This window comes from Lissotriton vulgaris, chromosome 4_1, assembly GCF_964263255.1.
Source record: "Lissotriton vulgaris chromosome 4_1, aLisVul1.2, whole genome shotgun sequence".
NCBI classification, from domain to species: Eukaryota; Metazoa; Chordata; class Amphibia; order Caudata; family Salamandridae; genus Lissotriton; species Lissotriton vulgaris.
In genome coordinates, this window is record NC_141691.1 from 1,045,799,647 (window position 1) to 1,045,943,825 (window position 144,179).

The window sequence follows — 144,179 nt, forward strand, 5'->3', positions numbered from 1 at the left end:
ACAAGTTTCTTGGGGTAACCCCTCTCACATAACTTAGATGTGAGGTTTTCAGAGTGTTGTTTGAAATCCTCTTTGAAAGTGCAGTTTCTGCGTACTCGCAGAAACTGCCCATATGGGAGATTTTCTTTTAAGTTTCTGGGGTGGTTGCTGTTAAACATGAGAGACTTGTTGCGATCCGTAGGTTTGGTGTATAAAGTGGTTGCTAATTTACCTTCGGATGGAAAGACCTCCACGTCCAGGAACGCAATCTTACTGGTTGATTCAGAAATACTGAATTTTATGTCAGCCGTTCTGGCATTAAGCCATTGGTAGAAGTGGTTAAGAGTGTCACCGTCACCTTTCCATGTCATAAAAACGTCATCAATAAAACGGAACCATGTTCCGATGTATTGAGAGAAAGGGTTGTTATTATAGATGTACGCGTCCTCGTACATGGCCATAAACAGTACTGCCAATTCTGGAGCAAAGGGGCAGCCCATGGCCACCCCTTTGACCTGGTAGTAAAATTCACCATTGAAGCAGAAGTAATTCCTCTTTAAGGCGAATGTTGCCAAGTCCACTATGAATTTAGTGGGCACCCGCATAGGTCTTGGCCTAGAGTCAAGGAAGTGCGTAAGTACTGCTATTGCCTCATCTTGAGGGATCTGTCTATATAATGCAGTAACGTCTAACGTAACAAGTCTGTCCCTGCCTTCACTGAAATCGATGTTTTCTAGTTTTTTAATAAAGTCAGTGGTATCCTGTAAGTAGGATCTGACTTCGATCATGAAGTCTTTGAGAAAGCAATCAACGTATTTCGCTACAGGCTCTAGTACAGAACCACACCCTGCCACGATGGGTCTGCCTGGTGGATGATTTGGATCTTTGTGTATTTTTGGCAATACATAAAACATAGGGACTTTGGGATGTTTGTTTTTTAGATATTCAACTTCTTTTGGACCGACGAAACCTAGATCAAAACCCTCTTGCACAATAGCAAAGAGTTCATTCTGTAGGTCCATGGTGGGGTCTTTGTTTATCTTACGGTAGCAAGTGGTATCTTGTAGCTGTTTCATTACTTCAGTGGTGTAGTCATGAATATCCCACACCACTATCGCCCCGCCTTTATTGGCCTGTTTGGTTATAACCGTGTTGTCATTTTTTAGGTTATTTAAAGCTGTCATTTCGTTTTTAGTGGTATTAAACCTGATGTATTTCTTCTCTTTTTCCATAGCTGATATTGCAGACAATACACTTTTCTCAAATGTCAAAAGATTTTTTGGAACCTTATTTGCTGGCGGACAAAAAGTGGACTTATTTCTGAGGCCAGTGACCTCAGCAGGCTGAGTGATGGGATTCTCACTAAAAAACAAAGTCAAACGTAATTTTCTACAAAATTCAATGAACTCTGACTTCATTTTCACAAAGTCGGTTCTTTTGGAGGGTACGAATGACAACCCTTTTGCCAGCACACTTTCCTCATCTGGTGTTAAAACTTTTTTGGAAAGGTTGAAAATTGGCGACGCGTCTAGTTTTTGTAATGCTGTCATCTTGTTTTCATCTCCCACGGGATGTTGTTTCTCACTTGACCCCTGGGGAGTGTTTGACCTCTCCCTAAAAAATTAGACGACTGATTCTGTTGTTGTTGCTGGTTAGTATTCCAATTTCGGTTTCTATTGGGGCGATTATAATTGCTGGTGGACTCGCTATCAGTTCCTGATGAAGAAGTATCAGAAAACGAAATAAATTGTCTTCGCGATCTGCCCTGGTTTCCTTGAAGGAAACGTCTGGATTCCGCTTTGGAATAAAAGTCAGCCTGCAAGTAAGGATATATATTGTCCAAAGAAAAACCTTTTTTATCTTTTTCAAATTGGTTAGATTTTTGAGTAATAGTATAGTCTTTAAACTCTTGTACTTCTTTTGCAACCTTTTCCAAGAGGGCCTTAGCGTCTGCTATGGTAGGATTACCACTAATCTCGGACTCTAGTTTGGCGATTTCAGCTAATTCCTCCTTTGATATTCTCACTGCTGTTTCAACCGTTAATACCATCAGGTCTCTACTACATTTAGTTTCTATCATAGAGAAACCTTTTTTGAATATCGGGTCTTCTGTAAAAATTACAGGTATGTTCTTAATTTGTAACCCAGCCGGGATTGTGCCTTCTCGGAGGTGTTGCAACAAAAAGTGACCATGAAGGTCTGTCCTGATCTGCTTCTTTTTAAGGCGAATTAATTTATCAGATTCATTTGATGTAGTCGCTGTCTCGCTTAAGGTAACTGAGGAGAAGACAGGCGGGTCACTGAGGACATTTCTGATGTGATCTTCTGAGTATGCAAAAGTATCCTTCTCTGCCATTCCTCTGAGAGATGAAATAAAAAAGAAAAGAGAAAAGGATTTAAAACATACAATGAAAAACTGTTAACGTGAAACAATTAACACAAAACAATCACAGTGGAAAATGCGGAGGGCGGTGTCTAAACAGCCTTCATTCCAAAGTTAATGGACAAAGACAAAAAACCTCGCGAGCCAGCGCCCGCTATAATAACCAATAAGCAACTAAGGGTTGGCTCTAATCAGTATGGCTGAGCCGTCATAGTAAATAACAAAAGAGGGCTGCCAGTACTGATAACACACAAGTAATATGAATTCAAACACAGTACTTGAAGAAACATTCAAGACCGGATGCTAGTCAATAGCTTTTTATTCTTATTTATGATTTTATCATCAAGGAAAACTTTTTTTCATCTTCAAAAAACAAACATATAAGGCATATTAGATAAGAAGTAAAAAAGGGGAATCATTCATAGTATCAAACATGTCACAACCATACAACAAACAACCATTCATGGGGAGAAGGGAATACAATAGATAAGAGAGCTACACGAATTACCAAAGAAAGTGTTATTTACAATATGATACAAGACACAAAACGAGAAAAGCCAACGTCTGCATAACACTTAAACAATATTTTCAATTGGTTTTTTGTCAGATATAACGTACATTCCTATGTTCCAGTGTCAAAAGTATTTTGAAGAAATTATTGAAGAAAAGGTAATGTACACAGGTTAGTGATAAGCAGCAATAATCATGACATTCACGCTTATCACTATAGCAGACAATAATATGGCTGGGGCCTACGCGTTTCGAATCCCATAAACTTGTAGGGATTCTCTTCAGGGCCTCTGGTGTTCTCTGTATGAGTAAACAAAAAAGGGGGAAGTGGGGGAGACAAGAGTTAGAAAAACTCAGACAGGCATAGTTTGCTCAGTCACAGGACCAACATCAGTCACATCACTCAGTTACCACCGTCATCTCCACAGACTTACCACCAAGCAAAGAGATTGCGGGGGGTGGACCTCAGCTTTCTAGAATGGGTTGTAACAGAATCTGAAAAAGTGGGTGAAGTGAAGTCAGCAGATTGGGATGGTGGACACGTGATTAATAAGAAGAAGGGTGCATCATTTTACTTACCTCATCTATTAAGATGGTATATTCTCAGTGTAAGGGTCAAATGACGCAATTTTAACGGAGGAGAACCTGTGCAGAGGTAAATGGTGCAGATATTAGAGAGGAATTTCATAAAAAGGTTGGTGCACTACCCGTCTATTCTGCAATATCTCACCTAATTAAACGTAGGTAGAGGGAGCTGTGCGAGCTGTCACCGGGCGTATTCACTTGTTGTAAACGTCTTGGAAAACAGAAAAAGGACTTTTAGAATATACCTTAAGAGACATTGGTGGCTAAACTCAAAATGAAAGTGAATCTTTTTACCGAAATTCGTCCAAAGAAAGAGATGTATCAGTTTTTCTACAACGTGGAATTTGTTCGCTATTAATCAGAAGAGCCTTTTCGATGGAAGGCGTTCGGGGCGGCACTTGTCTAAAGAGAAAATACACTCAATGAGTTGCTGACAAGCGATTTTAGTTCAAAAGGACAAGTATAAAAGGGGAAAGCGGCAGCTTACCGCGCTAGCAAATCACAGGTATTTTGACCGCGAAGGGGCGATTGCGTGAACCTTTTGCTTCAGGGCGCCTTTAAACAGGAAATAGGAAAACGCGTGAGTATTTTATACTTGCAACAAGATAAAAATAGGCTAAAAGGGAGTGGGAGCTTACCACTATATCCATTTCATGCAGCTAGCAATGATTTGTAATAAACTGGAGAAAGGGGAGAAAAGGGAGAGGCCTAGATTAGACCATTTAAAAAGAAACACACAACATTATTGGGCGAGTTTAGTGGGGAAAAGTACTTACATCTGAATATCCAGGTTGGAACTTGAATTTGGCTATATATAGGCAAAACTAATCAAGAAGTCCGCCAACGGATCTCACAACATAAATCAAGGATCAAGAGGAATGTTGAAAATGCCCCTTTGGTGCAACATTGGACGCAATTGCAGCATACTGTGAGTGACCTTAAGTGGACAGTGATCTCTAAAATAGAAAGAAACCCCAGAGGAGGTGACTTGAATTTGACACTATCAAAACGTGAGGCTTTCCTTATAGTTAAGTTTGATACAGCTGTATCTGGACTTAACGAATTAAGTGAAATTTTTTAATTGTAATTTCCTGTTGTGTGCCGGTTGACCACTGTGTCATACTTGTTTCATCCCACCCGTGTTAATCCCACTCCGGTCCGCAGTTTATGGTTATCAGTTCAAAATCCGGTCCGGATGTTCTATACAACCCTGGTTCCTGAGAGGGCGGGACTGCTGCCCAGGAGTCAGGTATATAAGTAGATTAGTTGAGCCCTGGCATGCTACTGCGCATGTACCAGCGTGTAGTGCTGTCCCAGACGCCGCCAAATTCAAGTTCCAACCTGGATATTCAGATGTAAGTACTTTTCCCCGCTAAACTCGCCCAATAATGTCGTGTGTTTCTTTTTAAATGGTCTAATCTAGGCCTCTCCCTTTTCTCCCCTTTCTCCAGTTTATTACAAATCATTGCTAGCTGCATGAAATGGATATAGTGGTAAGCTCCCACTCCCTTTTAGCCTATTTTTATCTTGTTGCAAGTATAAAATACTCACGCGTTTTCCTATTTCCTGTTTAAAGGCGCCCTGAAGCAAAAGGTTCACGCAATCGCCCCTTCGCGGTCAAAATACCTGTGATTTGCTAGCGCGGTAAGCTGCCGCTTTCCCCTTTTATACTTGTCCTTTTGAACTAAAATCGCTTGTCAGCAACTCATTGAGTGTATTTTCTCTTTAGACAAGTGCCGCCCCGAACGCCTTCCATCGAAAAGGCTCTTCTGATTAATAGCGAACAAATTCCACGTTGTAGAAAAACTGATACATCTCTTTCTTTGGACGAATTTCGGTAAAAAGATTCACTTTCATTTTGAGTTTAGCCACCAATGTCTCTTAGGGTATATTCTAAAAGTCCTTTTTCTGTTTTCCAAGACGTTTACAACAAGTGAATACGCCCGGTGACAGCACGCACAGCTCCCTCTACCTACGTTTAATTAGGTGAGATATTGCAGAATAGACGGGTAGTGCACCAACCTTTTTATGAAATTCCTCTCTAATATCTGCACCATTTACCTCTGCACAGGTTCTCCTCCGTTAAAATTGCGTCATTTGACCCTTACACTGAGAATATACCATCTTAATAGATGAGGTAAGTAAAATGATGCACCCTTCTTCTTATTAATCACGTGTCCACCATCCCAATCTGCTGACTTCACTTCACCCACTTTTTCAGATTCTGTTACAACCCATTCTAGAAAGCTGAGGTCCACCCCCCGCAATCTCTTTGCTTGGTGGTAAGTCTGTGGAGATGACGGTGGTAACTGAGTGATGTGACTGATGTTGGTCCTGTGACTGAGCAAACTATGCCTGTCTGAGTTTTTCTAACTCTTGTCTCCCCCCCTTCCCCCTTTTTTGTTTACTCATACAGAGAACACCAGAGGCCCTGAAGAGAATCCCTACAAGTTTATGGGATTCGAAACGCGTAGGCCCCAGCCATATTATTGTCTGCTATAGTGATAAGCGTGAATGTCATGATTATTGCTGCTTATCACTAACCTGTGTACATTACCTTTTCTTCAATAATTTCTTCAAAATACTTTTGACACTGGAACATAGGAATGTACGTTATATCTGACAAAAAACCAATTGAAAATATTGTTTAAGTGTTATGCAGACGTTGGCTTTTCTTGTTTTGTGTCTTGTATCATATTGTAAATAACACTTTCTTTGGTAATTCGTGTAGCTCTCTTATCTATTGTATTCCCTTCTCCCCATGAATGGTTGTTTGTTGTATGGTTGTGACATGTTTGATACTATGAATGATTCCCCTTTTTACTTCTTATCTAATATGCCTTATATGTTTGTTTTTTGAAGATGAAAAAAAGTTTCCCTTGATGATAAAATCATAAATAAGAATAAAAAGCTATTGACTAGCATCCGGTCTTGAATGTTTCTTCAAGTACTGTGTTTGAATTCATATTACTTGTGTGTTATCAGTACTGGCAACCCTCTTTTGTTATTTACTATGACGGCTCAGCCATACTGATTAGAGCCAACCCTTAGTTGCTTATTGGTTATTATAGCGGGCGCTGGCTCGCGAGGTTTTTTGTCTTTGTCCATTAACTTTGGAATGAAGGCTGTTTAGACACCGCCCTCCGCATTTTCCACTGTGATTGTTTTGTGTTAATTGTTTCACGTTAACAGTTTTTCATTGTATGTTTTAAATCCTTTTCTCTTTTCTTTTTTATTTCATCTCTCAGAGGAATGGCAGAGAAGGATACATTTGCATACTCAGAAGATCACATCAGAAATTTCCTCAGTGACCCGCCTGTCTTCTCCTCAGTTACCTTAAGCGAGACAGCGACTACATCAAATGAATCTGATAAATTAATTCGCCTTAAAAAGAAGCAGATCAGGACAGACCTTCATGGTCACTTTTTGTTGCAAGACCTCCGAGAAGGCACAATCCCGGCTGGGTTACAAATTAAGAACATACCTGTAATTTTTACAGAAGACCCGATATTCAAAAAAGGTTTCTCTATGATAGAAACTAAATGTAGTAGAGACCTGATGGTATTAACGGTTGAAACAGCAGTGAGAATATCAAAGGAGGAATTAGCTGAAATCGCCAAACTAGAGTCCGAGATTAGTGGTAATCCTACCATAGCAGACGCTAAGGCCCTCTTGGAAAAGGTTGCAAAAGAAGTACACGAGTTTAAAGACTACACTATTACTCAAAAACGTAACCAATTTGAAAAAGATAAAAAAGGTTTTTCTTTGGACAATATATATCCTTACTTGCAGGCTGACTTTTATTCCAAAGCGGAATCCAGACGTTTCCTTCAAGGAAACCTGGGCAGATCGCGAAGACAATTTATTTCGTTTTCTGATACTTCTTCATCAGGAACTGATAGCAAGTCCACCAGCAATTATAATCGCCCCAATAGAAACCGAAATTGGAATACTAACCAGCAACAACAACAGAATCAGTCGTCTAATTTTTTAGGGAGAGGTCAAACACTCCCCAGGGGTCGAGTGAGAAACAACATCCCGTGGGAGATGAAAACAAGACGACAGCATTACAAAAACTAGACGCGTCGCCAATTTTCAACCTTTCCAAAAAAGTTTTAACACCAGATGAGGAAAGTGTGCTGGCAAAAGGGTTGTCATTCGTACCCTCCAAAAGAACCGACTTTGTGAAAATGAAGTCAGAGTTCATTGAATTTTGTAGAAAATTACGTTTGACTTTGTTTTTTAGTGAGAATCCCATCACTCAGCCTGCTGAGGTCACTGGCCTCAGAAATAAGTCCACTTTTTGTCCGCCAGCAAATAAGGTTCCAAAAAATCTTTTGACATTTGAGAAAAGTGTATTGTCTGCAATATCAGCTATGGAAAAAGAGAAGAAATACATCAGGTTTAATACCACTAAAAACGAAATGACAGCTTTAAATAACCTAAAAAATGACAACACGGTTATAATCAAACAGGCCGATAAAGGCGGGGCGATAGTGGTGTGGGATATTCATGACTACACCACTGAAGTAATGAAACAGCTACAAGATACCACTTGCTACCGTAAGATAAACAAAGACCCCACCATGGACCTACAGAATGAACTCTTTGCTATTGTGCAAGAGGGTTTTGATCTAGGTTTTGTCGGTCCAAAAGAAGTTGAATATCTAAAAAACAAACATCCCAAAGTCCCTATGTTTTATGTATTGCCAAAAATACACAAAGATCCAAATCATCCACCAGGCAGACCCATCGTGGCAGGGTGTGGTTCTGTACTAGAGCCTGTAGCGAAATACGTTGATTGCTTTCTCAAAGACTTCATGATCGAAGTCAGATCCTACTTACAGGATACCACTGACTTTATTAAAAAACTAGAAAACATCGATTTCAGTGAAGGCAGGGACAGACTTGTTACGTTAGACGTTACTGCATTATATACACAGATCCCTCAAGATGAGGCAATAGCAGTACTTACGCACTTCCTTGACTCTAGGCCAAGACCTATGCGGGTGCCCACTAAATTCATAGTGGACTTGGCAACATTCGCCTTAAAGAGGAATTACTTCTGCTTCAATGGTGAATTTTACTACCAGGTCAAAGGGGTGGCCATGGGCTGCCCCTTTGCTCCAGAATTGGCAGTACTGTTTATGGCCATGTACGAGGACGCGTACATCTATAATAACAACCCTTTCTCTCAATACATCGGAACATGGTTCCGTTTTATTGCTGACGTTTTTATGACATGGAAAGGTGACGGTGACACTCTTAACCACTTCTACCAATGGCTTAATGCCAGAACGGCTGACATAAAATTCAGTATTTCTGAATCAACCAGTAAGATTGCGTTCCTGGACGTGGAGGTCTTTCCATCCGAAGGTAAATTAGCAACCACTTTATACACCAAACCTACGGATCGCAACAAGTCTCTCATGTTTAACAGCAACCACCCCAGAAACTTAAAAGAAAATCTCCCATATGGGCAGTTTCTGCGAGTACGCAGAAACTGCACTTTCAAAGAGGATTTCAAACAACACTCTGAAAACCTCACATCTAAGTTATGTGAGAGGGGTTACCCCAAGAAACTTGTAAAAACCTGTATGAAAAGAGCCCAATGGACCCCACGTGAGACACTTCTGGAACGCAAACCCAAACATGCGTCAGAGAGGCAAGTATGTGTCACAACCTATTGCCCTAATGCCAACCAGCTCAAAAGGGTTATAAAACAAAACTGGCATTTGGTAAAGAACCTTGATGTAAGTCTCGGAAATGACCCTTTGTTTGCTTTCAAAAAAGAAAACAATATTGCGAATCACATTGTTCGAGCAGCCATGCCCGCTTCTAAAACACAAACTTTGCGCCAAATGATGGGGATGCCACCCATCCTTGGACACCACAAATGTGGAAATTGTTTATGTTGTGAATCTACGATGGAGGGGTCTCTGTTCCAGCATAATGGAGTGTCATGGAAGCATGACACCGTAAGTAACTGCAAGAGCAAGTACGTTGTATATGGCATTATATGCCCATGCCACTTGCTATATATAGGCAAAACTAATCAAGAAGTCCGCCAACGGATCTCACAACATAAATCAAGGATCAAGAGGAATGTTGAAAATGCCCCTTTGGTGCAACATTGGACGCGATTGCAGCATACTGTGAGTGACCTTAAGTGGACAGTGATCTCTAAAATAGAAAGAAACCCCAGAGGAGGTGACTTGAATTTGACACTATCAAAACGTGAGGCTTTCCTTATAGTTAAGTTTGATACAGCTGTATCTGGACTTAACGAATTAAGTGAAATTTTTAAATTGTAATTTCCTGTTGTGTGCCGGTTGACCACTGTGTCATACTTGTTTCATCCCACCCGTGTTAATCCCACTCCGGTCCGCAGTTTATGGTTATCAGTTCAAAATCCGGTCCGGATGTTCTATACAACCCTGGTTCCTGAGAGGGCGGGACTGCTGACCAGGAGTCAGGTATATAAGTAGATTAGTTGAGCCCTGGCATGCTACTGCGCATGTACCAGCGTGTAGTGCTGTCCCAGACGCCGCCAAATTCAAGTTCCAACCTGGATATTCAGATGTAAGTACTTTTCCCCGCTAAACTCGCCCAATAATGTCGTGTGTTTCTTTTTAAATGGTCTAATCTAGGCCTCTCCCTTTTCTCCCCTTTCTCCAGTTTATTACAAATCATTGCTAGCTGCATGAAATGGATATAGTGGTAAGCTCCCACTCCCTTTTAGCCTATTTTTATCTTGTTGCAAGTATAAAATACTCACGCGTTTTCCTATTTCCTGTTTAAAGGCGCCCTGAAGCAAAAGGTTCACGCAATCGCCCCTTCGCGGTCAAAATACCTGTGATTTGCTAGCGCGGTAAGCTGCCGCTTTCCCCTTTTATACTTGTCCTTTTGAACTAAAATCGCTTGTCAGCAACTCATTGAGTGTATTTTCTCTTTAGACAAGTGCCGCCCGAACGCCTTCCATCGAAAAGGCTCTTCTGATTAATAGCGAACAAATTCCGCGTTGTAGAAAAACTGATACATCTCTTTCTTTGGACGAATTTCGGTAAAAAGATTCACTTTCATTTTGAGTTTAGCCACCAATGTCTCTTAGGGTATATTCTAAAAGTCCTTTTTCTGTTTTCCAAGACGTTTACAACAAGTGAATACGCCCGGTGACAGCACGCACAGCTCCCTCTACCTACGTTTAATTAGGTGAGATATTGCAGAATAGACGGGTAGTGCACCAACCTTTTTATGAAATTCCTCTCTAATATCTGCACCATTTACCTCTGCACAGGTTCTCCTCCGTTAAAATTGCGTCATTTGACCCTTACACTGAGAATATACCATCTTAATAGATGAGGTAAGTAAAATGATGCACCCTTCTTCTTATTAATCACGTGTCCACCATCCCAATCTGCTGACTTCACTTCACCCACTTTTTCAGATTCTGTTACAACCCATTCTAGAAAGCTGAGGTCCACCCCCCGCAATCTCTTTGCTTGGTGGTAAGTCTGTGGAGATGACGGTGGTAACTGAGTGATGTGACTGATGTTGGTCCTGTGACTGAGCAAACTATGCCTGTCTGAGTTTTTCTAACTCTTGTCTCCCCCCCTTCCCCCTTTTTTGTTTACTCATACAGAGAACACCAGAGGCCCTGAAGAGAATCCCTACAAGTTTATGGGATTCGAAACGCGTAGGCCCCAGCCATATTATTGTCTGCTATAGTGATAAGCGTGAATGTCATGATTATTGCTGCTTATCACTAACCTGTGTACATTACCTTTTCTTCAATAATTTCTTCAAAATACTTTTGACACTGGAACATAGGAATGTACGTTATATCTGACAAAAAACCAATTGAAAATATTGTTTAAGTGTTATGCAGACGTTGGCTTTTCTCGTTTTGTGTCTTGTATCATATTGTAAATAACACTTTCTTTGGTAATTCGTGTAGCTCTCTTATCTATTGTATTCCCTTCTCCCCATGAATGGTTGTTTGTTGTATGGTTGTGACATGTTTGATACTATGAATGATTCCCCTTTTTTACTTCTTATCTAATATGCCTTATATGTTTGTTTTTTGAAGATGAAAAAAAGTTTTCCTTGATGATAAAATCATAAATAAGAATAAAAAGCTATTGACTAGCATCCGGTCTTGAATGTTTCTTCAAGTACTGTGTTTGAATTCATATTACTTGTGTGTTATCAGTACTGGCAACCCTCTTTTGTTATTTACATTGGAATCAATGGGCATTACCGATTCGGTATTTTACAGATTCTGTAAATTTACCGATTCGGTAAATATACCGAATAGGTAAATACTGGCCCCCTACATCTCAAAGTGCCAAATACCGGTCGGAAACGGCCGATTTTGGCCGTTTCCGACCGGTATTTGCCACCTACATCGGGCCCTAAATGAGTGAGGTAAGCGCATTTTAACACAGTTAATTAGAATGTATTAAAAAAAACTAAAAATTAAATAGTTTCACTTCTCAAAACCGTGATTGTTTTTTTATTTTTACATTTTCTTTAACTATTCTCCCACTTGTTCAAGGTCATTTAGAGTTTCGAACCTCCTGCTAGTAAGTCTTTGATGAAATTGTCTACCTTTTCACTGGAGTGGAAGATGAACATTTTATTATAGTACATCACCTTCAGATAAGCTCAGTACCTCAACTAAACCATGGCGCCCAATCTTTTTAGTGAATCCATCCTTTTCCCCAACTCCCATTGCCTATTGGAGGTAACATTAGAGATGTCAGATCTAAACTCACATTTGGTACCATCAACCTCTATCTTTTTCATACACAAAGCTTTCGACAAAATCTTCTCCTTTAACGAAAAGGTTAGAAAATTGAGCAAAATCTTTCTGGGCTTAGTGCTATTAGTGTTTAATCTAAAAGGATCTCTATGTACCCGCTGCAGATCTTTTGCTATTTCTTCTTCTGTTTCTTCATCTGTAGCTCCCTCTTAATCAATTTCCCTACATAGGTTTTTATGTTTTCGCCTTCCCTGCCCTCCGGCGGCTTCAACATTTTTATATTGTCCCTTCTTTGAAAGATTTCCAGTCTTTCCACTCTCTCTTGCTGCTCCCTCTCCACTGATTTAAATGTTTCTATTTCAGAGCAGTTTGCCTGTACCTTTTCTCGAAGCTCTTTAACCTCACCTTTTAACATTGTTGTCCTATTACTTAGATCATCTATCTTCCTCTCAAGAACTTCGCAAGCATTTCTTATCTCCTTCCGGTTTTCCTCCGATGTCTCAAATCTATTTTTTATTTCAGCAGTCAAGGCTAATAAGAGAGCTCCAATAGCCGGGCCCTACTTCTTCGCCTGCTATAGATTTTTCTCGGGTCTTTGGTATTGGACTCTGAATTTTTTAACTCTACTGAAACTTGCCCCCCCTCTTCTGAAGGTTGTTGGTCACCCCAACATGAGTTCTTAGGGAGCGAGGCTAGAACTTGATACCTATTTGATGACATGTCTTTACTCCAATACGTCCCGTCAATTGTCCTTCATGAGCCCAGTCGTTCATGAGCTTTACCCTGTTTTTTACTACCCTTATCCTGGAGATTTTTGGCCCCTCCATTTTATTATCAGTCAAAATTATAATTTTAGGCAGAATTCTGAAATAGGTGTGAAGAGAAGGAGTAGCATTTACCCTTTGGTCCGGTGTGCGTTTCCTTACCGCTATTTTATTTGGTTTTACGTTAACTTGAAAAAATGAAAAATCTTTCACAGTGCCGTGTAAATTATCAATAGTTTCAGCAGGGCCTTTCACCTACTTATCTTCCTCCTTATCTCTCCTCAAACTCCTTAATGCATAATGTGAAAACATCTCCCTTTGAACAGTCCCACTCATCACCTTCCCCCTACCTTTAACTGTTTTCTTTCTAATTCAGTCCGCTGCCTCAAATCCTCCAGTTAACTCTTGTTCCAGGAAAAGGGGCCGACTCTGTCTACTTTCTGGCTCACTGCTGGTCTACTCCGACTGTTCTTCTGTCCTGAACTCTCTCGCAGTCGTGTAGCCTATGCTGCTGCTTCTGCAACCTCCTTTCCACTGGAAGGTGATCTTTGCAGCCGCACCTCTCCCCCTACGGACCTCCAGAGCCACTCTTCTCCCCGGCTCCTCCGTCGACGCCACCGTTGGCATTTTCGCCCGCTGCACTCCAGCTACCTAAAATGGCAAGTACACTCCCCAAACCTTATTGTGAGGAACAATTCACTTTTCTCCTGAAAAGTCTGATTTCATTTGCATTATCATACATTGTAGGCTGTAGAAAGAGGTTTCGTGCTCAGAAATTGCACTTCACTCCTCCGCTCTGATGGTGCTCCCACGACCCGCTACTCGCCGGCGACCATGTTTTCCCCGCCAGCTCTGTGCAATTCATGCACAAAACATGATCTAATTGGAAGAGGTCTTTAGGTCTTGTATCCAGGAGCAGCTTTTGGGAAAACATATTGTCCAACACCCCCACCCTGTGTATTCTATTCTGCGGAACATAATCCTCTTACAAGGACATACTTGCTATCCTATTTGCAATAATGTTGCAATATGCCTCTCGCATGTTCTTGTAAGGAATGGAAAAGCAAACCAACTGAACCTAGGCTCACTGAACAATGGCATTATAGAGTAAAACGTATGCAGACTTTCTGGTATTCATCTGTTATATGACATTCAGAATCAAGGGAGGAATCAGATACCAGAAAAAGCCCCATGTCTCCACCATGAGCACAGAGAACCGATGACGTTATATAGGTACGTCAACCTAGAGAGTAAACAATGTTGTACATGAATCAATGAGATCATGGATGTCATTTGAAGGTAATGAAGAGGCAAATGTTATTTTTTCTCTGAGGCCAGGGGTCCCAAAGGAAGTGCCAGGAGCAACAGGGAGCAAGCTACAGGTCACAGCTGCGACCCCTGAATACCTTGAAATTACATCCATTTCTGAGATGCCTGTAATGCAACAGCTGTTTCCAACACAAGGCTATGACAAAAGAGTACATTGAGATAGAGGGCTAAAGGGACTGGTTACCTTGAAATGATCACACACAATTGTTCCTGCTGGGTTGTGTGACCACTTTTGGAGACTGCGGGGGAAGCCTCAATGCCCCCACAGTCCCAGCCAGCTCCCTGCCTTCTGGGGGTACCAGCATTGTTCCAGTACATGAAGAGCAACCAAAAATGCTGCTCTCTGCATATGAAAGCAATACTTTCATCTGTTTACCTGCCCACATAAAAGCGGCCAGGGAAACAGATGAAAACTCCACTCCCAGCAAGCAGGAGAAATGTTACAGCTCCCGCTTCCTGGTAGCAGAGTTAGTTTTGCCCTCGCTTGCCAGAAGCTGTCAAAGTGCCCACCAACTTCTATGTCCCATGGTGGGCACCCCTGGGACATAATTGAAGCCGGGCCTGGTGTGTAGCAGTCACCAGGCCCATACATGGCTCCAGCAGGGTGTTGTGCAGCCCCCCTCTTTTATTTGACATCGGTCAAACTGCCCCTTTCTAGTCTTACATATGCATTTGGCCCCAGTGAGTTGATGATCCCCAAGGCCCGGGGGTCCATACGACCCTCCACATCAATTTATTTGCAATTTTTGCTATACTTGAAAACAAAATGCTTTGTAGCCCTAGCAGGATCCGTGCATGACCTCAGTACCAGAGCCAGGGAGTCAGGTTATTATTATCCTGCCCCTTTATTTTTTAAGTTTTTCGGGGGACTCGGCGGAGTCACAGTCTCAATATAGCTACTAACACTTCTTGGTTTGGAGTGTTGCCAGCCAATCAGATTCCTGCACAAGACTAAGAGGATTCACAGAGGGTCGTATCCCTAGATATACAAATTTGGTTCTCTTATAAAAAATTATTGAACGGATTTACATAAAAAGCAAAAGGGCTGCTTTTTGGGCCCAGAGCTACCTTTCTCTCAAATTTGGTGTAATACTGTTGAGCTGTTCGGGCTGTATTCGTGTCTAAAATCCCTATAGTAATTAACATAGGAAGCATACATATGTATATATGTATGTATATATATATATATATGTATATATGTACACATGTAAATAAATTGCTGTATTACACCACGAGAGTGCGGCCACTTCCTTCTTTGTGCGAGGGGATTTTTGAAGCAAATGAACCATACTGAAAAAACCAACTGAAAAAAACCATAGGTTTCACACCAGTTATAGTTAGATAGAAATTTTACTGACATAAAACCATTGAAATTCCCACGTTATAGTTAGTTGGACTCACTATAACTTGCGCGCCTGCAATGCACTGGTGATGATGTCACATATTACATCACTCATGACATGGACAGTGACATCACTCATGACATCACTGATGACACCATCCAGTGAATGTGTGTCTTTCTGAAAAATAAATATGTTTTATATATGTATATGAAAAAGGACGATGGAAGAATAAATGTTTAAGTAAGTGTCTAAATGGATGTTTTTTTTTTATGATTGGTTAACTGGCTTATTAAGTGTATCTTAGTGAATACATATATTAGCGAGTAAAGTTTAAATATTTAAATATATGTATCAGTTTTTCACTTTGTGTATGAGTGGCTGCATGGGTTGGTGAGTAGCTACGTGTGTGTATATGGGTTATTAGATGTTTTTTAGTATCAGTATGAATGTCTGTATGGCTTGGTGGGGGTATTACTTAGCACATAGATGCATCAATGACTGACTCACTGTTTGTATGTGTTTTGAATACAGCATATGTGCAGGACTGTATGGGTGGATGCGTGTTTATATGTGTGTGTTAGTGAGTGAATGACTGTCTCACTAGTTTCTTTATCAGTAACGACATATGTTTTAATCTAGTATATGTGAGTATTGATGTATATAAGTGGGTATATGTGAGATTGTAAGAGTTCCTGTTTAAATAAGTATGTGTTTCTATAAGTGATTGTTTAAAAGAGTAAGTATGTGTAAGGTTCCTTAGAAGTAAGGTGGCAGTGTGTGTATAGTTGTATATCCAAATAAATGGATGTTCAATAGTTTATTTGCATGTGTGAGTAACTTTTGGATGACTGTCGGTGTGTAACAAGATGTATAGGTGTTTCACTACATATGATGAGTGAGTATATGTATGAGTGACAATATAGAACTGTTGGTGATGTAATATGTGATGTCATCAGAAGTGCATTGCAGGCGCGCAAGTTTTAGTGAGTCCAACTAACTATAACGTGGGAATTTCAATGGTTTTATGTCAGTAAAATTTCTAGCTAACTATAACTGGTGTGAAACCTATGGTTTTTTCAGTGAATTTGATAGGTTTTTTAAATGCTAATTCCTAACATTATATAGGGCCTCATACCTATGTGTTTTTTATTGAATTTCTAAGGTTATTTATTAGCAAATGTCTATAGCTAAGAAAGGTATTTTTCCTAAAAATGAATCCTATATTGTATATTAATATAATACTTTTTTAAAAAGTATATTCATTTTTTTTAATGTTTCACCCTGGAGCGCTCCCGGTGCGCGTACCGGTGAGCGCACCGGTGAGCGCAGTAAATCGGCGCACCCCGGTGCGCGTACCGGGGCGCATCCCGGGAGCGCACCAAAAAAAAAAAAGAACAAAAAAATAATGAAGGAGTGAGCATGAGCAAAGGGGACAGAGACAGTGGTGTAAAGAGAAAGAGAGCTAGAGGGAAGAACACGGAGGGACTGTGTAATAGATAGTAAAACAGAGAAAAGGTATAAAAGGAAGTAACTGAGAAAAGGAAAATGAATAAGGGAGCAAAAGAAGAGAAGAAAGAGGAAGAAGACTAAAGCAGAGGTTCTGGGAGAATGTGAATGGGTGATGAAAGTAAAAGGAAGGAAAGTAAAGGATGGGGAATGACGGGTAGTGACGGAACCAGAGAAAAGGAACAGCGGTGACGGAGGGAAAGAAAAGAGCAGTGAGTGTAAGTAAAGAGGGGTGAAAGAGGGTGGATAAAAGTGAATAAGGGTAAGACATGGGGAGTGACAGAGAGAAAGAACAGAGAGAGTAAAGGAAGGAGTGACAGAAAGGCACTAAGTGAACCAGAAAAAAAAGGTATGTGAGGGAGTGTGGGTGAGCAGGGGCACTGAAAGAAGTTGAATGTGGTAGGAAAGTAAGGAAAAGAGAAGTAAGCATGGAGGATAAGAATAAGTGAGGAAAGCAGAGTAAGGAAAAAGGAGTGAGGTAGGGTGAGAGAAAAGTAGTGAGGTTAAAACAAAGGGTGATGACAAACTACATTTTTTAGTCACACTTACCATACAATTAATGTAAACTTAATTGCATGTTTAAACTATACTTTGTATCTGTGAAAGACAAAAGAAAAAAAAAGTTATAATTAGTAAAATATATATTTTAAAATGGAAGAAATAGGTCAAGAAGTAAAAAATCTAAAAAAATGTACTAAGAAATAAAGCAAGAGTGAAGGATACAGAAACGGAAATAAAGTAATGTACAAGGACAAAAAGAGGGAAAAAGAAATAGAAGGAGAGCAAATTACTGAAGGTACGTAAGATACTAAAAGAATGTGAGATACCAAAACGAAATCAGGAAAGAGAAGTAAGTAAAAGGAGAATGAGTGAAAGGGAAAGGAGTCTAAATGAGGATCCATTTACAAGAAAGAGGAATGGAAAATGACTGAGAGTGACTGAAGGGGAGTCACAGAGTGAAGGGATGAAGGGAATGAGGTTAATATAGAACGATAGAGGAAAAAGGAGTGAGGAAGTAAGTACACAGAAAGACTAAGGGAAGGACTGAGTAAAGTGCAGTACAATGAGTGAAGAAAGGAAAAAGAGTTAAGGAGCAAAACAAAGAAAGAGAGGGGAAGAGAACTAAAGCAGTGGTACTGAGAGAATGTGAGAAAGCTGAAAAGTGGTGCAAGGGAGAGAGGAAATGCAGACAGTTGAAATTGGATTGAGGGGTTGTGAAAGAAGTGGAGTAAAGGAACAATGATGAAACAAAGTGAAAAAAAGGCAGTGTAAGTGAGTAAAGAGAGCTGAAAGGGGTGGAAAAAGGTAAATGAGTGTGAGACAATGGGAATACAATATAAATTACACAATGCAAACTATAGAATAACTTTTCCAACATGTTAGATAGTTTATTTTTGCTGTTCTCAGAATATATTGAATTTCACTAAAAACAGTGAGTTCAAACTCTTCATCATATAAGAGAACACAATCTAAAAGATTGTGTTTTAAAAAACCAATATAAACTTACAAATCATATATGTACACTAATCTTTGATTCACTTACTTTTCCTTGAAGCCAAATTGTAGATAGTGAAGGTCCTTTTCATTGGAAAATACTCTGCTGTTCTCTAAAGCTTCCATTTCATCAACTTTCTATAAAAAAAGCTCTAAGAACATCTGAAATAATTCTCAACATTTTCATTTTCCTCCTTGTGTTAAGTTATAACTTATTGCTCATACCTTCAACTTTCCTTACTGCCAAATAGTGTCAGATATATGAGTATATTTTGAAATTTCTCTAATTAAACTCTGAAATGACCGTTAACCCTAAGTTTTCAAAGAAAAGCTCATATAACATTTTCACAATGTTTAAAAATTCACTTACTATGAGATCCACTTACAGTACCTATATGAGATAAATTATTTTAAACATTAGACTAACTAAGTAACTAACTTTCATTAACTGCTCCCGTCGTCATAGGCCAATTACCTTTACTAAAATTCTGGTTCTAAAAACACTAGGTAAGAATTTTTTAAGTCAAAAGGCAAACGTTGTTTATAAGTCGAATGAGAATCATTGCAGTAACTCCAACCTTTTTGACATTTTAAGAAGTATGTAATGTCCTGATGTTGTCGAAGGACCGTCATGATAAATAATCGCTACAGTTGTAAAGGTTCTTTCTGAAATTGATAACTGAGAAGCTACAACATTTTTGATACAAGATGTCAATTTAGTTCCATCAGGTCTACATCGTTGGAAAACTAAAATGACATACTGACCATAAGTTTGTATAAATAATGTGGACAGCATTGGACACTTACATTGGGTACACACCATATTATGTTCAGCTGCTTTAACAAGATTATTAAATGACACTGATTTGCAGTCTGGTAAAGTCAAATATATAAATCTTTCAGTGTCTGTTCTAGTAGTACTTGATAAACTACAATTTTCGCAGTCATGCTGCCATTGATAAGAAAGGCTAAAAAGATTTTCTACATCTACACCTTCATCTTCCAAAACACCAAACATATAAATTAAAAATTCCTGACAATCCTGCTGAATATTCTGTGAACATTTATCCTGACCAGAACACATGTCTAAAATATTTCGAATTTCTGTTACACTTTCTATTTTTGCTCTATCACTGCTACATTTCTCAAACACATAATTCAATAAACCGCACAATCTTTGATCCCAATTTTCAACAATCTGTTCTTGTAAAGTTTGAAGAAAAAAAACAACATTAACCACTACATTAGCATAGCAGTTGACACCAGAACTGTTTTCAAACTGAAATCCAACAACATTTTCATCAGAATCCTTTTTCTTTCTGTTTTCAATTACATTTTCATCTACTTTTTGTCTTTTTGCTACTACCTCACTACAATTACTCTCATTTCTTCTTTTTCGGCCTACCACACGTTTTTCAAACAGAGGATATTGTGGCAAATGTGGAGCATACTCTCTTCTTAATCTATTGTATTCTTTAACACAATCCAGATCTGCACAAATCTTTGTGTCATCACGCTTAATCAAATACAATCCTGATAAAAAAAGTGAAGCACCAGTGGCGGAAGGCCTCCATAAATAAGGCCCTGAGTTTCTTTGCTGTTGGTTTGTGTCTTGCTTTTTGATAATGCTTGCTATCAACATTTGCAAGATAGAGGATTTGTATTTTGTGAAATAGTGAGGTTTCAGTAGTGAAATTCAATGCTTGTGCATAGGACCTGCGCTGTGTTTCTAAAATGTTATTAAAAAAACGATTTTAGGGGCAAATCAATAGTATCTACATTTGGGCCTTATTTATGATTGCCTTGTGCCGCCGGTGCGTCACTTTTAACATGGGAAAAAAGTGACGCACCGGTGGCTTAAGGCCTTCATAAATAAGACCCTGAGTTTCTTTGCTGTTGGTTTGTGTCTTGCTTTTTGATAATGCTTGCTATCAAGATTTGCAAGATAGAGGATTTGTATTTTGTGAAATAGTGTGGTTTCAGTAGTGAAATTGAATGCTTGTACATAGGACCTGCGCTGTGTTTCTAAAATGTTATTCAAAAAACGATTTTAGGGGCAAATCAATGTTATTTACATTTGGGCCTTATTTATGATTGCCTTGTGCCACCGGTGCATCACTTTTAACATGGGAAAAAAGTGACGCACCGATGGCGCAAGGCCTTCATAAATAAGACCCTGAGTTTCTTTGCTGTTGGTTTGTGTCTTGCGTTTTGATAATGCTTGCTATCAACATTTGCAAGGTAGAGGATTTGTATTTTGTGAAATAGTGAGGTTTCAGTAGTGAAATTGAATGCTTGTACATAGGACCTGCGCTGTGTTTCTAAAATCAATGGTACTATCTAATCCTTGTCAATAGTGTAAAACCAATTCATGTGCTCAAAATATTTTTTTAGAATAATATTTAAAAAACAGAGATAAGATAAGGTCATATGTATAAGCATTACCACAGATTTAAATCAACATTTCAATAGTAAGGAAATATGCCCTCAAGGCAGAGGAGAAGGAAAGATGCTATGCGGAAAAAAACAAAAACAGCAACGGAATTAAAGCAGTGTCCTACAACAAATACTACAAAAAACGCCAAAAAAGCTCCTGGTAAGACAACGAAATCTTTTTTTCGGAACATATGTAGATCAAAAAAAATTATAATGTGCATGTGAATTTACAGAAGGAGAGAGCACATTTGAAGAGAAAGGAGAGGCCCCCAAAATCTTACTACTGCAGCAGGAGACAATAATATGTATAGTAATAGAAGGCAAAATGAATTTAGGGACATTCGTAAACGAATGTTTCGCAATAGGGTAGTTTTAAATTTATTAAAAAACATTAAGAAAGGTACACAGAGAGCTGCTTTTTATAAGAAAAAGAAAAATGTAGAGAAGATTGTTGATCAAGATTTTTGTAGTTAAGAACAAATTATTTATTTTTGTAATCAATAGAATTAGGACACTTAACAAGACAATTGATGTTTTCAACTCAAACAGTAGATCCGAAAGAGTAATTAATCGAACTAATTTTTGTAGTAAAGTTTTTTCTGGAGAATGGATGCATAGTTCAAGTTGTGAGCCATTTTTTAATAAGGAGAGTTACTTTCAGGAGAATGATTTGATGCATGCAGTTGACACCAGTGGTCGAGCATATGAGGTGAAAGACGTTTGTCCGATTGAAAAAGAGAAACTTGTGTCTAGAGAAGTAGAAGAGGTATCAAGTGATGAAGTTTTAGGAAGACGTACTAAGGGTCCAGTGTACAATTGGAAGAGTAATAGTATTTGTAGTGTGCGACAGGATTCCATCGATGTGCTTCGTAATTTCTTACGTACATATAGTAAGAAAAGTCTAAAACAGAAAATGAAGATGTTGTAAGACTTAGATCCTTGCAGAGTGAGAGAAAACACAGGTTTGCATGGACATTCATTGGCTTGTCTTTCTAGAAAAGTATGTCAGAGTGTTTTTCATAATTTTAGGATGTTAGCAGTGCATCATAACAAAATGAGGAAATTACTGAGAAGGTTGTATTTTGCGAAAAATCCAGCACTTAAGCTTAAACAGTTAAACAGTGCTCTTTTGCATGGAACTGAATTAGATGTGAAGAAGATTTGTGGAGAAATTGAGATTTGTTATTTTTGTGAAAAAGAGGACAGTGTAGAAATTGACACAGTAATACAAGGTAATGTGGAAGACAATGTACAGATTTCAAGTACAGAAAAGTTTGACCAGGAAATTAGCAAGTTTCAGTTGAAATCAAGTGAAAGGCCTAATTTTACTTGTGTGTGTTGTCGATGGTTTCATTATAAGATTCAGACTAGGTTAGTTGATTTATATGCAAAAAGTGAAATGGAAAATAATAGTGAATGGAGGAATTTTGCAACTTATTTGTTGGTGGAGAATTCTTTTGATTTGAGTTTTGATCAGCGTATTTGTAAATATTGTTATAATAAATTCAATGAAAACAGAATACCTGCTAGAGCTGTTTATAGTAATCTGGAGTTGGTAGACATTCCTTCTGAATTGATGGATTTAAATACATATGAATCTATTTTGATTCAATGTGTCCATCCTTTTCAGGCAATTGTTCGCATGGAGCCTAAGACAAGGAAATTGCCTCCTTCAGATTTACAGAGAGGATTAAAGGGAAGAGTTGTTTATTTGCCTCTAGATTTCAAGAAAAATATTGATATAATTGGTGTAGAAAAAGTGGAAGAGGAACCTTTAGTTATTCTAGTTAATGGGGTTCCGACAAAGAGTAAGAAAATCTGGCAAGATTTAGTGGATGTTAGGAAAGTCAAAAAGGCAACGTTGTATTTGGTCAAAAACAATGAGTACTACAAACATGTATGTGTTGAAGCAGAGGAATTAGTTGCAGAAGAAGACAGTGATTGTTCAGTCAGCCAAATTGAAAAAGTTGATGTGTCTAGAGGTGAAGAAATATATGAACATTATACTGTTCATCCTTTGCATTCCAAAGAAGTAATGGGGAATGCAATTGACTTGTTTCAAATGAAAGCAGCAAAAGGAAGTCCCATTAGTGTATGGGAAGAAAGTTTGGAAGCTCGTTGCTTTCCACAGCTATTTCCAACAGGTCGAGGTGGATGATATGATGATCGACCAGTTCAAATTCCTGCTTCTGAATACCGGACTTTAAGATTATATGCTGAAGATTCAAGGTTTCGTCAATGCATTCCATATTTGTTTCATCTACTGTATGAAAGTGACTTGTCTGGACTTTCATATGCAGTAAATCATATACTGAAAAGTGGAGCACATCTGCAAAATGTTTTGGAGAGGGACTTTATGGAGAAAGTCAATCTGCAAGATAATATTTTGGAATCTCATCTAATCAATCTCATGGCATGTCAGCGTGGTACAAACGAGTATTGGTACCATCGTCATGGGGAATTGAAATGTATGCTAAGAAACTTAGGAACTCCTACATGGTTCCTCACTCTTAGCTGTGCTGAGTATGTGCTGAGTATGCATGGGACGACTTACTTGAATTTCTACGCGAGGCAAATGCTAATATACAAAATATAAAGTTGAAAACACCAGGAGAACTGTGTTCTTTGGATCCAGTGAATGTATGCAGATATTTCAATCATAGATTTGAAGCTATGATGTCTGTTATTACCAATAAAAAAAATCCTCCTCTTGGAGAGGTTTTGGATTTCTTTTGGAGAAAGGAGTATCAAGCGAGAGGTGCTCCTCATATACATATGTTGTTGTGGATTAAAGATGCACCCAAATTTGGATCAGATTCGGATGAAACAGTGATGAGTTTCATTGAAGAGTATTCAACATGTGCTGTTCCGAAAACTACTGAAGAAAACAATTTAAGGCAAAAAGTTTTACGCTTTCAATCCCATCGTTGTGGGAAGTACTGTCATCCAAAATTCAAAAACAAGGAAAAGTTCTACACAAAATGTCGTTTTGCGTTTCCACGACCAGTGATTTCTAAGGGAAGAGTAAATAATTTGATGTCATCTCTACGACATACTGTGACGAGGAAATCACCAAAAAATACATACAATTTAAAAAGAAACGAAGAGTCCAAGTACATCAACGACCCAGTGATTTTGTCCATGTGGAATGCTAACATGGATATTCAGTTCTTTGCTGACATCTCTATTGCTGTGGCTCGATATGTGACATCTTACATCACAAAAAAAGAAAAGACAGAACTAAAGGAAATGTGGGAGGACATTTCATATGAAAAGAGTCTAAGCAAGAAATTATACAGTTACAGTCTGAAGATGTTGTCGCATCGAGAAATTGGAGCATATGAATGTTCTGATCGGTTATCATCATCTATGCCAAAACTAGAACAATAATTTGGGTGAGTCTAGGTCTTGCTGCAACACGAAACCGAGTTTTGAAATCTGTACTAGAAATTGAGTATTTGGCGGAAAAAGACCCAAATAGTACAGATATTTTGAAGACAAACATGTTGGAACACTTGTTTGTATGAAGTTCTGCAAAACTATAGTTATAAAAGGAACATCACAGAAGATAGCAATAATGAAAAATATGCTGTCATTGGAAATGAAGGATGTCTAGTGAAGCAGAAAAAAGGCCATTTGATTAATCATCGAAAATTGAGTTGTGAATCTCCAGACAAAAGAGAATTTTACTATTTAGCTCTTTTGCAACTCTTTAAGCCATGGCGTACAGAAGAGGAACTACTTGGAGATTTTCTCTGTTACGAAGATTCTTTTAATGCAACCAAGGATACCATAGAATGTCCTGTTTTTCCAAATTATCTGCAAATGTTGAACGAAGAAATAGAGCAAGAAGCCACAATTGCTGAAGAGATTGCCAGAGACAGTTCTCAAGACAGTCAGAGTTCTACTTCATTGAGTCAGGATCCACTAGGAGGACCATTTTTCCAAAATGAAGCTGCCACTGCCATGGATGAGGTGGAAAGAGCTATGGAACAAGCTCAAGAGGATGTAGTTAACTTAGAAGATTTGGTAAAGCAACTAAACGTTGAGCAGAAAAAGATATAAGATGAAGTCACAGAACAGATTGAACATGGATTCAGACATGAGAAAAAAGAGTGCTCATGTACATAATTTAAACCTGTCCGACTGTACGTAAGTGGAGAAGCGGGGACAGGAAAAAGTTTTCTGATTAAAGCAATTGCAACTTATCTGCAGACAAGGACTGAATCACCTCTGTCTTGTGTTGTAACCGCTCCAACTGGACTGGCAGCACATAACATTAAAGGGATTACTCTACATCGTTTACTGATGCTGCCAGTTGAGCATGATAATAAATTATATTACAACAAGTTATCTGGAGATGCGTGTTCTGAAGTTTCCAGAGTCCTGAAGAAAATGAAACTTCTTATCATTGATGAAGTAAGCATGGTCTCAAATCTAATGCTTGCTTTTGTGCATTTGAGAATGCAAGAAATTCTTAGAACAGAGTAGGATGTGTTATTTGGAAGAAAACACATTATTGTTTTTGGAGATCTATTGCAGTTGACTCCAGTAAAAGGACAACCAGTGTTTAAAATGCTTACACATAAAGATACCAGGAAGTCCCTTGGAAGCATTGGAAACGTTAATATATGGTTAAATTTCAAATATGCAGAACTGTTTCAAAATATGCGACAGGCAAAGGATGAAGATTATAAAAAAATTCTACAAGATATTAGAATCGGAAAAGTAAGCGAGCATGGGAAAGAAGCTTTACATGCACGGTTAATTTCAAATTTGTATCCAAATGAAAACATTCTTCCAGAGAATGTTTTTAAGAAAATTACTGAGAACAAATCTGGAATATGTTTGATGCCAACTCTGCAAGAATGTTCCATCTTCAACAACAAAATGTTAAAGTTATAAAATTAAGAGATTGTGAAACTAGAAGCAATAGATAAAATTGAGCATATGGGAGCAACAATTATTTTGTCAGAAAATTTGAAATCAAAATTGGATTCATTAGAGAAGACTATATCTAAAACAGCTGGTTTTGAAAAGACAGTGAATGTGTGTTTTAATTGTCGTATTATTTTGAGAAGGAATTTAAATGTTGAAAGAGGTCTGGTAAATGGAGCAATGGGTCATGTTGTTGATTTTATGAATTATAGAAATAGAGAAGGAATTGAATTTTTAAAAATTAAATTTGATGGCATTGAGCAAGTACAACAAATCAGTCGTTGTTCTGCTGGATTTTTGCTTGTAAAAGACTTATATGTTCACCGAAAACAGTTTCCTGTTTGTTTGGCATTGGAAGTTCTGTGTTTAAAGAGGGTATGGCATATGTGGCATTATCATGAGACAGAACTTTATCAGGATTGTATTTGATTAAGTGTGATGACACAAAGATTTGTGCAGATCTGGATTGTGTTAAAGAATACAATAGATTAAGAAGAGAGTATGCTCCACATTTGCCACAATATCCTCTGTTTGAAAAACGTGTGGTAGGCCGAAAAAGAAGAAATGAGAGTAATTGTAGTGAGGTAGTAGCAAAAAGACAAAAAGTAGATGAAAATGTAATTGAAAACAGAAAGTAAAGGATTCTGATGAAAATGTTGTTGGATTTCAGTTTGAAAACAGTTCTGTTGTCAACTGCTATGCTAATGTAGTGGTTAATGTTTTTTTCTTCGAACTTTACAAGAACAGATTGTTGAAAATCGGGATCAAAGATTGTGCGGTTTATTGAATTCTGTGTTTGAGATATGTAGCAGTGACAGAGCAAAAATAGAAAGTGTAACAGAAATTCGAAATATTTTAGACATGTGTTCTGGTCAAGATACATTTTCACAGAACATTCAGCAGGATTGTCAGGAATTTTTAATGTATATGTTTGGTGTTTTGGAAGATGAAGGTGTAGATGTAGAAAATCTTTTTAGCCTTTCTTATCAATGGCAGCATGACTGCGACAATTGTAGTTTATCGAGTACTACTAGAATAGACACTGAAAGATTTATATATTTGACTTTACCAGACTGCAAATCAGTGTCATTTAATAATCTAGTTAAAGCAGCTGATCATAATATGGTGTGTACCCAATGTAAGGGTCCAATGCTGTCCACATTATTTATACAAACTGATGGTCAGTATGTCATTTTAGTTTTCCAACGATGTAGACCTGATGGAACTAAATTGACAACTGGTATCAAAAATTTTGTGGCTTCTCAGTTATCAATTTCAGGAAGAACCTTTACAACTGTAGCTATTATTTTCATGACGGTCCTTCGACAACATCAGGACATTATACATGCTACTTAAAATGTCAAAAAGGTTGGAGTTACTGCAATGATTCTCAATTGACTTATAAACAACGTTTGCCTTTTGACTTAAAAAATTCTTACCTAGTGTTTTTAAAACCAAAATTTTAGTAAAGGTAATTGGCCTATGAAGACGGGAGCACTTAATAAAAGTTAGTTACTTAGTTAGTCTAATGTTTAAAATGATTTATCTCATATAGGTACTGTAAGTGGATCTCATAGTAAGTGTATCAGTATTATAGGAAATGTTGAACATGAGTGATCAAAAAAAGGGAATATGAATTTTTAAACATTGTGAAAATGTTATATGAGCTTTTCTTTGAAAACTTCGGGTAAACAGTAATTTCAGAGTTTAATTAGAGAAATTTCAAAATATACTCATATACCTGATACTATTTGGCCATAAGGAAAGTTGAAGGTATGAACAATAAGTTATAACTTAACACAAGGAGGAAAATGAAAACGTTGAGAATTATTTCAAATGTTCTTAGAGCTTTTTTTATAGAAAGTCGATGAAATGGAAGTTTTAGAGAACAGCAGAGTATTTTCCAACGAAAAGGACCTTCACTATCTACTATTTGGCCTCAATGAAAAGTAAGTGAATCAAAGATTAGTGACATTTGTGATTTGTAAGTTTATATGGGTTTTTTAAAACACAATCTTTTAGATTGTGGTTTTTTTCCCGCTGTTATATGATGAAGAGTTTGAACTCACTGTTTTTAGTGAAATTAAATATATTCTAAGGACAGCAAAAATAAACTATCTAACATGTTGTATAAGTTATTCTATAGTTTGCATTGTGTAATTTATATTGTATTCCCATTGTCTCACACTCATTTTCCTTTTTCCACCCTTTTTCAGCTCTCTTTACTCACTTACACTGCCTTTTTTCACTTTGTTTCATCGCTGTTCCTTTACTCCACTTCTTTCACAACCACTCAATCCAATTTCAGCTGTCTGCATTTCCTCTCTCTCTTGCACCACTTTTCAGCTTTCTCACATTCTCTCAGTACCACTGCTTTAGTTCTCTTCCCCTCTCTTTCCTTGTTTTGCTCCTTTACTCTTTTTCCTTTCTTCACTCATTGTACTGCACTTCACTCAGTCCTTCCCTTAGTCTTTCTGTGTACTTACTTCCTCACTCCTTTTTCCTCTATCGTTCTATATTAACCTCATTCCCTTCATCCCTTCACTCTGTGACTCCCCTTCAGTCACTCTCAGTCATCTTCCATTCCTCTTTCTTGTAAATGGATCCTCATTTAGACTCCTTTCCCTTTCACTCATTCTCCTTTTACTTACTTCTCTTTCCTGATTTCGTTTTGGTATCTCACATCTTACTTACCTTCAGTAATTTGCTCTCCTTCTATTTCTTTTTCCCTCTTTTTGTCCTTGTACATAACTTTATTTCCGTTTCTGTATCCTTCACTCTTGCTTTATTTCTTAGTACATTTTTTTTATTTTTTACCTCTTGACCTGTTTCTTCTATTTTAAAATATATATTTTACTAATTATAACTTTTTTTTCTTTTGTCTTTCACAGATACAAAGTGTAGTTTAAACATGCAATTAAGTTTACACTAATTATATGGTAAGTGTGACAAAAAATGTAGTTTGTCATCACCCTTTGTTTTAACCTCACTACTTTTCTCTCACCCTACCTCACTCCTATTTCCTTACTCTGCTTCCCTCACTTATTCTTATCCTCCATGTACACTTCTCTTTTCCTTACTTTCCTACCACATTCAACTTCTTTCAGTGCCCCTGCTCACCCACACTCCCTCACTTACCTTTTTTTTCTTGTTCACTTAGTGCCTTTCTGTCACTCCTTCCTTTACTCTCTCTGTTCTTTCTCTCTGTCACTCCCCATGTCTTACCCTTATTCACTTTTATCCACCCTCTCTCACCCCTCTTTACTTACACTCACTGCTCTTTTCTTTCCCTCCGTCACCGCTGTTCCTTTTCTCTGGTTCCGTCACTACCCGTCATTCCACATCCTATACTTTCCTCCCTTTTACTTTCATCACCCATTCACATTCTCCCAGAACCTCTGCTTTAGTCTTCTTCCTCTTTCTTCTCTTCTTTTGCTCCCTTATTCATTTTCCTTTTCTCAGTTACTTCCACTTATACCTTTTCTCTGTTTTACTATCTATTACACAGTCCCTCTGTGTTCTTCCCTCTAGCTCTCTTTCTCTTTACACCACTGTCTCTGTCCCCTTTGCTCATGCTCACACCTTCATTATTTATTTTTATTTTTTGGGTGCGCCCCCGGGACGCGCCCCGGTACGCGCACCAGGGCGCGCCGATTTACTGCGCTCACCGGTACGCGCACAGGGAGCGCTCCAGGGTGAAACATAAAAAAAAATGAATATACTTTAAAAAAAAAGTATTATATTAATATACAATATAGGATTCATTTTTAGAAAAAAAATACCTTTCTTAGCTATAGACATTTGCTAATAAATAACCTTAGAAATTCAATAAAAAACACATAGGTATGAGGCCCTATATAAAGTTAGGAATTAGCATTTATAAAACCTTGCAAATTCACTGAAAAAAACATAGGTTTCACACCAGTTATAGTTAGGAATTAGCATTTAAAAAACCTATTAAATTCACTGAAAAAACCATAGGTTTCACACCAGTTATAGTTAGCTAGAAATTTTTCTGACATAAAACCATTGAAATTCCCACGTTATAGTTAGTTGGAATGACTATAACTTGCGCGCCTGCAATGCACCACTGATGATGTCACATATTACATCACCAACAGTTCTATATAGTCACTCATACATATACTCACTCATCATATGTAGTGAAACACCTATACATCCTGTTACACACCGACAGTCATCCAAAAGTTACTCACACACATACTCACACATGCAAACAAACTATTGAACATCCATTTATTTGCATATACAACTATACACACACTACCACCTTACTTCTAAGGAACCTTACACATACTTACTCTCTTAAACAATCACTTATAGAAACACATACTTATTTAAACAGGAACTCTTACAATCTCACATATACTCACTTATATACATCAATACTCACATATACTAGATTAAAACATATGTTGTTACTGATAAAGACACTAGTGAGACAGTCATTCACTCACTAACACACACATATACACACTCATCCATCCATACAGCCCTGCACATATGCTGTCTTCAAAACACATACAAACAGTGAGTCAGTCATTGATGCATTTATGTGCTAAGAAATACCCCGACCAAACCATACAGACATTCATACTGATACTAAAAAACATCTAATAACCCATATACACACACATGTAGCTACTCACCAACCCATGCAGCCACATATACACAAAGTGAAACCCTGATACATATATTTAAATATTTAAACTTTACTCGCTAATATATGTATTCACTAAGATACACTTAATAAGCCAGTTAACCAATCATTTTTTTAAAAAAAACATCCATTTAGACACTTACTTAAACATTTATTCTTCCATCGTCCTTTTTCATATACATATATAAAACATATTTATTTTTCAGAAAGACACACACCCACTGGATGGTGTCATCAGTGATGTCATGAGTGATGTCACTGACCATGTCATGAGTGATGTAATATGTGACGTCATCAGCAGTGCATTGCAGGCTCGCAAGTTATAATGAGTCCAACTAACTATAACGTGGGAATTTCAATGGTTTTATGTCAGTAAAATTTCTAGCTAACTATAACTGGTTTGAAACCTATAGTTTTTTCAGTGAATGTATATATATATATATATATATATATATATATATATATATATATATATTCACTGAAAAAAACATATGTTTCAGGGACATTATAGTTAGTTGGACATTTGACTCATATAAAACCCGAGAAATTTGCCAGTTACAGTTAGTTGACCTAACTATAACATGCGCACCCCCAATGCACTGCTGATGACGTCACATATTACATCACTCATAACATGGTCAGTGACATCACTCATGACATCTCATATTACATCACTGATTACATAATCCAGTGAATGTGTGTTTCTGTAAAGTTTAAATATTTTTCATATATATCTACGCCAAAGTGTATTGAAGAATGAGTGGATTTACAAGTGCCTGAAGGGATTATTTAGTAGGTGCGTGACTGACTGTATAATTGAGTGATTGAACGTGTCTTACTGAATGCATGGGTTAGAGACTAAACTGTGTGAAAGTCTGTATTAGTCTCTCACTTGTTGTGTAAGCAGTTGCATGGGTTGGCGAGTAGCTACATGAGTGTCTATATGGGTTATTGATTTGTTGTCTGAGTATCTGTATGGGTGCCTGAGTGTCTGTGTGGGTGGGTGGGGGTGTGACTTTGTGCATAGATGTGTGAGTGATTCACTGGGTGTATGGGTTCAAGAGTGCATCTGTGAAGGGCTGTATGGGTGTGTCAGTGTGTGTATGGATGTGTTGGTGAGTGAATGGATGTCTCAGTGGTATAGATGTGAGTACCTACATATGTTTTAAGGCAGTATATGTGAGTGTTGGAGTATATAAATGACTATACGTGAGAGTAAGTTATTTGAAGAGTGGGTGTATCAGTAAGTGTATAAGACAGTAAGTATGTGTTAGTATCTGCATAAATAAGCGATGTGGTGTGTGTAAAAATAACTCAGTTGGTGTGTATAACTGTATACATGAGTAAATGAGTATGTAATTCATTCTTTGCATTATTGGCTATAATACACGATAAGATTTTAACCAACTCAAATGTTACCCAGGAGTTCATGTTCCAACAACATTACAAAGTCGAACTGCATCAGAAATATACTTATAAACCATAAGACAAGTAAATTCATTATTTAATTGAAGTAAATGACATAATGCTGGTTGTCACTTTCTAATATTTAAAAATCTTAATAATGGTTTTAAAAAGATACGTCTAGGATTAAAATACAATTTCTAAAAAACAAAGTGCAAAGTGCTTTGTGCAGAAGTAGAGTTACATGGGCACATATCTAATTTGGCATCACAATATACATCACGTTGTTATGAGACCAATAAATGAGCGATACCCATCCTGAACCTGATCAAATAAAACATCTTTGCTTCGTTAAAATAGGAAGAATGATAGGATTCAGTTTGTGGGGAGATAATTAACAATGAATGCTGTACAACCCTTTTTTTACCAACTCTAAGCTACCTCTTTCATGCTTCAAGAATAAAAAAAGTCACTTTTAAGCTTAGCCTTAGGATTTGCCGATATGTTTCCCGGGCATTTAAAACAGTCCTGCAATCCAAGCTTCTCCAGTTGATCTTGCAGATTAAAGAGCCATGGGATTTTTTTAACATGCTCCAATTTCAACCAGTCTAAAATTATGTCACGATTCAGAACTGGTTCTTCTTTTACCCAAATACTGCGCCAAAGCATCAATGGTGCCAATTGTATACGAAAAGATAGTGGAGTGATACCTAGATCATAATGACACATAGTTGCCGGGGTGCTTTTGGGTAATGTCAACACACGTTTTAATGTTAAGTTCTCTGCTCTTTGGAGGCCCGATGTGTTTGAGCAGCCCCAAACTCCAGCGCCATATAGTGTAACAGCGCAGGTTCATGCTTTATAAACATCAACAATTACTTTTATGTGGCGAGAGCCTAATTTTTGTGTAAAAATTGTGTAAATGAATTCTCAAGAGCGATGAAGGACGTCAACTGGAAACTTCTGGACTCCGACATGTCACAGGCTCCATTTCAAATAATCCTGTGGGTGTTAGGCCATTTAGTGCTTTAAATGGATAAAAATAAGTGCAGGTACTCATTAAAATAGAGGTGTGGCAAGTGAGTGGGGCTAGGGGCGGGGCTAAGGGCAAAATATGATCATGCATAATTACTTCTGTACCAGTTGCAGCACATATTAAAACACATGAGGAGTGTGTTTCTGTAAAAAAAAGGAAAAAAAAACAGATTAACTCCTTACACAAGATGAAAGTCATGATGGCACTTTCACCCAAATAGTCGCTCGCACCTGATTCACAGTGCAGCGTGATGCAAGCCCTCTCAACCCCCTGCAGTTTGGCCCATTCAAATGGGCACTGCTGGAATCGTCGCCAGCAAATCTGCAAAAGTCTGCTTCAGCTGTGTTAATTACAATCTCCTCAGAAGCAGAATGGCCTCTGCCCTGGAGGAGAAACCTAACCTGAGCCTGTTGTGCTGTCGATCAGAGTACCAGTACTCTCCCTGGCTCCAGAGAAGTGCCGGTCCAGACGGCAAAAAAATTCGGAAGTGCCGGTACTCAGTACCGGCGAGTACCAGCCCATCTAAAGCACTGAGGCCATCCGTTAAAAACCACATAGTCTCCACTTCTAGCAGCAGCATAAAGAGTGAGCTAACACACATAAGAAGGGCTGGGGAGACCATCTGTACAAAAATGGATAAACCACGTAGTCCTCATCGCTTAAGCCTGTCAGCTTCGACGGTGCCCAGTCACCAGGAGTCCGTCGGAAATAATTAGAGAGGCATTGCGAGACAGCGGGAAAAACCGGGGTCCTGCGCTGAAAGTCTCCAGACATCCTCGCATACAGGACATTGCCTCCCATTCTGCTGTCATCCTCTCTTTCTCATCCAGCGAATAACCTGGGGGCTGCCATTGTAGCACTTACATGCTGATTCTCTGCCAAAGTCCGGCCAAAATAGATAGCCCAAATCGACTGGTGGTCCGTGTACAGCGCCAACCGCCTGTGCTGTAAAATATCCAACTAAACCTCTACTCCATTTGGGAAAGAGCATATATATTATAACAGCTCCAGCACATGTAGGGCACTCACGGGGTAGCTTATTATACACTGTAATAAATGCAGGCGCGTTTCTGCCAGTAGCTTTCCTCAGTGCTTAAAGTGTAATTCCTTTTGCGCACAGTGTTTGGTTTTTAAATGGTAAATGCTTTCCCCTCATTGGTAAATTAGGGGTAGTGGCAAACAAGAAAAGACTGCAGAAATGTTCTTTGTATTGCGGCTGCTATAAGGTAATGTGTCAATAATAATTGTTGTAATGCCATATCGACTTTAATGCCACAACAGTTTTTCTGTTGAAAAAAAAAGCACAAATCATTGTCCTTACTTTCAAAGCATGTCAGTCCCTTCTTGTGTCTCAGCCTCACAAGGGCAGCCCACTGCCACTGCGCGTTGTATACCCCTTAAAACCCTACCCCTGTACAACCCCCCCACCCCCAGTCCGGCCCCTACTTTCTAACTTTACCCTGCATGACCCCAACACAACACTAAACCCTAGAACACTACAGAAACACCGCAACACTACCCTAAACCCTAACACACTACCCCCAGCAGAACCCTCCCCCTTCCCCCAGTCCTGTCCCTACACTCTAACACTAACCTGCACAACCCCCTACACTACCCTAAACCCTAAAACACTACCCTACACTACACAAACAACACAACACTACCCTAAACCCTAACACACTACCCTACACTACACAAACACCACAACACTAAGGGGCAGATTTATGTTAACTGGCGCAACCCCAGGGATGCGCCAGTTAACATGCGCCACAGTGCACCACAGCTCCGCCAGCCATGGTGCGCCACATTTATAATGCGATTCAGAAAAGGGGGTGGTGATGAACAGAGTGTCTGAATTAAGCAGACCACTCTTACCCAGTCCAAAGATCAGGGCTTGATCCATCACCGTTATTTATCTCACTGCACCATCCCAGCTCAGAACCTGGCTATATGCAAATCAGCCTGTCCCTGGCCCAGTGCATCATGGGAACAGGGCAGACTAAACTACCAAGCCAAGTCTTCACCAGAAAGGAGACAAGCTACCGGGGACCGGTTTCTGGCATTTCAGCCTTCTTCGGCCCGGCTTGCTTGAATCCTGATGGGCAGTGAGAAAGGGACTCATGTCTGAGTATACCCTGCCACACCTATAGTGGCCAAAAACGATTCAGAAAAGGGGGTGGTGATGAACAGAGAGCATTTATAATGCGGCGCACCATGGTGCAAAAACGGCACAGATGCGTGACGCATCTGTGCCGGAATTGTGTCGCATTGCTGGAGTTGCGTCGCAAGCGCGACGCAGCTCCAGCAAGGCTCGGGGGTGCCCCATTTTAACAATGCTGCGTCAAGACCTACGCCTGCTTCAAGCAGGCGCAGGCTTTTGACGCAGCATTGGCTTAAAAGTGACTGAGTGAAATCTCATAGATTTCACTCAGCCACTTTTGCGAGGCGCACCTGCCCCGGAACGCCCACAAGCGGCGCAGGGCTTTACAACGTGACGCATCTGCCTAGATGCGTCACGTTGTAAATCGTTCGTAGGGATGCGCCACGTTTTCGCCGCCTTGCGTGACGCAACTGCGGCGTAAACGTGGCGCAAGGGCCTCATAAATCTGCCCCTATATCCTAAAACACAACCCTACACTACACAAACATTGCTACACTACTTCAACACTACCCTAAACCCTTAAAAAGTAACCAAACCCCAAGCACAATCTCCCTTACCCCTCTCTCCTCGTGGTTCCTCTCTCCTGGTTCCCCCGTCAACAGAGGGGTGGTGCACATCGTTGTGAGGAAACAAAACAGCCCAGTTTTCTCACAATAATGTGGATAACCATTACATGAGTGCCGATTGTTCTGGAGGGCTGACGGGTTAGTGGGCGCTATATTGGAGGGGCAGTGGTAACTTGAAGGCTAGCGCACTAGTCATCGCACTCTCAGACCTTCAAAAGCAACGCCCCATGCGAGCGCGCAGCGGACGCCAGAAACCCAGTGGCAGGGGGTTCGAGGCTGCTGCGGTCGCGTGTGTGCTTGGCTTGTGCAATTTTTAACCTTCACTCTATTTTGTCTTAAAATAGAATATTCCTGATTTTATCTCGCTGCTGTCTGCCCTCCTTGTTCTTTCCCACTCCCCTAGCCCCGGTCCGGCATGGCTGAGTGCCGATTGCTCCGGAGGGCTGACGGGGTAGTGGGCGTCATATTGGAGGGGCAGTGGTAACTTGAAGAATAGCGCACTAGTCATCGCGCTCTCAGACCTTCAAAAGCAACGCCCCATGCGGTCGCGCAGCGGACGCGCCCGCGTCACGCTGAAGGCGCGCCAAAGGCAAGCCCGTCTGCACCCGTCCGCGGCCGACCGGGGCTAGGGGCCCCCACCCTGCCCATTTTTATTCCTACTCTGCTGCACAATTATGTGCACTTCAAGATCACTGGCCCCTTCAAGCGGCCACCTGTGCACGGATTAATGACCTCGGCTTGGCCCGACCATTCCCTTCCCCCACCTTCCCTGCCTCTGTGCCCTCCCCTTCCCCTCTCTCCCCAGACCTCCCCCTGCCCCTTCCTATCCCTCACTCGTCCCCCACGCCACCACACTTATCAGCCTTTTTGCTTAACACTAGGTCGGCCGTCAAACATCAGTTAGAACTGTTTGACTTTCTGGATTGTGTCATTCTGGACCTTCTATTCCTGACACAGACTTGGTTCCGCACTGACTCTCTCCCCAGTGTGTTAGCAGCCCTTCCCCCTCCTTACTTCGTTCTTAGAGCTGACCGGCCGGAGGGTCGAACAGGAGGTGGGGTCGCCCTGATTACCCGCGCGGGCCTTCACTTCCAAGTGCTTCCCTCTCCCCCTCTACCTGCGACAGACTGCCTGGTCATACGTTCTACTTCCTTTCAGGTTCCCTTAACCTGCGTTCTTGTTTATCGTCCTCCCCAGTCCTGTCCATGTTTTCTTTGTGCCTTTTCGGACCTTTTGGGAACCCTTGCAATTAATAACTCCTCGGTCTTGCTCCTTGGGGATTTCAACTTCTGGCCCAACGATCCAGCCGAAGATGCCATATCCCGCGATTTTTCCGAGCTCCTCCATAGCTTGAATTTTGTTTCCCAGGTTTACTTCCCCACCCATATCTGCGGTCACACCTTAGATCAAATTTGGACCCTCAATACCTCAGTTTCCGCCCCTTTTGTTCAGCCTTGCACTTGGTCGGACCATTCCCTGATTTCTTTTTTCCTGGATCTTGGCATCAAAACTAATTCCCATTTCTCCAAACACACTTGGGCGAGAAATTGGAGCAGAGTGGATATTTCTGCCCTCTGCTCCTCTTTATCAGCTTCCGACCCGGACCTGGCTAGCCGTGCGCCAGCTAGGCAACTGGACGCCCTGAATAGCTGGCTTCGGAGGGCCCGCGATCAAGGAGCCCCTCTGAAGCGCGTCATGGTCAAACACGCCCATGATGCAAATAAATGGTTCTCTCCTGCCCTCAAGGCAGAAATACTGGCAGTGCGTCAAGCCGAGCGAGCTTGGAGGCGTACCTATTGCTCTCTCTCCAAACTACGCTACACTTCCACCCTCAACGAATATAAAAGGGAAATCCTCCTCGCCGAGACATCTTACTTTTCTGGGAGAATCCTCATTGCAAAGAACCAGTCTAAAGAAATATTTGCCATAGTTCGAGAGTTGGCCTCTTCTGATAGGGCCTCCCCCAAAATTCCCCCTTCCCAACTCCTGTGCAACTCTCTCAATGACTTTTTCATTGAGAAAGTTGCACTTATCAAGGCCAAGATTCCGCTGCCCTCCCCTACCTTTTGCGATCCCCAGCCCCCCCCAACCACGTCCTGTCTGACCCTTTTACCTCCCCTGACAAGAGAAACCTTTCTCTCCTTACTGACCCATGTCAAATCTGGATCCCCTGCGGACATCGCCCCGGTGCATGTCCTCCGCAAGATTTTTACTAATTGTCACCTTCCTCCCCTCACTTTTCTGAATGACTCTCTTGAACAGGGCGTCGTACCGGTCGCCCACAAAGCGGCTATTATTATCCCCATCCTAAAAAAACCCGGGGCCGACCCCGCCCCTCCTTCCAACTATTGCCCCATTTCCCTTCTCCCTTTTCCGGCCAAAGTCCTTGAGACCCATGTTACCCAGGTTCTTGGCGCCTTTGTGGAGGAAAGCGGGGGTCTCGCTTCCCGTCAGGCTGGCTTTCGACCCAGGCACTCCACGAGAAGGTTGTCATCTCTGTGATGGATGAGCTCAGAGAGGGGTTAGATACCAACATCCCCCAGGCCCTCGTTCGTTTAGATCTCTCCACCGCCTTTGACACGGTTGATCATTCCATCCTTCTCACCTGTGTCAAAGCGGCCGGCATCGGGGGCCCAGCCCTGACCTGGATCAGCTCCTTTTTAGGAGACCGTACCCAGGCCGTCCATCTCGCCGAATTCTCGGCCCTCCCTCGCCCGGTTCAGTGTGGTGTTCCTCAGGGCTCATCTCTTTCTCCTTTATTATTTAATTTTTATATCTTTCCACTCATCCTTGCACTAAAGCAAATGGAGGTCACCGTGTACAACTATGCCGATGACCTCCAACTCATCTTTCATCTTTCACACTCCCCTGTCAGTACTCACAATTTTCAATCTGTCATGCTGTTCATCAGTGATTGGATGAATTGCAATTATCTCAAATTAAATCCTGACAAGACTGAACTTGTCGTCACTGGCAGCACTCCTAGTCCCTGGTCCTCCAACTCCTGGCCTCCGTCCCTGGGCACTTCCCCCACGCCCTCTTCCTCAGTTAAAACACTTGGGATCTCACTCAATAAACACCTCACTCCCCACTCTCAGATCAGTTCAGTTGTCTCTTCATGTTTTCTTGCACTCCACACCATAAGGAAAATCTCCCGGTTCTTTTCTCTCCCCGCTCTAAAACTGTCTTAATGGCAATGGTCCTTTCCCGGCTGGACTACGGGAACATTGTGTACAACGGTGCCCCCTCATATGCCTTCCGCTGCCTTCAGAAAGTCCAAAATCAGGCTGCCCGCCTGATTTATGGGCTGCCCAGATTTCACCATACCACTCCCCTACTTAAATCTCTACATTGGTTGCCAATCAAAGAACGGGCCCTCTTCAAACTGGGTTGCACTACCTTTCAGGCCATGGCAGAGACTGCCCCAGCGTTCATCTCATCTGCCATCAAAGTTTATTGCCCCAACAGAGAACTTTGCTCCTCCGCTAAATTCCTCCTTTCTGTTCCCCGGTTCAAAAAAAGCAGATCAGGGGGTCTGAAATTTGCTGTTCTAGCCCCTACTTTTTGGAATTCCCTCCCTCTGCACATTAGATCCATTTCCTCCTATCTGGAATTCAGAAGGGCTCTTAAGACTTTTCATTTTTCACTCGCCTTCCCACCTCAGTAATCCCTCTGCCCCTGCCCTGGGTGAGGCATCCTCTAGCGCCATGAAACCGCTGGGTATACGTGCGATATATAAATTCCTGTAAATTCAAATACATCGCATGTGTTTCTAAAAGTACATGCAATATAATGGTTTGCGTTGTAATGGTAGTCGTAGTTACATCGCATTACGTTGTTACGCATGCGATGTAACAACTTGTGTGGTAACAGCCTCGTTGCAATGGCAGTCTCCCCCAGGTGACAGAAACTATCAAGAAGCCAATGAGAATTGGATATGAAGTATGAACTTCACTAAAGATATTGGAGAACCCATATGAAGCAAGTGAAATACATACTACTGGATAATATATTTGGTCCTGATAAAAATATGCAGATATTGTGAGTGCTGAAACATGTTTTTATCGGGGAGCTCGTTTCTGCTGCACTTTTGCTGTCTCCACTGCCACGGGGTCAGGTTTTCATGTTCCACCTTGCAAAGCGGCTCGTACACCTCCACTGTCAGCTCCATGCCCCAGGAGGTGCTTAAAATGCAATAAGGTCTCCCGCAGCGTGGGATGCGCATGGGTGCCCTGATTGCTGGCCCGTCCTTGTCTGTCATTGGCAGGAAGAGGCAGGGCCACCCCCCTTGCACCTTGGAAACCAGAGGTCTGTCAAGGCTGGCTGTTACAACTACAAGGTACTGTATTGTTATACTCTATTCCCAGTCAGGGGGACGGTCTGTTCCCATTCCCTCCGCCTTCCGACACCAAAGTTTGATCAACTGTAATCTTCACTTTCTCACCACCATCCACTCTATCGTGGAAGTTATTTTCTTTTTCCCTTGCGGGGACTACTGATTTGCAAGTTCGTAAAACCACCCTTAAACTGTTGCTGGACATTTCATGCAGGCTTTTGGCTGATTCTTATATTGGGTCTATACTACTGTTGTTTTTATCTCTTTTAGAGGAATTAAACCCTCTTGCGAGGCCATCAAGCGGGTCTAATCTCCTCTTAGTTGAGCGAGGCTGCACTTATAATAGGGAAAAGGAAAGTGGCAGATGTTGTGCGGTTGGCATAGTGGAGAAGGGGTAAAAAGCAAAACAAAAAAAAGAACAAACATGCTGGTAGTAACTGCGTCTTTAATTGAACTGATTGCTTACTAGATGAATGTGAAGGCATATTAGATAGCAAAGCATTATCCCCGCAAAGCCCATTAGGCAGCTATGCCCCACCCAAAAAATAACACCAAACTGAGCACTACACAGTCTACTGCAAAAAATGTTAACAGAATAGGAAGCAAGAATCCCACACCCAGTGAACATAGAGATACATGCCACCTTGCGAGTGTACATGCTCCACCAAATGATACTTGCATAGCGAGCCAGCCTGCTCTAGGGATCCAGTGTAGTACCAGATACTGCCTCCTCTCCGATTCAAACATTGACCCAAAAGACGATAACATGCACCCCAATTTAGAGGCATCAAGTGAATTAGCTCCAAGTTCTCCAGATCACAATCGGAACACCATCCGGCTCATTAGCGACCTGAGGACAAAAGTGGGGGTTGTAGGATCTATGAAAGCTGACTTAACTGGGCTATTCTCGCAACTGTTGGAGACAGCACAAGACTTGCTCCCCCGTTGCGAAGGCACTGAGAGCAACCAGTCGAATTCCACATTAATCTTCTATGAATTCCCCCGCAAATATCCCCCATCAAGCATGGAAGACCTCCTTCTGCCCAAAGCAGCCTACATTCTTTTACTGACTGCCATGTCCAATGGTTACCAAACATAAACCTCCCCACAACTGCTCCCTCTTCTAACAAATGGTAGGGAGCAAACCCTCCAATTATCACGGAGTGATGAGAAATAGCATATACCAGGAGGGAGCCTAAGCACTCAAAGCCACAGTCGCTACTCAGAAGATTTACTGACAAATAAAGCAATCCACTGGATTCACCATGTTACAGGATGTCGCTCTATAATTTGTGACGATATCCTAAGGCAAAAAGATGTGAAGTCCCTAATCAGTCTACTGATTCCATAGAACTAACTCTCAAAGGGGAAGAGCTAGCTGAGAACCTCCTTGCCCTAGAATATAGAAGCGGCCCACCAGACTTATCTCATATCCAACTGAGATGATACATTCCTATAGCGCAGTCACAAACACAACCTAAGCAAGCTGCCTTATCGGACCAGATACGCCCTAAATCATCATTAGAAGCCATTGATTGATTTCAAGGGGAAAATCGCCGTCAGGATAGAAATGTTTGTACTATTGCAATGATACATACCCCTAGTTTCCATCGTGAAGGTACCCTGTCACTAATTGAGGAAGGGAGTAGGACCTAAGAAACCAAAGGTGGTAGAATAACGAAGCAAAGTAGAGGGGACTCTTCTGGTATGAAATCTGGACCTAATTGTATTACTATGATTCCAGCAGCTACCAACACCTGCCAGCATCCTTGACCAGGCTCTGACTCCCCGACTTACTATAGTATCCTGGAATGTGGCAGGTCTAGGTAGCAAAATGCCCCTCCCCATTGGAATGATTTCATAGAGGGCTTTGACGTGTGTATCTTTCAGGAAACCTGGTCCCTGGTTCCCGTACACAAATCAGGGTATGTTTGTAATTGCGACCCTGCAGTCTTGAAAGGGAAAGGACACCCGTCAGGGGATTTGATTATCTAGATTAAGATTTCCCTAGGCTGCAAGATTACATTACTAATATCAGATAGCCCAGATATCCTTGGGGTATGTATTATGGGTTCTTAAGGTAAACATATTGAGCTATGCAATATTTATGTGAGAGGAACAAAGGGGGGCAGACCATTAGCTACTCTTGCCCAATTTGGAGGAGCTATTGGATAAGTGCCTAGCACATTCAAGACATATGATTACAGGTGACCTCAACATCTCATTCAAACCTCTAGAATTAACAGGTACGAGTGAAGAAGACCAGAAGTGGGGAGCCCCCCCCAAAAAAATCTGCTGCCAGTTAAGAGATGGTCACAACTAGCTATTCTGGTAACTGCCCTAAAATTAGAGTATGGATTGAAGGAAGTGAATGGGAGAACAAAATTGGATCTCTCAGTAGCAAACACCTTCAACAGTCCTTCTCAATTTGACTATATCTTAATAGACTTGAGGCTATGGAGCAGTGTCATTGACATGACTGTGGGTCACACAACCGATAGTGACCATAACCCGCTTTGCCTGAGTATGGGGTGGCAACTTTAATGAGCTCCCACCGCAGAGTATTGCAAAGGAGGACATCCCAACAAATGATGGCCAAAGATTGAAATGGAAAAAGGACAACGTCTGTGAAGACAAACTTCCGGGGCCTACGGCAGGATCTGTCAGCAGCTATAATCATTACCCAAGAGTCAGGAAGTGCTGGCAAATGTAGGCTCTATGCACTCTCATTTCTTTGATCAAATTGGCTCTTATTTCATCAAACCAGGGCACAAACCGAGTGCCAGCAATTCAAAAAAGGACCTAGCAACCTGGTACTAAAAGGTTTGTAAGATCCAAGGGCAAAATCTTGCTTTGGCTCTTAAATCCAAAGACATCAATCAAACCAGAGCCTTTAGAAGAAGTTAGAAGGCAGCAATCAGTCACACGAAGAAGGAGTGGGACGAGCTCCGCTGGCAGGTACTAAAGGAAGCTTGTGCCAATAAAGATTCAAGACTATTCTTGTCCTTATACATTAGGGGAAATGACACAAGCGGCTCATCCACCCCAAACTTTATTGATGCCCATGCCTGGCATGATCATTTCAAAAAGCTTTACACTGATGCTGCAGCTCCATCTTCTGTGGGAGTCAATTTTTGCCCTACAAATTAAGCGGATGTAAACTTCTTCTCCGCGAAGGAGATTGAGGGTGTGTAGTATTCTCATGTTATGCTGTTATGTTCCCTTTTACCTTATCTCTAGCTGCTCATCCAGTGTGAGTGTTCTGTGTAGAATGTTGGCATGAGTGACATGAGTGGAATGCTTGGGTGCCTGGTGTGAGTGTCGTCAGTTGGAAGATGGTTTGAGCAGCTAGGAGGCTGCTCCTGGTGGGGCTTGCTGTAACTTCTACCTATGAACTTAATAAACTACAAGAAACTCAACTCGGCTACGTCTTCCATATCATCTGAACACGTGGGACCCGCCCACTACATGTTTGATGACGAGGATGGGATGACGTAACCCTCTATTTTTACGTTGTTATGTTGTGTGTGTAAGTCACCCTGTGCTTCACGTTGACGTAATGTGTGCGTTTGTCACACTGTGCTACACCTGTGTTATGTCGTGTTTCACATGTTCTTGTGTGCCAGTCCCATGCAACAGTAGTCTTTACTCTGCTTAGTTTATGGGTTAGTCCCATCTTAGCATGGTCCCTTACATGAGGGATGGCATTTTGGCCACAGTCTCCTTAGTTGAGGAGTACTTCTTCGGGTGTCGCACATCTATTGTGTGGAGTCTTGGGGTACGTTTTCCCTTTACTCTTTTCACAAGTGTCTTGCTCACCTGTTGTATGTGCTATCTTATTACGCTATTTACCTTTTCTTTGATCACTAGGAGGAGGATGGTGTTAGTATGTGTTTCTATTCTTTTATCCTTCTTTCCTCCTTGGTTTGTTTGTTTTCCCTCTCGTGATGTGGTTTTACCATTCATCCCAGTGTTTATCAACTGCTTTCATCATTTATATCTTGATGTGTATAGTTGCTTCAATTTAATTGTGGTTCCGTTTATTTTTCAATATAAAAGGGATTGGATATGTAGTATTGTCATGTTATGCTGTTATGTTCCCTTTCACCTTATCTATAGCTGCTCAGCCATTGTGAGTGTTCTTTGTAGAATGTTGGCATGAGGGACATGAGTGGAATGCTTGGGTGCCTGGTGTGAGTGTTGTCAGTTGGAAGATGGGCTGAGCAGCTAGGAGGCTGCTCCTGGTGGGGCTTACTGTAACTTCTACCTATGAACTTAATAAACTACAAGAAACTCAACTCAGCTATGTCTTTTATATCATCTGAACACGTGGGACCAGCCCACTACAGGGTTCCATTGGGCGAATAGTCCAGGCCAAAGCCTCAGGGCCAGATGGAGTCCCGGGGGACCTCTACTTATCTGACATAGCGAACTGGGCCCGTTACATACTTCTTCCTTCCAATGCCATTTAATATGGCGCCTCTGTCCCAGGTTCTTGGTTCAGGACGGAGGTGGCCCCTATCTACAAAAATGGGTACAGAGCCCAGCCCTGTAATTATAGGCCTATTAGCCTTATAGATGTATTGAAAAAAGTTTTATTAGCAGAGCCCTCCTTCAGAAGATTTTGTTTGGGATAGCTGACAATGCTATTTTAACACAAAATCAAGCTGGCTTTATAGTAAAGGCAGGGACGAATGACCAGGGTTTCCGCCTGTTATTTCTCTATTGGAAAGTTGTAACAATTGGTCAGGGTAGCCTGTATCTGGCCTTTGTTGATCTTAAGCCAGCTTATATTTTAATTCCCAGATACAAGCTTTGGCAAGTGTTGAAAGACATGGGAATCCGTTCTCCTATCCTGAATTTAGTCATCCAACTCCACAAAAATAATTTTGCCTGGATAAGATGAGGAACTCACTGACCGTATCCCAGTTAGGGGTGTCCGCCAAGACTGTGTCCTGGCCCCTACCCTGTTTTCCTTCTATATGAACAAAGTCATAAGCTTTTTATACAACAACTCTAGGTGGGGAGAAGGTAGTGACTCTATTATTTGCAGACGGCACCCTGCTGGTGTCTAAAACTCTGGCAGGGCTGTAGTGACTACTAAATAGTTTCACCCATTTTTGTACTGCCTGGGGCCTTGAAATCAATACTTCCAAGACACAATTTATGGTTTTTATCCCCCATAGGTCATACAAGGGTAAGCCAACTCTAGGAGGGATACCCCTGGAGAGAGTAAGCACTTTCGATTATATAGGGGTTAAACGTTCGAAGAGAATGTCCTGGCACCCCCACATACCACAAATGACATTAAATCACAAACGGGTAACGGGGCACTAGTGAAAGAATATCATCCCTCCCACACCAAACCAGTTGCCACTGCATTACAGGTCTATGACCTCAAAACTGTCAGCTCCGCCTTGAACGGATGTGAACTGTGGGACTTCCAAAAGATATCGGAGCTCACTGGATCGGGGCATAAAGTTATAAGGACCCTAGTGATGCTGCCCCAAAGCACCCCAATCTATCCACTCATGCTAGACATGGGTTGAGGTTCCATTAGTGTCATTGCTAAGCTTCATCCATTTCTGTTTCTGGGCTAGAGTCAGGAGGAACCCGGAGTTGTCATCTTAAGCCAAATCATGGCAGAGGTTACCAGCTTAGATGTTTTTAACGAGGTGGAGTGTCTGAGCAACATAAAGAAGCTTGTATTTGACATAAGGCAAAAAGAAGCCTGAGAAAATGACAACTCTCCCATGCTCCGGAAAGCTGTTTTAAAGAAGCATTATTGGGAATGGGTTGCACAGTACACACAAGCAGGGTCGAGAGGGGCAAGCAAACTAAAGAATTTTTACTTCATAAACAGACTAGACTTCTTGAACCCTATCTTGATTTCATACAAGCAACTCAAGACAGAAAGTTCTATGTAAAATTCAGGCTTGGCACACTCCCAGTGAATGAGGTAAAAGCCAAATGGCAGACCAAAGACCCAAGCCCCAGCAATTGACCAGCATGTGAGGCCCTTGTAGAGCCCATAGGCCATCGGCTGTTAGCTTGCCCCGCTTACGTTTGCCATAGACAGAAATGGATTAAGCCCATCTGCCAGCAACTGGACATGGGGAATTTTTGGGAAGCACTCCGGGTCTTAAAATCAGATACAAGAGCTGCATTTGTCTACACAATTGCTCAGTTCCTCGGCCACATGTGGGGCATTAGGGCAACGAGACTGAGAGGATAACCAATATAGCATCTAAATGGCCTATCCCATCATGCATTATACAGGGGTTACAACATCATAAATAATTGGCTAACAAATAAAGAGGCCTTTTTATCTTACACTTACTTTAAAGCGATCCTGGGCCATTTCAATATTGTGTACATATACTTTTTTTTATATTCATTTTCTTAATCCTAGTGACGTTCTGATTGTTACTATCTTAAATTCTTATGAATTTTTACCAGTACAAATGCTTTTTTAATATGAATGATTTTATCTTGATTGTTGTATGTGACACTTTTAAAGGTATTCTTGCCAAAATAAAGTAATTTGATTTATTGATACTGAGGATTAATCTTTTTATGCAATTTTTACTCATGGGAAGGGTCCCATTTTGAATAAAGGTACCTTAGATAATTTTTATTGTGATATTCCATTAGGTAATGATAGGCAAAAAAATCCATGTTGAAACACACATTACCCTGAGGGATACTTCAGTTTAAAGAATGAGAATAAACAACAACATCAGCACTAATGAAACTTTAGGGGCAAGAGTTGTGGAAGCTAGAATGAGGGGTATTTTAAACAGAGCAGTAGTTCCATTTGGTATGTGCTAGTGTAGTGAATCATGCCAATAATGACACTACTTAAAAAGAACAATTGATGGACAGAATGCAGAATAATGTCATACATTCACCTGAGTACAGAGATCTGGGCCTAAATCATTCACTTTGTGCTCCCCATGCCATTCCAGTTTGAACCCAGCCACATGCAAATCAGTCTTGACCCCGCGCCTAATTGGAACAGTCCAGCCCAAACTGCCAGGTCAGGTCCTTCCTGGACTGGAAACAAGTATCCTAGGACCGGTTTCGGAGTTTCACCCCTCATCAGCCAGGATAGCTTGACTCCAGTGGCATGGAGAGCCCATGTCTGGGCATACCCGTCCTACTCGGGGTGACAAATGCAAAAAGAACAACTGAAGCACAGAATGCAGAACAATGATGTTTTTCCTTTTTATTGTTTTGTGCAGGTACTATAATGGACATTGATTCATGGAAATTGATACTTGGGTGGGGACATCTGATTATCTCCTGGTGATCTTGGACAGAGATAAGCCTTTGGATCCCAAACTTGCAAGATGTAATATCAAATGTGGATGACAAAGAGTTTATATTTTGTGTTGTGTTAGTTATCATAAAGTAACTGTGTGTCTGATTAATACTATCTTCTCATTTTGTATATTGACAACTTTGCATAGTAACCACTTTTTGGGTGGAATTGCCTGCTGCTGTTGGTGCCATAGAAGTCGGGACATAAGCAGAGAGTCACTTAGAACATTGTAGGCCTGATTCAGAAAGGTAATCTTACACTTTTGTCTAAGTTTACTCTTTTTCTGCATTCACAAACTTCGGCTTTTTAGTAACTTTAGGACTGCAGAAACTCAGCAGTGGGGTCGAAGAACTCTGCACATAAAAAACAGGACAGGCCTATTTTTAATGCAGAGATCTCTGCCCCTACTGTGGAGCCTCCACAGTCATATGGATACTATTAAATAGCATTTTGTGAATACTGAAAAAGAGTAAAATTACACAAAGGTGCATTTACCTTTGTGAATCCGGCCCTGTGATGTGGTTTAAGTAGATTGTGTGTATTACGTTGATGGAGGTATTCCTTCTTAATTAATAATGCAAATTCTGGATATCTGCCGTCAGGAAATAGGAAGGATTAATAGTTCAGAGGAAACATGTAACAGCCGCAATATTGGCCCAGTCAATGCATCGAAAGTAGTCAGAAACCTTAGTGATCTGTTTCTCGTAAATAGCTGGTGGTGGTCCTTGGATAAAAGGTAAAAACAGTTGTGTTCTTCACTGATTGGGCAAAAGGTGACACAGGCTTTGAAAGTTTTCATGGAGGTCAGCTGACCGTGCAGGCTCGGCAAAAGGTGCAACCCTCTGAAGATCGCACCTCTATGAATATTGTAAACTGTTCTTGTCTGCTGGACCCTGTGGCTTGAAGGTAGACACTTCCATTTGGCTGTTCATGTTGTGAGAAGAAAACAGTAATTATTCTTTCCGGTTGCTTGGGCTCTCTTTTTTCCCAACAGGGCTCTTCCAGATCCTACGATTCTCCGTGGCCCTGAAAGGAAAGAATTTGAAGGTCTGGTCAGATAGTTTCATAGCAAAACCAAAGGAGATGATGGATGGAGTGTTGAACATTGCAAGCACTCACCCCCAGTCAACTGGTCTGGGTTTAATCCATCATCATTCTTTAGCTCACTCCGCCACCCCAGTTCAGACATGGCTATACGCAAATGAGTCTGACCCTGTGCCTTATGGGAACAGTCCAGCCCGAACTGCCAAGCCCTGTCTTCCTTGGACCGGAAACAAGCATCCTGGGACGGGTTTCTGGCTAATCAGCCGTCATCAGCCAGCCTAGCTTGAATCCAGTGGCAAAGTGAGCAAGGGACCCACGTCTAGGCATCGAGTGCCAACTTAGGGCGAACAAAGCAAAACCAAAGGGGATGATGAACAGAGTGTTGAACATTGCAAGCACTCACCCCAAGTCAACTGATCAGGGTTTGATCCATCATCATTCTTTAGCTCACTCCGCCACCACAGTTCAGACATGGCTATATGCAAATCAGTCTGACCCTGTGCCTCATGGGAACAGTCCTGTCTGAACTGCCTAGCCATGTCTTCCCTGGACAAAAACAAGCATCCTGGGACCGGTTTCTGGCTAATCAGCCGTCATCAGCCAGGCTAGCTTCAATCCAGTGGCAAAGTGAGCAAGGGACCCACGTCTGTCAATGGGGGTGAATGTTTTGCCAATGTGCAACATTTCGTCCATCATCTTGTGTGTTTTGCTGTTCACCCTATTTGGGAAGGGTATGCCCAGATGTGGGTCCCGTGCTCACTACGTCACTGGAGTCAAGCTATCCTTTATGATGACAGCTGAAAGCCAGAAATCGGTCCTAAGATGCTTCATTCTGGTTCAGGGAAGACATGGCTTGGCAGTTCGGGCTGGACTTTTCCCATGAGGCACAGGGTCAAGGTTGATTTGCCTATGGCCATGTCTGAACTGGGGTGGCATGGTGAGCAAAATAACAATGAATTAAACCCTGATCTGTGAATGGGGGGGAATGTTTTGCCAATGTGCAACATTCCGTCCATCACCTTGTGTGTTTTGCAGATAGTTTCACAGCACTTTTGAATTTCGTAGAAAAGACAAACGTCTGCCTTTAGTCACAGCACAGAGGTAACTCATCGGCACCCAGGTCAAGAAAGGGCAATGCAAAACAACAAGATGCAAGCACCTGCCTCATTCAGATGCAAATCAGCAGAGGTCTATGTGTATATTAGCTAGAAAACTATATAGATAATTAGGACCTGATTTATATTTCGGCGGGCAGGATACTCCGTCACAAACGTGAGGGCTATCTCGTCCGCCATATTACAAGTGTATGATATCCTAGGGCCGTTGTAATATGGCGGATGGATATCTGCCATATTTGTGACGAGCACCCCATCTGACAAACTCTAATTAAGGCCCTTAGTTACGATTGCTTACCAACTGAAAGTGGCTTTTACTTTGCATATTTTTCTACTTTTTCTCAATGAATGCTAGTTAGTTGATATGTTTTAACTGATCTTCATCCAAATGATTTCCCCATGTGCGCACCCCAACGCTGTGTGTTACTGGGATCCGTCTTACAGAAGAGGGATGGATACTTGTAGGCATGGAGTGCCTGCTAAAAAGCATTTCTTACATGTCCTGGGAGTGAAAAGGTACCCAAATACTCCTTGGAATGATGGATTATAAAGCACACCTCACCTTTGGTAAATGCTCTAAGACTATATTGAGGTCGAACCTAGACAGCCCTTGCACTGTCTGGACGACTGTGGTCTGTACTTTGTGGGATCTGGAGATCAGCCTTAGGACTTGTCTGCTTCCACCTTTGCTGAGGGACTTTTATTCTGTTCAACTGCCTCTATTTCACTGTCTTAATAGAAAACGACCAGTAGAGGTCAGTAAAATACCAGAATTGCTTTCTACTTGTTCAACTGCCCGAAGTAACTGTCTTGCTGAAAAACGGCCAGTAGAAGTCAGTAAAATACCAGAATTGCTTTCCACCTAGGAACGTTTTTTATTTTTCTGGCAACTACCTCTATTTATCTTTCTTGATAGAAAACGACCAGCAGAGGTCAGTAAAATACCAGACTCACTTTAGCATTCTCTAGATTCCAGGCCATAGAAACTTGCATTCAACGAGCACCCATAGTCAATAATATTTTTTTCAAAACTTCTATTTTCAGTGATATGACCACCAGAAGAAGCCAATTTTATATTAAAAACAGAGCTTTGGACAATACATTTTCCTGCTGATAGGCAGTATTTCTCTCAACGTGTTCCCATATCTGTTGTGTTCCGCAGTTGGGTACTTACTTTCCCTTCATGTTAAAGAACAGTAGATGTTTCATTACCCGGGCTAATGTGCTGCATAGCTAAATACATATAACGTCCAAAGGCCAGGCCGATTGCATTGCAAAAGCTTGTTTTAATTTCTAGGCAAACAATAAACAGTTAAGCTCTGGTAGATTTAAAACTGAATGTTTATGCCACAGCAACAGCATTCTTCTGCAAAGATCATGTATCACAGTCACAGGCATTTATCATCTTGGCAACTGATTTATTTTGAGCAGCAGGAAAGAGTATTTCCGCATTTGGATAACAGGACACCTCCCACGAGTCCGCTGCAAGTGTTTGAATTAATGTGAATCAATGTCCTTTTGATAAATGGACCAACATGGCATTCCAAAGCCGGAATCTGCTGCTCATTATCTGAGAAAGCGTATGCAAAGCAGGTGAGCATGCAGAAAGTTCAGCCTCTCGTTGGAATTTTGTAATACGATTTAAATGGGGCAGATGAGTTTATGGCGCTCAAAAAATATTCATAAAGTCAAGTTTAACCTCTGGAATAGGTAACACTGAAATGTTCCTTTGATCGAGGGATGAAAATGGGAGTTCCATAATATACCGATTTTGTAGAATTTACAAACAACACGCATCAATTGGAAGCGAGCTCAGGGTACAGGAAACAAGCATTCTATAGATTTGTTTATGCGTACTATTTGTTTTCCTGAATTCAAATGTTTGTTTCTATTCAGCAGTCTGTCTTTTTTTCTCACTTTCCTTTTCTGATGCTGGTGGTTTGGTTCGAGCTGTTCTACATGTTTCTCTGGCATTTTCTTCTGTGTGCAGAGGCCACCTTCTCCCCTTAAGTGGCTGAGAGGCATGCAGCGCAAGCGTTCCTTCATGGGTGAAGCATGTGGGAAAAACACCTACCAGGACCCACCACCACACCATTTTCACCCTGATGACGATGGAAGATAATCAATTGTTGAGATAGGCATTTGCGGGCACATGCATCATTGTCAATTGCATTCACAAACGGTGCAAATCGCAATTTTCGTCCGTTTGCGAATGCAATTAACAAAATTGAGATGCATCATGTTTTTCGCAATTTTAGAAATTGCAATCACTTTGCGATTTCTAAAATTGCGATTGCATTTAAGAAATCACAATTTGAGATTTCCTAAATGCATTGCATGAACATTTTAAATTTGCGAATTCGCAAATAAGGAGAGGTAAATTACCATGAAGTTGACCTTCATGGTAATTTGCGAAAACTTAAAAAAATGCACGAAAGTGCATTTTTAAAAGTTTCATTTTACATACACACATGCCCTTGGGGCATGTGTGTGTGAAAAATGCACTTAAAGTTATATTTCAGGGGTGCAGGGGGGGTCCTTTGGACCCCCCCTGCACCCTTGAAATTAAATTTGCAATTTGCAATTCGCAAATTGCTACTTGCAAATTTAAAATGACTTCCCATTCATTCCTATGGGCCTCTAGGCCCATAGGAATCAATGGGAAGGGATTCCTTAATTGCCATTAGCAAATTGTGAATCGCAATTAAGGAAATTTAAGAAATCGGAAAAAAATTGCGATTTCTTGGTGCATAGCCGTTTGCGATTTCTTAATTGCGATTTCTTAATTTTCACAATTAAGAAATAGCAAACGGCAACAATGATGCATGTGGCCGTTGGTTTCTTAAGGGAAAACCATTGTATTCATTGCCCAGATGCCCATCCTCTTGGTACTTAATAAAGAGTTTGTTTACTGTGTACTTTGCCTTTAGATAGAGCATGGATAAAAAATAGTGTGATTGAAGACACGAGTGGAGTGTGAATGTGAAATCATGTGAGAATATCTTGTTTTTTATAGCTTTCTACTGATGTTTGAATAAATAACATTGTTTTGTCCATATTCCTTGTGTTGCACCTCTCTGTTTGTCATATCTGTATTTCTAAATTAAGTAAAATACTAAGTAATGAGTGCTGCCCTAGGTCATTGTTCGCCTAGTGGTCCAGGGCAAAGACCTAGGACGGGCAGCATGGGGTCGAGGGTAGCAGTCAGTGCAGGGACACAGCAGAGATAGCGGGGACAGCACACGGACAGCACGCCATGCACTAAGAGGGATACCAGTCAGCGGGATCACTGACAGAACATCGACGACAACAACATTGTGTTACACAAATATCGGGACAAAAGTATTGTTGTCAATAATATTGACTTCCTATCTTCATAATGATAAGTACAAATATATCAGTAAAAAATATCGTTGTCAAAAATATCGATGTACAAAATATAGTTTTTTAAATGTAAACAAAATAGTGTAAGATAAATTAAATAATAAATGTAACTTTCAAGAAATGATTTAAATTTACTTTTAAATATTAACAATTGTAATGCATAAATTCAATTAAAAAAAGTAAACATACATATATAAAATGTAATACATATATATTTACTTAAAACAATGAATACTTAAATTACATTAATTTTAAATGTTATAAATATATTAAAAATTATAAATAAATATGTATATATACATACATCTCTAACATCAAAATTAATAAATAAATAAATATATTATAAATTTAAATATTACAATTTTTAATCTTTTTTAAACCTACATTTTGCACTACATTGAGTGCAACAGTAGAGAAAGTGTTGGAGAGAGGAGGGGTAAAAATTACTATTCCCACTCCAGCAAGTGCAAGAGTAGGGATAGTGTTGGATAGCCTAGGAGATAAAATTACTATTCCCATTCCATCAAGTGCAACAGGAGGGGAAGTGTTGGATAGCGGAGGTGAAAAGTGACTATTCAAATTCCAGCGAGTGCAACAGTAGGGAAAGTGTTGGATAGCGGACGGGATAAAATTACTATTCCCACTCAAGCCAGTGCAGCAGTAGAGAAAGTGTTGGATAGCGTAGGTGATACAATAACTATTCCCACTCCAGCGAGTGCAACAGTAGGGAAAGTGTTGGATAGAGGAGGGACAAAAATTAGTATTCCCATTCCAGTGAATGTAATAGTAGGGAAAGTATTGGATAGCAGAGGGAAATAATTTACTATTCCTACTCCAATGAGTGCAAAAGTAGGGCAAGTGTTGGATAGCAGAGGAAATAAAATGACTATTCCCACTCCAGCGAGTGCAACAGTAGGGAAAGTGTTGGATAGCAGAGAAATAAAAATTACTATTCCCACTCCAGCTAGTGCAATAGTAGGGAAAGTGTTGGATTGCGGAGGGGATACAGTTACTATTCCCACTTGAGCAAGTGCAACAGCAGAGAAAGAGTTGGATAGTGTAGGAGATAAAATTACAATTCCCACTCCAGCGAGTGCAACAGTAGGGAAAGTGTTGGATAGCGGAGGGGAAAACCTTACTATTCCCACTCCAGGGAGTGCAACAGTAGGGAAAGTGTTGGATAGCTGACTGATAAAATTTACTATTCCCACTCCAACGAGTGCAACAGTAGGGAATGTGTTGGATAGTAGAGGAGTAAAAATTACTATTCCCACTCCAGCTAATGCAATAGTAGGGAAAGTGTTGGATTGCGGAGGGGATACAATTACTATTCCCACTCCAGCAAGTGCAACAGCAGGGAAAGTTTTGGATAACATTGGAGATAAAAGTACTATTCTCACTCCAGCGAGTGCAACAGTAGGGAAAGTGTTGGATAGTGAAGGGGATAACATTGTTATTCCCACTCCAGCGAGTGCAACAGTAGGGAATGTGTTGGATAGCAGAGGAGTAAAAATTACTATTCCCACTCCAGCTAGTGCAATAGTAGGGAAAGTGTTGGATTGCGGAGGGGATACAATTACTATTCCCACTCCGGCAAGTGCAACAGCAGGGAAAGTTTTGGATAACATAGGAGATAAAAGTACTATTCCCACTCCAGTGAGTGCAACAGTAGGGATAGTGTTGGATAGCGGAGGGGAAAAAAATGACTGTTCCAACTCCAGTGAGTGCAACAGTAGGGAAAGTGTTGGATAGTGGAGGGGATAAAATTGCTATTCCCACTCCAGCGAGTGCAGTATGGAAAGAGTTGGACAGTGGAGGGGTAAAAATGACTATTTCAAAAACAACAATTGATGGACAGAATGCAGAACAATGTCATACATTCACCCAGTACCTAGATCTGGCCCTAAATCCATTGTTCTTTGCTCACCATGCCATTCCAGTTTGGACCCAGCCATATGCAAATCAGTCTTGACCATGCCCACAATCGGAACAGTCCAGCCCGAACTGCCAGGCCAGGTCATCCCTGAACTGGAGAGCATGGGACCCACATCTGGGCATACCTGTCGCTCTCGTGGTGACAAATGCAAAAACAACAATTGATGTACAGAATACATTCACCCAGTACAGAGATCTGGGCCTAAATCCATTGTTTTTTTGCTCACCATGCCATTCCAGTGAGTGTCTGAAAAGTGTCAGCGCTTCATCCATCATCTCCTTGTATTTGCTTTGTTTGCCCTAAGTTGGCAGGGTGTGCCCAGACGTGGGCCCCTTGCTTACTTTGCCACTGAATTCAAGCTAGCTTGGCTGATGTAGGGTGTTACCCAGAAACTGGTTCAAGGATGCTTGTTTCCGGTCCAGTGAAACAAGCATCCTGGGGAAGACATGGCTTGACAGTTCAGGCTGGACTGTTCCCATGAGGCACAGGGTCAAGACTGATTTGCATATAGCTATGACTGATCTGGGGTGGCAAAGTGAGCTAAAGAATGATGACGGATTCAACCCAGATCTGTTACTGGGGGTGAGTGTCTGAAAAGTTTCAGCGCTCCGTCCATCATCTCCTTGTGTTTGCTAAAAATGACTATTCCCACCAAAGAAAAATGAACTAAACTACAATACAACAAATAATAAAAAACTAAAAAACTATATATATAAAAATTTATAAAATGACACAACATAGAAACATATTATAATGTTAAAAAAACCACATACATTAATTAATTTATAAAAAAAATTTTTTTACAAACAAATACATTTTTGTAATGGAAATTATTTATAATAAAAACATTAATTATTACATAAATGTAATATATTTTTTCCGAACCTATAACACAACACAATTTACAACACACATCTAACTTTAAAAAAATATGTACCTCCTTAATAAACACCATTAAATTAATTATCAATTAAACAAATATTATTAATTTAGAAAAAAACATTAAAAAACATAAACATTAAGATACTATCCAAGAGTTACCCATATTACCAACAATATTTATCAAATAATGAATTAATATTAATGATCCAGTAATGATTATTTAATTTAAACTAAATTACTTTCCACCCTCTACCCCAATAAACACAACACACACCTAAAATATTTACACAATTTCCATAACTAATTTTACATTAATGAATCAGTATCAATTAACCACAAATCATTAACTAATTGAAAAAATACTTCCTACCATTTGCCACTATAACTCCACAACTCACACATCAAATTAATTACACAATTGGGATATTTATATTTTTATTTCATTAACATTAATTAACAAATAATTAAATATTTATAAATAAATTACCTCCCACCCTAATTCCCTATAAACCCCACCACCCATTTCTAAAAACATGACACAATTAATATAATTACCAATTAATTAGTAAGAATTAACAACCAATTAATAAATAATTAATTATAAATTAATTCCCACAATTAATAGTATTAAATATTAAATTAAAACAATAATATTATATTAATAATTTAATTGTAATTATATTACTACCCACACTATTCCCCTTTAAACCTACAACCTGCTACAGAACTAAAACTCAAAATGTAATTAAAATAAAATTAATAACTACTAAAAATGTAACCCATATATTAAAAAACAAAAGCAGGGGCGTGGCTTCGCACAAATGGAGCGAGACGCATCTCTTTGGGTCTCTGCTCTGCTGTGGCCTGTAAACACTGAAATTCCCTGCCACCGGGTCAGCAAACCAGGGCAGAGTGAGCGGACTGCTGCCTCTGATTTGGTGACCGTGGAGCGGCCCTGCTGCCTCTGGGCAAGATTGACCTTCCCGAGGATCTGTGGCGTGGACTTCCATGTCCGCCATCTTCTTTGAGACCTGTGGCTGTGTTGTGACCACTGGGCATTGGATCTGGCCCGATCTGTGGAGCACAGACTCCAGGCACGAGGGCTCCCCTGTGCTGGCGTGGGACCCTAGGATGCCTTACATTGACACAGCTGCAGGTCTAGTAGGCCCGAGTGCTGGCGGAGAGGGCCGGCTGTTGATCTTGGTGGCCAGCCTAGATTGAGGTCTAGAGAGCCACTGCACTGAGGCCTGTGATGACCTACGCTACGCCGCTGAGACTGAGAGGGCCTGCGGTAGTATACAGCTTCGCTGCCTGCGATCGTCGGGGGTCTTATCATCTGGGAGCCCTCGGTTCAGTTGTGCCAGACCTCCCAGGGCCTATTTGTTGTCCGGTGTGCTCCCGACTTTGGAGATGACGTCACTGGGCATGGCTGTCGTGGACTGGGGTGACCTCCTGGTGGGGGTTTCCCAGGTGAGTGCCTGCTCCACGCTACCGAATTCAGCCTTGGAGGGACCTCTAGCCAGCCCTGACTGCGGGGTCTCTGATCGATGGCCCGATACTCATGATCTCTGGTGATGGTCGAGGTCTAAGAAGGTCGCAGTGAGTTGGAGTCTGGTGCTTTGTCTGTGAGGGCCCCGGAGATTAGGTGGAAATTGTGTGCTGTCCCTGGGCCGGCTGTGCTGCGTCCCTCCCATGAATGAATATCTGCCTTCCGAGTGTGCCCTCTGCCCGTGGTGAGTGCCCCACACTTGCGGCAGCGTCGCCTGTGAGGTGGGCTGTCCACTGGACGCTGTTGGTCTTCTTCCCTTGCCTCCCTGGACTGGGCCTGGTTGACTCTACGGATCTGAGACTTTACTCACTGTACTTGACCCCTCTGCCTCTTACTTGGTAAGCCACCTGGAGCCCCCTTGCCTACTCTCCACGGCGGTCTGAATGACCACACTGGACGGAGTTAGAGTCCTTCGGGTGCTGTGCAGCTCCACACATTAGGTTTGACTTCCCTCCGAACAATAGCTGACATGCCACCCAAAAACAAGCCCATTAAGGTTCCTGAAGTGGCAACCACCCATGACAATCCAGTTATGTCTCTTTCGTCCAAGACATCTGCTCACACTCAGGAAGACCCTATCCCTTCGGCAGTGCCAGTTGGGAAGGCTGCCTCAGATGTACTCATTACTCAAGCGTTCATGAAATCTTTTCTGCAAGAAATCAAAGAAGAGATTGGCTCCCTTCGCTAAGACTTTAAGGCTGGCCTCCAGGATATACGAGGGAAGTCACGGAGATGGGCTGTAGAGGTGATGGCCCCGAGCCCACAGTGGATACCAGGACGGATGACCTGGAAAACCTCTGGAAAAGAGTCACAGAACTTGAGGACCAGAAAATGACTCTCCAATTAACAAAAGAAGACCTGGAAAACCGCAGTAGGCGGAACAACCTACGTATCAGAGGGGTCCCGCTGGGAACAGAAGGGAACGATATCCTAACATATACAGCAGACCTTCTACACGCCATCCGGGAAACCAAGGATGCTTCCCCACCTATGCTTGACAGGGCACACCGGATCCCTAGCCCTCGCAATTGTCCTGACTTTATCCCAGACATCCTCACAAGTGTCTACTTCTTTGCAGACAAGTAGGCCATCTTGAAAAAGGTTCAGGGGATCAAGTTGGTCTCTTATAATGGCAGGCAGTATGAGAGGCATTCCCCATTTGATGATAGGATCAATCCCGTTAAATTTCTCTCTCTTTTATTGTGAAAGAGCTGAACTCCCCTAACAAACGCCACCAGGTATGGAGATAATAGCTCCATCACGACCCTGATGTGGTTTTTCTTTCGCAGACCCACTTGATTTCCACTGACACCCGCCTTACGTCCTACCCCAGATATCCCACTCAATATTGGGTTTGTTCCTCTTCCAAAATTGGTGGGGTGGCTATTTTCTTTAAGCCAGGCTGGTGAGCGGTGACCCCCAAGATCACAGCAGACTTTGAAGGGAGGTTCCTTAAAGCACACGTGGTTAGGGGAAGGGGTCTCTGACCTTTGTTAATGTATATGCTCCTAATCAGAACTAACACTGTGCGTAGTTTGCGAAGTGTAGCTACACGAAGTGCACTTCGCACTACGCGACATACATGTAGCTAAGCGAACTGTGTAGTGCACTGTGCAAAATTCTGTTTGCACTGATTACACAGTGCCGGATGCTTGTCCGCACTGAGTGAACGGTCGTTTTCTGCCGCTCGGGTAGATTTGTACTCGACCGGCAGCTTTTTCAATGCAGACTGGTAGTTTCTCAAACACGACCACTCGCAATGAGAAACCTGACCTCCCTGCATTGAGAAGCTTGCCGGGAAGTTTATTTTCCACGCTCGCGATCAGCAACTTGATGTTGCTAATCGCGAACGAGGAAAAAGTCTCGCCAGGATGTTATTTTGCTTGCTTGCGGTCGCCATCTTGACGTTGAGGACCGCGAGCAAACAAAAAATGACTGCTGCTCTAAGCTACGCTATGCGTGTTTGCACTGTGCTAGTGCAATTTGCGGAGTGTGTAGTAGGGACCGCCTGCAGTCAATAATAACTTCTATTGTCCTGGATCTGACTTCAATTTGGTCTGGAACCCAGAGTGGGATCGGATTGCACAGGGGTATCATACAGCTGGGGCGATGTCAGCAGCACTGCGGAACGCCATCACTGACTTCGGCTTAGTTGATGCCTGGAGGTGTCTACACCCGGACTCCTCAATTACTCCTTTCTCTTGCCTGTGCACCGTTTGTATTCTCGGATAGACAATTTTTTTCTTTCTCTTCCCATGATCTGTATACTGTGTACCGCTGAGATCTCCGATATCTCCATTTCGGATCATGCACATGTCCTGCTGGCACTCCAACCCCCTAACACACGTCGGGAACCCCTATCTCGATGGAGACTACCCCAAGATCCTCCGGGACCCCGTGGACGTGGCAGATATCCATAGGGAGATTGAGGCATTCTTCCTTGCCAATTCCCTCTCGGATACCCCTACTGACGATGGGACGCCTGTCAGGCTACTATTATTGGGATCATCATGTCTATCCCAATTGCCCAAACTTGGGAGGCTAGGTTGGTTGAATCCAACCTCTCGCGGAATATTAAAGCCTTAGAACATCAAGATCACGCGCAGTCGTCCCTCAGCACCAAGAGGCTCCTTGCTGAACTTCGTGGCCAACTGCGACTTCATCGCACTAATAAAGCAGAGCGGCTTTTGCTCACTCTTAAGCAGAAGTTCTATATGGGGGATAAGGTTAGGCATGTCTGGCTCGCCGGCTCCGGGCTCAGACTACACAGGCCTATATTGCTAAGCTTCGACGACAGGCTGACACTTGGGCCATTTTGGAAACGAACAAGAGTCTTGAAGTGGAGAATTTTTATGAGGATTTATAAGCATGTGCTCCTTGTCCACCCAATGCTTTCACTGCTTTTTATGACTCCTGTCAATGGGACCCCATTGATCCTTACTTCAGGAAATTACCCACGAGGAAATAGCCAAAGCACTGAAGCAGCTCCCGGTCGGCAAAACCCCGGGACCAGACGGTCTGCCAGTCACTTTCTAGTGGATTTTTTACCCCCAAATCCGGGAACATATTATCCATCTTTTGATTGGCTTCACTGATAGCTCTGGTCCTTCCCCCACAATGAACGAGGCAGAAGTAGTGCTTATCCCCAAACCTGGAAAGGACCCAACCCTACTTGCATCTTTTCGCCCTATTGGTTTGTTAAATATTGATGCTGTTATATACGAAGATCCTGCCGAATCCTCTTAGAGCCAAATATTCCAGGTCTCACAGTCCCCGATCAAGTGGGGATTATTTGTCATCGTCAGGGCAGATAATATCGCCAGTATAGCCCATCCGGTGGAAAAAGCATGGCTCAGAATTATTTCTGCCTGTCTGGTGTCCCTCGATGCAGAGAAGGCTTTCGACTGCAAGGACTGGGGCTTCCTCCGGGCGGTTCTTCAGAAAGTGGTCCTGAGACCTGGGTTAAACTCTAAGCTGATGGCTCCTTATGGGAATCCCACCACTCGCATTCGATTTAATGGACACCTTACGGCCCCTATTCCTATCCACTGTGCCACTAGACAGGGGTGTCTGCTTTCTTCCCTCCTATTTCCTCTTGTGTGGAGCCCCTAGCCATTGATATATGTCGAGATCAGGATATATGTGGTGTTTCCATGGGTGGCTATGAGCACAAAGCTTCCTTTTTCACCGATTACCTTCTCTTATCCTTGTCCTCCCCAGCGACTTCCCTTCCTGTGGTGGTGATGCTCCTACAGTCCTTTGAGGACACCTCCGGGTATCGGATTAACCTTACTAAATCTCACACCCTTAATCTCAGGCTTCAGGCCTCGGAAGTCCAGGAACTGTGGGACTTGATCCCAGTTCAATGGACCGACGTGTCGATTCGATACTTGGGCCTTGATCTGACTCCTACAATTTCTACCTGGACAGCATCTAATTAGCCCAGATAAAGGAAAAATATATGAGCGGAGATGCGTAGATGGAAGGGCATCCCTCTTGCATGGTTGGGGTGCATCAATACCATTAAAATGTCTCTTCTCCCTAAAGTTTTTTATCTCTTCCAGACCCTCCCCACCCCGATACCACATGTGAACATCTAGGCCCTGCAACGGAACTTTACCAAATTTATATGAGGAATTTTTCATCCTCGCTTTTCTAATAAAATCCTTATGTTTAAGGGTGGTCTTGCCTGCCCCAGCCTGATGGAGTATTACCGGGCCTGCCACCTCCGGTTTATATCATAATGGATAGTTGGAGAAAGTGAGAAGCATTCGTTCCATCTGGACCAGGCGGTGGCTTATAGACCTCTGTGGGATCTAGCATGGCTCCTTTGTGGGGCACGCCCCCGCAGTGCGTACATAGCTACTCTGCGAGGATGGACTTAGAGATTTGGGACAGATTGGCGGAGACTTGGGGCTTAACTACGCTCCCCTCCCCTACTATGCCACTAATGCATAACCCTCTATTACCCCCTGCCTTGCAACCTCAAGCATTTGCTGCATGGATGGTGGAGGGCAGGCGCGTTATCCAGGACTTTTCGCAGGATAACACCTTCTGTATATTCGAACAATGCAAACAAAACTTTCACCTCTAGGAAGGGGCGCTTATACAATACTATCAGGTATGGCACTGGCTTAGCTCCCCAATGTATGTACCAGAGGCCACTAGACAGCTTACATCCTTTGAAATGCTGGTTCACAGATTTGAGGGGTCAAAAGGATTGATCACTAAAACCTACTCTGTTTTACAACACTCACAAAGACCCACACCCCATGGCTACCAGACACGCTGGATGTTAGACCTGGGGGAGGATATATCCCCGGAGGGATGGGCAAATTGTGGAGGGACATCCCTGGGATATACTGGAGTACACCTCAGCATGAATCAGTATACAAATTGATTGCACAGTGGTACCACAACCCAACCCGCCTTCACCAGATGTTCCAAAATTCTCCGTCAACCTGCTATTGATGCATGAGTGATAGAGGGGATTTCTTGCATGTTTGGTGGTCCTGCCCTGGTCGCACCCTATTTTGGAAGGGAGTTCTCAGTCATAATAAAGAGGTGGTGGGTTTCCCAGTTCCTTTCTCGTCGGTAATGGCAATTTTGGGCATCAAACCTAGTACGTTGAAAGCCATGTCAAACACAGACTGGCACCTGATTCTCCATTTATTAGGTGTGGCCCGGCAGTCCATCGCCCTATATTAGATAAAGCCGAACCCACCTCCTATCGCCATCTGGTTTCTTCGGTTGTGGATGTCCTGGCTCTCAAACTGCTTTCAGCCCGCATTAACCATACAGACACACGTTTTCAGTGCATTTGGCACAGGCGGAAGCCGGGAGTTAGGCATTCCCCTCCTGTTTTATACTTTTAAACTTTCACTATTGCACTTTGATTTTAAAAATTGTGTTGTGGAACGAATTTTGTGATTAATTGCATTCTTGCACTCACGCTGTCTGGGACAGCCGGGCGCTTACTCCTACCCGCATTATCACACACCGGGGGCCGATTTTAGGGCCACATTCGGTGGAACAAAGGCTTACAAAGGGCGACGACTTTGGCCGCCATTGCTGGCGAAAAAGCACGGTCAGCGCTCTAGCGGTCGGGCGAATCACAGCCCGGGCGTTACTTAATGAAGTCCGTTTTCCGTCCGCGCAGCGGGCGGGCGCAGCGGGCGGGCGCAGCGGGCGCGCCGATGGCGTGCCGGAGGCGCGCCAGAGGCAAGCCCGTCTGGGCCCGTCCGGGCCAGAACGGGCCTAGGGCCAGTCACTATGCCCGTGGTCCCTCTTAGACCCACAAGGTTCTCTAGGGAAGAACTCCTATCACTACGACGCGCTGTCGATCCAGGATCTGGTCAAATCTCCCTTTCTGTCGATGCCCAGCCTGCCCTATCCCCATCATTGGGGAGACAGATGGTAAGAAGGCTGGTCGAATACTTCAGATGGCCTCAGATGGCACTTCTTAACTGCAGATCGCTGCCTAAGCATGCGGTCGAGATCAACCTGCTGATAGAAGACAGCAATATCGACCTGCTCTTCCTGACAGAGACATGGTTAACCCCCCATACAGACTTTGATATTATCTCTGCGCTCCCCAGTGGTTTTAATATTCAATGTATGAATAGGGAGAAAGGCAAGGGGGGGGACTCGCCATAATCCACCGGGAGTCTCTGACCTGCAGACTGCAGGAGGGTGGAATCTCAGACGCTGAAAGCGTAAGCTTTAATATTCAGCTTTCACCCACTCACTCCCTGTCAGGTCTCCTCATCTATAGACCCCCGGGGAGCCTAAAACACTTCTCTGACTCCCTACTAGAAACTACCTTATCAGCTGCCGCTCAGGCCCCGAATTTCCTGATCCTGGGCGATTTGAATCTACATTTCAACGACCCCAAGGATAACTTAGCCGTGGAGTTGATTACCAACCTCAACTCCTTTGACCTTGAGCTGGCAAGCAAGGAAGCCACCCACAACAAAGGCCATTTGTTGGACCCGATCTTTTCCAACATCCCCCAGCTCGTAGCCAAACCCTCACTGCCCCTACTATGGTCAGACCATTTTGTAGTACCTTTTTCGTGGGAATTCTACAATGAAAAAACCAAGGCATCCTGTCCCCGCATACTTCAAAGGCCATGGCCAAGGCTATCAGTAGAGAACTTGACAATTGCTCTTGAACAATCGACACCTCCCGCAGATTTTGACGTCCTACAAGCAGATATAAATTTTCACGACTGGCTTACTAAGTCCCTGGATTCGGTTCTGCCCCTTAAACCTAGCACTAAAAAGAGCAATACTTTCAAATCCCCCTGGTTCTCGCCCGAACTAAGAGAACTTAGAAAAGATTGTAAAAGAGCGGAGCGCGTGTGGCGGAAAGACTGGGCACCTATTAATAAATCTGCATATAAAGCCGCCCTAAAACTCTACAGATCGGCACGGCAAAAATCCAAAGCTGTCTTTTTTGAAGAAAAAATTCGACTTTCAGCCAATTCTGCCAGAGAAACATTTAAAATTGTTAACCAGCTCCTCAAAGTCCCGACTCCCACGCTGGTTCATAACGACCCTGTATTGAAATGCAACCAGTTAGCAGAATTTTTCGATACTAAAATACGGAAAATCCTTGACAGCCTTCCTCAATCCTCCGCCATTGGACCCATCGAGATTCCTTCTTCTGACCCCTCCCACCCTCAATTTGAGGCATTCAGCCTTATATCCAAGGAAGACTTCTGTAATATCCTATCCAATATAAAAAGTGGTTCCCCCTCAGACCCAATCCCGATGCACATCCTAAAACAAACCATGAATACCATTGCCCCTGTAGCCACTGAGCTACTTAATACGTCACTATCTACGGGCATAGTGCCCCCGAGCTGGAAGCAGGCCAGAGTCAAAACGCTCCTAAAGAAACCGGGATTAGACACCTCCGATCTGGCCAACTTTCGCCCAATCTCCCTTCTACCTGGATTGAGCAAAGTGGCCGAAAAAGTGGTGAATAGGCAGATTTCAGAGTTCCTGGAGTCTAATCACCTCCTAAGTGACTCCCAAACGGGCTTTCGCCCTGGTCAGGGCACAGACACCGCCCTTTTGGCGGTGACTGAAGAGGTAAGATGCATCTTGGATTCAGGGGGATCGGTAGCTCTGATCCTCCTGGATCTAAGCGCTGCATTCGATACCGTAGATCATGTAGTTCTGGCCCAACGCCTGGCCATGCTGGGCATTACAGGATCAGCCCTTAAATGGTTGCAGTCCTACCTGGATGAGAGATCCTTCAGGATTTGGGAAAATGGGTCCATGTCTAATGCCACCCCCCTCCAGTGTGGGGTGCCGCAGGGCTCCTCCCTCGGCCCCACACTGTTTAATGTCTACATGGCCCCATTAGAGAAGGTAGTAGCCCCATTTGGGATTAAATCCATCAGCTACGCAGACGACACCCAGCTCGTCGTCTCGCTGTCACAACAAGGGGGCCGCCCGGTCGACCTCCCGGATTGTCTCACAGCCATTTCCTCCTGGATGTCTAGCTCAAAACCCAAGCTGAATGGAACTAAGACCGAGATCATGTTCTTAGGCAATCAACTCACCTCCCTGCCCCCTGAGCTGTGGCCCCCCTGTATGGGGGACCTTCCTCCCCCCAAGGAACAAATTAAAAGCCTGGGGATCTGGTTCGAACCCCAACTAACCTTCAAGACCCATGCGCAGAAGCTTGCAGGAGGTTGCTTCGGTCTGTTACGAGCAGCCCGGAAGGTTCTCCCCCTCCTTCCGTTTCAATCCAGAAAGCTGCTAATCCAGGGCCTGATCCTGTCCAAACTGGATTATGGCAACGCCCTCTTCCTCGCTGCCCCCCGTGCTACCATCAATACTCTCCAGCGAGCCCAGAACGCTGCAGCCAGGCTGCTTATGGGGGCGCCGAGACGGGCATCGGCCAAACCACTGCTAAAGGCCCTGCACTGGCTCCCCATCCAAGAGCGGATTACTTTTAAGTCACTCTGTATCGCCCATAAAACTCTGCAGGGCAAAGGCCCTCCGGCCTTGAGAGGACTGATTCGCCCCTACAAATCGACCAGGGCCCTCCGCTCAGATAGGGAAAATCTGGCCATTATCCCAAGAGTGAGGAAGGCACGTACAGGAGGCCGCCGGTTCTCGCTGAATGCGTCAAACAAATGGAATGCCCTTCCTAGAGAGCTCCGGATGGAACCTGTTCACCTTAAATTTAGAAAAGCACTTAAAACCTTTCTCTTCCCTACCATCTCTTAATTCCGTCCCCTCTTGAGTTCACTAGGTTCAGGTCAGGATCAGTGCTGGGACGCTCCAGGGCAGCCATGCGCTCTATAAGTCCTAATCTAAATCTATAAGTCCAAATCTCATTTGGCAGCCACTTATCCAGCACTTCTGCAAGATCGAACACTCCCGATTGGCACCCCCAAACTGAGAGCTCTGCAGCTATTTGAGGTCTCTCTGGAGCCCTTCTCTAGAGGACGTAGGCCAGAGACCCTAGAGGGATCCTCAAAGAAACAACAGACAGGCCCCCCCACTCCTTGCATTCCGCTGAGCCCCTTTCAGCCCCCATACCAGGCTCTAGCTTCCTGCAGTGCTTCTGAGCCCTGTCCCTTCCCCCTTTGAGGGAAGTTCCCTTTGATTGTTTCACTCATCTGTTCTTTCCACCTGTGTTTCTTCCTTTATCTTTTCTTTGTTATCTGTCATTGTTTCTATAAATGTGGAGATAGTTGTCTACCTTCTATAGTCGCTAAGGTAGGAGGTAAAGATTTTACCTTTGTTAAGGCCGAGCTTAAAAAGTTGCTAATGTATGTATGATTGTGTTAACATTGCCCTTTTCCACAGGAGGTTTGGGCCTTGGACTGTCTCTAGCTGCTGGTTCTCTCCATGTTTACCCCATTGAACCCAGGACCAATGCTATGTCAATTAAGGCTTGGGAGAACAAAGTGATTTGTATTTCTCTACTTTTGTCATACTTTGTGTGGGAGGGATTGATACTCTGCTGCATAGTCCGACCTATGCCTCTAGTGGGTTGACTTTCTTCTGTTGTTTTGACATGCAGCGCGGGTGATGATATTATTTTGTTGTTTCTCTTACTGCGACATGTGTTCTCCACTTATTTGGCCTTTGATTTTTGCTTTACTTTCAATAAACAAACTTTACAACAACAAAAAAAAAGCAATACACAAAAAAATACATTTAAAATACATACTAAAATACATAACACTAACAAAAAAAAGATATTCTTAACAACTATATTTTCGCAAATGATATTAATGACTTCGATATTTTTCAAAACAATATTTCTTACTTTAAACTTGATATTCTTGACCATGATATTCTTGCTGTACACCCAGTCACCGCAGGGACAGCGGGGACAGCAGGCAGTGCACTGAGAGGGACAGCAGTCAGTGCAGAAACAGCACAGGGACGGGGTGGGCATAGTTCCTTAAGCAGGGGTCAGGTCACAGAGCAAGTGGTCCAGGCTTCTCCGGACTCTGAGAGGCACGGAAAGGCCGCTCCTAGCCCAGGCTTTGATCGGGCTCCGCCTGCATGAGCCCTACAATGAGAGACCACAGGGCCCTTTTATTGGCACCAGGAGGAGTGAAAATAGGATCAACCAGCTGGCCCCACCTCCAGGGATGCTGAGAAGTGTAGTTCCTTTTTTTAATTTTTTTTTATTTTATTAAAGAACCAGTAGCAGCATAAGACAATTGGAGATACTTTTAAACAGTATATACATGGAATAAAAAAGAAAAAAATACAGGTAATAGAGAAAAAAAAACAGAACATAAAGCTTCAAGTATAGATACATTATACATAAATGTAGGAACATTTAAAACTGTGGAGCTAAATGTATAGGCTAAGAGTTACTAAGTGGCATAAATACAATCAAATAGAGTCTTGTAAACCTCAGCCAATTCCACTTGGAATTATCCCGGCTTTCCAATTTGAGACAGCCCGCCAAATCACCTCCCCTCGAAGCCTTGCTTTAAAGCCTCTAGTAGCAAATGTAGCTGATTCGTAGCTGTGACCGCTAAAAAGCGGGCTAGCCACATCTGAAAGCTAGGTGGGGAAGCTTCTTTCCAACGGGCGGACAAAATTAATCTCAATACTGTTGTACCAATGAATAACAATCTTTCTTCAGTTTTTGAAAGTTTTAAAGAGTTGTCATAACCTAAGACAAATAAGGTATCAGACTCAGGGAGTTTGTGACCAAATATTTTCTCCCAAAAGGAAACAATCATATTTTTTATACCAATAAGTTCCGAACAGTTGCTAAACATATGGATTAGATTAGCGGGTCCTTGTAGACATCACGGGCACAGATCATTCGCTCTTTTGCCCCAGGCAAAAAGTTTGGCCGGGGTAAATTAGAGATCGAATACTGTTTTGAACAGTTGAGCTTTTAGGTTACTAGGCATAAATAATTTATGGCTCAACTCCAGGACTCTGTCTATATCAATATCTGGATTATTAAGTTTCGCCGCCCATTTAGTTTCTGTCTGTTCCATATCATCCTGTGTTTCAGTCAGAAGGGTGCCATAAAACGTTCCTATCCTAGTATTTGGTCTAACAATTGCCTCAATTATATCAATTTTTGAAAGACACAATGGAGACCCTTTAGCTCTTAGCTTAGTGAATAACTGTGCAAACTTAAGAAAGTCCCCATTAGAAAGACCATATTTGGATTTTAAATCAGTAAAAAAAGTGTCTGATCCTTTTAGCAAAAACTCGTTAACAGTTCTAATGCCCAGCCTTTCCCATTTCCTTGCAGTAGATTCAAAATCAAGACCGAATGTGATAGTAGAATGCCAGAGAGGTGTATAGCGATTGATTTTCCCAATGTGCATGTGTTTGGCTACTTTATCCCAATTTTTTCAGGCGCTATTTAGGATTTCTCCCTTGTTCTTCTTATAATAACTTGCCTCGGTCCTTCTTAGTAATAAACCTTTAGCATCTTGGCCGAGTACGAGCTCATAAATTGAGGGAATTAACGCTGTATCAGTCCAATTTTATTCGATTGAATCTAACACCATAGGGGTTAGCTGTTTAAGAAAGGCTGCCCAGTGGTAGAAAGTTATATTTGGTAGCGTAAACCCACCCCTATCCAGTGGAAGAGACAAAAAAGAGTGTGATCGCCTAATCTTACCGTGCTGCCAAACAAATTTAGATCAATGTGAGAATTTTAGGTTTGACAGATAAAGGAATAGCTCGAAATAAATATAGGCATCTAGGCAGTACATTCATTTTCAAATAATTAACCCTACCTATAATGGAGAGGTAGAGACCATTTACCCTATCCAAATCAGTCTTTATCTTTTCCAGGAGCAGATCAAAGTTAAGTTGCACTACAAGCTTAGTATTGGAGCAGATGGCTACTCCAAGATAAGTAGCTGTCTTGGCTCTTCTTTGATCTAGGCAGACAGTAGTGTCAGTACATAAGATAACAGTCTTTCCTCTATTAAGGGAATACCCTGAGCAATTACCATATTCTAAGGCCACTCGCTCAATTTCCTGAATCGCCTCGATCGGGTCAGGTGTTAAAACCGCGATGTCATCGGCATAAGCTAACACTTTTGTTTCAAATTGATTACAAAGTGCTGGTTTAATAACATTGCTTTCCAAAAATTTAGGAATTAGGGGGTTGATGTAAAGAGTGAAAAGTAGGGACGAACAGGGACACCCCTGCCTTGTGCCTCTTGCAATATTAATATAACCAGATTCTGAGCCTAACATTAGAAGTTTTGCTTTGGGACGTAGATACATTGATTTAATAGATTTCAAAAATTTAGGGCCGAAATTAGTGCGTGCCATGGCTACCCACAAAAATTTCCATGAAACACGATCAAAGGCTTTTTCAGCGTCAAGTAGGATCATTGACATCCGGCCCCCAGTGACAGACATGGCATCAAATATGGCAATAGACTGTCGCGTATGGTCTGTAGTCCCCTTGCCCGGGATGAAGCCATGTTGCCACGGTGAGACCAGATGCCCAATGACCCCACTGAGTCTAACAGCCATCACCTTTGCATATAATTTGGAGTCCGAATTAATCAAAGATATTTGGCGATAGGATGTTAATTGCTCGGGTGGTTTTCCCTTCTTTGGAAATACAATAATACTGGCCTCATCCCAGGAGTGTGGAGGAACACCATTGTGCTGAACCCCCAGAAATAAGTCATATGGAAGGGGACATAATTGTTGGTCAAGAATTTTATAAATATTGATTGGCAGTCTATCCGGGCCCGCTGCTTTGCCAGATGTTAAAAGCGATAATGCAGACTCTACCTCAGCCAACGTGATCTCACCTTCTAACTCTTCCCTGGATATATCATCTAGTAGGCTAACAGCCTCCGAGTTATTGAGGAAATTCGCCAGAAAGTAATCAATATCTTTTTCGGGGGTAATAGCTTCTTCTGAATACAACCTTTGATAGTATTTTTGGAATTGAAGGATGATATCTGCTGCTTGCGAGAAGGTCTGTCCACCGTCTATAATTGTAGAGATGTTATTTATTACATTTTTTTGACGAGTTCGAAGTGGAAGCTGCTTGCCCACCTTTTCACCTCTTTCATAAACCTTCCTCCTATGGGCTCTGTAGGTTAGGGCAACTTTCTGGCTAAGATTAGTATTAAGCTCAGCTTTTATGACCGCTACCTGGAGCATCTGGCTACTAGCATCTTTACCCTGTGCAATTAAGGAAGTGCGGTATTGCTCAGCTTTAGCCAGTGCTTACACCTTTGAATCATGTTCTATTCTTGATTTAGTTCTGGCGAAGTACTGAAAACTAGTAATCTCCCCTCTTAAAGCGGATTTGTAGGAGTCCCACACTGTGTTTCTGGAAGCGCTGAACCGATTTATGTTAAAGAACTTTTCTGTCCAGTATTTAATATGAGTAGTAAACTTGTGATTAGACAAGAGTTTCCTATCGAACGACCAGGAGCGCCATTGAGTATATTGTGAATTGGCTGTGATCCCAAGTATGAGTGCATTATGATCGGAAATTATTCTTGGGGGTTTATTAATTGTCGCTTGTGGTGCTAAGTCTCCGGAGACAAATATGTAATCAATCCGAACTTGTTTTTAGTGAGGCTGTGAAAAATAAGTAAATCCTGGGTCGTGAGGATTATTTTGTAGCCAGACGTCAATTAGTCCATAGCTCCCCAAGAGTCTTTTAACAGCCTGATACACCTGGGTTTACGACCTTGATATTTCTGTTTGGCGGGAGTATTTGACAACAGTGGTATAAGTGATATGTTGAAATCACCACACAAAACTAGTGGGCCCTGCCAGGTGGCCAGTTCAGCTTCAAGTAACTCAAAGATAGTTGGATCGTCGTGGTTTGACCCATATATGGTGCAAATAGTAATTCCTAAAGCAAGTTTAACAATAGCCCATCTACCCTAGGGGTCTGAGAGGTGACGGTCTGAGAGGTGACGTAGTTCTAACCCAAGGCTTGTTTTTGCTAAAACTGCAACACCCCTTATGTTTGAAGATTGTGTAGAGGCTATCAACAAATTATACCCCTTCAAGTTCAACCATGATTTCTTAACCCATGGAACATGAGTTTCCTGAAGACAGAGTATATCAACAGGATTTAGTTTCCATAACTCAGCCAGTCGTCTTCATTTATCCCCAGATAAGAGCCCTCCAACATTCCAAGTTTGGACACTTAATCTACCCATTGCTTATAGGAAAAGTTAGTAAGATCACTTTAAGCAAATACAAATTTGTTTTGGGACGTTGCTCTAGCTCGAGTTCTATTCCATTTAACTTCCCCTTACTTAAGCCTCTTGCTGACAAAACTGGTTCTTTTTTTGTATTTTCACCCCCCACCCACCCCCACACCCCCTTCCCTGCCTCCCTCCCCACCCTGCCCTCACACACCCCCTTGAAACCCCCCCCCAAACAGTAGGCAAACAGACTCAACCAGAGTCTGGGTGATGCAGTTACAGCACAACATCTAAGCTACCGCCATTTAAAGTACCAAAATAATGAATGAATACCCAGAAGAGGTGAAAAAAGGACACCGAAAGATCACCTATACTAACAACATACAATTAAATGTTAAATGACAGCCTTAAATTGTTTCAATGCCTCGCTTCTTAACCATATCAAAATCATACCCTGATTAAATGTGTGCACTTATGAAAGGTAAGATATAAAAAAAATTCAAAAAACATAGGTAATCAAGCGTCAATAATATAAGTCATTTCTAAGACAATTCATCAAGGTATGCTTTTGCTTTGATTTCGGAATGAAAGAATTTTGTGAGGCCACCAAATACGATTTTGAGTTTTGCAGGATTGTTCAAGTATGCTTGGGCACCTTTATCTTGAAACAGTTTAATCAGAGAGCGGAGCCGCCACCGTCTCTCCACAGTTACGTGGCAAAAGTCCGGTCTTGTAAAATAAGAGAACTTGTTGTATACCACCTTATGATCTGGTCTCGCTTTATCAGCCACCGTCTGCCTTAACAAGAAATTTCCAAAATATACTAAAATGGCTCGGGGATAGACCCCGGGTTTAGAAGGCAAGTTAAAGGGCATGCGGTGGGCTCGTTGGATTTCGGCGTCCCAGTTCCAATTTTTAAGATCAGGCATAGACTCTCTGAATAGGTTTACTACAAAAGCTCGGGTATCCGCCCCCTCCATTTTCTCCAGGATTCCCAGAGTGCGCAAATTATTGTGACGCTGTCGATTTTCGAACTCCTCCAGTTTCCATTTAATGTCTGTAAGTTCGGCTTCCTGAAGTTTAATTCGCTCAGAGTTCAGAGTGGCCTCTTTCTTGTTCGTCATATACCTAGTTTCCATCTCTGTGACTCTTTCCCCTATCAGGTTGCAAGACTTGGAGAGTTTCCTGACAACTCCTTGCATTTTACGAAGTGCAGCCGGGGATCTCTTACTGTCCAGAGCTGTCTCTTCCCTATGAGCTGCAATAGCCTGCAAAATAGTCTCCACTGCTGAGTGTGATATCTCTGAGGTAGTTGAGTTGGTAGGCCCCCCCACCACATGTAGCACTGAATTAGAAACTGAATGGTTATCAGCCGAACCACACTGTTTAAGTCTGGATGTAGGTTTGGGTTTGGCTTTGACAGTGTTAACATTCAAACTCTCCTCATCGTAGCTACCCTCGGAAGAGCTGAGCAGTGGTTCCGATTTGGACTCTCCCTCTCCCAAGCCTTCTATAGAGTCACCTTCATCCGACCACTCGTCAGCAGCATTAATCCCATTCTCGTCAGAAAAGGAGTAGAACTCACTGGGTTCTTTATCTTTCTCCTCCAGCAGATGAGCCTTTAAAGAGCTTTCCCGCGACGTAGTTTGATCTAACACTTGATTCCCAACCAACAAGCCGGAATTGTCAATGGGTTGGGGGGGTGGGGGTGAGTTTGGAGGCCCAACAGATATGGCTAGTAATGATACAGTCAGGAGCCCAGTAGATAACACCTGTGTTGGGTGATTTAACCCAAGCGGTATTAATTCACCGTGTACCCCCAAGATATTTTCTCCTGCCCCAGAAAACGACATGCATCGCCCTTCCAGCTCTTGAATACGACCAAAATCACTCACTGAGACCCCATTGGGTGTAATAGATTGGGGAGAACGAACAGATTGAGCAGGCTCAACTGCATCAGTATTACTTACAGTTATGGTGATTGTTGGGGGGGCTGTCCTGGAGTCGTGGTAGCAGAAGTAGAGGTGACTCCAGCCGAAGAGTTCATGGTGGTGTTCAGCAGAGGCTCAGGCTCCGATGTTGCTATGGGACTCCCGGAATTACCAATGTTTGCTCCCGGACTGTGGATTATTTCCTCATTGACAGAGTTGTTCCGTTAATCTTGGATAGTCTCTTTTACTGGACCTTTCTGCAATCCCTTTTTAAGCAACAAGTCCAGTACTGTACCCCCAGTTGAGCTCAGCTTTCTTCTAGCAGCATGGGCATCTTGTCTTGAAGATTGTTCAGAGGAGGCTTGTTGTTTTCTAGCCTTAGATCTTCCTGAATTGGTAAGGGTGTTGCCTCCGTCCTCATTGTCGAGCAAATCCTCATGTTGCTGCCGCTCAACCTCTTTTCGAAGAATTCTGGCGGCCTTCGCTATGCGCGCTCTGGTCGCCGCAGCCGAGGAAGCCGTCTTCAAGGGCATAGCTGTAGCCGGGTCTAGTGGTTCTGCAAGGAACACGCAAGCAGAAAGAATTAAGTTGTAGCAGTGCACCCCGTTGAACCATCGTGGGGTACAGTGTAGCCGCAATAGTGAGGCAGCGGCCCCGGTGACTGACGTTGCTGTGGCTGCAGCTGCGAATGTGGGCGGACTCCTTTCTGCAGAGCTGGATCCGGATCTCTGGCTGGAGCAGGAGGCGAAACAAAGGGAAGCCGATAGGTTGTGGCGCTGCAGAGCCAGGTGAGTGGCTCTCCCATAGTGCTGTGGGAGCAATGGAGTTGCAGCTGATCGTTAAATTCGAAGAGCAACATGCGGGGGTTTTTGATCGCCGCGTTTATGTGCAGACTGGGTGATCATTAAATTAGGTTCGGCACTTCAGGAACGGGGTGTAGCAGGACCTTATCTCTCCCTCTTTCACATTTCCCTGGAACACGGAGCGGAGCTCAGACGTGGTGCTGCTTCGCGGTCTACGGACAGACCACCATCTTGCCCCGTTCAGACTTGAGAAGTATAGTTCCATGGAGGGAGGGGGTCATATGCACTGTGGTGGGAGGGGAGACACCCTCTGTAGGGGAAGGCCAGCAAGGTGGCTTCCAGCGATGCAGAAGCTGCAGGACCCTTTTTGTGGCACTGGGAGGCACAAAAATCAGCTCAACCAGCTGGCCCCACCTCCAGGGCTGATGGAAAGGGTAGTCCGGTAATGGGAGGGGGTCAAAGGGGCTGTCGAGCAAGGTTGTGGCTGGAGGAGACACACGGTATTGAGGGGCAGGGCGGCCAGGCAGCTACCTGTGATGCGGGAACGCAGGAGCCTTTTACTGGCATCTGGAGGTGCAAAAATCAGATAAACCAGCTGGTCCAGCCTCTGGGACTGCAGTTAAGTGAGGTCTGGTGGTAGAAGGAGGTCAGAGGAGCTGTGGAGAATGGTTTCCCCTGCCGGGGAGACACCCTTTTGAGGCGAAGGTTGGACAGCTGAATTCCCACGATGCAGGAACTGCAGGGGCCCTTTATTGGGATTCTATCAGGCACTGGCCAAGTCCCACACTATCTCATGTGCCAATTGCAATGATTCCTATCAGTAATCTTTTTGATCAGGCCTCTTTGAAGTAGACTAACTGTTAATGGCTCCTACTTGTCCCCATACTATTACCTCACCCGCACCTGTTTTTGAGGATGCAAGTAATTGTGTGGATCCATCTATCCCTAATCTGGCACATAAGCCAGTCGTGAATTCCCCAGCATTCAGTTACTTTTGTGGGATATTGTGGGGAAAATACCAAAAACTGCAAAATTATGACTGGTTACTTTTCATCAACAAATTTGATATCATATGCTGTCAAAAGATTTGGGATATGGTGTACGATACATTTTACCGGTCGCAAATGGCCCATCGGGCAGCTTGCGACCGGTAAAAAACATTTTCCTATGTACCAGCCCTATTTTGTGAGTCGATAATCTATTACTGACTCACAAAATACGGTTTCCAAGTAGCTATTAGGAAGGGGTGTGTAAGGGTGTACCTTCCTAATAGCAAGCAATGCAGTCGCAAAACATCCGCAGATTACCTCCAATTTCAAATTGGTGGTAAGCCATTCACAAAGGGAAGGGGGGCCTCCCTTCCCCTTTGTGAATGGGGCGACATTTTTTCAGAACAAGCAAGGCAGCAATCCAGTGGACCATTGCCCACTGTACAAAAATGAAAAGAGAACTTTTCCTTTTTATTTTTGAAATGCATATTTTTTTTTTTTTTTAAACGGCCTGCATTAAAAAAAAACAAATGCTTAAAAAGCCGTCACAGACATGGTGGTCTGCTGACCCCAGCAGGCCACCATCCTTGTGAGTGCCGACCATTCCCAATGGGTTAAAAAATGTGGCCCGCCTCATGAATATTAATGAGGCAGGTCCCTTAAGGCCCATTTGGGAATCAAACCCAGTGTTTGAGACACTGTTGTACATCAGGTTTCGCAACTCACAAATTATGAGTCGCTAAAAATTACAATTTGGAAGTAAGAAAACCTGACGGTTGTACATGTGGCCCTTGGGCTCTAGAACACTGTTACATTGATGGTTACCAAATCTTTTGTGTCCCAACTATCTCTTCAGTATTAGGAAAGGTGAAAGGAGGTTTAGCCATCTTAGTCACAGTCATAGGCAATGCTAGCAACTTGAGTGTCGAGGCAATCATTTTTACCCCATTTTATCAGATCTTAAAGTTATCTCTACCAGATTCTGTAAATGTTTTGTTAATTAATTCAGGTTTTAAATATTTCTCAAAACAACTAATTTGTTTTATAGATGAGTTGGATAGATTTATCTCAGAATTCGTACACAGCAAAAGCAAACTTCTGTCTCTTATCTGGTCAGGGGATTTTAATATTGATAGGTGTACCCTCAGCAGGCATCATGTTTGTGTGATGGAGGATTGGGAAGGTCATAATATCACTCATGTCTCACATACACCATATGGGGAAGTCTTAAACTGGATAGTGCTGACATACAATTTACACTTTCCAATAGACATGCAAAGATTGAGCTTTTCAAAACCACCAACATTTGAGGGGAGGGGCAGAGGTAGGGCAATAGAGTTTATTTTACTCTTGGCAGAACTTGTTCCTAAATTAGTTAGCAATAAAACTCACTGCTCCATTTTTAGTGATCACAATCCTATAATTTTCAATTTTTCTTTTTCTTTAACAGACAAAATTAAGCTAAGGAATAGGCCTACATTACAATTCGACTTAAACATGGGTGTCCATATGAAGTGGGACAGTATAGAGTAGAACACTTTTTAAGAACTATATAATTAATAAATACTAGGCCACAATGTTTTTTCTATCTGCCAAAACAGAGCCAGATATAAGCCTGGACAGTTTTGGAGTGGTTTGTAGTAAGCTTTCACGTATGATAACTAGAGAAAAGATATCTAAGCAACCCCCAGCTAATACATTGTCTAATCCTGATTGTACTGCTACATTTTAAAGCATTAAAAGGGCCAATAATGCTTTTCTTACTGATATAATTGCTATTAGGAGTGCTAGAAGCGAAAATGAAAACACCTTAAAAAAAAGAAGGGACAGCATTAGAATCAATGCTTGGGAAGACCTAGAAATTACTGCATTTCAGGAAACTAAATAATTCAGTTTTTCTGAATGCTTGAATGTAGGCACAGGATGTCACATTTAAGAAAACAAGGTCCTCCATTTTTCAAAAATCTTTAACCCAGATAATTTAGTGTTTGAACAACCTCCAATACTAGAGCATTTTTCCTCGATGGGGTCTCTATTGATTTATTTAGGCATAATCTCACCTTCTGGACACCCTTAATACCAACCGTACTTCTAGACAGAATACGGGGCGGCCCAATAAAATCTTGGAGGGAGTCAATCATTGTGCCTGTTGAACACTGGAGATATTGAGTATTTATTATATATGGACTAGTGGGACCAGAATGCATTGTATTGCTCTCATTAGAGAGGGTCACTGGAGTGCTATTATGGTATAAAGATGGACTTCCTGCTTGTCATTACAGGTTTCAGGCCTTATATAGTTAGGAATTAGCATTAAAAAAACCTTGCAAATTTACTGAAAAAACCATTGGTTTCAAGCCTTATATAGTTAGGAATTAGCATTTAAAAAACCTTGCAAATTCACTGAAAAAACCATAGGTTTCAGGCCTTATATAGTTAGGAATTAGCATTTAAAAAACCATTGAAATTCACTAAAACAACCATAGGTTTTAGGCCTTATATAGTTAGAAATTAGCATTTAAAAAACCTTTGAAATTCAATCAAAAAACTATAAGTTTTAGGGGTGTTATAGTTAGCTGGACATTTCACTCATACAAAACCATTGAAATTGCTCCTATATAGTTAGTTGTACTAACTATATTTCGCGCACCCGCAATCCACTGCTGAGGATTTCCCATATTACATCATTCATGACATGGTCAGTGACATCACTGATGACATCTCAAATGACATCACTGATAACATCACTAAATAAAAGATGGGAAGCAAGTAAATCCTCTCAATTTGAATTTGGAGAAGCTGCAGGGAAGGTACTAGCGTGGAAAATAAGAGCTGAAAAAAATCTCAATTACATCAGAGAAATTAAGATACCTGGAGAAGCAGAAACAAGATCCACTAGATCAGAGATAGGAAGAGCCTTCTTCGATTTCTTTGAGGAGATTTATAAAGAAAATCTCCCTAACGATCAGCAAGCAAGGGATAGTTGGCTAGAAGCCATAAACCTCCCGGCTCTATCAATAAGCCAGAGCAACCTTTTGGAGGCTGAGATCACTGAAGACGAGGTCAAGAAAGCAATTTGCCACTCTAAAAAAGGAAAGGCGGCCGGTCCAGATGGACTGCCGGGAGAAATTTATAGAACTCTTGAAGATATAGTAGCCCCAGTGCTCACGTCACTTTTCAATGGCATATTGATACAAGGGAAGCAGCCCCCAAAAACCTGGGGAGAAGCAACAATCGTGCTTATCCCGAAACCAGGGAAATCAACACTGGAATGTGGGTCATACAGACCAATATCATTACTCAACAATGACTACAAACTCTTCACAACTATAATATCTACAAGCCTGGCTAGTGTCATTGGAAAAATCGTTCATCCTGACCAAAAAGGTTTTATCAAGGGCAGACAACTAGCGGAGCTTACACATGAAGCTGTGGGAGCTATAGATATTGCTACGGCTTTCTCGCTACCATTAGCCACATTAACCCTAGATGCTACTAAAGCATTTGACAGGGTTAACTGGCTATACCTTAACGCTGTCTTGAAAAAATTCAACTTTGGGGAGAATTTTTGTAGGATAATTAAACAGCTATACAGTACTGCTTCTGCCAGGTTACTGGTTAACGGATCCCTAACCAAACCATTTGAAATAACTAGAGGCACAAGACAGGGCTGCCCGCTTTCCCCTCTCCTATTTAATCTTTATATTGAACCATTTGCTCAGCTTTTAAGGGACGAGACTAATATTCCATCTTTTAGCTTTGGAGAGTGGGAAAGGCGGGTAGCAATGTACGCTGATGATATCATGATTTTTACATCAGATCCAGCTAGAGCATATCCAGTAGTTATCCACCGGGCAGAAGAATTTGGAAGAATATCGGGATACGACATCAATTCCAGCAAAAGTGAGATAATGGTTTGGAACATACCCAATATCCAGCTGGGGGCAAAAATATCCACATCGATGCGCTATTTGGGAATTAGAATAACTCAAGACGTGAAGAGAATTGGGCATATTAATTTGGAAAAGATACACACTGAGACCAAAAAACTTTTAAAATCTTGGTCACATCTTCCACTCTCTACCATTGGTAGGGTGAACCTGGTTAAAATGTGTATCCTCCCAAAATTCACCTTTATGTTTAATTCTATTCCTACTGCCTTTGACTCAAAAATGATTGAAAATTCACAAAAAGAAATAAATTCCTTCATATGGATCTACAAAACTACAAGAATTGCGTGGAAAAAGCTAAGGAGAAGGAGAGAGAAAGGAGGCCTAGCACTGCCAGATCTACTGTATTATTCATGGGCATTCCAACTATCACACACAAGAATGCTTTTAAAGATGCCATCTAATCTTGCAACTGACTCCATGTATAAGACTATGCTAATCGGGGCTAATCTAACATCGTATAGTTTTATGTTTAAATTTGGATGTCAGAAATACTTCAAAAACATCAAATTAAAAATCGTACAATCATGGGCAGAAATATGGTATAACATCAGAAAGAAACTGGGTCTCTCATATTACTCCAACTACGCGCTCATTTGGGATTCACCAGGATTGCCACTTTGTCTGAGGGATAGTCTTTCCACCATAATTGAACAATCAGGTATTATAAGATGGGGTCAACTACTCAAAGAAGGCAACCTTATAACCTGGGACGAGTTACACAAATTGGTTGGTGTAGGGTTGTCAAGATTTAAATATATTCAACTAAATAGTTGGGTGAGATCTCAGATTTGTACTGATGCGAACCTAGGGAAAATGAGCTTAACAGAACAAAACTTGGTGGAAAGAGCTACGGGGGGAAAGGAGGTAACTACCTGGTACTGTCAGTTGTTAGAGGAAATAGACGGGGAATTTCAACTCCCAGATGATCTATGGAGAACGGCAATTGGTACCTCATGTGAGGAGAGATGGCAAAATTCATTTTCTCTACTATACAAAACAGTAAAGCCTTCACGGCTAAGACGGAACCATCTATTCTCTATACATCGTGCATACATAACCCCACTAAAACTATCTAAATTTTTACCAAACAAAAAAGGCAATAAATGCAACTGGCCAGGGGGCCTGTGACATACACATGTTTTTTGAATGTCCAGACATCCAGAAATTTTGGATCAATGTGAAGGAAACTCTAAATTCTATCTTAAATACTTCTTTAGAAATAACTCTTTCTCTCGTAATTTTTGGATTGGAAGACAACATCAAAGGATTGGCAAGGTCCTTTCTCTTCTACGCAATTTTGCTGGCGAGAAGACAAATCTGTATAAACTGGGTAGAGAAAACACCTCCATTACACTCTCGGTGGCTTCCTCCTTATATGAAACATCTAAAATGGACCTTAAAAGAACAACTAGTAAGAGGCATACGGCTTTTTGGAACCTATTAATTAACTGGAGATAAACCCGGGTTTTTTTTTTTCCCCCGGGTCCAATGATTATCAATGATTATGCCTTTTATACTCCTGGACCTGGGTCAGTCAAGTCGTGTTAAAGGTCCTACAGGTTGAAAGACACCTAGATTGAGTAAAACACCTCTAATTCTTCTTATGGGACATCTCTACTACCAATACATCAAATCACGTCTACAAGCCGTGCAAGGTGGTTGGTATGCTCCTTATTGAAGAAAAGGCAAATGAGGACACAAAAAAAACAAAAACATCACTGATGACATCATCCATGTGACAATCACATACACCGTTTCATGCACTAGTAAAATCTTTCATCACTCTTTGTAAAATACCGAGTATCATATTTGAATCCATAGACGCAGCAATACAAGTATCTAAAAACCCACTCAGTGATTTCTAGATGTATACACACATCTAATCACTTACCTGTAGATTCACTCGTACATGCTGTCAATGAACAATAGTTTGTTTAAGAAAGACAAGGGAACCCAGAAGGTATGCCATAGGGACCTTGGGCAGTATCATGTTTGAAAAAACAGTGGTCCCTTCTCGTGGACACAATGGTATACTAAACTGATAATCACAAACCTGATAAGTGTTATGTCTTTTGTCCAGCCGGACAAGGAATTTATTTAACAATTCTCTTAATAAAACAGAATGAGTACATTAATAACAAGTGGGCACAGCCGTGACCCACAACATTCAGACAAAACAACGAACAGAATGGTAAAATGAGCAAAGCAAAAATATGTCTGTGTACTTGTAGTCAGTGTTACAGACAAAGATTGTTATAACCACACCATTGCATTTCACAATATTTTAAATGTCATATTGCATAAGGTTTTTTTTTGGTCGACGACATTTCGATGCCTTAAGTTAAATGAGGGGCATCATCATCAGGACAAGATTAAAGTCATTGTTGTCTTTAAATATTACAGTGCCTTTTAACGCAATTCTATACATTTATACAGTACATTGGAAAAAGGAGGAGAAAAGGGGAGAGACATTTTTTACATGAAATTAGGCATGTTGTATTTGAAAACTGCAACCTCATGTCTTCCATTAAAGCAGAGTGTGTTCATGTGCTTGTAGTGAGGAAAAACGGCGCATTGTGGATCTCCGTGTCCAGGAATTCGTAAGACAACCGGGAAAGGACTTAATCGTTTGGAAGGGGTGTATTTGAGTGCCAGTGATGACAAATTAACGGCCCATTGAGGAACAAAATATCAAGTCCTGTGAGGGCAGACTATTTGGCCGCAGTGATGGAGACAAGTGTTCCAATTTTCGATGTGACTCTGTGACCGGAGTGAGATCGGTCGAAAATGTGGGCAGTGAATAAAACAAAAATATAAACGGAGGCTGAACCGGGATCTGCGGCGTGGTCATGTAGTGAAGGGCACAATTGTTATGACGATGATCCGATGCATTGCCTGTTGTAATACGTGCAGGTTTATGCAATTACTCTTCCCAGTCGCATGCTCCGTATAATGTTCACTTGCACTCATAACAATTGCGCCCTTCACTATTTCAATACCACATTGCCTGGATCGTTTGTTCCATGGTAATCTGGGTATAGCTGGTGACTGGACTTGCCATATCGGAGCAGAAGGAACAAAAATAGAATCCCTGCTACGAGTCCCAAAATGAAAGGCAGGCCACCGAACACAGAGTGCACCGAATTCGGAAAAATGCTCAGGACTGCTTCAAAGGGTGCTAACAGTCCAGAAAAAAGTGTCTTAAATACCCTGGGCGGAGAACTACGCTCCGTTCGCGGAGTTTGCAAATTTTCTGAAACTTCGCACTTGCAATCTACAGCGTAGCATAGTAGTTTTTCTTCCTCGCGCGCTCAATAGCATTCTCGCGCGCGCGGTAATGACTTACAGTGGTTCTGCGTTCGCTTTCTCGCTTTTCTCTCCCGTTCGCATTCCCACCGATGTTTGGAATCCGGCCGCACAATACCACCCGACTGTGAGAACGCGATAACGTCATTCGGGCGTGCGAACACGTCATAAGGACGCGCGATCTTCCTTGCAGTGCCATGTAGGTAAGATCGCGTTTCCGAACATGCAGAAACTGCAATCTGGCACAGAATATCTCTGGAGCATGTTAAAACCTTCTCAAAAATGATCATTTTGCTCAGGAAAACCCCTCAGATTGTGATTTGGCTGTATTTATTTGGGCAAGGAGTCCTCTTTTTGTTTCTACTGTTTTTTTCAAGAGAAAGGAAGTGCCCCTGAGTCTCCAACTTCCTCTTCCTGTCCACCAGGTTCCTCCCAGTGTTTTGTCCATGTGCTGTTCACTTTCATTTGGATTTGGAGCTGGAAGGATCACTCTTTGTGTATATCTGCTGCATCATAGCATTTGATTGGATTTATTGAGGAATTTTGGATTTGAACTTTTCTTTTACAAGTAAGTTTGAGAATTGGTGTACTGTAAATGTTTGTTTGGTTTGGGGGTTTTTTAACTACAGTTTTCTGTGCTTGTCAATCTTTCTTAAAAATGTATATTGAGGGAGGCCTGTACTTTCATGAGGGGCCAAGTTGTATGCCTTTGAAATTTCATCCAGTAGGCCTAGAGGTACCCACGGGTCTAACCATGTTTCTGTGGTGTCTGTAAAACATCATGGATGGCATTGGATTCAGTTGCAAACTCTGTTGCAGTGGAATTTCATTTTTTTTAGTAAAATTAGGTAACCCTAGTAGTTCATGTAGTTAGTGTAGGTGTGCTTGAGTTCATTTACTTTCTGTGGGTGGCTTGGCTAGGTGGAGGCAGCCATTTTGTGTTTTAAGCCACTGTGTTTTTGCCATAGGCCTCCAAGTTTGTGGCCTACTCTGCCAGTAGGCCCAAGGGTACTACTAGAGTCATCATCTTGGGTGCATGAAAGTTGTTCAACTGTTATTGTGGTGTTTAAGTTGTAAGTGTAACATCATGTAGGTCATGGATAGCTTTGGATTGATTAGCAAAATTTGTGTTTGGTGTTGAATTGCAGGTTTTGGGTGTGTGTTGAATAATATGGCTTTTTCTGTGCACTAGGTAAACCTAGAATTCAGCTCGCGTAGTTTTGGTAACTTTGCACAGTGTGACAACGCGACCTTACAGTTTTGGTCTTCATCGTGCGCTCAATGTGCGTGCTCGGGCACGCGGTAATGACGTTTTGTACAATTCGCGCTGCCGAACACGCCGATTTTGCAATCTCGTGAGCAATATGTCTCGAGTTGCATAAAACCTTCTCGAAAATGTTGATTCTGTTCATTTTGCTAAAGAAACTCCTCAGGTTGTCATTTGGTTGTAGTTTTTGGAGCATGGACCACTTACTATTTCTGTCTTCTATGTACTTTGTTGTTTGAGGGTGGCCTGACCATGTAGGTGGCAGGGCGTCCATTTTGTGAAGCAAAGCATTGTCCTTTTGCCGTAGGCATGTATTGTCTGTCTTCTCTTTCTTTTCATGTTGTTGGGGATGGCCAGGCCATGTGGGGGCGGCCATTTTGTGTGACCTTCCATCGTGCTTCAGTTTTGTCGCAGGCCTACAACCTTGTGATTTCTTCTGCCAGTAGGCCCAGAGTCCCAGAGGTAGTCAGCGCAGCGGGGGTGCTTGATGTAGCGGTTTCCATTTTGTCTGTTGAATTTAACATCATTTAGGGCGTGGATGGCAATACATTGAATTCCCAAATGTGGTGTTTGGGGTGTAGTTAACTGTTTGGGTATGTGTAAAAAACTGTAAATGCCTTTGTTGTTTGTGTTGTTGTTGTGTATCTTTCAAACCTTTTAGCCATGGGTATTTTCTTTTTTGTGCATTAAGCTGTGATGTGTAACAGGCATCCTCCTTTTTCTGGCCATATAGGTATATAGGCCTGCTTGAGTTTATTGTTTTCTGGCCTTTACCCATGTACCTGTGAATGTGATATGTGCCCATGTGGCTGGGAGCTGAGGTGGTAGCGTGCTGTTTTGTTTTTGACAAATTGGCCTGTGTCTTGCCCTGTTGGCTTACTACTATTCACATACCCATTACTATCTGCTGCAGGACACTGATGCTGCATCCATCCTAAATGATGCACAAATTAAGGATAAACAAGTTCCACTTCCACTACATTTGCTTTTTGCTATTCTTACTCTTACTGAGTGTACTAATACTTCTAGTAGTAATTAAAATTAAAGCAAAAAAAATTCCACATTTGACTGATGTTATTCTGCCTTCTTTGCTTGTAGGTGCACAAAAGACTGAAGACTAAGAGGAGGTGTCCGTCATCATTCATCGCCTGTTCTACTGCCAGACGGACGTCCTTCTGTTCTAAGTCACGTGTGGTGTGACTCACCTGACCAGACATCATTCTCAGCAACTTGTGCAACTGAGTGCTGCTGCTGACATCTTAAGAAGATGGGCCCAAAGAAAGCAGGTACCAGGTCCTCCAAGACCAAGAAAGTTGCAGAGAAGAAGGTGTCATATGGTTACTGCGTTTCTATATATTGTGTTAAGTTAGCATGAGTTTATTAAATGTTTAAACAACATATTTTCCTTCGGCTTCAGTTTGCACACGACACCTAATTGTTATTGTAGCTTTCAACCTAGACGAAAGATGTGATTTATTTGAGAATAACATGGTATTGCTCTGATATCAGTCGTGCTTGGTACAACTGTCTGCACACTGAGAACTGCACCCTCTAAGAATAACCTAACACAAGGTTGCTGAAAGCCTGATCCTCGCACTACATTAGACATAACACAAATAATGTTGCTGCCAACATTGGGCTCTACGCGGGTTTAAGATAGAGTTACAGGGAATGAATCGACACACTTGATGCTTCACATGCAGAGAGCTGGTAGCTGTTGATGTGATCTGCTCCTACTGAGATTTAGAGGTATGGGCCCGGCCTGCTAGAACCCAAATGAGACCTTCTTAGATATAATATAATATGCTAAATAGGGTGCGCAAAATATAGGTGATACAGAATTCTATAGATTTTTGCATCATAACATGTTATCACCTTTTGCTTACTATGGATTAGTGACTATGCTGCTAACTCTGATTTTTATAATATGTATGTTGATATTATACAAGTTACTGCGTTTGAAAACTCTGCATTGAAAAATAAACATTTCAAATATGCACATGTGTTCTTTGCCTCCCAGTTTCGGTTTGTAATGATTATATAACGAAAGAGTGTTCATGTGTTCCACGATACCTGAGGTACCCTAAGTTCATGTTCTTGATTGTCTAAGTCATTGGTAAGTTATTACTACCGATGAGACACTGTAGCTAGCTTGGTAAGGGGATTTCTGAAACTAAGGTGAGTTTTGGGTCACCCTAACTCACCCGGGTTCTAGATCTCTGTGCACAGTTCTGTGGGAGAACGGAAACCCTGCTACATGGCGCCCATACGTTGTTGGCCTTATATCATGACACTCGAGTAGTATATCATTCAAACCTTAACACCTTCATTCCCGTTTCCGGAAAACGGCAGTGTCGGAAAAACCTACCTATTTTTAAAATAGGTCTATTTCAAGCTTGAATCTAAATTGTAAACGGTTTCTTTGAATTACTACCCAGTCGTGCTACAAAGTAATCTTTGTTTTTTCACTTTCCTGTGCTGACATGGCACAAGCCGTGGACATCCCGCAGCATAGTCGCATTGCGGTGCGTGACCATTTGCGGGCTTATAATGTACCTGTGGAAGGCTTGGCTGTTGTTCTAGTGGTGAGTGCGGAACATGCTTACCCGTACAAACTGTTTTATTCGTGGGTGACATTTCCGGCGGTGAACGCTAATTCTGGTGTTTTCCACTCCTACACTGCTACGGCTGTACCGGCTGCGTATGCTCCGTACAGAGCACTGGAGGTTCCTATTGATGCTTGGCAGCATGGAGTTTGGTTTGGTGGCGCCCTACCACACGCTTTAACCGCTCCGAGGTTGGGTCCTTTGTGCATTCCGGGCACACCTTGGCCCGCTTTGGCTGGATTCACTCCTCACCCTAATCGAGCCACTTGTGGCATAGCTGATCTGCTGCAGCTTCATGAAGTCGCAGTGGCTGTGATTAGAGCGCTTGTTCATTACACTAGCCGTAATGTTCAAGACGTAGCCCCTAGGGGCGCACAGCTTTGTGCAGAACAGACTGGTTTGAAAATCAATCCTGTCATGGTGAATTCCGTGATGGGCAAAAAGCCGCAGGACAAGGATGATTTTCCGTTCTGGCTTGCAGAGAAATTCGGCCAGCTAGAAGCTGTGTTTCCTAATACGAATTCCAATGATAAGCACCGGATTCTTACACTAAGTTTACCGAAAGATTTGGCACCTGAACTTGTTGACTGTGAGACCTGGGGTAAGACTTTTGCAGCGGTCTATTCGAGGTGCTATGGCACCCCGTCTGTGACCAATCTGGGTGCGGTCCTTAAACGTGTTCAAGATGAACACGGACCGGAGTCGGCGGTTGAATTGGGTATGCGCCTGTGTGGCACCTTTGATGTAGTTTGCGATCTGATCCTTGCAAATTTCAAGGGAGATGCAGTGAACTTTCAGGTTGCTAACGCTTTGGCGTTGATTCCCGAGGCCGAGAGACCCTGTCAGTTGGCAAGGATTATTGTGGCTGCTTATAAAATGGTTGGCCGCAATGCAAAGGGGCTTAAGGCTTTTCCTGATAAAGTGAAAAAGCAGCCCCAGAGTCAATCTTCAGAAACTAGTGGTCAGCCAAAGTCCAAGAAACAGAATTGGCCTAAAAAGCAAAATCAGGGTAAGCAACAACAACAACAAACACAGGTTTCTGCTCCTGCGTCTCCGTTGCCTGCGCAGTCGGATCGTGTTTATGATTTGCGTGACCGCGCGATGATTAAATCGCCTGAGAGGTTTCAGGCTTCTGACCAACGCTCTCCTCGTTCCTTTCAGGACTCATCGGCTCCGTCAACCGGTGGTGGAGGGGGCGGCAGGGGCCGGGGTGGCCAGCAAGGACGTGGTCAGCCCCGCCCGCGTAACAGTGGAGAGCAGCAGGAAGGCGTTACGCCCAAGAGACCACAGTTTGCCACGAAGAAAGTCGCCGCCCTGACAGCGCATCGTTATGCCCCAGATAGTGAGAACGCGGCTTTGGAATCTGACGTGGGCTCTGACCTTGCTGGACAGCGCGGCAGAGATTACCATAGTGAGAGAGGCCCTCCGTCCACTGTTGAAGGTGACAGCGACTGACACTTATGTTGTGATTGAAACTGCTGATACGCATGTTGCTCCCCCTGAACGTCTTTTTGAAATTGTCCTGTTAATTGAAGGTGACATGCAGCGAACTGTAAAAGGGGTATTTTGGGAAAATCTTTCGTCTACGTATGACATTTTGCTTTCGGAGGCTGACTGGCCCTCACCTTTTGTTCTCGCAGCTCCGCGAGGGTAGGAGGTAATCCTACCCAGTTTCGTGCACACTGTACCGAGAGTGGAAGCGCTGCATTTTGCAGAAGAGTGGGCTCTGGCGCTTGCGCCGGCTGTGTACCGCATTCAGTGTGGCTGGGATAAATTGTCTCCAAACCACGAGATTCCTTTACGGTCTCAGCCGCAGCCTCAACCTCAATATCCCATACGGCGTGAAGCCAAAGCTTCAGTCGCGGCTATCCTTGAACAATTGGAATATCAAGGTGTAATTGAAACGTGTGTGTCACCGATGAATAACCCCCTTTTTACTGTAAACAAGCCGGACGGCTCATATCGTTTGGTTTTGGATTATAGGCATTTGAACTCGCATTGCCGTAACTGCGCAGTACAGAATACTCATGGCTCTGCGTTAGTGAATAGTCTTGAGCGTAAACGGTTCAAAACCACGCTTGACATTTCCAATGGTTTTTATGCCCATAGATTAGACGGTCTAAGTTCCCAATGGACCAGTTTTACATGCGGCAGTGTGCAAAAAATGTTTTGGCGTCTCCCAATGGGCTATAAGAACAGTCCTGGAGTATTCTCCGCCCGCATTGTCTCTCTTCTGGAGGGAATCGACCCAGTTGCTTGTTCGTATGTGGATGACATTTATCTCACAGACGACGATCTTTGGGAGCATCTGTGTCGAGTAAATAGCATAATTTGTAACTTTGCTGACATAGGTTACAAGTTTAACTTTGCAAAGTCGCACATTGCAGAGTACACAGTGTTGTTTCTAGGTTACGAGCTTAACAACGAGGGGAAGGGTTTAGCACCCCATTTCCTGGAGAAGTGCGCACAGTTGCGCTCCCCAACAACGCTGAAAAAATTACAATCTCTACTGGGCTTCTTGAATTTCGGGAGGACTTACATTCCGGAATATGCCCAGCGTATCAAGCCTTTGTATGCTTTGATACAACCATCTTTTTCCAAATCATGCTGGCTGCCTGAGCATTCAGCTATTCTGCAGTCTTTGCAGGCTGATTTGCTTGCTTCTGAATACTTACAGACTCGTGATAACCAGACCAACCTGGTGATAAGAATTATCCCTGGGGCGGTGGGTTTCACGTACCTGACTTTTAATGAAGGAGATACAGTACCTATTGCTTACAAGTCACACTTGTACACTTCGGCTGAACTGCGTTTTTCCACTGTGGAGAAAGTTTTAACGGCCGTGCAGATGGCAATTCTTAAGGAACGTGCCCTGTCACAAGGGAAACGCATGTTGGTTGTTACCCCGTGTCCTGCCTTGGAGGCAGTTACGAAAGCCAGTGTACCTAATTCCAAAGCTTTGCACCCTCGGTGGATTCAATGGGCTGCATCCTTGTCATCCCAGGATGTCATGTTTATTTTTGACGCCAATTTACGGTTGCAGGAGTATTTACAGTATGAATTTGTTCATCCTGCTCCTTTAGCAATGCGGCCGTTGGAGGATTTCCATTGCATCATTTACACTGATGGTTCGGCGCAGGTTGCGCATGGCTCTAAACATGCCTACATTTCCGCTTGCGCCATTGTGGTCGGTGCCATGGTGAACGATGAGTTCAAGTCCAGTGTCGTGCACACGCAGACACTTGGGGACTGCACCGCACAATTAGCAGAGCTTCGTGCGCTGATGCTTGCATTGGAGTACGCTGATCCTAGTGTGACGACTCTAATCGTAAGTGACTCTTACTACTGTGTCCAGTCTTACAATGAAAACTTGTTCTTTTGGATTCAGAATGAATTTCGTGATTCCAAAGGTAGCACAATAAAACATAAAATGATCTGGGTCCGAGTGGCGGAACTTAAAGAGAAGTTGCCACTCGTGTTTGTGATTCATACTCTCAGTCATCAGCGCGTGGGGGTCCACGCTGTTGGCAATTCGCTTGCTGATGAAGCAGCAAAGTCAGCGGTATCGAAATACTTAGTTGCAGCAGTCACGAGGTCCAAAAGCAAAATAGATGATGACATCTTGGCAGCTGTTGCTGCAACAGAGAAGGGAAGTAAATATCCTGCGGGGTTCCCTTCTAAATACACTTACCACTTAAGTCCCGATAAGGTTCCTTATGTGAAAATTCCTGATGTTGGTGAACGTCTAGTTCCCAACTCGGATCGCAGGGCTACTTTGATTACAGCGGCTCATGAAGGTGTGGCGTCTGCGCATGCGGGCGTCTCAGCCACTGTAACTCAGCTACAACAAAGGTTCTGGTGGCGGGGACTGTACAAACAGACGCGCGATTATGTCCTTCAATGTGACATTTGCCAGCAGATTAAACCTTCAACTGCTGCGCGTCCGCCTCAGACACAGTTGTAAATCTCGAATTAACCGCTTGGATGCGTTTATTTGGATCACTGCGGTCCATTTTCTTCTGATGCTGCATACAAATACATTTTAGTAGCAGTTGATTCATGCACACGCTTTGTGTGGGTATGGCCACATCGGAGCACTGATTCACGGACTGTCATTAAGGATTTGCGAGTCTTTGTGGGAATTTTTGCCTGTGGTACCTTCCATTCGGATCAGGGTCCGGCTTTCGCCTCTAAGGCGTATAAGGATGCTATGGTTTCGTTGGGGGTCCAAGTCAAGTTTTCGAGTCCCTACAGGCCCGAGGGCAATAGTGTAGTTGAACGAATGAACCGCGACTTAAAGCAATCTTTGACAGCTCGAGTTAAAGGCACTGGCAGAAACTGGTTAGCCCACCTCATGGGCGTGCAGCGTGCGCTTAATAATCTCCCTAGAAGGTCTCTGGGTGGGCGGACCCCGTACGAAATGCTCTTTGGTATCAAGATGTACGTCCCTGACCTGAATGGTTTAGACTGCAAGGCCCAGGCCTCGGCCTTTGACGTAGATGAACATTGCAATGTTTTACAGGATCTACAAAAGACCAGAGACAGTCTAGCAAAGGAACATTTGCCCTCCACATCGGATGATGCGTTGCAGATCCCGGTAGTTGGCTGGCTACCCCAAGTTGGAGAACTGGTTCGAGAGAAGATCGATAACAAGAAAGAGTTTGGTCCCTCATATCGTGCACCGGTTCGAGTTCTTGGAGTGAAGGGCACAAGAACAGTCATTTTACCACCACTTCCAGGTCGTAAGGAAAACAGATTTATTTCTATTGACAATGTCAAGACACACAGGGTGGCCGATACTTCATAGCATGACACCGGCTGTATCCTGTCCTTCCATGGTGAGGCACTCTGTGCTGGCTTTTACATCTGGTGCAGAACAGGAGGTGTCCCTCGAGATGCCTGCCATATCCAGTCCTTTATTAAATACTATTCCTGTTACTAACATTGATGAGTTGAACTACACCTATCCTGCTGATCTATCGATGCCTGATTTGCAGACTCGTTTGGCCGACCAGTCCAGATTCTCTTTTGACTCTGTTTCGGAACTTTCAAAGAAACCCTCAACTATTGCAAAATATGCCACGTTGTTTAAAAAACATTTTTTAATTCCCCCTTGGACATACATTTGGTTGATCCTATTTTCATTTTACCTTTTTATGTCAATTGGTTTTGTGTTTTATTTTTTCCGCCTGATCGATGGTCACTACGTTAAAGAAAGAACAGGAATTCGGTATCTTAATGGAACATTGGCCCCTCTTTCCTCTTCACATTCAGCGCACAGACTGAAACGAAACTTGAATACAGTTAACATTACAGCTTGGCCTGTCCTTGATGGGATTGTGTGGGATGCGGTTAGATTTCAAATACATGGGCCCACTGAAGTGATTAATGTTCCGAATGTGCTTAGAGTAAACATGGGAGATGTTATTAAACAAAATATACGTTCTGATGATTGGGATATTCAGGCCGTAGAAGCATTGTTTTCTGATTTAAAATACTATGCTGCCTTCGATGCTGAGGATCTGTATTTAGATTCTATTAATTATGGTGATTTGTTTTGTTTTCAACATTATGGTAATCACTTTTTGCATAAGACAAATTCCAGGACGGTTGCTGTAAATTATACACAATGGGAACATTGCCCTGCTCCATTAGGAGGCAGCTCCAGTACGTTTCTGAAAAAATACACTTATTTCACAGATTTTAATCAATCAAACCCTGAGTCATTTTATTTTAAAATGACACAAAAGTCCATATCCAAAGTTAGACTTACCGATACAAAATTGCTGTATTCGAAGTCCTTTCTAGACAGGTTGGCTGTAGATGGCTACGAGTTCTGGAAAGGAACAATTGACCTTAAATCGGTTTGGGGTACCAAAGATTGGCAGGTACAAGGCACTGAGGCTTTGCACCGTGCATGTCTCATCCCGAATCACATGTTGTTTCTAAATTCATCCATTTTCCAGACAACATGCTTTGGATTGGCTACTTCAAAAAAACTAAATACACCAACCATCCCAGATTTAGAGGAATATTAAGGTTGGGGTAATTATACTGAATTGTCCATTCATGAGTTGCAAGCTCTATTACACAATTCATCCTTTAACGTTTCCAGTTTGGATTCCAAAGGTTGGCTGATGTGGCATAGGAGTGCTGATTCTTGCCAACGTCGTTTTCTGGGTTTGGCTGAAGGGTTCACAGAAGTCAGACCTGATCCCCGTTTTGCAGAAGATTATACTGTCACAACTTATTCTGTGGGGAAGCTGTGTCAGACTTGGTTACAACATTCCACATTGGCTTCAGTTAAACTACATCTGTCTCAATTAACTGAAACTGTGGATTTGAACGATTTTATAAAAGGCCCAGCTAAAGGTAGATCTAAACGATGGCTTTATGCGATTTACAATGAAATTTGGAAAGTTTCTCAAATTGAGGCTGCTAAGCGCCTAAGAGCAATTGATCATGCAAATTTAGAAAAAGTGCTTGCAGTTGTCGACAACAGTATTAACACGCTTTCTTCCCGAATTTACACGTTGAACAATATTGTGTCTTCTGTTGTTGACATTGTACATGATGAAGTGTCCGTGTTGTATCATGGTCAAAATCAATTGCGTTCTGTTATGCAGTTTGCCTGGACACTACAGACTCTGAAGTCTGGTCGAGTGCCTTGGAGTTATATGAACGTCTCATCATTATTTGCCCCGTTTAATTTGACTGACAAGCAGCGCATGCTTTCCATGCGAGATGCATCATTTTCTATGCTACACATTGAGAAGTTAGAATCTTTGCCTTTCTCTGTGGCTGAGGTTACTGCTGCTGCAAGGCTTCTCCATGGTATTATTACCTTGCCTTTTGCTATGTATAAATTTACAAATTGTATGCGATATATTGCTATAGGGCGATATGAACCATTAGGCAGTGCTTTCCTCCATGAGACATGGTTGTTACCATACACATATAGATGTCTTAAGGAGGGAAATGAAGTGAATCTGAATGGTGAAGAATGTACACAGTCGCCTGACCGCTCACTAATATGCAGACACATCCAGTTGCATGGTTCTTGTAATCAGGACAAGCCTAATTTAGCCTGTGTTTTGAAAGGCTAAAGAATAACGAAATGTGTTGTGGGTTAATGGTCGGTATCGCCTATGTGGTTACTGTATCAGAACGTGTGGTGTGTTGCAAAACGTGTTATATCCACCCACGCATGGGAATTTAGATGTTTCTATTTGGCCCCGAATACCAACCTTGAGAGCGAAGTTCAATGGTTTGAGCCGAATAAGAGCACTATTGTCTCAAAAACAGGTGGCCCTGAGCTCGGCCCGCGAAACTTATGTCCTTCACATAGCTAACACACGCACAGAGGTGCAGGCACTTTTAAATACTGATTTGCCGTTTCATTTCTGCGAGCTGGTTCATCAAATCTTCAATGCCTCCTGCACAACTGGCCTAGCACATTTTTTTAAATTGGTTAGCAGTGGTCTCGTGACTACGTTTGAAAAAGTATTTGGTATTATCCCTGCATTCTTTCATTCTATATTCGCAAGCTTGTTTGGCGGATTCCCTGTTTTGCTGGCTTTGGCTGCAGGCGTTCTGGTGATATTTTGCTTTATTAAAAATGGATGCCCATCCTGCGCAAGGAAACGCTCAGCCCCTACTGATGCAGTTTCGCAACCGGATGCTTGATTACTATGGCTCCTTACCGCTTGCGACTTTAAGCACGGCTTTTGGATTATCGTTCCGATTTTCCTTTTTCACATGTGTCCAGCCTGTGTTTCATTGCCTGAGCTGTGATTTCGACTGGGCCATTGATTTGTGTCTCTGCTTACCGACTTCTCCTGACGTCGATTTTGATCAGCTAATGAGCAGCGTAGTTGCTCACGAGTTGGTTTGTTCTGGCGAAAGGGTTATGGCAGTGGCAGCGATGCATGGACTAATGGGTCAGTGGGACATATCCGCAGCGGCGCATGACTTTCTGGCACATAGCATTCTCGAGAACCCACTGAGTTGTCCTCTGATGTTGCTAGAGGATTCAGTGCTGGAGGAGCACGTATGTTCTTTCCCATTGCTTAATTGGATGGCTGAACTGTTTTCGGATGATGACAGTGATTTCATGTTGGAAGCTGTAGCTACCTATTTTGCATATTCATTCAACCCATGAGTGACTTTGAAGACTTTCATTATTATGGCACGTGACTTTTTAGTAATTCTGAATGGTGCCTTCTTTATTACGAACATTCAACTTTCATTTGTTCTAGGCCTGTGAAATTATAGTTGGCCTTAAGTTCGAATTTTTTATATCTTTTGTGTGGCCACTGTAGGCGTTCATACATATTTTTTATTATTAAAAACATACATACATTTAGCTTGGCTCGATATTATTGAACTTTGCTTTCATGTTTTGCCTCTCATATAGTATTGGCTTATATTTTCTTCCTTTTTTAACCGTCCTCGGATCATTGGGGGGTGTCATATGGTTACTGCGTTTCTATATATTGTGTTAAGTTAGCATGAGTTTATTAAATGTTTAAACAACATATTTTCCTTCGGCTTCAGTTTGCACACGACACCTAATTGTTATTGTAGCTTTCAACCTAGACGAAAGATGTGATTTATTTGAGAATAACATGTTATTGCTCTGATATCAGTCGTGCTTGGTACAACTGTCTGCACACTGAGAACTGCACCCTCTAAGAATAACCTAACACAAGGTTGCTGAAAGCCTGATCCTCGCACTACATTAGACATAACACAAATAATGTTGCTGCCAACATTGGGCTCTACGCGGGTTTAAGATAGAGTTACAGGGAATGAATCGACACACTTGATGCTTCGCATGCAGAGAGCTGGTAGCTGTTGATGTGATCTGCTCCTACTGAGATTTAGAGGTATGGGCCCGCCCTGCTAGAACCCAAATGAGACCTTCTTAGATATAATATAATATGCTAAATAGGGTGCGCGAAATATAGGTGATACAGAATTCTATAGATTTTTGCATCATAACATGTTATCACCTTTTGCTTACTATGGATTAGTGACTATGCTGCTAACTCTGATTTTTATAATATGTATGTTGATATTATACAAGTTACTGCGTTTGAAAACTCTGCATTGAAAAATAAACATTTCAAATATGCACATGTGTTCTTTGCCTCCCAGTTTCGGTTTGTAATGATTATATAACGAAAGAGTGTTCATGTGTTCCACGATACCTGAGGTACCCTAAGTTCATGTTCTTGATTGTCTAAGTCATTGGTAAGTTATTACTACCGATGAGACACTGTAGCTAGCTTGGTAAGGGGATTTCTGAAACTAAGGTGAGTTTTGGGTCACCCTAACTCACCCGGGTTCTAGATCTCTGTGCACAGTTCTGTGGGAGAACGGAAACCCTGCTACATGGCGCCCATACGTTGTTGGCCTTATATCATGACACTCGAGTAGTATATCATTCAAACCTTAACACCTTCATTCCCGTTTCCGGAAAACGGCAGTGTCGGAAAAACCTACCTATTTTTAAAATAGGTCTATTTCAAGCTTGAATCTAAATTGTAAACGGTTTCTTTGAATTACTACCCAGTCATGCTACAAAGTAATCTTTGTTTTTTCACTTTCCTGTGCTGACATGGCACAAGCCGTGGACATCCCGCAGCATAGTCGCATTGCGGTGCGTGACCATTTGCGGGCTTATAATGTACCTGTGGAAGGCTTGGCTGTTGTTCTAGTGGTGAGTGCGGAACATGCTTACCCGTACAAACTGTTTTATTCGTGGGTGACATTTCCGGTGGTGAACGCTAATTCTGGTGTTTTCCACTCCTACACTGCTACGGCTGTACCGGCTGTGTATGCTCCGTACAGAGCACTGGAGGTTCCTATTGATGCTTGGCAGCATGGAGTTTGGTTTGGTGGCGCCCTACCACACGCTTTAACCGCTCCGAGGTTGGGTCCTTTGTCCATTCCGGGCACACCTTGGCCCGCTTTGGCTGGATTCACTCCTCACCCTAATCGAGCCACTTGTGGCATAGCTGATCTGCGGCAGCTTCATGAAGTCGCAGTGGCTGTGATTAGAGCGCTTGTTCATTACACTAGCCGTAATGTTCAAGACGTAGCCCCTAGGGGCGCACAGCTTTGTGCAGAACAGACTGGTTTGAAAATCAATCCTGTCATGGTGAATTCCGTGATGGGCAAAAAGCCGCAGGACAAGGATGATTTTCCGTTCTGGCTTGCAGAGAAATTCGGCCAGCTAGAAGCTGTGTTTCCTAATACGAATTCCGGTGATAAGCACCGGATTCTTACACTAAGTTTACCGAAAGATTTGGCACCTGAACTTGTTGACTGTGAGACCTGGGGTAAGACTTTTGCAGCGGTCTATTCGAGGTGCTATGGCACCCCGTCTGTGACCAATCTGGGTGCGGTCCTTAAACGTGTTCAAGATGAACACGGACCGGAGTCGGCGGTTGAATTGGGTATGCGCCTGTGTGGCACCTTTGATGTAGTTTGCGATCTGATCCTTGCAAATTTCAAGGGAGATGCAGTGAACTTTCAGGTTGCTAACGCTTTGGCGTTGATTCCCGAGGACGAGAGACCCCGTCAGTTGGCAAGGATTATTGTGGCTGCTTATAAAATGGTTGGCCGCAATGCAAAGGGGCTTAAGGCTTTTCCTGATAAAGTGAAAAAGCAGCCCCAGAGTCAATCTTCGGAAACTAGTGGTCAGCCAAAGTCCAAGAAACAGAATTGGCCTAAAAAGCAAAATCAGGGTAAGCAACAACAACAACAAACACAGGTTTCTGCTCCTGCGTCTCCGTTGCCTGCGCAGTCGGATCGTGTTTATGATTTGCGCGACCGCGCGATGATTAAATCGCCTGAGAGGTTTCAGGCTTCTGACCAACGCTCTCCTCGTTCCTTTCAGGACTCATCGGCTCCGTCAACCGGTGGTGGAGGGGGCGGCAGGGGCCGGGGTGGCCAGCAAGGACGTGGTCAGCCCCGCCCGCGTAACAGTGGAGAGCAGCAGGAAGGCGTTACGCCCAAGAGACCACAGTTTGCCACGAAGAAATTCGCCGCCCTGACAGCGCATCGTTATGCCCCAGATAGTGAGAACGCGGCTTCGGAATCTGACGTGGGCTCTGACTTTGCTGGACAGCGCGGCAGAGATTACCATAGTGAGAGAGGCCCTCCGTCCACTGTTGAAGGTGACAGCGACTGACACTTATGTTGTGATTGAAACTGCTGATACGCATGTTGCTTCCCCTGAACGTCTTTTTGAAATTGTCCTGTTAATTGAAGGTGACATGCAGCGAACTGTAAAAGGGGTATTTTGGGAAAATCTTTCGTCTACGTATGACATTTTGCTTTCGGAGGCTGACTGGCCCTCACCTTTTGTTCTCGCAGCTCCGCGAGGGTAGGAGGTAATCCTACCCAGTTTCGCGCACACTGTACCGAGAGTGGAAGCGCTGCATTTTGCAGAAGAGTGGGCTCTGGCGCTTGCACCGGCTGTGTACCGCATTCAGTGTGGCTGGGATAAATTGTCTCCAAACCACGAGATTCCTTTACGGTCTCAGCCGCAGCCTCAACCTCAATATCCCATACGGCGTGAAGCCAAAGCTTCAGTCGCGGCTATCCTTGAACAATTGGAATATCAAGGTGTAATTGAAACGTGTGTGTCACCGATGAATAACCCCCTTTTTACTGTAAACAAGCCGGACGGCTCATATCGTTTGGTTTTGGATTATAGGCATTTGAACTCGCATTGCCGTAACTGCGCAGTACAGAATACTCATGGCTCTGCGTTAGTGAATAGTCTTGAGCGTAAACGGTTCAAAACCACGCTTGACATTTCCAATGGTTTTTATGCCCATAGATTAGACGGTCTAAGTTCCCAATGGACCAGTTTTACATGCGGCAGTGTGCAAAAAATGTTTCGCCGTCTCCCAATGGGCTATAAGAACAGTCCTGGAGTATTCTCCGCCCGCATTGTCTTTCTTCTGGAGGGAATCGACCCAGTTGCTTGTTCGTATGTGGATGACATTTATCTCACAGACGACGATCTTTGGGAGCATCTGTGTCGAGTAAATAGCATAATTTGTAACTTTGCTGACATAGGTTACAAGTTTAACTTTGCAAAGTCGCACATTGCAGAGTACACAGTGTTGTTTCTAGGTTACGAGCTTAACAACGAGGGGAAGGGTTTAGCACCCCATTTCCTGGAGAAGTGCGCACAGTTGCGCTCCCCAACAACGCTGAAAAAATTACAATCTCTACTGGGCTTCTTGAATTTCGGGAGGACTTACATTCCGGAATATGCCCAGCGTATCAAGCCTTTGTATGCTTTGATACAACCATCTTTTTCCAAATCATGCTGGCTGCCTGAGCATTCAGCTATTCTGCAGTCTTTGCAGGCTGATTTGCTTGCTTCTGAATACTTACAGACTCGTGATAACCAGACCAACCTGGTGATAAGAATTATCCCTGGGGCGGTGGGTTTCACGTACCTGACTTTTAATGAAGGAGATACAGTACCTATTGCTTACAAGTCACACTTGTACACTTCGGCTGAACTGCATTTTTCCACTGTGGAGAAAGTTTTAACGGCTGTGCAGATGGCAATTCTTAAGGAACGTGCCCTGTAACAAGGGAAACGCATGTTGGTTGTTACCCCGTGTCCTGCCTTGGAGGCAGTTACGAAAGCCAGTGTACCTAATTCCAAAGCTTTGCACCCTCGGTGGATTCAATGGGCTGCATCCTTGTCATCCCAGGATGTCATGTTTATTTTTGACGCCAATTTACGGTTGCAGGAGTATTTACAGTATGAATTTGTTCATCCTGCTCCTTTAGCAATGCGGCTGTTGGAGGATTTCCATTGCATCATTTACACTGATGGTTCGGCGCAGGTTGCGCATGGCTCTAAACATGCCTACATTTCCGCTTGCGCCATTGTGGTCGGTGCCATGGTGAACAATGAGTTCAAGTCCAGTGTCGTGCACACGCAGACACTTGGGGACTGCACCGCACAATTAGCAGAGCTTCGTGCGCTGATGCTTGCATTGGAGTACGCTGATCCTAGTGTGACGACTCTAATCGTAAGTGACTCTTACTACTGTGTCCAGTCTTACAATGAAAACTTGTTCTTTTGGATTCAGAATGAATTTCGTGATTCCAAAGGTAGCACAATAAAACATAAAATGATCTGGGTCCGAGTGGCGGAACTTAACGAGAAGTTGCCACTCGTGTTTGTGATTCATACTCTCGGTCATCAGCGCGTGGGGGTCCACGCTGTTGGCAATTCGCTTGCTGATGAAGCAGCAAAGTCAGCGGTATCGAAATACTTAGTTGCAGCAGTCACGAGGTCCAAAAGCAAAATAGATGATGACATCTTGGCAGCTGTTGCTGCAACAGAGAAGGGAAGTAAATATCCTGCGGGGTTCCCTTCTAAATACACTTACCACTTAAGTCCCGATAAGGTTCCTTATGTGAAAATTCCTGATGTTGGTGAACGTCTAGTTCCCAACTCGGATCGCAGGGCTACTTTGATTACAGCGGCTCATGAAGGTGTGGCGTCTGCGCATGCGGGCGTCTCAGCCACTGTAACTCAGCTACAACAAAGGTTCTGGTGGCGGGGACTGTACAAACAGACGCGCGATTATGTCCTTCAATGTGACATTTGCCAGCAGATTAAACCTTCAACTGCTGCGCGTCCGCCTCAGACACAGTTGTAAATCTCGAATTAACCGCTTGGATGCGTTTATTTGGATCACTGCGGTCCATTTTCTTCTGATGCTGCATACAAATACATCTTAGTAGCAGTTGATTCATGCACACGCTTTGTGTGGGTATGGCCACATCGGAGCACTGATTCACGGACTGTCATTAAGGATTTGCGAGTCTTTGTGGGAATTTTTGCCTGTGGTACCTTCCATTCGGATCAGGGTCCGGCTTTCGCCTCTAAGGCGTATAAGGATGCTATGGTTTCGTTGGGGGTCCAAGTCAAGTTTTCGAGTCCCTACAGGCCCGAGGGCAATAGTGTAGTTGAACGAATGAACCGCGACTTAAAGCAATCTTTGACAGCTCGAGTTATAGGCACTGGCAGAAACTGGTTAGCCCACCTCATGGGCGTGCAGCGTGCGCTTAATAATCTCCCTAGAATTTCTCTGGGTGGGCGGACCCCGTACGAAATGCTCTTTGGTATCAAGATGTACGTCCCTGACCTCAATGGTTTAGACTGCAAGGCCCAGGCCTCGGCCTTTGACGTAGATGAACATTGCAATGTTTTACAGGATCTACAAAAGACCAGAGACAGTCTAGCAAAGGAACATTTGCCCTCCACATCGGATGATGCGTTGCAGATCCCGGTAGTTGGCTGGCTACCCCAAGTTGGAGAACTGGTTCGAGAGAAGATCGATAACAAGAAAGAGTTTGGTCCCTCATATCGTGCACCGGTTCGAGTTCTTGGAGTGAAGGGCACAAGAACAGTCATTTTACCACCACTTCCAGGTCGTAAGGAAAACAGATTTATTTCTATTGACAATGTCAAGACACACAGGGTGGCCGATACTTCATAGCATGACACCGGCTGTATCCTGTCCTTCCATGGTGAGGCACTCTGTGCTGGCTTTTACATCTGGTGCAGAACAGGAGGTGTCCCTCGAGATGCCTGCCATATCCAGTCCTTTATTAAATACTATTCCTGTTACTAACATTGATGAGTTGAACTACACCTATCCTGCTGATCTATCGATGCCTGATTTGCAGACTCGTTTGGCCGACCAGTCCAGATTCTCTTTTGACTCTGTTTCCGAACTTTCAAAGAAACCCTCAACTATTGCAAAATATGCCACGTTGTTTAAAAAACATTTTTTAATTTCCCCTTGGACATACATTTGGTTGATCCTATTTTCATTTTACCTTTTTATGTCAATTGGTTTTGTGTTTTATTTTTTCCGCCTGATCGATGGTCACTACGTTAAAGAAAGAACAGGAATTCGGTACCTTAATGGAACATTGGCCCCTCTTTCCTCTTCACATTCAGCGCACAGACTGAAACGAAACTTGAATACAGTTAACATTACAGCTTGGCCTGTCCTTGATGGGATTGTGTGGGATGCGGTTAGATTTCAAATACATGGGCCCACTGAAGTGATTAATGTTCCGAATGTGCTTAGAGTAAACATGGGAGATGTTATTAAACAAAATATACGTTCTGATGATTGGGATATTCAGGCCGTAGAAGCATTGTTTTCTGATTTAAAATACTATGCTGCCTTCGATGCTGAGGATCTGTATTTAGATTCTATTAATTATGGTGATTTGTTTTGTTTTCAACATTATGGTAATCACTTTTTGCATAAGACAAATTCCAGGACGGTTGCTGTAAATTATACACAATGGGAACATTGCCCTGCTCCATTAGGAGGCAGCTCCAGTACGTTCCTGAAAAAATACACTTATTTCACAGATTTTAATCAATCAAACCCTGAGTCATTTTAATTTAAAATGACACAAAAGTCCATATCCAAAGTTAGACTTACCGATACAAAATTGCTGTATTCGAAGTCCTTTCTAGACAGGTTGGCTGTAGATGGCTACGAGTTCTGGAAAGGAACAATTGACCTTAAATCGGTTTGGGGTACCAAAGATTGGCAGGTACAAGGCACTGAGGCTTTGCACCGTGCATGTCTCATCCCGAATCACATGTTGTTTCTAAATTCATCCATTTTCCAGACAACATGCTTTGTATTGGCTACTTCAAAAAAACTAAATACACCAACCATCCCAGATTTAGAGGAATATTAAGGTTGGGGTAATTATACTGAATTGTCCATTCATGAGTTACAAGCTCTATTACACAATTCATCCTTTAACGTTTCCAATTTGGATTCCAAAGGTTGGCTGATGTGGCATAGGAGTGCTGATTCTTGCCAACGTCGTTTTCTGGGTTTGGCTGAAGGGTTCACAGAAGTCAGACCTGATCCCCGTTTTGCAGAAGATTATATTGTCACAACTTATTCTGTGGGGAAGCTGTGTCAGACTTGGTTACAACATTCCACATTGGCTTCAGTTAAACTACATCTGTCTCAATTAACTGAAACTGTGGATTTGAACGATTTTATAAAAGGCCCAGCTAAAGGTAGATCTAAACGATGGCTTTATGCGATTTACAATGAAATTTGGAAAGTTTCTCAAATTGAGGCTGCTAAGCGCCTAAGAGCAATTGATCATGCAAATTTAGAAAAAGTGCTTGCAGTTGTCGACAACAGTATTAACACGCTTTCTTCCCGAATTTACACGTTGAACAATATTGTGTCTTCTGTTGTTGACATTGTACATGATGAAGTGTCCGTGTTGTATCATGGTCAAAATCAATTGCGTTCTGTTATGCAGTTTGCCTGGACACTACAGACTCTGAAGTCTGGTCGAGTGCCTTGGAGTTATATGAACGTCTCATCATTATTTGCCCCGTTTAATTTGACTGACAAGCAGCGCATGCTTTCCATGCGAGATGCATCATTTTCTATGCTACACATTGAGAAGTTAGAATCTTTGCCTTTCTCTGTGGCTGAGGTTACTGCTGCTGCATGGCTTATCCATGGTATTATTACCTTGCCTTTTGCTATGTATAAATTTACAAATTGTATGCGATATATTGCTATAGGGCGATATGAACCATTAGGCAGTGCTTTCCTCCATGAGACATGGTCGTTACCATACACATATAGATGTCTTAAGGAGGGAAATGAAGTGAATCTGAATGGTGAAGAATGTACACAGTCGCCTGACCGCTCACTAATATGCAGACACATCCAGTTGCATGGTTCTTGTAATCAGGACAAGCCTAATTTAGCCTGTGTTTTGAAAGGCTAAAGAATAACGAAATGTGTTGTGGGTTAATGGTCGGTATCGCCTATGTGGTTACTGTATCAGAACGTGTGGTGTGTTGCAAAACGTGTTATATCCACCGACGATGGGAATTTAGATGTTTCTATTTGGCCCGGAATACCAACCTTGAGAGCGAAGTTCAATGGTTTGAGCCGAATAAGAGCACTATTGTCTCAAAAACAGGTGGCCCTGAGCTCGGCCCGCGAAACTTATGTCCTTCACATAGCTAACACACGCACAGAGGTGCAGGCACTTTTAAATACTGATTTGCCGTTTCATTTCTGCGAGCTGGTTCATCAAATCTTCAATGCCTCCTGCACAACTGGCCTAGCACATTTTTTTAAATTGGTTAGCAGTGGTCTCGTGACTACGTTTGAAAAAGTATTTGGTATTATCCCTGCATTCTTTCATTCTATATTCGCAAGCTTGTTTGGCGGATTCCCTGTTTTGCTGGCTTTGGCTGCAGGCGTTCTGGTGATATTTTGCTTTATTAAACATGGATGCCCATCCTGCGCAAGGAAACGCTCAGCCCCTACTGATGCAGTTTCGCAACCGGATGCTTGATTACCATGGCTCCTTACCGCTTGCGACTTTAAGCACGGCTTTTGGATTATCGTTCCGATTTTCCTTTTTCACATGTGTCCAGCCTGTGTTTCATTGCCTGAGCTGTGATTTCGACTGGGCCATTGATTTGTGTCTCTGCTTACCGACTTCTCCTGACGTCGATTTTGATCAGCTAATGAGCAGCGTAGTTGCTCACGAGTTGGTTTGTTCTGGCGAAAGGGTTATGGCAGTGGCAGCGATGCATGGACTAATGGGTCAGTGGGACATATCCGTAGCGGCGCATGACTTTCTGGCACATAGCATTCTCGAGAACCCACTGAGTTGTCCTCTGATGTTGCTAGAGGATTCAGTGCTGGAGGAGCACGTATGTTCTTTCCCATTGCTTAATTGGATGGCTGAACTGTTTTCGGATGATGACAGTGATTTCATGTTGGAAGCTGTAGCTACCTATTTTGCATATTCATTCAACCCATGAGTGATTTTGAAGACTTTCATTATTATGGCACGTGACTTTTTAGTAATTCTGAATGGTGCCTTCTTTATTACGAACATTCAACTTTCATTTGTTCTAGGCCTGTGAAATTATAGTTGGCCTTAAGTTCGAATTTTTTATATCTTTTGTGTGGCCACTGTAGGCGTTCATACATATTTTTTATTATTAAAAACATATATACATTTAGCTTGGCTCGATATTATTGAACTTTGCTTTCATGTTTTGCCTCTCATATAGTATTGGCTTATATTTTCTTCCTTTTTTAACCGTCCTCGGATCATTGGGGGGTGTCATATGGTTACTGCGTTTCTATATATTGTGTTAAGTTAGCATGAGTTTATTAAATGTTTAAACAACATATTTTCCTTCGGCTTCAGTTTGCACACGACACCTAATTGTTATTGTAGCTTTCAACCTAGACGAAAGATGTGATTTATTTGAGAATAACATGTTATTGCTCTGATATCAGTCGTGCTTGGTACAACTGTCTGCACACTGAGAACTGCACCCTCTAAGAATAACCTAACACAAGGTTGCTGAAAGCCTGATCCTCGCACTACATTAGACATAACACAAATAATGTTGCTGCCAACATTGGGCTCTACGCGGGTTTAAGATAGAGTTACAGGGAATGAATCGACACACTTGATGCTTCGCATGCAGAGAGCTGGTAGCTGTTGATGTGATCTGCTCCTACTGAGATTTAGAGGTATGGGCCCGCCCTGCTAGAACCCAAATGAGACCTTCTTAGATATAATATAATATGCTAAATAGGGTGCGCGAAATATAGGTGATACAGAATTCTATAGATTTTTGCATCATAACATGTTATCACCTTTTGCTTACTATGGATTAGTGACTATGCTGCTAACTCTGATTTTTATAATATGTATGTTGATATTATACAAGATACTGCGTTTGAGAACTCTGCATTGAAAAATAAACATTTCAAACTTGCACGTGTGTTCTTTGCCTCCCAGTTTCGGTTTGTAATGATTATATAACGAAAGAGTGTTCATGTGTTCCACGATACCTGAGGTAACCTAAGTTCATTTTCTGGATTGTCTAAGTCATTGGTAAGTTATTACTACCGATGAGACACTGTAGCTAGCTTGGTAAGGGGATTTCTGAAACTAAGGTGAGTTTTGGGTCACCCTAACTCACCCGGGTTCTAGATCTCTGTGCACAGTTCTGTGGGAGAACGGAAACCCTGCTACAAAGGAAGAACAGAAGAAGGAAGTGACACTTAAGTCTGGTGTTGACCCGAAAACTTTTTGGGGAAAAAAAAGTACGCCTGCAGCAACGGTGACCGTGGTCCTTGCTGGGGCCAGCACCTCCGCATCAGTTGGCCCAAGCCACCAACCCAGGCCCAAGCAGATGAGTGGGGAAGAGGTAGCCAGCCTAATGGTGGAAAGCAGTGATACTGAGCCTGACCTAAACTTAACGCTATCTCAAAGTAGTACACAATCCATGCAAGAGGGAACACAGCAGAAAAGTGGTGAACAACAACCACCGCCCGCAATAGTAGATGTTCCAAAACAGCATCCACAACCATCGCCCGCAATAGTAGATGTTCACCCTGAGCCACCGCCCGCACTAGTAGTTGTTCAACAACCACCGCCCGCAATAGTAGATGCTCAACAAAAAGAATAACAACAACCACCGCCTGCAATAGTAGCTGTTCCACAACCACCGCCCTCAATAGTAGATGTTCCTCGAAAACAACAACCACAACCACCGCCTGCAATAATTGTTGTTCAACAGCCACCACCCGCAATAGTAGTTGTTGTTACTCCGGAAGTCGGGGCAGTTCAGAAAATTGAGCCTGATGCAGAGCAAGAAGAAGAGGAAGCACCTGATGCAGGACATCTATTGTTTTCCAAATCCCCATGAAGGAAAAGGAGGGTTAGTCCATCGAGTTCTTTGCCAAGCATCCCTTCTGATGATCTTGATCTCAATTGGGAGCCACAACAATCTGAGCATGAGAGGGAGAGACATCCCAAGAAGACCAGGCTAGGGAAAAGGAAGGTTCCAGGAAGCCTTACATTTATGGAGTGCGATGTTTAACAGCCGGATAATGATGGTGATGACGAGTCAGACCCAGTCATCACAAGCATTACTCCTGGGCCTGAGAACATGGAGACCAACATTTTAACCCTAGTGAGAATGGCTGCGACTAGTAGGGTGGTAGCACGCATACCTCCAACACAGGGCACACCAAAAGCAAAACTACCTCCAGCTTCCATTTTTACATTTGCACAGAGCCGGCAGCGTCCTACACCCAGCACAAGTTCCACCTCACCAGAAGTAGGTCGTGGTACTACTGCACAGCCACATAGTGAATTTCAACACACAACCTCCAGTTCATTCGGCATTGGAAGTGGCACCTCTAGCAGGAGACAAAAGTTAAGCTCCCCAGTGTGGGACTTCTTTACAGTTAGCGCAAATGAGGAGAACATTGCTATATGCTCCATTTGTCATTCCTCTGTTAGTCGTGGTAAGCTTGGTACAAACTATGGTACCGGAGGCCAAATGACCCATTTGAAAAAACACCATGCAATCCAGTGGGAGGACCACATACGTAGCATGAAAGCAGGAACCATTAATGTTGGTGGGGAAGTAGTAAAAGGTCCACTCACGGTCGAACAGGAAGAAAAGGGAGACATTCTATCTGGTAGTGATCCACAAGGTACCCCTGTCCCCAGCACTGCAGTGGTAGAGCCAACATCCTCAGCATCAGCAACATCTTAGTGGCACCAGAGTAAGAGTAATCCGGAGACACCAAGGAGTACGGGTGCGAAGTCTGCGACGCGAAGTATTGCATTGAGCGTAACTGAAGGAAATACCAAGCAGCGTACCATTCTTAGCATGTTTAGGCAGGTGAAAAAGTACGAGCGCAACCACCCAATAGCACGTTTGTACAATGCTAAGCTTGCTAAAATGTTAGCACTGGACCTTCTCCCTTTTTTTGTTGAAGGGGTGGGTTTCCTGGAATTTGTGACAACCATCTGCCCAAACTGGAATGTTCCCAGCCGCTACTATTTTGCCAGAGTTGCTGTTTCAGCACTACACCACGACATGCTGGAATTGCTTGGAAAAGCCTTGCAGCAGAGTGCTGTTCATAGTATCCACCTGACAACAGACATGTGGACCAGTTGCCAAGCCACTGATTACATGTGCATCACTGCACACTGGATGTCTTTTTCAGGTGTCAGAGGCAAGTTATCTGCAGGCATTGACACTGCTGAGATTTTTAAAGATACTCACAGACATGCAACTGTGGCCATGTTTGCTATGGAGAATTCGCATACTGCTGCAAACATTTTGGCTGAGTTTAACACCAAGGTCTTTGAATGGCTGCGACCAAGAGGCCTTAACATTGGTTTTGTTGCCACCGACAATGGCAGTAAAGTAGTTAAGGCCGTGCAAGATGGTCGCTATTTCAGGGTCCCGTGTTTGGCACACTGCATTAACATTGTTGTTCAGGACTTTCTGAAAAATGAAAGCAAAGTCAGCAACTGACTGACCATTTGCAGAAGAATCTGCACGCATTTCAACCATTCATTTAAAGCCCGGAAGCAGCTACGGGTAATTCAATGTGACCATAAAATGCCAGTCAAAGCACTCATCCAAGAGGTCCCAACACGTTGGAACTCTGCTTATTACATGCTTGATCGGCTTTTTGAGCAGTACATACCACTTAATGCTTATGTCATGACAAGAAGATCAGGGGATCCTACTGTTAAAGCCATGACAGTTGAGATGTGGCAATGGGACCTCATTAAATGCCTGACAGAGATGCTACTTCCTTTTGAGGTCTTCACACGTGCAGTCAGCAGGGAGGACTGTACTATGGGCCAAGCTATCCCATTGTTGTACATGCTAGAGCAAGAGCAAGAGCTGAAGGAGGTATCTGAAACATACGAAGGTGTTGAAGGAAAACTTGAAGCATGTTATTTGGCGAAGGCCTTAGCCGGCCGCTTATCTGAGAATACAAGGATTCAAAATAAGATTGTGTCACATCAACATTACATTACTGCCACAATTTTGGATCCATGGTACAAATTATTTGTGAACAGTAATGCAGTAATTCCTTTTTCAGAAGGGGATGTTGCCAAGTACAAAACTGTAATAGCTGAGGAAGCCACTGATTTAAAAAATGAACGGCTCTCAATTAGAGGCCTGCCAGTGCCAGCCCAGGACAGTGCAAGTACTACTGAGCATCCTACAGAGTCAAGTTCCTCTTCGCAGCATGAGAGCAGTGTGTTTGCTTCCCAGAAGTCACCAACACTACCAACAATAACAACAGCACCAACAGGATCTGATTCATCAGACACAACCAAAAGAATAGCTGCTTGGTTTCTACAGAAAGGGATGGGTAAGTCCGTTGCTGTCACAAAGCAAAAAGAGGACAAGCAAACCGGAGCACCACTGAACATTGAGTGGATGGTCCAGGCCTATCTGGATGACACAACAGAGGTGTTCATGGAGCAAAGCCCATTAGTGTATTGGTATAGGAAAAGAAATGACTGGCCAGTGCTTAGCTGGCTGGCGATAAAGTATCTGGCTTGCCCTATTGCAAGTGTCTCTTCTGAGTGTGTTTTCAGTGCTGCTGGTGCCATTGTAACTGTGAAAAGGACCAGTCTCTCACCCAAAAGCGTGGAGAGGTTAACCATGATCAAAATGAATCAGCACTTCATACCACCAGACTACAAAATACGTGAATCACAGCTGGAAGAGGAGAGCGAGTCGGAAGACATAACTACTGGGTTACATGACCTACTTCTGTCAGAAGAACCACCAGGGTTTGAGGACGAGCTCCTCTTCCCTGACAACTAGACTTTTAAATTGTTACCTTCTCCCTTCCTTTATTTGTGTGTATCTGTTTTTCTGGTTCAAACTTCAAAACCAACACAATCCTTTCTTTTACTTTTTTAATAACCTATTGGCTGCTTCATTACAGGGTCTATTACAATTTGCGGGTTTTAAGGTGCTTGTCAACTATGATCTTTACGCACTCCTCTAATTGGTCCTCCAGCTTGGCCACCAGAAGGAGAAGTTGTTGCCGAAATGCATGGCACCTACATTTGCATCCATGCTGTGAGGGGGTGGCAGATGTTAAATGCCGGTGGTGAGTGGCTGCCTGGCCGCGGCGCCGTACTCCTGCAGGTGGGGCCTTGCTGGGGCCAGACGCCTCTTCCTCCTCCTCCTCCTCGGCCAACAGCCAGCAGTACTCCTCCACAGTGGCCTGCAGTTTCCTTTGCCGGGCCTTGGCTGCCAACTCCTTCCTTGATGGTTATTGGGAAGGAGTATGAGTATCTACAAAAAAAGAAACAGAATTTTAACTGAAACTCTTCAAAATTAATTCAACAGTGCATTGTGGCATAGTAGCACTACCAAGCGCAGTACATACAATTGGTGTCAAATTTTAGTATCTATCTAATCTATCCTCCTGCTTCCCCCACCTGTAGCATTTGTTGAAGTTTTTTCCGGCATTATACTTGCCCTAGTACTATGGGTGGACTTGAGTACACAGAAGAACAACAGTCTTTTTTGTATCTCCTTTTATATTTTCAAAGTAAGACTCTGCTTCCAGTGACAGTCTCCACCTATGATGAATACATTACATTTAGGGGGCATCCACCCATTAAGTAAATGTCTATCATTCTTTATTATTGCCTTAGCTGGTTTCACTGTCACCAGCAACCACCCATGCATCCACTCCTTCCTTGCCTTGGGTTTCATTGACACAAACTCCACTCATGATTCTTGCTATCCACAATCTCCATGCACCAATATTGTGTTGCCCAACGAGACCTGCATTTTCTTTCACCTTCCAGTTCTACCCATCCTTCAACAACCCATGCATTGGATTCATATCAGCCACGTGCATGAACCTTCCAAAGTATCCTTCTATGGTAGTCGTATTATTACATCTCTTTAGTCCTTCCACCCTAGTTCACTTCTTTCCCTTTTTGTACAACACATCCCTCAAGGTCATCTGATCTGACTTTTAGTCTTCTCCATAACTTTCACAGCTGAGTTGGAGTCTGATAGAAGAGGCCTTGTCGAGTACAACTTCAAATTCATACTTTCTTAAGTCTCATAGCACAGTGAGGGAAATGTTCCCCTTCCACCTAGTAATGCAAATAAGTAATGAATATAACTTACCACGCCCACCGCTGAAGTTTCCTCCCCCACTGATGCTCCTGCAGGTGCCGCAGCCACTGTCCTCTCCTGGATGGCAATCGCATCACCGCTGGCCCTGTCGGCACTGGTGGTTGGTAGTGATTTTGCACCTATAAAAGCAAGTACACCTTTTTAGATGCCTGCACACCTCCCCCTATTTTACTAGTTGTACTTTTTTCACCAGGAAGGAAGATTGAAAAAACAGTTACATACAACATAAATCGTAACTAGTCCAAATTGCGTCCTACTGTACAGCAGTCACATTAGGCAGAGTTTAGTTTTAATTTATTAGATGGTCCCTAGGGTCATCTAATCTCTATTCCTACTCTAGTCTTGCACAGTAAGAAAGACACCTTTGAGGCCACATGAGTGTTGCATACAACTAAAGAGGTTGACAAACCAGTATTGTTAGTCCCTTTAGCTTATCCATGTTGCACTTTTTGCCATGACTGCTAAAAACGGGCATAGTTGTATTCACTGTCTAACGTGCAACATTTTTCTCATAGGCAGATGAGAAGATTGCCTTCTACGAACCAGAGATTTGCAGAGCTTTAGAAAGATGCCTCCTGGTCATTACCTTTGCCGCGAGTGAGACAGACTCCTGCTGCCTGCTTGCCCGCTAGTTCTGCCACCTTTCGCGACACCTGCTTCGCGGGTGCCGCTCATCTGCAGCTTGACCCCGTCCTCCCTGGTGTGAGCGCCCACAGTCGGTGGAGAAGCAAACACGCTCCCAGGTTGAGCCCATCGGAATTCACCCAGCGCGGCGAGCCTACCGGGGGACTGCGAGGACCAGCAGCCTCAGCTCCACACAGCTGGTGCCTCTTCCCCGGCGGCCACGCCCCCAGCCTCCGGTGATTTCAACGCCGTGGTTCTTTGGCTGAGCAGGTGCCTCCTGGTCATTACCTTTGCCGCGAGTGAGACAGACTCCTGCTGCCTGCTTGCCCGCTAGTTCTGCCACCTTTCGCGACACCCGCTTCGCGGGTGCCGCTCATCTGCAGCTTGACCCCGTCCTCCCTGGTATGAGCGCCCACAGTCGGTGGAGAAGCAAACACGCTCCCAGGTTGAGCCCATCGGAATTCACACAGCGCGGCGAGCCTACCGGGGGACTACGAGGACCAGCAGCCTCAGCTCCACACAGCTGGTGCCTCTTCCCCCGGCGGCCACGCCCCCAGCCTCCGGTGATTTCAACGCTGTGGTTCTTTGGCTGAGCGGGTGCCTCCAGGTCATTACCTTTGCCGCGAGTGAGACAGACTCCTGCTGCCTGCTTGCCCGCTAGTTCTGCCACCTTTCGCGACACCCGCTTCGCGGGTGCCGCTCATCTGCAGCTTGACCCCGTCCTCCCTGGTGTGAGCGCCCACAGTCGGTGGAGAAGCAAACACGCTCCCAGGTTGAGCCCATCGGAATTCACACAGCGCGGCGAGCCTACCGCGGGACTGCGAGGACCAGCAGCCTCAGCTCCACACAGCTGGTGCCTCTTCCCCCGGCGGCCACGCCCCCAGCCTCCGGTGATTTCAACGCCGTGGTTCTTTGGCTGAGCGGGTGCCTCCTGGTCATTACCTTTGCCGCGAGTGAGACAGACTCCTGCTGCCAGCTTGCCCGCTAGTTCTGCCACCTTTCGCGACACCCGCTTCGCGGGTGCCACTCATCTGCAGCTTGACCCCGTCCTCCCTGGTGTGAGCGCCCACAGTCGGTGGAGAAGCAAACACGCTCCCAGGTTGAGCCCATCGGAATTCACACAGCGCGGCGAGCCTACCGGGGGACTGCGAGGACCAGCAGCCTCAGCTCCACACAGCTGGTGCCTCTTCCCCCGGCGGCCACGCCCCCAGCCTCCGGTGATTTCAACGCCGTGGTTCTTTGGCTGAGCGGGTGCCTCCTGGTCATTACCTTTGCCGCGAGTGAGACAGACTCCTGCTGCCTGCTTGCCCGCTAGTTCTGCCACCTTTCGCGACACCCGCTTCGCGGGTGCCGCTCATCTGCAGCTTGACCCCGTCCTCCCTGGTGTGAGCGCCCACAGTCGGTGGAGAAGCAAACACGCTCCCAGGTTGAGCCCATCGGAATTCACACAGCGCGGCGAGCCTACCGGGGGACTGCGAGGACCAGCAGCCTCAGCTCCACACAGCTGGTGCCTCTTCCCCCGGCGGCCACGCCCCCAGCCTCCGGTGATTTCAACGCCGTGGTTCTTTGGCTGAGCGGGTGCCTCCTGGTCATTACCTTTGCCGCGAGTGAGACAGACTCCTGCTGCCTGCTTGCCCGCTAGTTCTGCCACCTTTCGCGACACCCGCTTCGCGGGTGCCACTCAGCTGCAGCTTGACCCCGTCCTCCCTGGTGTGAGCGCCCACAGTCGGTGGAGAAGCAAACACGCTCCCAGGCTGAGCCCATCGGAATTCACACAGCGCGGCGAGCCTACCGGGGGACTGCGAGGACCAGCAGCCTCAGCTCCACACAGCTGGTGCCTCTTCCCCCGGCGGCCACGCCCCCAGCCTCCGGTGATTTCAACGCCGTGGTTCTTTGGCTGAGCGGGTGCCTCCTGGTCATTACCTTTGCCGCGAATGAGACAGACTCCTGCTGCCTGCTTGCCCGCTAGTTCTGCCACCTTTCGTGACACCCGCTTCGCGGGTGCCGCTCATCTGCAGCTTGACCCCGTCCTCCCTGGTGTGAGCGCCCACAGTCGGTGGAGAAGCAAACACGCTCCCAGGTTGAGCCCATCCGAATTCACACAGCGCGGCGAGCCTACCGGGGGACTGCGAGGACCAGCAGCCTCAGCTCCACACAGCTGGTGCCTCTTCCCCCGGCGGCCACGCCCCCAGCCTCCGGTGATTTCAACGCCGTGGTTCTTTGGCTGAGCGGGTGCCTCCTGGTCATTACCTTTGCCGCGAGTGAGACAGACTCCTGCTGCCTGCTTGCCCGCTAATTCTGCCACATTTCGAGACACCCGCTTCGCGGGTGCCGCTTATCTGCAGCTTGACCCCGTCCTCCCTGGTGTGAGCGCCCACAGTCGGTGGAGAAGCAAACACGCTCCCAGGTTGAGCCCATCCGAATTCACACAGCGCGGCGAGCCTACCGGGGGACTGCGAGGACCAGCAGCCTCAGCTCCACACAGCTGGTGCCTCTTCCCCCGGCGGCCACGCCCCCAACCTCCTCGTATAAACCACGATTGGCCAATTCCGCACCGCGGGACACGCGCGGGACGCAGCTCGGGGCGAAGACCGGGCAAAGAGCGGGCCGTTTGAGGCCGTTCGAGGACTGGAGAGACTGGACTGGGCCTTCTTATTTACTCCAGGTACTAACGTATACTTCCTTCTCAACTCATTACTCTTCTATTACATCTTGGGTTCCCTTGAGCTACATTGCTCATTATGAGCAACATGGAGCCTAGGAGTAAAGCTAGCCTGGCAGCCAATGCCCCTACTACAACTGCCCCAAACCAAGGCAAAATTGATGATTATTTTTTGAAGGCAGGCTCCCTTTTGATAGACGATATCACCCTCCTGGAAAGACGAATTTTGCAGGAGATAGAATGGGTGAGGAGATCGTCGATGGGGGTCATAGCAATGTCGAAAACCCCCGAGGATAGGTGGACTGCAGGTAGCTCCCAGCTTGGTGCATGTGGGTGGGTGCATCGAACCACCAGTATAGATCTTTCTGAAGGAACATTGAGTGACTTAGATTAAATGAGCCTTTTGTCCCTCCCCCTAACGCAAATTACCCAACCTCCAAACACTACAGAATCGAGGGAAGACATTGAAATAACTACTTCAAGCCCCCCACCTCTGGGGGAAGAACTCGTTATTACTACCACTAATACCCCTAAGCTATTAAAGTCACCTAGCATAGACCGAGGGCAAAGGAAGGGTGCCATACAAAAGAGGAAAACTGGGAAACAGAGTAATAAGGAAAGGAAGGGAAAGAAAACGAAACAAAATGTGGGGGCAACACAAAACACATCTAGAACAGATCATAATATCCAGGAAAGAACATCTCCTAGGATAATATTTGATCCCCCCCAGGTACAGTCTAGGGATACTCCCTCTGAATCGCTACCTCTTTCCGTAGAACATAACCCTGAGTCTACGGAAGAGGACATAACACTAGCAGACATTGGCCACCTCCTGAAATCAATCATAAGTCCCTTAGAAGCTCGCCTGATAAAAATGGAGGCGAGACTAATCAAAATCGAGAATACTGCCCTAAAAGTTATGGAAGGCTGGAAATCGGGTGCTCCTTGCTCCATATCCCCCCCATGGACCCGAAACACAAGAACACCTTGGACCCCCTTAAAAGCGCAAAAGCAGCTGAGACAGGAACAACAACTCTAGCGGGGGATAAAAACACTAAATCAATCAGCATCCAACCACCAAAACCAAAATCTAACTTGGCAACTTCAGCGACTTCAGGAGGCGCTACCAATAAACAAATTAGTGCTATACAACACCAATCACCAATAGCAATTAAAACAACTCAGACAAATGTGCAACACAAAAGTCCCCCAAAATCTCAGTTGAACACTAACCATAATCCACCTGACCCAAAAACCCTTTTAACTAAACCTCCAAGAACAGTCACTGTTAATATTCCACCGGAGGTAGCGCCATACACTGCTATTTTAATTGGGGTTCCCGAATTGAAATCAGACTCATATGAGACAGGGGAGTCGTTGAAAAACAAAGTAATAAACTGGCTCTCAACACATAGGCCGCTTCCTAGAGGCAAGACCAGCGATATCCGTATGGCAAGAAGAGTCTCATGGGTGGGTAAAAGTCCCAAAACAATTAGTGGTGACTGTATTCTGGTGAGTTTTAAAGAACCAGGTACAGTCCCATTTATTTGTGGTTCTTTTTTGGAGGACGAAGGGAGTACTATCCACCCAGTCCCTCTGTCGTTCTTCTATCCGCCTAGTGATCACCCATCTAAGGCACAGAGGAGAGGTTACTATCCGGACGTTAGGGGAAACTGGGAGGGAAATCAGGAAAGGAGGAGAATTCCCTTTGACCATGCACGTCCACCCCCTATCTACCCTCCCACATACTGTGATTCACAGGGATGGGAAACTGTACAGAGAAGAGGAATGGGAAGGGGAAATCATGATAGAGAGGAGCCATGGCCCCCAAGATTTTATCAGCCACCTTTTCTACCGCTGTCTAACCGTTATGACTGCCTAGAAACGGTGGACTGACAGCTGGCTTCCGTAGGAGGGGCAAAAGAGAGTTCGGTACGCCCTGATCAAGGTTACCAAGTCTCCCTCACTACCAACGAGGAGGAAATCTGTATAGGGACTCAAGACTCTCATTATGAACCAAACAAAAGGGAAAATACTCAAGAAACCCCGTCAATTGAGGAAGTTCAAATGGACTCCGCCCTATGTCCAGCCCATACTATCTTAAGGGCTAGCCAAGCTGGGACACAGATTGCCCCACTAATCCTAAAATTCCTCTCCTGGAATGTTGCAGGTCTAAGTAACAAAATAAAATCGGAATCATGGGCTGAGCTAGTACACCCAAAAAGTGTGTGTCTCTTTCAAGAGACTTGGACAAGGGAAGAGATATCATCTAGGGGATTTCAGATTTTCTCAATCCCCGCTGTATGGGGTGGGAGAGGACGACCGTCCGGAGGACTAGCAACCTGGGTTGCTTCAGACCTAGGATGCATAGCATCAAGATACCCAGTAGACTCAGAAGACATACTGGTAGTACTACTGGAATGGCCAGGCCCTTTTAAATTATTAGTTATAAACATTTATTCCAGACCAGTTCAAACAGCGGCCACTTCTAAAACTATAGAGTCATTGTCGTCCATTCTAGAAACCATCCCTGGGGATATGTCCTATCTAATAGGGGGCGACCTCAACTCACATTTTGAGCCATTACCTGGCCTACTTGATGGACCCTCCCTAGAGGAGGATTCAAGTTGGCAGGTTCCCCAGACAGAGGCACCCCCTCCCAGAGCTTCGACACCGTTGGCCGTTCAAATAAACACATTGAATCTCACCTTTGGTCTGAGAGCGTGCAACGGCCGTACCAGATCTGACATTCCATCTAAATGCACATTCAACAAGGCAGGTAGGCAAAGTAGACTGGATTACTTTCTGGTCCAAATGCAGGAGTGGAAAAGGGTATTGGATTTCAAAATAATAGATAGAGACGACAGTGACCACAACGCCCTGGAGCTAGAGTACATCATCCCTCCTCCGGGGGAGACTGCATTATGCGCACAGGAATTGAGAGGAGGGCACCTCTTGGAGAACAACCGAAGGAGGATAAGATGGGAAAAGCTTGCCTCCATTAGCGAAAAGTTAGCCGCCCTCTATACTGGGATCATTCCCATTCTAGACGAGGCTTTTGAGTTATGGCGCCTTAACTCTACAAAAGACATTAGCGAGGATATAGCTCTACATCTAAATCTAACCAAGAAGCTTGAGGCTGATTTTCTAAGCACTGGGAGACCAAGAGCGCAGGGCTTACCCAAAAATACCTGGTATATTAGCACCTGTAGACTGGCAAAGCGAGACCTCTTAACCACTATAAAGGAGGGGGGCTCAAGGGAGGAAATTCGACTCAAAAGGAGGACCTATAAATCGCTCATAACCAACGCTAAAATAGAGTGGGACGTTCAGCATTGGGAGAATCTATCTATCTAGGGATTCCCGTAGATTCTGGAGAATTATAAACCATGGAAGTGGGGATCTCCCCTCGGCTGTGGAGCCAAACATCGCTGCAAACGTCTGGCAGGACCATTTCCAGCAGCTATATTCCTCTGACAATGAGGAGATAGCAACAATAAAACCCTCTACTCATAACACGCATACTGCTGTCCCTTTTACCATTAAAGACATAAGGGTGGCAATAGCAGGGCTGTCCTCCGGAAAGGCCCCGGGACTTGATGGGGTGCCGGGCGACCTCTTCAAACAAGAACTTGAGATCTGGGCACCCTACCTGATGATATTGTTTAATGCAGTGCTGGGGGGGATGAGAATACCGGACACTTGGCTGGGAGCGGAGGTGGTCCCAATAATCAAAAAGGGGTCGCCCCTGCTTCCAGTCAATTACCGTCCAATTAGCCTCATCGATGTGACCCAAAAGTTGTTCGGCAGATTAATCCTTGATGGGCTCCAAAGCTGGATGGATGAGACTGACATTTTAAGCCCTCTCCAGGCGGGATTTAGGAGGGGAGTCTCAACAGTCGACCAGTTACTTAGACTTAACATCCTGTACTGGAAGACACCACCCCTAGAAGGGGGGTCACTGTATGCGGTTTTCGTTGATCTCCGTGCCACCTTCGACCTGGTCCCACGGGCCAGGTTGTGGGCAGTACTGGCGGATCTGGGTGTTCCCGGCGATATACTGCACATTTTAATCAGGCTACATACAGATAATTACGCCCGTGTAAGATATGGAAGGGGCGGTAGGCTGACAGATAGGTTCCCTGTCCAACGTGGGGTAAGACAGGGATGTGTGTTGGCGCCGACCCTCTTCTGTCTTTTTACAAATGGGGTAATAGAACACCTGAGTAGGATCCCCAATGTTGATGCTCCACAACTAAACAACAGCAGGGTGCCTGCGATTATGTTCGCGGATGACACCCTGCTGCTGGCAAAAACACCAATGGGGCTGCAGAGAGTTTTGGACGGTTTCTTGGAGTTCTGTAACAAAAGGGGTCTAGAAATAAACTCCTCCAAGACCAAATTCATGATTCTCAGCAAAAAACCCAAAAATTGCCCAAATCCCCGTCTGGGACCTGTATCTCTAGAAAGAGTCCAAGTAATCGAGTATCTGGGCATTACACTTAATCAGTCTCTGACCTGGCAGCAACATAAAGCAAAGGCCACTATAAAATTAATTCAGAGGGCGGGAGCTATTTCTAGAATTGCCAAGAAATCCTATCTTCGACCTATGACACCGGCAATACACATTTACAAAGCGCAAGCTAGAGGAGGTATTGCCTACGGGGCAGAGTTATGGGGACACACATCGCTACAAAATATACAGGTCGCAGAAAATAATTTTATAAGACAGCTAGCGGCTCTCCCATCGAGTAGCCCCCTCCTCCCCCTGAGAATTGACTTGGCACTGCGCCCAATCACTGAAGAACTGGGCCTAAAACCTCTGACTTACTGGAGACGTCTGTGGAGCAGTCAGGATCTGGGTCACTACAGAAGCGAATTACAGGAGCTGCTCAGGCTAATACATGTGTCCAAAATCCCTTGGCTAAAGTATATCCGGGACATGTGCACAACACTTGGAATCCCTGAGCTGTGGTGTATCCCTGAGCTGTGGTGTAACCCTGAAGTAACTGCAACAACCTTCCAAGGAAAGAACTCTCCAGACTGTTTTACAATTTTATGCTCGAGAGAGCTCTGGGTTCAATCAGGGAAGGATCTCTAAGTGACATTTTTACCAAAGCAAAAGACTCCTATAGACCTGAGTATGTTTTGGATGCCATGTCCCCTGTGCATGTAAGAAAGATTTTCCTGCAATGGAGATATGGCTCGCTACCTCTGAGGGCCTTCACCAAATCCTGGAATGGCAACCTGGAGTTGGCTACATGCCCAGCATGCAATTTCAAGCTGGAAAGTGAGCTACATGTGGTATTCTTTTGTAGAGCGTATAGTAAAATCAGGAGCTACTGGCTGGTCCCATACTTAAAGAACTTGGGTTTCCGAACCTATGCCCCAGCGTATAGAGTGCTAAAAACAGACTTATCACCTGCAACTGTCTTTGCCATGGCGAAATTTTTGACGGCAATGTGGAGAGCACGCGCAAGAATTATAAAAGACTCCAATATGGCATCTTCTATTAACTTTTAAGCTTAAATCATACATCTTTTTAGATTCCAATAATGGCCTTTTAAAAATTTGTGATACAGAAATCATTTTTAATGTTTTACGGTATGTTTATGTGTTTATCTTTTATGATCTGAAACGATCGAAATAAAGATTATTTGAATTGAATTGAATTAAAAGATACATGTGTAACCAGTATACGTTCAATGGCGAGGGGTCTCCCACAATTCACACATTTCTCTATTGTGCACTAGATGTACAAAATGGATAGTATTTAATCTTCTTCATTTTGCATGGTGGAGCTGGATGTTTTTCATGGAAATACTTACAAGTTACAACAATACAAAGCTTGTTATGAAAAAAATAAAGTTTTTGAACTTGCACATAGACTCTGTGGTTATTTTGAGTGTCTGGGGTGTTGTGGACTGAAACGAGTGAGTGAGCGAAAGGGTGTCCTTTAAACTCTGTTCTGGGTTGTGTGATAAAATCATTGGGTATATATATATCTAACTATCTTCGTGTGGGGGTCGGGAGTGGGACAAATGACTATGACTGAGACACTTAGGTAGGTAGACGGTCATTGGATTGCGGGTTCTTCTGGTTGAGTTCTGTGACTAGGGTGTAAGGTGTAAGTAAGGTCCAACCTCCCTATCACCAACATCCTATTTTCTTGTGCATAGTTCTGTATGTGCATGTGCAGCGAATATTAACCACATCAGTAGGAGTAGTATACTAACCAAACAAAAATTAGTAGGCAAACCCTGGTTGTGCATTTTGTTGGTGGGAATTGACATAGACTAGAGATTATAGAGGACAACGCAAAAGACAGGAGTGGACCCAGTGGCTACAGCTATTCTATCACAGCTTTATTCAAAAGAATACCTTAAGTAAAGAGTGGCCAACCGGGCAAGCTTAGCTCCACACAGTCTAATAGTAGTAGCACAGAGAGTCATAGGGCAGAGGCAGTTTGAAGGAACTGAAAGTCAGGGATGGCATTGGATACCCAAAATTTGGAAAACCAATTGAAAACCAAAGAAGGTTTTGCTAACATTGAATTAGGAAGGAGGATTAATAGGTTGGAAAAAATAAGGTGCGTTAAAAAGTTAAGGAAATAAAATTGTTAATAATATAAGCACTGTAGGCCTTACTGGGGCCAGCAGCAGGATCCTCTGTAGAGGAGCGCTCCTCTTGTGGTTGTCCCGCCGACTCAGACCCTGTCTTATTGCCCCTGGGTGGTGCTGATCATGTAAGAAATAATAAAGAAAGAGAAACATTGAGTGCTGTGAAACAAAGACATCATTAAAAAATCCTCTCAAACATTTTAGGAAACAACAATTCCAATAAAATTGACTTCGAAGTATAAATGACTACTGGCTTGCAGGATTCACAGACCGCCTACTTATAGAACACTAATCAAATGTTCCATAAACATTCTGATTGCAGAATATACTTACGAAGCCAGTACCACCTGACCTACACCACCTATTCCAGAATCCAGACGGGCCAATTGTTCAGTAAGTCCGCATTTCCATCTTATTTTTAACCGCAAACATGCATAGATGAGATGGAGGACACATGCATACATTTGTGCATACACGGAATTGTTGGTTGCTTGCGTCAAATGAACTGCTACTGACTGACGTGACCATGCTATTGCTGCTAAGCCTACCACTCAGTAAACATACTTCAAACCGGTTCTATGGAGGGGTGGGATGAATAAGAACTGACTAAGCATTCAGTGACAGAGGAGGCGTCATGCAGACCGTTAAAAAAATATGAACTAATACTATCCATCCACCACTATTTCACTTAAGGACAATGTAAGGACTAGACTCTAGCAATAGCATTAACTAACTTCAGTTCTCTAAAAACTCTAACATCAATAATCACCAGCCCAAGCTAGCGCAAAGTTACAAACCAGTAAGAGAAGTGGCGAGCAGCACCTGTGTCATACAATAACAGAAGATTTTGAGACGGAATTGATCTGCAATGTAACTAAGCGCATCAGTAATCGTGTTACTTATTCGTCCAAGAATTATACAAAATACTTATAATACTATATTATATATTAAATTATCAATATTACTAGTTACTCACCAAGCCCCACAACCTCGACACCTAGCAGCTCCAACAGGTCCTGCTCCCTGTCCAGAATGTCTGCCCACCGGTGGGCCAGCTGCTGGTGGGTGCGCCGGATATGTGAGCGACGGTAGACTGCCCAGCGCACCTTCGCCCACCGGCGGTGACGCTCCTCTGGGAGGTAACCAGAGCCTGGCCTGCCGCCTGCTGCCAAGGTCAAGGGGAGGTGGCGCTGGATGAAAAAAACCAGGGCAGCCACCTCCGCCTCCCAATAAAGATTCCGGGCCTTCACCCCTGCAGGTCGCATTCTGCCGCAAGGCAGCCGGCTCTTGGGCGCAGGTGCCTTGCCCTTCGAGCTGGTTCTGCTGCTCCCCTTTGCCATGGTTCTGGGGTGGAGGTGGAGGTGGAAAAGAAAAGTTAGAACAAAAGGAAAAAAACTAGTTAGGGGGAAGAAGTATGAGCTTAAATAAAGAAGTAAAATAAAACAGTAGAAAAGGTAAAAAAGGTGGAAAAGTAGAAATAAAATGCAAAATATAAACTTAGGGACAGAGAGAGAAAGATGATAAGTAAAAAAAAGTAAGAAAAACTTTGAAAATAGGTAAAGATTGCACAGATAAAAGGTGGATAGAAAACTATGCCCAAAGCTATAGCATAGAGTGTGAAAAACAAGATGGCCGCGCCCATCGCGACCATGTGGGTAAGTTTGCGCGCGATTTCATGCAAACACGCACTTTGTCAGCGTGAACAAGTAGTTGAGTTCCCGAACACGATGTGCACCACGCGAACACGTTATATGCGACCCGATAGAGGAAATAGGCGACGCAAGCGGGCGGGACAATTGAAAAAACAAGATGTCCGCGCCCATAGCCCACCACATGGGTAAGGTCGCACGCTACAATCCCCCGAACATGCAGACAGCGCCCCGAAAACACACAACGCGCTCCAGAACAAGAAAAACGGGTCGCGAATAGGTCCAGCAAGCTACTACGCACGCTCGCGAAGCTACGCGAAGCTCGCGTAGTGCAAGAATGTTTTCGCGTAGCTTCATGTAGCACGACTACGCATACTACGCCCAGGGTTAGTTTTAAATACATGTGCGATGCCACTGGTATCTGACATGTTTAAAATTTGACCTAACATTTCTACGAAATGTACGGGGCAGTTTGTTGATAATAATGTATGTATCTCTGCTGAGTTCTTGCAACTTGCAGAGCATACGTTTCTCTAGACGAGGTCAAAGGCACAGTTTTTTGTAAAAGAATGGCTTTCATTCTGCTTAATGTATCAATTCGAATAGAAGAGATATTCAATGAAGGCCAAATCTTTGCCTCCTTCTCTGGCTTGCTGTTTGGATACAATACTTGCATACAACAAGTGACCCTGGATGTAACACTGACGAGATAGGCCGTTCCTGACAACATGCCACAACAGCTGCTGTCACTTAACATAACGTAGCTGCCGTTGGAAAGCTGCCTGAAAGCAGGTTCTATTTGTGTGGCTGGAGTGGCGTGCAAGTGGCAAGAAAGGTCATTAGATGAACCCTCACAGGCTCCATGTAAATTCATTTCTTGACACAGAAGTGTGCCACTTAGGGAGTTTTCACAATTGTTCCCACTAAGAAATACTTCTTTTGTACGCCCAGTCCAACATCTATGTGAGTAAGGTAAATTCCAGGTCGACTTAATGTATCCTTTACCATATCTTTCATACAGGCCCGCTGGTATATGCTGTAGGCAATATTGAAACTGCAATGTCGTTATTGGTATTGTTATAGTACCATGTATTATCCATTCAATGACAGGCCTCTCGGAAACTGTTAATGGTAATCTTTCTAATTTTTCAATGCTCAGCACCGCATAGTCTGCTCCTTTTTGTGCCAAAGAGATTTGTTTATCTGTAAGGTTAAAGATAGAAAATAATGACGTTGTTTTGATTAGACGCCAATGCACGTAGCCTGAACGCTGATTTTGTAACATCCAGCCTAACTGCAGAATAGAACGTAATTGGGACTGGCCATGTTGTAACATTAGCATATCCTGTTCTATTATATCAATAGCAGATGATACAATGCTGTCCAAAGAATAAATTCTGGAGGACAGAGTCGTTAACCCATTGTCCACTGCAGACAGTGATTTTTCCAAATTAATACGATCAATTTCTCGTATTTTTTCATCAGTTTCAATTTGCGTTACTTTCCAGAATTCAAAACCAAATGTAGACAATTGTTCATAAAATTTTGCAGAATATATCTGTTTTGTATTGGTCACCTTATTTTTCATTCCTGTCTTATTCACATTTTTTAAATGAAACGTTTCTGGATCTGTGATATTAAACCCTGAGAAGTATGGAAATTCCTCATAAAATGTTTTCGAGCTGCCTTTTGGCGGTGTTGGACAATGTTCCCATTGATTATAAGTTAAAACATTTCTAGGTTTTGCAGATTTATGCAAATAGTGGTGCCCATAATGATTAAAGCAATACATTTCTTCATAATCAGATGAACCTTCTAAATAATCATGATCTGTAAATTTTGCTGACATTTCTAAATCAGACATCATATTATTAATAGTCTCAAAGTCCCAATCATCAGAGAAAGTGCTCGGTGAGACAAAGTCGCTTAAAGAAACCTTGAACTGGTGTGGATACTTCAAGAGTTCAACCGGGCCATAAATGTCGTAATCAGTAGCGTCCCATGCGACACCACCAGAGATAGCAATGGCGATGATGTTTACTGATGACAGGTCTCTTTTTTTAACATGGGATGACTTGTGAGGTTTTAGGACCAAGTTGATTTTCTGAATTGCTGTGCCCATTGTACTGCATTTTCCATCAACCATTCTTCCCAAGCTTAAAACTAAAATGAGCCAGAGCAGGAGGAAAAGTACACCTAAAACAATCCACAATTCAATCCATGGTGAAATCAGATATATTTCTCCAAGTTGATGAAAGAGTTCTGTTATTTTTTCTTTGAATGTCTTGTTTGCTGGCTTTTCTTTATGTTCACTGGGATCTTCAGAAAAGTCATCGAAATTGATAAAATAGCCGGACGCAGTTCTGTCAATTGTTGGAATCGCATCAGGTTTGTTATTAATCTTTGTAGTTCCTTCTGTCTTTGTCATTTTAGTATAGTCACAGGCTAAATCATTGTAGACAGGTATTTTTTGGCGAACTGTTGCAATTTGGGTTTCAAGAGGCACTAGTTCCATGGCTTTGTTGCATAGTCCTTCTTTATTCACTGCAGGTTTATCAAATATGATTAGTCTCTCAGTTTGACCCGCTTGAATTGTAGCAAGGTTTGGTCTTCTGCTACATCTTGGGAGTCTACTGGGCCTACTACTTATTATTGTCCACATGATTGTGGTTTTACCAGGTCGATTGATACAACTCTGTTCTCCTTTTTACCAGCAAGGGGCGGTAGTACTACTGATCTTGTTCCGTTGATTGCCAAGACAGGTACTGCTTTTCTGTAAGAAGGCCCAAATTCCTTCTTCACTGCGATCTTTTCTCTGACCAGATTCCCATTCTTTGGAATCCAGACAGGTCTTGCTGGGACAGGTGGTTTTTCTTCAGTGGCCATTGGCTTTAGCTTTGTGTTACTCAGACTTCTTCTTGTTTCATTTAAGTCCTGTAATACAGCCAAACGATCTTTGATATCAAAGTTTTTTTGTTCCACACTGAAGTCTGACTATTGAGGTCTTCGATTATCATTCTAGTACCAAACAAAAGTTCATACGGAGTGATTCCACCAAGAGAATTTCTTGGCAGATTATTAAGACTACGTTGGACACTTATTAGATGTTTGATCCACCCATCACCCGAACCTAATACCCTCGCTGTTATAGATTGCTTTATGTCATGGTTTTTTCTTTCCACTACTGTATTACCCTCAGGATGGAAGGGACTGGAGTACCACAATGCAACGCACAAGCTGGCCATGGCCTCCTTGTAAGCTCGAGAGCTAAACGCAGGTCCCTGGTCAGAATGTATCGTGCCAATTGCGAATGTGCCGATAAAGACTCGCAAATCTTTTATAACAGTTCTGGCGTCAGCCGAGGGCTGGGGCCACATCCAAATGAATCTTGTCTTAGTAGTTGTGGGACCGCATTTGTCTGTAGGGACTGCGGGTAGATAGCCTAATGCTGTCTAACAGAGGTGTCTGTATCTGGCTGGCTACTCTATAGTCAGGTGTCTGGGGCGGTTCATTACTGTGAACTCTGTTGCAGTCTGGGCAGTTACTTACAAATTCGTAGCTATGCAAGCTCATTCCTGGCCACCAGTGCACTTTGTCTAATTCCCGTATGGAATCTATGATCTTTTGATGTCTTAGACCCTCTTCCATGTGTGCTTCTTGAATCAAGAAAACTCTCTGCTTCCTGTTTGGAATTACTCTGTCTGCCACTCCAGGGATTTGAGCAAAAGGAATGGAGTTTGCATCAATTATGTATGCATTTCCGAGTGGATAGTTTAGAGGTAACACCGCATAATTGCCTTCCATTGAGGCTTTTACTGTTAGTAGCGTTTCACCGTCTATTCTTTTTTAGAACCCTTAATTGTAGCTACGGAAGCCATGTGGACGGCTGCCTTTGCGGCTTCATTAGCCAATGAATTCCCTGCAACGTGAACGCCATCACATTGATGACTCAGTGTATGGATCACGTGAGTCTTTTGTAGTTCTTTCTGTAAAAGAACTACTTGTTCGCAAAGCATTTTATGCTTTATTGTGCCACCTTTCGCATCTTTGAAACCGTTTTGAACCTAGTTCTGCAGGTATTCATTGTAAGACTGGACGCAGTAATGCAAATCGCACACTATTAGTGTGGGGAATTCGCGATTGGTATTCTCAAGCGCCATTTTGAAAGCCTGTAGTTCAGCTCGCTGAGCTGTACAGTCTCCGAGTGATTGAGTTTTTGTGACCATAGGTCTGAATTTACCTTCGCGCCAGCGACCTTTTACAATCGCGCAAGCAGCACTATAGGCTTGTTTATCCCCAATTGCGGGCTGTGCTGATCCGTCTGTATAGATTATACAGCCGTAATGTTCAAGAGGCAGAATTTCGGTTGGCAGAGGACATTCGTACTCGTATTGGAGAAATTCTTGTGTTTTCAAGCTAGGGTCAAAAACGTATTCAACGTCTGTTGCAGCAAGAGAATTAACCCATTGTATCCATCTTGGATGTAAAGCTTTAGCATTTGGAATGCTCGCTCTTGTCACTGGCTCTAAGGCAGGTACAGGGGTAACGACCGATATGCGTTTTCCCTATGTTTTCTTTTGCTATAGCAGTATGAACTGCTGTCAGTATTTTCTCAGTTGAAGTGAATTTTATTTTAGCTTTTGTGTACAAGTGTGATTTGTAAGCTATTGGTACCGTTTCACCTTCGTTATAGGTCAGGTACGTGAATCCGCATCTTCCTGGGATGACTCAGGTTACAAGGTTGCGTACGTTTACACGTGTTTGCAGCTTTGTTTTAGCTGAGTCCAATTAGTTTGTTTGAAATCAGGTTTTATTAATTTGTAGTGAGGTTTAACCCTCTCTGCGTAATTCAGAACGTAAGTTCTTCCAAAATTCATGAAACCTAGAATGATTGTAAGTTTTTCTGCGTTTTTGGTGCTTGGAGCAACGCACATTTCTCTAAGAAATTGTCTGCTAGGCTTTCCCCTTCACTTGATAACTCATATCCTAGAAATAGGACAGTGAGGTGGGCAATCCGTGATTTTTTAAAGTTGAATTTGTACCCTTCAGACCCGAACCCAAGTATAATGGGGTTCACTCTTTTCAAGTGCCTGTCCAAATCATCGTCTGTTAGATAGATATCATCGACATAAGATAATGCCTCATCATCATACATTTGTAGTAACTCTGTTACTCTGGCTAAAAATAATCCTGGGCTATTCTTGAATCCCTGGGAGAGACAGAAAAATTGCCTCTGAGCACCCATACTTGAGAAAGCGGTCAAATACCTGCTTTCTGGTGCAATGTTTTGACAGAAGAAACCATTTGAAATATCTAATGTCGTTTTATATTTTTTGTGCACAATGTTATTCATCAGTGCTGCACTGTGTGAATTTTGTACTGCAAATGTTTTGAAACAAGAGTTTAAGTGTCTGTAGTCCAATACTAGACAATATGAATTGTCTGGTTTGGACACAGGAAACAAAGGATTGTTCATTTGTGAGGTGCATGTTTCAATCACCCCCTGGTACTCAAATTGATCTAAGATTTCTCTGACTTGTTTTTTAGCTTCTTGCTTAACAGGATACTGCCTTTTTGCAGTAGGTTGATTTTTTATCTGGATTTTATGGTGAGGGGATTCCTCATCCCATCCTACAATATTTTTTATATAATGCAGGGGTTTTGGCCACTGCCCATTTTCTTGCATACGTGCATTTTTTATGAATTGGAATATGATTTGAGAAGGCAGGCATAACAATTTCTTCGCCATGTGGGCACTCCCTAACAAATTCTGATGGCCAGTCTTTCTCAGCTAGAAGAATATCATAGCCTTTAGATAGCTTCTCCCAAAAGAGAGTTCTTATTTTCCTAGTTATGTCCCCTTCTATACACAATGTTATTTCATATATTTTATGGGGTACACTAACTCTGGTGTCTGCAGTTTCCACTTGAATGTACTCATTCGTGTCCACTGTCTCCAGAAGATTCATCAGGATCTTGCGAGCTATGGTCACTTCTGCTGCGCTGTCTAGCATTGTTTGGGCCCACTAATCCGTTATTGAGTTGTGTCCTCAGGATCCTCTGCATGTTTTATCTTTATGCTTGCTACCTTCTTTTTGGAAAATTGAGATTTTTTACTTTGGTGAGTGGGTTCCTTGTCTTTGGACTTGACGCGCTCTTTTTTTTATCTTCTGACCGTCCTCTTTTTTCCGATTTCTGTGAGGAAGTCTGAAAAGATCGAGAGGGACGTGTATCATTATCTTGATATCTCATTTTTTTTTTAATTATCCCTATTTCTGAGGTTATATCTTTTCTCAGAGGGTTCCCGTTGTGGAGACCTACCCCCCCCCCCCCCGTTCTGGAGATCTATATCCCTGTTGGGGAGACCTTCTTATGGACTGAAACTGTTTCTCTAAATTAAGAGTCTGTCTGATAGTTTCCCATTTCTTTTTAGGAGTAATTAAAATATTTTTAATGAAGGTTTTTTCAGGATTTTCTATTAATTGTGGTTTTAGTGGTTTCCCACCCAAACTATGTCTACCTAATTCTTCATAGGATTTTTCAATTATTCTGGCAAGTTCAAAAGGTTGTTCTGCTATATCTGTTTCTTTTAATTTTTGGCGGATCGCCACTGATGCTGCTTCTCCTTTTATGTTGGCTAGTAGTATAGCAGAGACTTGTTTAAAATCTTTCAGTAATTTCATACCTAGATTTAAAGCAGGCTCTGGACCATATTCATTTTGAATCTGTCTTAGTACGTCAGGTATAACCGCCATAGACGTAACACTATGTGTTTTTGTGTAGATTGAAGCAAAGACTGTTCCCCAAGTGTCACAGTCTTCCACATGTGGTGCGATCCCCATTGGTAAACAGATTGTCAGAAGTCTGTGTTTTTTTTGAGGTGTACTATCAGGGAATACTGCCTCTATTTGAGTAATCTTTTGAGCCAACCAGAACGGAATTTGTTCCCGTTTTGTGGGTAATTTACCAATGACTGATTGTATAGTCTGTGGTGTAATTTTTTTTGTATTCCCCTGGTGAGGGGTTTGCTGTGGAATTGTTATTGCTGGTTGGACTGTTAAAGCCAGCATGACATATTGGACTAATTGTGTATGTATTTTAAGTAATTGTTTTGGTTGAACTAACAGTTCTCTGTCTGACATTTCTTCAATGTCAGGATGTGGTGTATAGCTGGCTAGAACCGGCCATGTGGCTCCTGGTCTACCTAGTGGACCGAGCCTGGTAATGTGATTTTGATGTTTTAGGGCGCCATTAAACAAGAGATGATGCTCTTGGTAAGTTAGTGGAATTTTGACGTCCTCGAAAGGAACGTATTCCGCTGGAGGTTCCTCTGCTTTATAGTAGTGGAACTCGCGTGTCACAGCATTTGCTGCTGGAAAAGTTATCCATGAATAGAATGCCTCTGTCTGCTGATACTCATGTGCCTCTACCACAAATATGACTGCACCACCTCTCGATGATACTCCATTTTTTATTAGTTTGTAAGTTACACTCTTTCTTACATTTACCGGGATGATTACTGCATCCGGGTTGTTTTGCTGAAGACTTGTGTCCTCTGCTAATAGTTGAGTTGCTATTCTAGCTCTCTCCCTTTCATCATCACTCTCCGTCATTTTGCTGACAGAAAGTTTGCAGAGCAATGTTTTCAAGGAAACAAAGATTAGGTGCACAATATTTTGGAACACTGCATCCTTCAATGTTGAACAAACCAAAAACTAATACATAGGATTCTCGTCCTATTTAGTTTTGGCCGATACTAACCTTTTACCCACTCCAGAGGTCTATTGGAGTTTTTACGGAAAAAGGGGTCTGTGTGAAAAGCACGACTGAGTTACTCTAGTATCTAGCGTTAAATTATCCACTTACCATACGTTGGGCACCATGTAGTGTAGTTCCTATATTCCCATTAGGCTCTGCGCATTGGAATAACATAAACGATAGTTTAGACGTAGGACTGAAGTCGACTAGGTCTCTATTGAGTATGTTAGACTTAATTGTGAATTCCAGCTAGCTCAGAGGTCACTAGAAACTTTCTCGAATAAACAAGAAGGGATTAGTTTCTGACAACCATATAACATGACAACATTGTTCCCCAAGAATAAGAAATATATCGTCAGAGTCGCGGAAAGAATAGATGGCTATTTCACTCAGTCAATCATGCATGCTTCGTTTCACCAGGGTTTTTGCAGAGAAATAGAGAGACGGGTGTTTTCAATAAAAAGGTTATTTATTGAGCAGTCTTCTTTCTCATGCAAGAGATGTTAATTGCAACAATCGTAATACTTGCTATGAAGTAAAGTGCGTACAGTAAAAGGAGTATTATGAAATAATACTGTAAAAGCATTTGTATAGTTTCTAAGCCATAAGATACCTAAAATGGATAAAATACATACAATGATAAATAATGACTAAAAGTACTCAACTGGTGCATCTAAAATACGCCTACCGAGGTGTACCTAACCTAAGTCTAGTACAAGGGAAGAAGTAAGTGAGGTGTAGCTTGAGTTACATAGTTTCTGCCAATAATCTATCCAAGAATTCTCTAAGGGTCTAAGAAGCTCCATACCTTGTTTATAGAATGAAGGAGGTCTTGTATCTCTCTCTCAGGACTCGATCTCCCAGTAACCCGCATGGGTAGCAGGGAAACACTGGAGCTGGATTTCTCATCAGGAGAAAAGACAGTGTCTCTCTCAGTGCGTCAGCTGGAGGGTCGGCTTCCTTTGGCACTCACTACAGCAGGGCGTCGGGCAAGTATATAGTCGATCTGCTCCAAACCACTGTGTGTTTGCTAGGGCAGTTGTGGGTATATTTATACCTGGAAGGTGCCGAGTTTGATGTAAGGGTGGACATAATAACGCCATCAAGAACGCAAAGTTCTTTACACGGTCCAAGAGTCCTGGGACAAATCAATACTGAAGCAGGGGGAAGTCCCGTACTGCTGAAGGCTGGTTGTCTTCAAGAACTCGTTGTACTCTAGGAGCTTAGTGGAAGTAGCCATGCCGTATTTGGACAGCATTGGCTGTGCCTAAATATGGTTATGATTCTTATGCCTATATAAGGATATGACAAGTTATACCTATATGAGGGCATGAATCGGGAAAATTACACTAGAGCCCTAGATACGTTTACAACAGGGGCATGGCCTCATTACACCTCTCTGCAATGCAGCCCCCTGGCGCATTTCCAGAGTGGGAACTAAATCCCCTTGAATACTGGGGGTCCCTGGTGGCCAAGTAGCCCACAAGGAACCTCCAGTATGTGTCAGGGGGCTGCTCTGCAGAGAGGTGTGATAAGGCCACGCCCCTTTTTACACCTCTCTGCAAGCAGCCCCCTGGCGCATACTGGAGGTTCCTGATGGGCTAGTTGGCGCCCAGGGACCCCCAGTATTCAAAGGGATTTAATTCCCCTTCTGTAAACGCGCCAGGGGGCTGCGTTGCAGAGAGGTGTAATGAGGCCACACCGCTTTTTTACACCTCTCTGCAACGCAGCCTCCTGGTGCATACTGGGGGATCCTGGTGGACTAGTTGGCCCCCAGGGACCCCCAGTATTCAGGGGGATTTAGTTCCCACTCTGGAAGCACGCCAGGGGGCTTCGTTGCAAAGAGGTGTAATGAGGCCACGCCCCTTTTTACACCTCTCTGCAATGCAGCCCCTTAGCGCATACTGGAGCTTCCTGGTGGGCTAGTTGGCCCCCAGGGATGCCCAGTATTCAAGGGGATTTATTTCCCACTCTGAAAACGCGCCGTGGTCTGCGTTGCGAGGAGGTGTAATGAGGCAATGCCCCTTTTTACACCTCTCTACAACACAGCCCCCAGGTGCATGCTGGAGGTTCCTGGTGGGCTAGTTGGCCCCCAGGGACCCCTAATATGCATGGGGACTTAATCCCCCAACTTGGAACGCACTACGTGGCGCGTTTGCACAGTGGTGAAGGTAGGGGGCAGGGCTTAAAGTGATATGTGTGCAAACATGCCCTGTGGCACTTTTTAATTTGGGGGATTAATTCCTCTTCAATCCAGAGGTGCCCTAGGGGCCATCTAGTCCAACAGGTACCTCCAGTAAGTGCCACGGAGCTGCATTGCAGAGTGCTGTAAAAAGGGGGCAGCCCTCTGAACATCTCTGCAATGCAGCTCCCTAGTGCATACTGGAGGTACCTGGTGGGCTAGTTGGCCCACAAGGGACCTCAGGATTGAAGAGGAATTAATTCCCCAACTTAAAAATCACCACAGGGCGTGTTTGCACACATGTCACCTCAGGCCCCACCCCTCCCTTCACTATTGAGCAAAATATTCTTCTAAAAACAGCCGAACTACAAATTCCGATTTACTTACCTGTTATCACGAGAGACGTGAGTCCTGCATCTTTGAGCCCAGTACGGACCCTGAAAAGTAAATCTAAGCGTACTTACCAGTAACTTGTATTTCCTTCCATAGGAATCTATTGTGTGGTTGTCACCAGAAAAGTTTCTAAGTGTCTATTTTTTAAACGTACAAATATTCCTCTAAAATCAGCCGAACTACGAATTCTGATTTACTCACCTGTTATCAGGATAGACCTCAGTGCTACATCTTTCAGCCCACTACTGATCCTGAAAAGGTGTTCTAACTGTAGTTACAGTAATTTGAATTTTCTTCCATAGGCTAACATTGACTGGTTTCACTTGGAAATTCTTCAAAGTGTGGAGTTTTGGAACGTTAAAAAATTCCTCTAAAATCAGCCGAACTACGAATTCCGATTTACTCACCTGTTATCAGGAGAGACCTCAGTGCTGCATCTTTCAGCCCACTACTGATCTTGAAAAGTAATCCTAACCATACTTACAGTAACTTGAATTTCCTTCCATAGGCTAACATTGACTGGTTTCACTTGGAAAGTCTTCTGTGTGGAGTATTGGAACTTTAAAAAATTCCTCTAAATCAGCCAAACTGCGAATTCTGATTTACTCACCTGTTATCAGAAGAGACCTCAGTGCTGCATCTTTCAACCCAGTACTGATCCTGAAAAGTAATTTTAACCGTACTTACCAGTAACTTGAATTTCCTTCTATAGGATATCATTGCCTGCTATATAAAATATATATAAATTAAAAAATACATAAAATAAAAAAAAATATATTACAATTTCAATTTTTTTAAAAACATTTTTTTTCAATTTATCTTAATAATATGTAATGTAATTTAAAAAATAAAATATCTAAAAATAAATACTTTAAAACAATGTAGTAAATCGGTATAAAAACATATAACATTTAATACATGTAAATGATACAAAACGTTTGAAATTCACTGAAAAAACCATAGGTTTCAGCCATGTTATAGTTAGGAATTAACATTTAAAAAAACCTTTGAAATTCACTGAAAAAAACATAGGTTTCAGAAACGTTATAGCTAGGAATTAGCATTTAAAAAACCTTAGAAATTTCCTGAAAAAACCATAGATTTCACACATGTTATAGTTAGCTGGACATTTCACGCAAATAAACTATTAAACATCCATTTACTTGCATATACAGCTATACACACACCGCTACACTTACTTCTACAGAAACGTACACATACTTACTCTCTTAACCGGTTTACTGCTTCGAACGTTCAGCGCCAGTGCTGAACGTTCGAAGAAACGGATGCGGCCGCGTCGGCCGTTGGACATGCGCAGCACTAGGGAGGCAGCTCGCGCGACGGCAGCAGCGATAGGGTTAAACAATCACTTATAGAAACACATACTTATTTATACCGGAACTCTTCTAATCTCTCACTCTCACATACACTCACCTATATACATCAATACTCACATATACTAGTTTAATACATATGTAGTTACTCATAAACATACTATTGAGACCGTCATTCACTCACTAACACACCCATACACACACTCATCCACCCATACAGTCCTGCACACATGCTGTCTTCAAAACAAATACAAACAGTGAGTCAGTCATTCATGCATCTGTGCGCTAAGTAATACCCCCACCAAACCATACAGACACTCATTCTGATACTCAAAAAAACTATTAATAACCCATATAGACACTCATGTAGCTACTCACCAACCCATGCAGCCACTTATACACAAAGTGAGACACTGATACAGATATTTACATATTTCAACATTACTCGCTAATACATGTATTCACTAAGATACACGTAAAAAGTCAGTTATACAATCAATTTTACAAAAATAAACATCCATTTGAACACTTATTTACCCATTTATTATTCCTTCTACCTTTAGATATACGTACATAAAAAATATTTATTTTTCAGAAAAACACAAATTTACTGGATGACATCATCAGTGATGTCATCAGTGATGCCATTTGAGATGCCATCAGTGATGTCATGAGTTATGTTACTGACCATGTCATGAGTGATGTAATGTGTGATGTCATCAGCAGTGCATTGCAAGCGCACAAGTTATAGTTAGCTGAACTAACTATAATGGGGGAATTTCAATGGTTTTGTATGAGTGAAATGTCCAGCTAACTATAACATGTGTGAAACCTATGTTTTTTTCAGTGAATTTCTAAGTTTTTTTTAATGCTAATTCCCAACTATAACGTGGCTGAAACCTATGGTTTTGTCAGTGAATTTCTAAGGTTTTTTAAATGCTAATTCCTAACTATAACGTGGCTGAAACATATGGGTTTTTTCAGTGAAAATATATATATATATGGTTTTTGGGGCAGTGAATGGATTAGTACATGGTGCTGAATGGTTCACTAGAGGAGTGCAAGGGGAGTGACAGGGTGTTTGCTGGAAGTGTCTGGATACTGACTGGAGAATTGAAGGTGTGAAAGACAAGTGTGTAGGTGGTTAGAAGACTGCATTCCGAGTGGATAGGGGTTTGAAGCAGTCCATGTGCTAAGGCCTGGGTCACTGGATGAGTACTTGGGTACTGACTGAATGATTAGAGTACTGCAAAGAGAGTGCCTGGGTGAATTTATAAGTGTTTGGGTTTTTGTGCAGGTAGTGTGGCTCACTGGTTAGAGGCGGCAGACCCGAGAGCAGAGGACGGCCCGGGACCAGGGTTCGATTCCCGGCGCGGCAGGTTTCTGGACTAGGGTCAGCGGACTCGATAATTCTCTCGCCTCGGTGCCCGCTCTGATCAGCGATCACACTCGGCAACTCTGGGCATTAGCTTGCCTCATCCTCACTAACGGCCCCACCAGACCGCCGGGGATGCCTGGTCTCACCCTGGAGATACCCATTAAGGGACCATCTCTCAGGGAAGCCAGGAAGGGTTTCGCAGCGGTCGAAGCGCCTTGGGACCCTCCGGGTAAGTAGTGCGCTATATAAATGCCTATACATTACATTACATTACATTACAATGGATCAGTACATGGTGCTAAAGGGGTAACTGGAGGAGTGCAAGGGGAGTGACAGGGTGTTTGCTGGACTGTATGTATACTGACTGAGGAATTGAAGGTGTGAAATGCAATTGTGTAGGTGGTTAGAGGACTGCATGCATATTGGATAGGTGTTTGAAGCAGTCCATGTGCTAAGGCCTGGCTCAGTGCATGAGTACTTGGGTACTGACTGAATGATTAGAGTACTGCAAGGAGAGTGCCCGGGTGAATGTATAAGTTGTTGGGTTGTGGCGCAGTGAATGGATTAGCACATGGTATTGATGGGTCACTAGAGGAGTGCAAGGGGAGTGACAGCATGTGTGCTGGAGTGTATGGATACTGACTAGGGAACTGAAGGTGTGAAAGACAAATGTGTAGGTAGTTAGAGGACTCATTCAGAGTGGATAGGGGTTTGAAGCAGTCCTTGTGCTAAGGCCAGGCTCGCTGCATGAGTACTTGGATACTGACTGAATGCTAGAGTACTGTAAGGAGAGTGCCTGGGTGAATTTATAGATGAATCGGTTTGAGCACAGTCAATTGATTAGTACATGGTGCTGTATGAGTCACTAGAGGAGTGCAAGGGGGGTGACAGGGTGTTTGCTGAAAGTGTATGGATTCTGACTGTGGAATTGAAGGTGTGAAAGAAAAGTGTGTAGGTAGTTAGAAGACTGCATGCATAGTGGATAGGCCTTTGAAGCAGTCCATGTGCTAAGACCTTGGCCAGTACATGAGCACTTGGGAACCTACTGAATGATTAGAGTACTGCAAGGAGAGTACCTGGGTGAATTTATAAGTGTTTGGGTTTTGGCACAGTGAATGGATTAGTACATGGTGCTGAATGTGTCACTAGAGGAGTGCAAGGGGAGTGACAGGGTGTTTGCTGGAAGTGTATGGATTCTGACTGGGGAATTGAAGGTGTGAAAGACAAGTGTTTAGGTGGTTAAAGGACTGCATGCATAGTGTATAGGCATTTGAAGCAGTCCATGTGCTAAGGCCTGCGTCACTGGATGAGTAATTGGGTACTGACTGAATGATTAGAGTACTGCAAGGAGTGTGCCTGGGTGAATTTATAAGTGTTCGGGTTTTGGCGCAGTGAATGTATTAGTACATGCTATTGAATGGGTCACTAGAGGAGTGCAGGAGAGGGATCAGGGGTTTGCTGGAGTGTATGGATACTGACTGAGGAATTGATGGTTTGAAAGACAAGTGTGTAGATGGTTACACAACTGCATGCATAGTGGATAGGGTTTTGAAGCAGTCCATGTGCTAAAGCATGGCTCGCTACATGAGTACTTGGATACTGACTGATGATTAGAGTACTGCAAGGAGAGTGCCTGGGTACATTTATAAGTGGGTTTTTGCGCAATGATTTATCAGTACATGGTGCTGAAGGGGTTACTGGAGGAGTGCAAAGGGAGTGACAGGGTGTTTGCTGGAGGTTATGTATACTGACTGAGGATTTGAAGGTGTGAAAGACAAGTGTGTAGGTGGTTAGAGGACTGCATGCATAGTGGATAGGTGTTTGAAGCAGTCCATCAGCTAAGGCCCGGCTCAGTGCATGAGTACTTGGGTACTGACTGAATGATTGGAGTACTGCAAGGAGAATGCCTGGGTGAAATTATAAGTTGTTGGGTTTTGGCGCAGTGAATGGATTAGTACATGGTACTGATGGGTCACTACAGGAGTGCAAGTGGAGTGACAACATGTTTGCTGGAGTGTATGGATACTGACTAGGGAATTGAAGGTGTGAAAGACAAATGTGTAGGTAGTTAGAGGACTGCATTCAGAGAGGATAGGGGTTTGAATCAGTCCATGTGCTAAGGCCTGGTTCACTGCATGAGTACTTGAGTATTGACTGAATGATTAGAGTACTGAAGGAGAGTGCCTGGGTGAATTTATAAGTGTTTGGGTTTTGACACAATGAATGGATTAGTACATGGTGCTGAATTGGTCACTGGAGGAGTGCAAAGGGAGTGACAGTGTGTTTGCTGGAGTGTATGGATACTGACAGGGGAATTGAAGCTGTGAAAGACAAGTGTGTAGCTGGTTAGAAGACTGCATGCATAGTGGATAGGTGTTTGAAGCAGTTCAAGTGCTAAGGCCTGGCTCACTGGATGAGTACATAGGTAATGATTAGAGTACTGCAAGGAGAGTGCCTTGGTGAATTTATTAGTGTTTGGGTTTTGGCGCAGTGAATGAATCAGTACATGGTGTTGAATGGGTCACTGGAGGAGTGCAAGGGGAGTGACAGGGTGTTTGCTGGGGTGTATGTATACTGACTGAGGAATTGAAGGTGTGAAAGAAAAGTGTGTAGGTGGTGGAAGACTGCATGCATAGTGGACAGGCGTTTGAAGTAGTCCATGTGCTAAGGCCTTGGTCAGTGCATGAGTACTCAGGTACTTACTGAATGATTAGAGAACTGCAAGGAGAGTGCCTTGGTAAATTTATAAGTGTTTGGGTTTTGGCGCAGTGAATGGATCAGTACATGGTGCTTAATGGGTCACAGGAGTGGTGCAAGGGGAGTGACAGGGTGTTTGCTGGAGTGTATGTATATTGACTAGGGAATTGAAGGTGTGAAAGACAAATGTGTAGGTGGTTAGAGGACTGAATGCATAGTTAATAGGCATTTGAAGCAGTCCATGTGCTAAGGCCTGGCTCAGTGCATGAGTACTTGGGTATTGACTGAATGATTAGAGTACTACAAGGAGAGTGCCTGGGTGAATGTATAAGTGTTTGGATTTTGACACAAGGAATGGATTAGTACATGGTGCTGAATTGGTCACTGGAGGAGTGCAAAGGGAGTGACAGTATGTTTGCTGGAGTGTATGTATACTGACTTGGGAATTGAAGGTGTGAAAGAAAAGTGTGTAGGTGGTGGAAGACTGCATGCATAGTGGACAGGCGTTTGAAGCAGTCCATGTGCTAACGCCTTGGTCAGTACATGAGTACTTGGGTACTTACTGAATGACTAGAGAACTGCAAGGAGAGAGCCCTGGTGAATTTATAAGTGTTTGGGTTTTGTCGCAGTGAATGGATCAGTACATGGTGCTGAATGGGTCACTGGAGGAGTGCAAGGGGATTGACAGGATGTTTGCTGGAGTGTATGTATACTGACTAGGGAATTGAAGGTGTGAAAGACAAATGTGTAGGTGGTTAGAGGACTGCATGCATAGTTAATAGGCATTTGAAGCAGTCCATGTGCTAAGGCCTGGCTCAGTGCATGAGTACTTGGGTAGTGACTGAATGATTAGAGTACTGCAAGGAGAGTGCCTGGGTGAATGTATAAGTGTTTGGATTTTGACACAAGGAATGGATTAGTAAATGGTGCTGAAGTGGTCACTGGAGGAGTGCAAAAGAAGTGACAGTGTGTTTTCTGGAGTATATGTATACTGACTGCAGAATTGAAGGTGTGAAAGAAAAATGTGTAGGTGGTGGAATACTGCATGCATAGTGGACAGGCGTTTGAGGCAGTCCATGTGCTAAGGCCCTGGTCAGTGCATGAGTACTTGCAAGGGGAGTGACAGGGTGTTTGCTGGAGTGTATGTATACTGACTAGGGAATTGAAGGTGTGAAAGACAAATGTGTAGGTGGTTAGAGGACTGAATGCATAGTTAATAGGCATTTGAAGCAGTCCATGTGCTAAGGCCTGGTTCAGTGCATGTGTACTTGGGTATTGACTGAATGATTAGAGTACTGCAAGGAGAGTGCCTGGGTGAATTTATAAGTGAATCGGTTTCAGCGCAGTCAATTGATTAGTACATGGTCCTGTATGAGTCACTAGAGGAGTGCAAGGGGAGTGATAGGGTGTTTGCTGGAAGTGTATGGATTCTGACTGTGGAATTGAAGGTGTGAAAGAAAAGTGTGTAGGTGGTTAAAAGACTGTAAGCATAGTGGATTAGGGTATGAAGCAGTCCATGTGCTAAGGCCTGGGATACTGGATGAGTACTTGGGTACTGACTGAATGATTAGAGTACTGCAAAGGAGAGTGCCTAGGTAAATTTATAAGTGTTTGGGTTTTGGCGCAGTGAATGGATTAGTACTTGGTACTGAATGGGTCACTAGAGGAGTGCAAGGGGAGTGACATGGTGTTTGCTGGAGTGTATGGATACTGGCTGGGGAATTGAAGGTGTGAATCAGAAGTGTGTATATGGTTAGAGGACTGCATGCATAGTGGATAGGTGGTTGAAGCAGTCCATCAGCTAAGGCCTGGCTCAGTGCATGAGTACTTGGGTACTGACTGAATGATTAGAGTACTGCAAGGAGAATGCCTGAGTGAATTTATAAGAGTTTGGGTTTTGGCGCAGTGAATGGATGAGTACATGCTATTGAAAGGGTCACTAGAGGAGTGCAGGTGAGTGACCGGGTCTTTGCTGGATTGTATGGATACTGACTGGGGAATTGAAGATGTGAAAGACAAGTGTGTAGCTGGTTAGAAGACTGCATGCTTAGTGGATAGGTTTTTGAAGCAGTTCATGTGCTAAGGCATGGCTCACTGGATGAGAACTTAGGTAATGATTAGAGTACTGCAAGGAGAGTGCCTTGGTGAATGTATAAGTGTTTGGGTTTTGGCGCAGTGAATGGATCAGTACATGGTGCTAAATGGGTCACTGGAGGAGTGCAAGGGGAGTGACAGGGTGTTTGCTGGAGTGTATGTATACTGACTAGGGAATTGAAGGTGTGAAAGACAAATGTGTAGGTGGTTAGAAGACTGCATGCAGAGTGGGTAGCGGTTTGAAGCAGTCATGTGCTAAAGCCTGGCTCGCTGCATGAGTACTTGGGTACTGACTGAATGATTAGAGTTCTGCAAGGAGAGTGCCTGGGTGAATTTATAAGTGTTTGGGTTTTGACACAATGAATGGATTCGTACATGGTGCTGAATGAGTCACTAGAGGAGTGCAAGGGGAGTGACAGGGTGTTTGCTGGAAGTGTAGGGATTCTGACTGGGGAATTGAAGGTCTGAAAGACAAGTGTGTAGGTGGTTAAAGGACTGCATGCATAGTGGATACAAAAGGGGGTGGTGATGGACGGAGCATCTGAATCAATCAAACACTCACACCCAGTCAAAAGATCTGGGTTTAATCCATCACCGTTCTTTAGCCCACTCTGCCACCCCAGTTCAGACATGGCTATATGCAAATCAGTCTGACCCTGTGCCTCATGGGAACAGTCCTGTGTAGAAACAACAAGGGACCCCAATTAAGTCAGCATAGGACCTCAGGGAACATACTTTAAGAAACAACAGCGGTCCCATGCAAATGATTCAATGCAAGACAATGAATATGGACGAGATCAGTACCATATTTAGAGTGACATGTCACTCTAAATATGGTACTGATCTCGTCCATATTCATTGTCTTGCATTGAATCATTTGCATGGGACCGCTCATGGGAACAGTCCAGCCCGAACTGCCAAGCCATGTCTTCCCTGGACCGGAACACGCTTTTGAGGACCGGTTTCTGGCATTCCAGCCATCTTCAGCCCGGCTTGCTTGAATCCAGTGGTAAAGTGAGCAAGGGACTCACGTCTGAGCATACCCTGCCACACTTATGGCAGTCAAAAGCGGTATAAGAGGGGGTGGTGATAAACGCAGCATCTGAATCAATCAAACACTCACACCCAGTCAAAATATCTGGGTTTAATAAATCACTGTTCTTTAGCCCACTCTGCCACCCCAGTTCAGACATGGCTATATGCAAATCAGCCCGACCCTGTGCCTCATGGGAACAGTCCAGCCCGAACTGCCAAGCCATGTCTTCCCTGGACCGGAAACAAGCTTCCGAAGACCGGTTTCAGGCACTCCAGCCGTCTTCAGCCCGGCTTGCTTGAATCCAGTGGCAAAGTGAGCAAGGGACTCACATCTGAGCATACCCTGCCACACTTATGGCGTCCAAAAGCGGTGATGGACGGAGCATCTGAATCAATCAAACCCTCACATCCAGTCAAAAGATCTGGGTTTAATCCATCACCGTTCTTTAGCCCACTCTGCCAACCCAGTTCAGACATGGCTAAATGCAAATCAGTCTGACCCTGTGCCTCATGGGAACAGTCCAGCCCGAACTGCAAAGCCATGTCTTCCCTGGTCCGGAAACAAGCTTCCGAGGACCGGTTTCTGCCCTTCCAGACGTCTTCAGCCCGGCTTCCTTGAATCCAGTGGCAAAGTGAGCAAGGGACTCATGTCTGAGCATACTCTGCCACACTTATGGCGGCCAAAAGCGGTACAAAAGGGGGTGGTGATGGACGGAGCATCTGAATCAATCAAACCCTCACACCCAGTCAAAAGACCTGGGTTTAATCCATCACCGTTCTTTAGCCCACTCTGCCACCCCAGTTTAGACATGGCTATATGCAAATCAGTCTGACCCTGTGCCTCATGGAAACAGTCCAGCCCGAACTGCCAAGCCATGTCTTCCCTGGACCAGAAACAAGCTTCCGAGGACCGGTTTCTGGCATTCCAGCCGTCTTCAGCCCGGCTTGCTTGAATCCAGTGGCAAAGTGAGCAAGGGACTCACGTCTGAGCATACCCTGCCACACTTATGGATTCAAGCAAGCCGGGCTGACATGAGACAATATTGAAACCAATCATCTCATGCCATAAGTTGAGTCTAAGCCATGCATGCAGGGAGTGTCTTTTTGCAACAACTGGGTCTTTTACTTAGAAAAGATAGAGCAAGTTTAGCTGGACACAGCAAATACAATATTGATTGTGGCCTCATTTTTCTTTTCTATACAACAGAGCGGGCCTCATTTTCCCGAGCGGTTGCCTGGTGAGGTGAGGTTATTTCCCACATAACGCTGGGTGAGTACGAGATTAAAGAAACTATCATCTGAATAAAGATATAATACTCAGAAGGACTATAGACTTCTGTTTAACGAAGCGACATCTCTTTGTTACTTATGTGTTGTCTGTGCTGTCTCTTTTTCATCTTGAGATGTTTGTATACAACTTTAATGTAGACTTTGTGCATTGTTTTCCTTCTCTTTAGGAAAGGATAAATAACTCAATCCCACCAGTTTACATTGGGGATCCAAGTTCCTGGTAGGAGAAATTGAATTTATATTGCAGAGTATCTATATTTCTTACACTTTGTGTTTCACTTACACATTTTGCAGTAGCTATTTAACCTGGGTCCTGAAGAAAGCCGGAGAGTTTGTTGAATACGGCTAAAACATGTTGACCTCACTGCTTAGCGCCACAACATAGTCATACTTTCAGACTATTTGGCGTCATTTTAACCTTGACACTGGGACAATACCTATTAAACTTCATTTTTTGTCGTAGTAGCAAATGTTATCATTCACTCACATTTTCACAGCACTGCACACCATCAGCATCATCTGAATCACACTGTGGCTAGAGATTCCACCTCAGAAATCCATGTCTGCACCATCAACTGATGGGTTGGGCGAGGTTTGGATTTACTATCTGTATCCTACATGATGATATTCCCCCATAAGGGTGGTCTGATGGGAGTTCTCAGCCCTGTGTTATTTCATTTTGTTGCTATACAAACCCCATTTTGTCTTTAGTTTCCAGTACAGCACACATGTTTTTGACCGGACATCTCTTTTTCGCTGTTATTACTGCAAGGAAAGTGCCGGGGTGAATTTATAAATGTTTGGATTTTGGCGTAGTGAATATATTAGTACATGCTATTGAATGGATCACTAGAGGAGTGCAGGAGAGTGACCAGGAGTTTGCTGGAGTGTATGGATACTGACTGAGGATTTGAAGTGGTGAAAGACAAGTGTGTAGGTGGTTAGAGGATTGAATGCATAGTGGATAGGTGTTTGAAGCAGTCCATCAGCTAAGGCCTGGCTCAGTGCATGAGTACTTGGGTACTAACTGAATGATTAGAGTACTGCAAGGAGAATGCCTGGGTGAATTTATAAGTTGTTGGGTTTTGGCGCAGTGAATGGATTAGTACAGGGTACTGATGGGTCACGAGAGGAGTGCAAGGGGAGTGACAACATGTTTGCTGGAATGTATAGATACTGACTATGGAATTGAAGGTGTGAAAGACAAATGTGTAGGTAGTTAGAGGACTGCATTCAGAGAGGATAGGGGTTTGAATCAGTCCATGTGCTAAGGCCTGGTTCACTGCATGAGTACTTGGGAACTGAAAGAATGATTAGAGTACTGCAAGGAGAGTGCCTGGGTGAATTTATAAGTGAATTGGTTTCAGCGCAGTCAATTGATTAGTACATGGTGCTGTATGAGTCACTAGAGGAGTGCAAGGGGATTGATAGGGTGTTTGCTGGAAGTGCATGGATTCTGACTGTGAAATTGAAGGTGTGAAAGAAAAGTGTGTAGGTGGTTAGAAAACTGCAAGCATAGTGGATTGGGGTATGAAGCAGTCCATGTGCTAAGGCCTGGGATACTGGCTTCCTCCATGGCTTCAGGATTCCATCTGAAGGGTACCCCTTTCCTCAGTAGTTTAGTAATTGGGGAGGCCAACAGGGAGAACTGAGAGATGAACCGTCTATAATAGTTAGAGAAACCAAGGAAACACTGTACCTCTTTCACGCTTGTAGGTACTGGCCACAATCGTACAGCTTCTATCTTTCTTTAAGCCATACGGAAACCCTTCAGAGTCAATATAACCACCCGAAACTCCACCGTTTCTATGCTAAACTCGCATTTGCTGAGTTTACAATAGAGGCTGTTCTCTAGTAGTTTCTTCAGAATCAGGATAACATGGCTGACGTGT